Consider the following 115,952-nt stretch of genomic DNA (forward strand, 5'->3'; position numbering starts at 1 on the left):
TATATATATATATATATATATGTATATATATATATATATATATATATATATATATATATATATATATATATATAAGTGTAATGCATTTATAATACAGTCGAGATTAATTCACCTCTTATATGTCGACGAACGCGGCCACTTCTATCATGTCATACTACATATACCTATACATACTTACGTAGAGATACACATAATCGCAGTGAGTCATTATATATTACGGTTCGGTGACGTAACCGTGATCATATACACATAATTAGTTTGAATATTATTACACTATATATATATATATATATAAAAAAATACAGATATAGATATATGTATAGATATATACTTATATTTTTATACACCTATCCGACATATCGCGCACGATTCCAGTTATGCATTATAATTACTCATATCGCCCGGTACATGTGTAATATATTTATATTATGGTAGGTATGGCTCCGGTTGTCAACGACCTGTAGAAAATAATAGCCGTCGTTCTTGCAGTCGCTTCGGAAACGCGATTCCCGCTACGACGATGAGATCAGCTTTACGCAGGTGCCTCTGCAGCATAATTATAAGCGTGTGCGGTCATCGTATTATATCTATTATACACCGGTAAACACGAATTTTTATGTAGAATTTTCATTTCATTAGCGTAAAGGATGAGAAAAAAAATTGTTTCATTAGATAATGTTTTCACGCTTTGTAGAGAAATTGCAAAGATATTTTAGAATTTAAAAAAAAAAAAATTCACCACTTCTTCAAACATTTATTGTAAAATAACAATCGAACAATCGTCAGTTTTGCATTTAGATTAATTTTTATTACAAAAATAATAATTAATCACAGGTGAAGAGAATTCTTATTATTATTATTTCTTTCTCTTTACTGTTTATATTCGAAAAAATAAATTTTCATTCTGGTCGTTAACTATAAACCAAAAAACTTTCAAGACTTTTTTTTATCTATATCAACGTAAAAAAGACGAAAGCAAATTTTTTAAGTAACAAATAAAAATTTTCCATACTATTCGGATGTATGGAATCAAAATTTACTTATGTAATTAGAAACTCGAAAAAAAAAATTCAATTTTTTTTTCATTATGTTGACCTGTATTATAAATCGACGAGATTTTCTAAAGGTACCGATTACGCATGACTGAGAGAAAACTACCGGAATAGTTTCTGGGGGGGGGCGGGGGGGGGGGGGGGGGGTATGCAAGCGATATTACATCCAACGTGCGTACGCACTGTATACGCGCTGCAGAGGCGCGGGTGATGCGAAATCGGTTGGAAAACTAGCTCTAGACTAGCACACATACACACAGGTGTTTCCCTGTTGCATGCGTATATTAGTCACGAAACGCAGGGTCCGTATTTAGTTAACGATCGGCTTAGGCGAGTGCAATGTCAGCTTTGTGGTTGCAGAATTTACGTTTCTTACATACTCGTACACATGTAATGTCGGGGCATCTCCGACCCCGAGTCGTCATTCTTCTAAATTCTCTCTTTTCATTAAGGTTATGTGGTGCCTCTACCCTTACCGACCGAGCAAACTCACCCCTTTGCTTCTTGTATGAAATAAACAAACTAACGAAAGGGGTTCAAATTTCGACCTTGCATTGATCTTTTGTAATGGAATTCAGGAAAGTTACTTATATCCCGAAAATTGTAAAATATTTTTGGTTTTTTAATACGCGGCGCTATTTTCATTATTCCCACATTTCGGGGGCCAAATTGTGCGTAGTTGAGACACTTCGCACAATTCTGGAAAGTGTGTGGAGGAAAAATGAGTCATCGTGAGACTGTTTTTATGCAATATTGAGATCGCTAGACGAGAATTAGGAATTACAATAATTTTATAGTGAATAAAACTCCTCATTCTTTCCGGGATTGCATCGTCGAAATTTGAACCCTTTCCGTTAGTTTGTTTATTTGACATAGAAAGGGTGAGGGTGAATTTGCTCGGTCGGTAAAGGTTGGAGTGCGACATGACCTTAAGCTATACGATTCATGTAATTATTATGGCTGTCGTCGCTGCATCCTACATAACCTATGCTCGTATACACATGTTTAGGTATGAATGTGACCATGCATGTGTGAGTGTGTGACAGACGTGACAATGAAACGATCATGTTGTAAACGCGGTGAACGTCGTTCCTGCTGTTGCTTTGTAGTTTTATCCTCTGTGATAATTGTACAAACATTGTATGTAATTCTTGGTACTGTTTTTATTCTCATTAACATTATTAATTGTTTACACAACGGGTTGATATAATTATACGTTGTTAATATAACGCGTTCTTCATATTCTTCTTATTCACCTTCGGACTTGGCTGTAGGTAATGTCGTTACTGCATTGGAATCTCGATGAACGATAACGACGATGTCAAATACCACGAGTTACTTGATAATTTTTTTTTTCTGTAAAAATATCAACAAAACTAATTCCCAGAAATACATTGTCTCCGTTTCGTTGTGGGGGAAAGTTGTCATCTGCCGATAAATTATGAATTACCTACGTAGTAGATATGCGTACGAAACAGCGAATGAATAGGTGTACGGTACATACATATACACCCTGGAATTATGAATGGCAATAGCTGCGAATCATTCATCCTACTCGTCGACCACGCGATAGAAAATACGTGACAAGCGATATACCTACATACGTGGAAACGGTTGAAACATATGTGCGGAATGTTGAAAAGCGTCGCGCGCGCTTTTGAAAGCTACAGAAATAATTTTATCATAGATTGACGTTCGTTGTTACGATGGTTAATTCAGCAGATACGTATAATCGGTAGAATCAATCGACCGGTGTAACACAACTAACAATGTACGCGCGAGTTGAACTTGGAGTGACGAAATCTCGATACAAGCTTTTATCAGACTCTACGATTTAAAAGACGTGTGGTGCACAGGTGCCGGTGTTGGGTAAACAGCCTCGCATAACCTTCTTCCGTCTTCGCCTCGGAATTGAGATTGAGACGCGTGCAAGCACGTTGAAACAAGTCTCGTCCGGAGTCTGTCTCTGTGGCGGCCGTGTCAGATACACAGCTTACATTCATGTTCTACCACAAATGAACGAAAGAGCTTGTGCGGCGGCACAGCGACAGTCGAATTGGAATACAGACGAATGCAGAGACGAGGAGGCCGAGAGGCGTGTAGCTCGGCCGAGGCAGCAGCGCGCGCGTGTGGTTGCTCCGTCCTTTTTCCCTCCAGAGAGGTAAGCCGTCTCTCTTTCACAGTGGTGTGGATGTGGTGTTAGTCACCTCAAGGACGTTTGCTCTAATTGGGATAGGTCGGACAGACATTAGAGTTGGGACACGGCGAGTAAGTATTCGTTCCTTGCCGGCAGCGGCAGAGCGAGTTTCTGTAAATATGGCGTCTCGCGCGGAGAAGAACGAATTCGATTTTCATCTCGCGGAGTAGAGTTTTGTCCGCCTAGAACCTATCGCGGCGTAATTCGCGGGAGAGAAAGAGTAAGAATAAGCGATCCGCGTGTCTGTTGCGTGAGCGAGAGAGAGAGAGAAGGCAGGAAGTAAAAGGGATGAAGGAAAATATCGCGAAGAACGAAAGAACAACAACCTCGTGCCTGAAGCACCCGCCGACGACGATGAAACGTAGCTGAGAAAAACCCCAGCGAGCTCAGCACACCGTCGCCTTTAGTGATTCAGTGGATAAGTAAGTTACGAGTTATGAAATAAAATATAAAACATTCGACGATCGGCGATGGCCAGTGACGCGCGGACCATTCCCCGTCGTCGCTATGCACGCCCGTGGATCCATCGATCGATGTAGATTCGCACTCGCGATGGTAAATTGTTGAGGCGATCGCAGCGCCGTCGGCGTCGGACTACCGCAACTACGCAGCGCCCGCGCAATCACCTTTGTTCGACACAACCAAGGCGCTGACGACGACGACGACTACTCGACTGCATCGACAACAACGACGACGACGACGACGACGAGGACTTGACACAGGTAAAATCTGTTGCTAACCGGGCCGCACCGCCAGAGACGCCGGCCCGGAACGACCGAAGACGCAGGGGTGCCGGGTGCGCGTCGCCGTGACTCGTGACTCGTACCTCGTACGCAGGCCGGTCATCTCGCTGCTGCTCTTCTCCGCTCACTCGTGTTGGTATATCTATCGCCCGGTTATCCGCGCGTCTCTACGTACGCCGCTGCATACATATCCACACGCGCGAGCACGCGTATGTACTACATAGATAGGTATGTATGTATGTAGGTAGATACATACGGAGTACTCGAGGCGACGTGTACGGACGTAACTATGCGTACCTACCTACCACCTACTATAGCGCGCAATAGTAAGACCGGCCAACTGGCTGGCTATTCTTTTAATAGACACCGTAGGTAGGTATAATAGTTGACAGACTAATGCGAGACGTCTCTACGGTCAATGCTTGGCACGCGACACGACGTCGCGACACGGCATTGCTCACCGAGCGTTGAATGAAATATTTTCAGAATCTATCCATGGTATGCGGTGTGTCCTGAACGCATGTCGAAAACGTCTACCTTGAATTACTTTTTGCAATACATTGTGTCCGAACGAGTACCTATTATCCTCCGCAGCAACGGGGATCACCACCTCCGCGTACCGTTGCATCGCTGCAAATTCCATTTTCAACATCGCGTACGACGACGCCTCGTACAAGCTGTACCTACGCGGTACGCAACACAGACGCGCTTTATTAATCGACGATCAGCTCGCATCCACCTGTTCAACAGTTTGTTGCCTTTTACATACTCGACTGTTGTTTCATTTCCTCCCCTCCCCCTCCCCCTCCTCTCTAGGTCTAGATCTTTTATCCCGCATACCTTATACCCCGTTTTAAAATTAAAACGCTACGGCCCATTCCAAGTTTCTTTCATTGAGCAAAACTTCCATACATAATTCCCCGCGCCATTCGACCGAGTTCATTCTCCGTTCAAACAAAGAATTATTATTTCAGCTTCTCAGACCCGTGGTTTTAATAATAACGATCGACTGTTCACGTGTAACCTATAGCTGAAGACGCATAGTGTATTACGTGCAGCCTGGTGTAGGTAGTACGACACTGCCTACCTACCCACTCGCGTCAGCGCACATACATACGCACACGTTTAACATTTCCACGAAGATTCAAGCGCACTGTTAGATTCTTGCTTCGCTGATGCAGCGCTGGTTGTGTGTGTGTGCGTGTGTGTGTGTATGTTTGCGCGTGTGTGTACGTACGTATACACGCGAGTAGTATCCATGACGAGTTATAAACGTGTGTGTTGCAACGTGCACAACTCGCCTGTAACCCGCGTACGCGTAGTGTACCTGCGCGACTAGGAAGGACTGTAAAAGAGTTTATACTCTCTAACCTCGAGGGTCTCTCGGACAGTACGGTTCAACACGGGGCAGAGAGATGAGACGCACGTGTGCGTGCCTAGCGCCTAAGTGTGTCGGCCATGCACATGCACACACGCGTGAGCTCCTGCATGCGCGCGTGTGCGCTGCCCGATGCCCATCGACTGTCGCGACTCGCGGGCTTCGGGCCGGCTCGGCATTCTTCGGCAACATTCGGCTCGAGCGCCGGTGTGCCGTGTCGCTGAGAGAAGGAGCAACAGCAGCAGCAGCAAGCAGCAGCAGCGATCAGCTCGCGGCAGGCAGAGAAGCCGCGGTTCTATGGTACGCGGCTGTGACGGCGTCGGCGGCGGCGCTGGCGTTAGCGGGGAAAGAAGGCGGCGGCGGGGAGGCGGGAGAGGAGGGGGGGGGACGAGCCGAAGGCCCGCCGTCGTCAACCGACTGGGTAGTCTCTCTCCCCGAGGACCGAGTTTAGTCGAGCTAGCGACCACGAGCGATTCCGTCGCTGGCCGTGTATCCACGAAGGTGAGAGAATACCTACCTACGTGCGTCGTCGTCGCCGAGCGGAGCGAGCGAACGAACAAGCGCGAGAAGGAGGAACGAGCTGTAGCAACAGCGACGGCACGACCAGCAGCAGCAGCAGGAGTAGTTGTTCCGAAGCACGGTGACGGAAGGAGCCTTTATCGAAACGATATTTACCATCGATATATATCCGGAGAAACGCGAGACGACGACGACGACGACGACAGTACGCGCGGCGCGATATGAAGTGAGTGAAGTGCGAACGAAAGATGAGGAAGATTATTCGGTGGAATTATTCGCTCCGCGTCTTGTCCACTACGGTAAATATAGCGTGAATCGAACGAGCGCCGCGTTGAGTGAGGAGCAGCCGCCACCACCGCACACAAACCCGCGATCACACACTCACTCCCACACCCAAAAATAATAAACCCACACGGTAGTAGCGAGTTTCGCACGTACGTGTTTCCGTCCGCACTCGTGTGCGATATTATACATTCATACACAACGGCGCGGGATTACGGAGTACGATGGAACAGTGTGTGCGCGCGCGCGCGCCTTCTCGCGTGTGCATGTATTCGTAGGTGCGCAAGCCTGTGAGGAGGAGGAGGAGGCGAGTCAGTCGTTGGGTTAGCGGACGTGTGTTTATCTGTGTGTTGCGTGTCTCTCTCACTGTGCTTCGTGTCCGCATACGTTGGACGTATACATATACCGATACGTATGCGCCTCGCGCATATACATACGCACACACATTCACACGTATATATTCGTGTATATCATTCGCGTGTGCATGCGTGCGTATATATGTGCGCGCGAGTTGCCCAGTGACGTGATCAAGCAAACGACGGAATCGTGAACCGACCGACCGACCGATACACCGCCGCGAATCCAAGCGAATTCCGGTGCGGCTAGTGTCCCGGGGGCCTCCTCCTCTCTTTGAGACTTGCCGGATCCTTCGCGCGCTATTACGAATATCGGGGCTTATCTGATTTCGATTTGCGATACAGGTACGCACCTACGTAAAGGCAGGAATCATCCGCGGAGACACATATCGCCAAGTATCTTCTGTTTATTTACCGTCGCTTTGGCGGCGGGTGAAGGAGAAGGAGGAGGAAGAAGAGGAAGAGGAGGAGGGTGCTGGTGGAGTAAGAGACGGAGGGGGAGAGCAGCCCGAGAAATACTACGTTTCTTTGCTTCACCGTCGTCGTGTTTTCGGCTCCTCTTATTCCTCTTATTCCTCGTCGTGTGTCTCTTGGTGGCAACAGAATAACGATGCATCTAGTAGTTTTAGTTGTAGAGTTGAGGTGAAACAGCGACACACTGGTGTGTAAGAAGATCGTGCGACCAGTGAGCAGTGTTAGTGCGACAACCACGACGCGATCGTGATGATATGGTGATGGTGATGTGGTGTTGGTGGTGGTGCTGCTGCTGCTGCTAGCGGGTACGCAATGATGATGGTGTATTATCGAGTGTGGATCGAGTTTTCATCCATGTATACCCAGGTTCTTACCAACCACCGTACTATATCGTACTCTAGTGTACTATCTCTCGTCTATTTATACGCCGACCATACGTGCACCGCATAAAGGATATACATACACGTTGCGTCGTCTACCTATGTACGCGTATCTCTCTCTCTCTCTTGCTCTCTCTTTTCCCCTCTTCTCCGTACACGTATACTTTTCTCGTGTTCGTTTTTCCTTTCTTTCTTTCTTTCTTTCTTTCTTTCTTTCTTTCTTACTTACTTTTTCTTTTTTTTCTCTCTTCTTTTCCTCATACTATACAACACCACATTCATTCCTCTTCTTATACTTACGGAGACTAGATCCGTGTGCGAGTTACTCCTCTTCTTAGTCCCTCGTAGTCGTGGGTCGTTGGTTGGGTTGTCTCTTCTCTCGTGGTGGTGATGCGGTAGTAGCCTCCTACTCTACTCCTGATGCCACATGTATACACATCCTTACCCCACATACATAGTTGTATGTACATGTAAATTCGTTCGTTCCGTGGAATCGCGTTGCCTGCTCACAATGGGGTTTATTGTATTGTTGCAACCTCCACCTCCTCCTCCTCCTCCTACTACCGCCTTCCCTCTTCTCCTCATCCTCATCCTCCCTCCTCCCTCCTCACAACTTCCCTCTTCTCTTTCTATTACTCCTCCTCCTCCTCCTTCTCGGTCAAGATGGTGTGCCGCGACGACCCGTCCTCCTCCTCTTCTTGTTCTTCTTCTTCTTGTTCTTCTTCTTGCCTTGGCCCAGGGGTACACGGTTACACGCCGGATTCGAAGGATTATTTTTATTCCTTGTCAAGCAAGACTCACGCCGCACGACCTGCCTCTCTCTTTCTCTCTCGCTCTCTCTCTCTGTTTCGTCTCTCTTGAACACGCTGCTTTCTTTGTACATACGTAGGTACATACACTGTATGTATTCTCTTCTCTTTACATTATCATACACTACTTTTCTAATTCCATCAATGTCCTCCCCCCCCCCCTCCTTCTACTATGGTTCTGTTTTATCTTCTAATCTTCATCCCCTTGCCTTTAATCGGATATTAATTGTATACGTGTTACAGATCAAAATTAACGCATAACGTTGTCGATGTGTGTAATATGCTCGCGCAACGACTTGTAGACACCATCTTGGTCCTTGTCGTTTCTTTTTTGTTTTTTTATACTTGTTGTATAGTTTTGAAAAAGAAAAAAACTGCTCGCTCAATGGCTCGCTGCTATATAGCAGGCTGTACTCGCTTTGTGCGTGCCAATCCCTCTCGGGAGTATCAAAGTTGAGAGAGAGAGAGAAAGAGAGAGAGAGAGAGATGGGTCGTAATTGTGTGGTGTGTGCATCGTGCGCCACGAGCTCTGACAAGTTATTCACTCGAGGGCAAGGAACTGCTGCGGTGTTGAGCTTGCTTGTTTTAAATAGTATATAACCTTCAAATTCATGACTGAAATTACGAAATTTCAATCCTGGAAACCGCTGTGCGTAACGCAGTGAAAATTTCCTTGTTTTATTTGCTTATTGCTGGCGTTTTCTTTTCTTTTCTTCTTTTTCTTCTTTTTTTTTTCTCTTGTACGTGTTGTGTGTGTGTTTTTTTTTATCCATTTTTTTTTTTCTTTCACACCGAGTGTTGTACGTAAAACGAGAAGAAGAAGAAGAAGAAGAAGAAGACGAAGAAGAGGAACGAATTTTAAGTAGTTGGTAACGTTAATGTAAGGAAATATTTTGATGCAAAAAAAAAATCATAAACTATCTTCTTAAATTTTTTCAATGACTTTTATGGAATTAAGATTTCGAGATGTGAACGTGGTTTGTTTTGTTACGGTTTATTACTAAATCGCGATATATATTTGACAGTTCTTCATCAGCGTGAATAGTTACGATTACACGTTATATGAGTTGGCTGAAGTTAGTATGGTTATTGTAACGATATTTAGTTTTCGGAAAAACTTTTGCAACTTAAAGTATACCTGAAATGCTGTTATTATTATAATACGCCAAAATTTATTCATATTTTCAAGATTTAACTTCTTTATAGTCTCGTTATAAACTTGCAGAACGGTCATTTTTCTCGCCAATGTATGATCGTTACGTTAACGTTATTAACTAACTTCAATGTGAGATGAAAAAGATGAAAGGAAGGTGTCACGTAGTGTGTGATATTATAACTTTCTTTTAACAACTACTTCGTGTCTTGTTTTTCTTCTTTCTTCTTTTTCTCTTCCCCCTTCCAATTTGTTTGTTGTTGTTTTACTTTTCTACTTCTTCTTTACAATGAAATTCCGACAAGCATACGTACACCTGTGCCTGTATGAACCGTGTCGATAGTTTTGCATAAAGCCAACTGTTGATCGTTGCCCTGCAACGTTCGTTCGTTCGTTCGTTCGTTCGTAGTATTCACCTTGTTCGTTACAGCTGGTCGTTTGCTGATGATCGTTTTCCGTAATGATGTGTCGAAGGAATCGATTCTCGTCATACCTATGTAGTCACGTTGATACGAAATCCTGATTATACACATTTATGTGTGTATATGTATTGTACATGCAGTATATTCTCGACTCTGAAAGATGTCACATGAATCGTTGTGTTGTAGCAACGACGACGAAATACGTATCTACATACGAAACAATATTTCTCTCTTTCGCTATAGTATATCCATTATTTAACATTTGTTAAAACTTTTCGTCAGCAATTGGTATTCAGTTTTAGAATAATTGTCGTTGATTTTGTGCTCGTCACGCGTTATGCGGGGAGGAGATATTTTATGTCACTAAAGTGAGGTATAATGTACATACGTACGTGTATAGGAGATAAAGAGAATGAGAGAGAGGATATGGAGATGGAAAAAGAAACGAAGAAAGAGAGAGAGAAAGAAAGAAAGAAAGATGATGATAATAAGTAACGCTCATAATAATTATCCTCTATGGGCAGTTCGATATGACATATTATTATAGTGTTACACGTAATTATGGCAGCCAGTTCAGCCGCATGAGAGATAGAATAGTAGGCGAAAAAACGCGTAAAGCGTAGTTTGAAAAAAGGATGCATGCAAACTAACGTTTGTGTGTGTGTCTACTATGCACGTACGTCTTTATCCATGGCATAGGTAATATGTCGGCGCGACGGACGGCCGACGGTAAACGCAGCTGGTCGTCGTCGTCGTCGTCGTCGTCGTCGTCGTCGTCGATTCTTGCTGCGCTATACACGGGGTATTTGTATTATAGTAAAAACGAGACGTAGAATCTTTTTATATACAATATATGCAAGGAGTTTAAGATATATATATATATATATACATATATATATAAACATATATATATGGAAATCCGAGATGCTCTCGTGGAAATTTATGTGCAATCTTTGTCTACAACTGTATTATACGTGTGTAAACCTTGGTCTCTACGTATAACACATGCACGTATATGTATGTATGTAGCGAGCAACTTACACTTTGTTGTTGCTTAGTTGCCTGCCTGTTTCCCTGCCGGAATAGACTGATATGAGATGATTTCTGCGGTTATCCTGCGCCGCCTCTATAGACCGGCTACAAGTTTTTACAAAACACAAGCGTGCACACACACACACAAATGTCTAGACTCACTGATTATATCTGGCTGAAGTTTCGTCTTCTCTCTCTCTCTCTCTCTCTCTCTCTTCCTCTCTTTTTTCATTTTTCACCTCCGTTTTTGTTTTCTTTTCTTTTCCATTTTTTCTTTCTTACTTTCCTTTTTTTTTCTACTTTTCATTTTGTTGCATCTCATTATCGTCCATTTGCACTATGCGACACGATATTATTATCTTCATTGGTATAAATTTATTCATACTATTGATGAATTGAATTTGCGCGGGGGCCGGGGTGGGGGGGGGGGACAAATGCGGTAGGCAGCAGCGACCGAGAAGGATCGTCAGATTCATTTTCTTTGTTTGTACCTACGTACATACGTATTAAGAGTTTGTTTGACTAGACATTTGTTCGCATTTAAACGATTTATATTTGCCAATCGATCCAATGGATTCGTATTATGAGCAGCGAAGTATCGTTTTGGGTTTGCTTGTGATAGATAGACGCAATGCAGGATGAAGCTGAAGATAGTAGCCAAAATCGGCAGACAGATGTGTTAAATTTTTTGGAAATATAAAAATACAGTTGAATTTTATCCTCATAATTTTATAAAAGTATTGAGGTTTGTGGTATTACGCAAAATTTTGATTTTCGGTCTTAGCTACTTTATTTGAACGAGCTTTGGAACGTTTGGCTCTGATATTTTTGGCTACTAGTTACAGCCTCGTTTTTTTAAGGGTATGTGAGTGGCTGTAATACGTACGTCATTAGTTATATACACTCTACCGGTAAAACATCATTCTCGTTACCTCACGGTTTGGTGTGTTAGTTGAATTAATCAGTTGCACGTGAAACGCGAAGGAGTGTGTTAAGGAAAAAATTTTATTCGTGAAAGTTTGGCGTTTATTATACATTATGTACACGGACGGGAGAAATAACGCTCGTTAATTAATTGTTGTTGTTGTTGTTGTTGTTGTTTTTTTTTTTTTTTTTTTTTGTTGCACCAGTCCTCTATACATATCGAATCGAAATAAAGAAAGAAGATAGTCGACGACGCGTAAGTGTGCAATAAAAGTTGAAAAAAAAAATAAACAAATCGATCTCTTTGATTCATTTCGCTAGTATCTATCTATCAATTGTACAAATAACTTGTGTATAATACAATAACCGTAAAACGATGCAGTAATCTATAAAGCCAGAGTATGTATGCCTACATACATGTATACATGTATGTACATACATACGTATGTGCAACAACCTCGTACGTACGACATATTATTCCGCCAGTGTTAGGCGGCGGTAGCAGCCGGAAGACAAAGTATTTTTATTTCACTTTTATGCAACGAAACATTGCGTACTCATCGTACGCTCGGGAACGCAAGTATAGCGCAGTAGAAAGGTGGGGGGGGGGGGGGGGGGGGGGGCTAATTTTATACATCGTTTGTATATCACATGGCGTGTATATACACGTAGCGTAAATTATGAAAACTGAATATACATCCCCCCACCCTTCATTCTCATTCTACGTGATATTCTCTTTCTCTCTCTCTCGCTAGCTCTCTCTATATTTCGCATATCGCGGTATCAAACTGCAACACATTATGTACCGATATCTCATTCTTGTTTTTCACTTCCTCACTTACACTCTCTCTCTCTCTCTCTCTCTCTTACTGCACTCTGAAACGCATAATGCGTCTAATCCAGATACATATATGTACATACGATTTTAGATATATTATTTAGTTTTCTATACGATTTCTAAAGATTTTTATTCTAGAGATTAATAATAATAATAAAAATTAATAATTGAGAATTCTCAGAATAAAATCAATTTATTATTCGGTAGTGTAGTGTAGTTAGATGATAATAATAATAATAATGATGATGATGATGACGATGATGCAGCGGCTTGAAAGAGAACGTTTTCCGCGCGCTATGCGTGCACCAGCGTGTATAATACATTCATTTATCGTATTACGTTGTTGTACGCACGCAGTGATGCAGATACGGTAGTGAAACGGCGTGTACACTTAGCTATCTACTTACTTACTCCCCCTCCGCCCCCTCCTTTTCCCTCATCCTCCTACATCTGTCCCATCAACGTGTACACCGAATGGAGTCTTTTCCTCTACCTGCAGCTGATTTATGCCGTAGTACAGCAAGAGAGTAGTTAGGCTTAGCAGAGGAGAAGGAGGAGAAGGAGGAGGAGGAGGAAGAGGGAAGGCGGCGATCGTTCCTTCCTTCCTTTCTTTCTTCTATGTTTCCAGCGGTTCGCAAGCCTGAGTCCCCATTGTTCTGTGTACCGAGATATTCCCTGACGACCCCCCGGCGACAAAGTTGAAAGTGTAGAATATTCGCGGGTGGAAGTATTATATATATATGTATATTGTATGTATGTATATATATATATATATATATATGGATATGTAGAATGTCTATATTATACTAATACGTACTTTTACTTGTACGTATGATGTAAAGTAATATTTAACGTGATTTTCTTCGTGAGACGGAGAGTTGAAATTTCGAATTTGACAAGATTCGAAAGCGACTGATTCCGGATTATTTGGTGGTTAGATTTGAAGCAGAGAAATGAAACTTTGAAGAAACGAGAAAACTTGACGGTCAAAGTTTCGAAAGAGAAAAATTCTGGAAGGGCGTAACTCCGCGGCGTTAAAAATTTGAAAATTTTGAAACGTCAAGGTTTCGAATGATCAAAGATTTTCTGTTCAGCTTTGATCTTTCTATGCTTTGGATTTTTCATATTTTTATTTTTGGAATCTTACGTCATTCTGATTTTGGATTTTTCTCATTTTTTACGCCCACTTCTTGAGTAAACTACGCTGTACGAGTATTTTATTTTAACTTCGAAATTTTACTCCATCGAAACTTAACTTTTCGTAAATATTTTTCTATCATAATTTTGAATTATCGGAATCTTGTATTTCGGAACTTTGAACTGTCCAGTTTTCAAGCATTCGAAAATTTTTCCTATCTTCAAAGTTTAAGCTTCTCACTTCAAGTTTCGCCCACCGAATAATTTCAAATTCGGAACTTCAACTCCGTCACGGGAAAGTACAAGCGGTAGAAAAGGAAAGAGAAATAGTAATAATAATAGCAATAGAAATAGAAAGAGAAAGACCCTTTATACTTTCGTTGAATGGTGTGTAAGCCCCGTGACTCTAGTATACTATACGAGAACCAAGGATGGGCTCAGGTATCGGTTACAAGTTGTTAAAGAAAGTTTAGAGACTGCCGTTAAAAGGGCGTGCTTTCCAACAAGGAACAAACCAGCAGCGGGTCTCTATTATTATATTATCCTTGACAACTATGCCTTTCGAGTAATCGCCCCTTGCCTGCCTGCCCTTCTCCTTGCGCGTCACCGCCATCGACTTTTAACGCATTGTACGAGCTGAAAACGACACCCCGAACCCCCATATACATATATATAATATATATATATATACACACCTATATCCATCCTGTTGTAAATAAATAAAATTTATACAGTTGTATTGTATTCATTATACCAACAATATTTCTGAGAATACGTATAACATATATATATACTGAAGGTGTAAACTATTTTACTATTTTACCTGTTTATTCTTGCAAAATTTCTCTCCTCTCTATTCTCATTCGCCTTCGACACAATCGATTCACCTTGCCTCGAAATTCTTTGACGATCGGGGACGCCGACGTCCCTTCATAGGTAGTAGTAGTAGTAGTAGTAGTGGTAGTAAAAGGGCAAGGTGCAGCGATGCGTTTAGTCATCCATAATTAGTTTTGCATGGTACGTGTGTGTTCGTTTCGTTAGTTTGTGTATGTGTGTGTGTGGAAAGTATCTATATCGGCGGACGTAGTGCAAATTTTTTTTTTTTTTTTTTTTACTTCACTTCACAATCGGTTAGAATTTAAATTCGAAAAGCCGTGTATACACTTGTTATATATACATACATGCATGCATATGTGTACATATGTATACGAGAGACACGCATCAGAGCACCAACTGCGAATCAAATATTGCGAAAAGATGAAAGGCTACCTCGCACAAGGAGGGAGGAGGGGGAGGAGGAGGAGCACACACAACATTATTGCATATAATTTATACATTGCACATGTGTTGTGCACACCGTTATACTTCCTGCGCATTGCTTTTGCAATTAACACGATATTCGTTTTCAGTTTTCCGTTAATTGAAATAATTTATTCATTTATATTATTACGTTATATTTATTTTTCTTATTCTTTTAAAACTGCGCTGTGTTTGTGTATATATATATATATATATATTTATGCATACAATGTATATCTTGTAATGTATTTCCAGTTATCTTTACATCATGTAAATTCTTACTCTCTTGTCTTTTTTTTTTAATATCACCCAACAACCGCATAGTGGTTATTATAACACACCGTGCAAAGTGTGTAACCATTTCAATCGTACAAACGTATACATATATCTTATATATACGTTTTAAACACACGCAGACAATCACGAGAATATATGTATAGTTGAGGACAAAGTTTTTTCCTGCTGGTGTGATAGCAGGTTTCTTGAAGGAATTCCTCAACTTTGTAATTACAGCGGTCGACGACAGTGATCACGAAGATATCAAATTCATTTGGTATATAGAAACATATACGTATATTATATATTTAAGTTATGTGTTTGAATGTGGGATACGTGCGTATGAAACTCGAAGAATAGTTAAAACGGGATAAATTCTTACTCGGCTGTGGGCAAAAAAAAACAAAAATTTATAATATCCTTCAAGATAATGAAAAACAAATTCTGTGAAAGTTTAAGATCTTGATATTAATATAATTAAAAGGGAAAAATCTATATTAAACGAAAGAAAAAAAAAAAAAAAAAAAAAAACCAATTTCCCATGTTATTTAAATGATAAATCAAAAATCGCGATGAGGCACTTTTTAATCATATCAATATCAATTTGTTTTTCATCATCTTGAAAGATATTTTCATGGTAAAAAATTCGAATATACATATCATATAACAACCCTCGAAAGTAATAACCTCTGAAATTTTTTTTCATTACAGGGCAATCATTAGAAGATAGGATAGATAGGAACAAAAGAGACTGCAGTACAAGCGAGACGAGAGAATTCGAGTATAGGATGCATGGGAGCTGGAGCTGGGAAGGAGAACTGGAGCTGGGTGAGGGAACGACCACTCTGCTGCGCCAAAGACGGAGACCAGAGAGCCCGGACTCGACGCATCCGGTCCCCGATACCCGGGTGCTAAGGTATGCACCCAGCCGTTGCCACCGAACGCCTACCTCTCAATCGCCGCACTCCGGCCCGCAGCCCCCTCTCACACGTGTCGACTGTAAGTGATGACCCACCCTTATTGTCCCCCCCCCCCCCCCCCCCCCCATGTCACTCCCGTCTATCTATTTACCTCTCTTTCTCTCACTCTCTCTCGATTTATCTATCTATCTATCTATCGTATCTGCAGGGTGTCCAGCATTGATGAAAATTATGGAATGAGGGAATTGTCAGGGAATTACGTTTTTACAAATACCTGAACACTTTTACGCCCTTTTATATTTCAATATCAGGGGCGGTTTTGAAATGCCGAATTTGGAAAGTTGCGAAGACGACTAATTATGAATTATTTCGTGGAAAAAATCTCGGGGTTCTCGGGTAATACTTTTTCTAAAGACACCGAGTATATTTATAAATTTATTTCATATCAAATTCAATTGCAATATTGCGGTTTGAAAGGGGAGGGATCAATCTACAGTTGATTAGAAAGACATCACGTGATTAATCGATGCCCCCCCTCTTTAGACGTTTTAGGAACTTTTCAAATCCGGAACTTCAACACCGCTCCCAATACAATAATACTATCCGTTTTATTCCGTATGATAAAATGATATATTTTTTCATTGTTAAAAAACAATTTAGAGCAGCGTCTGGCCGATCCTGCAGGGGAAATGTTGACCGCGACTCATCCTGAGATGCACGAGAAGCGGGATTCCCTTGGAGTTGTGGGCCAGTACGGGGGAGGTGCTGGCGGGGGCGGCGGCGGGCAATCCTCGGAGGATAAATTCGTCGTTGAGCAGCCACCCCCGCCTCCGCCGCCCCCGCACAAGGATCCCTCCGACCCGACCATAAGCGCTAAAAAGTTACCGAAAAAACGTAAATTCGATTTGTCGGCTCTTGAGGATATGAATAAAACTAACAACGCTACCAGCAATGTTACCAGCAACGTTGGCGGCGATGTTGTTGTTACCGGATTACGGGGTATCAGTACAACCTCTATAAATCAACCGCAAAACATTCAACATCCACCTCTACTTCCATCTCCTCCGCACCAGCCACCACCGCCGCTGCCGCAGCATCAGCATCAGCAACAGCAACAACAACAACAACAACATCAACCCGAATATTATCAGGTAAGACAAAAAAATATCATACATACTTATGTGTGTAACGAGAGAAACGTGTCTAACAATTTTAAGTTTGATGTAGTTTCGTTTTGTAATTCTATTTTGTGTTGCAATACTTGTTTTGAAAGTATCTTCAAGATTTCCTGAGCATGTGAATGGTTACTTTTTATACTGACGTTGGTATAATCGATAGAAGAAGGTAAAAATGTGTGGATCAAACTGAATATTGATCGATTCGGACAGTAATATATAAAAGTTACCAATTTATACTTGAGAAGAAAAAGGTTCGAATTAAATTTTTACTTGAGATCACACTCGAATCTATTTTCAGGTACAACCGACGCAAGCAGTTGTAGCGCCACCACAGAGCACAGCGGTGGATTATTCGTGTCGTGAAGAACCACCGCGGTCTCGTCCTCGGTTACAGGTAGCACCGGCAACGGTAGCGATAGACCTGAGTGAGTGGCGGGAGCACAAAGTGCTAGCTTTAAGGGACTCACATTATTACCCAGGGGTTATAAACAGCGCGAGTCATGGTGATATATACGTCAAGTTTGACGGTGAGAGTAAACTAGTTAAGTACGAGGATGTGCTGGGAATAGGAAAGTACGATGTCATCAAGGATTCGAGTCCGTCGGTTAGCCAAGTGACTGTTGATGCGAACGTTTGCATTAGATATCCTACCACGTCTAACAGTCACGCCGAAACATTGACCAGTGTTTTTGTGAAGGGTACTGTTTGTGAGATAATATCAAATCCAATTAGTTTTGTCGTCAAGATACCTGCCGACGATGATCAGAGCTGCGAATTCGTTGTTAAACGTGCCGATTTAAGGCTCGTTCAACCTCCATGGTGGGATGAACTTGAAGGCCTAGAGACCGTCGATCCACCAAGGGCACAAGTAGTCGGTAAGATAACGAATTTTTTTTTACGCGAAAATTTTCACACCTCGGAATCTTATCATCAATAATATCAGTAATTTATTTCGTCAGATTGCGGCTATCGAAACTCATTGGAGGCACCTCCATCGGTACCAGTCTTACAACTTCATCATGCTTCGTCACATGCTTCACATATTGCTCACAACGACGGAAATGCGTACTATAGAAACAGAGCAACGAGCCCCTTATTGGAGTTGCCGACTTCCATCCAATCAGGAAACAACACTTTGAACATAAGCAATGGAAGCAGAATGTACGAGGATTTGGAAAGCGACGACGACTTGGGCAGAGAGGATATAAGGTTTCCTTCCGATGCAGGTAAATTATCATATTATGTTTTTTTTTTATGTCGAGTATAGCAAGGCGTTTCATATTCCCTCTACTATTTTTAGTTCTTTGAGTTGTAGGGATATTGTTTTCCTGTGTAAATATTTCTGGGATCGTATATGTTTTAGAAAGCGTTGTGTGTGTAAAATTATGATTCAACCAGCCAGAGGCAGTAAACATAATTTTTCAAGAATGTTTTAATTGGATCAGCTTTTAAATTAAGCTCAAGATAGGGCAGCGTAGGAAATAATTTTATTCGTATTTAACTGACAGATGCAAAATTGTCAGGAAGCAGTAAAAGGAGCAGTATGCAAAGCCGTGGAAGTACGAGCAGCCTTGTTGAGCAACGTAGTATAACTCCTCGTTCCCAGGCGGCCACACCCAGGCAAGTGAAACAAATAACTGGTCGACAAAAAAACTTTCGTTTTCTGGGTTTCTGTTTTAATGCATAAATCCTGATGAAGCAAACTTTGATGAAAAAAAAACTACTTTTCCCTTCATCAGTAACGTAGAAGGAATCAAAATTTAACATTCATAAGCCAAACCCAAAAATCGTGTCGACCGGTGTAATAGACGAGTTATGTCTTGGATAGCTTTAATTATCTTTGAAGAATTTCCTTGAAACACAATGTATCTAGTCAACAATCGATTTACGATATACTATCAACAGATCTCAGGCGGCAACGCCACACAAATACAAAAAGGGTGACGTAGTAGCGACGTCTAGTGGAATCCGGAAAAAATTCAACGGTAAACAATGGCGCAGACTTTGCAGCAAAGAAGGATGCTCAAAAGAGAGTCAGCGGAGAGGATATTGCTCTCGCCACCTTAGTCTGAAGGGTTCAGGATTCAGGGGCACTAGCACATTTACCGGGTAAGAAGCCACGATTTTATTTTGTCGCATTAACATTTTGTTTCAAAAACCTACTCAATTTCAGGACAATACTGGCTGTGTATTTCTCATTCCATTTTTGTATCGATTTTCCAGGGGCAAAATGGACGGGGAAGAAACTTCACGGGATTCCGACACGTCTCCGAACTACGGAGACAGAAGAATAGCCGGACGTTTTGACCAAGAGGAAACTGAGGCTGCTAACATGCTGGGTAAGCTCCTCTTCTTCTTATCGATTACAATAATTTATAGGTGTGAAAAAGTGAACGAATGAAATAAACTCTAACGACATTTCTCCTTTCAGTATCACTAGGGAGCTCGCGATCAGCAACCCCGGCCTTTTCACCTACGGGACAGTCCTCTGTGTCGCCGTGTATAAATCAGAGTCCCGTTCCGTTGTTGGGTCTGAATCAGAACGTTTTCATGCCAATATCGAGTCCGGCGCATCACCCTCCCCCCATAATATCGCCTGGTGCCAAGTGGAAGCATTCCCCTACCCAAGTGAATTTCTTGGGTCAGTATCAGCAGCCCGTAATAAGACCAGAGCTAGTCAGGCCGACCGGGAGACCAGGCCAAGGAACACCAGCAAGCATCGGCGCAAGTGTGATCCGGATTTCACCCGTTAGTAGATTATTAGCAAGCCAGAGTTTGACCATCCCTACATGGCCCGATCAAAGTCCGCCTCAAAGACATCCGTCGGTTGTTACTTCATTGGCTCAGCAACAGCAACAGCAACAGCAACAACAGCAGCAGCAGCAACAGCAACAGCAGCAGCAGCAACAACAGCAGCAGCAACAACAGCAGCAGCAGCAGCAGCAACAACAGCAACAGCAACAACATCAACATCAGCAGCAACAACAGCAGCATCAGCAGCAACAAAGCATAATATTGCAGCATGCTCTGACTTCCAACAACGGTTTTTCGAACCATTCGGAAATGACGCAATCTAACAATCAGCTATTGAAACCACCCCACTCACCCCATATTCCACTTTCGGCACCACCGGGGCAGAATCTAACCATGATTCATAAACCTCAGGATCAACCCGTTGACTATGCTCAACCTTTGACCCAGACTCAGACAATGTATTTAATGCCTCAACATGAGAAAAAGTATGTGATAAAAAGCACTACTATGGAAGCACCGCCGTTGTCTAGTGGACTTTTGGTTAGTAATCAAGACGACAAGTATAGGCAAACGATGATTAATCATTTGGGACAATTACCACCCCTACATCAAACACAGTGTCAACCCCCCCAGTCACCAGCCGCTCAGTCCGTCCACGTTGAAAAAATGTCTGCTCTCCAGCAGGTGAGTGTGATCAGTGTTGTTGATAATAATTTTGGTTCGATGTACGCGCGATTTGGCACGATATTTTCTGTGATCTAAAACTTTGTCACACGGTGGGATGTTTATGAACATGTACTGGCCTCTATCCACAAGCATAATAATTTTTGGGGATGTTGTTTTGTCGAATTGGATTTTTTTTTCTTTCTTCTTTTTTCCCCTCTTTGCGAGTGAATTCTTTGATTTTATTTTACTCGGTAATGTCAAGGACAATTTTGGATTAGGTGAACCACGGATGAGACCTGGGAGGAAAGAAGGGGGGGAGAAGACTTTAAATTAAATTGTGGAGACACGGACAGCGAAGGCTGGCGAGATGGTCGGGGGACGTACGTTGTTAAATGCTTATAAAGATAAAAGTTTATCGACCCCGTAAGAGGCGTAGGACGTCTCCCTTCCTTCTTTCGTTCAAAGGATCAGCCGCACGAGTGCAGGTACACATGTACTAATAATATGAACTGAAATCTTAGAAATGTCATCTGTAGTTAGCAGTTTATTCCAAAAAATTGTGAGAGCGCGTCGCGTGTAATAACTCCGCCTTTATAAAATCATTTGGATCACGTTTATATAATAATATGGATTTTGTTGAAAAAAAATGGATTTTTGTATCTAGCAAGCTACAAAATGTACTCTTTTTTTCAGATCAGCAAGGTAACCCTTCCGCTTCATCTTTCGTCTCACGCGGACTCCCAGCGGACTTTGTCGACACCGGCAACCATTGTAATGTCTGCTACGACAACCATCAATGACTCGGCACCACCAACCAGCGTTTTTCAACCCGTCATTGTTCAACCAAGTCACTTGACTCCAATGGCGAAAATCCAACCGCCACGAGAAGATAATAATCAAAAGAACAATGGAGTTCTATGTGAGTGTAACATAAAACCTTTATTCTCTATACGCTGCCTTATCGATAATTCTTTCCAGTTAATTTTTCGTAATTTTTTAAACTAGAATTGATCAACTCTGTTTGCGAACTTCAGTTTCTGTTAATTCGTGTTTTTTTTTTCTCTTCTCAGCGAAACTTATGCTTTAGGTTGGAAACAATTATTACTATTGTAAAATATTTGCATTTTATTATATCATCGTATACAATGAATCATCAATAGTTCAGACAATGTACTAGAGTGTTGCAATAACTTATCTTAGATTTTATGGACATGAACACCATTCGTTATTAATGGAGATGAAACGCTTTAAGTGTTTGTAAAAAAAAGTGATAAAACTACCGTCTTTGTATGTCCTATACATGAAATATTCTCTACTTACCCACTTTCGACAGAATACACGGAATATTGTGACTTGAATTAGAAAAATTGCATCATCATGAAAAGCTTCATCAACTTGTATTTTACCGGTAACTTTATTACTGATCGTGCTGTCAGCCCCAAAGTGGTCAATTTATTTTCAAATATCATAGGGAAGAAAAAAAAAATCACGTCCAAATTGTATTGAATATAATCGATGGATTGAATAAATTCCGAGAGTTCATGACTAAGTGAAAAGAATTTCACAGATGGAAGCCGCGATGTTTCTCCCGCATATCAGCCCCAACCCCCGCAACTTGTCACCAACGCTGTGTCCAAACGGAAAAAAGGTTTGAACCCCAGAAAGCGAATGCGATCATCGTTCGACTTCTCTCTTGTTCTAACTACATTTCGAATAATGGTATTACTTGGTGGCTGGAATTGCGATTTTATATAATCATACAAGCAGCATTTAGACATCTAATTGTCTTGTAAAATTGCGTACAGATGGTAAAATTTTACTTCATAGATTTTTTTCGTATTCTTCCTAAGTTTGATTGATATTAAATCGATAGTCATAGTAACTGCCATTATTCAAAAACAGTGACATGGTTTTGACCTAACTCTGCTTCTGTCTCATCTTCTAACCACACTTCGCCGCATTTTCATTGATTTCTGCCACTATGGTGTTTGATGTTGCTTATATATATAGGGTCAAGAGGTTCCGTACTAACCAGTTTTCAAATTTAAACTATGGATGTTGTATTCGAACAATGTGCGAACATAGGTTTTCTGCACAGTTATCAATTGAACATCTCAGCTGATCTGACGATTGTTTGGATTTATTTTTTTCAAGTATCGATTCGACAAACAAATATTGCGCAATGATTGTTCGCCTTCTAACATCTCTTAGTTTGATTTCACACCTCGCATTAACTCATTGTAATATCTAGGGGTTCAGCAGCACTTCTTTCTGTTTTTTGTCATAATCTAAAAATGATATTCTTCAAAAGGATCCCATCTAATTTCACTGCTACTCCCATGCTGTTACTAACCACATTCATCACAACTAACCAAATAATTTCATTCCAGCTTTTTCCTGGCAGACGATAGTGTTGGACCAGCCAGAGGTCAGTCCGCCGCCATCAGCCCTCAGCCCTCCGTTGAGTGCACCTCCGATTCCGATGGGTACAAACAACAATCCTAGCGACGATGGGAGTGGGCATGGTCCTGGGGCTGGTCCTGAACCCATTACTCCGGCAGAGGAAGATGACGACGATGTTTTTGAGACGGAACCGACAACGCCAGCTGAAGTAGAGAGCAGCATTAACAAACGTCGAAGTCAATCACTCAGTGCGCTGCACACCAAAGATCCGCAAAGTCCACTTAAAGTGAGTTTCATTTCTCTTTTATTTCAACTCGGAGGATTTTTCCTATTTCATCATCTATGTGATCCAGAAGACAATTTTTTTTTGCAATAACACGCCGTACCTTCATTCTACTGATTGTATGACCATTGATTGATCCCTTGATTGATTGTTGATATAATGTGTTCGTCAATGTGGAAGTGTTTTTTTAGCATCGAGAAGAAATGACATGTTTTCTGTTTGCTACATTTTTTGTAGCAAACTGTGAAAAAACCACCGATGTTACAGGCCAAGGACCGTATACGACGACCAATGAATGCTTTTATGATATTTTCAAAACGTCACCGAGCGTTGGTACATCTACGGCATCCCAATCAAGATAATAGAACAGTATCGAAAATTCTTGGCGAATGGTGGTATGCCTTGAAACCCGAAGAGAAACAGAAGTACCACGAACTTGCTTCAGAAGTAAAGGAGGCGCATTTCAAAGCCCATCCAGACTGGAAGTGGTGCAGTAAAGATAGGCGGAAATCATCGACTACCGGATTCAAGGGTGCTGAACCACGAGGGAAACTGAATAGCACCGGAGAGGAAACAGATATGGGACCACCCTCTGATGACGTGCCTTTAACCCCGCGAACAGTTGACGAACCCTCGGCACTCGCACCTAGCATATTCGAATCTCCGAATATCGAGGTAAGTTTGTTTAATACTTGCCTCCAGTCTTTCTTACAAAATAGTTGGTCTGTTTTTGCATTACATAATTCCAAAACATATTTGGTTTTTAGATCAGTGGTCACGCGCGAGATTCTCGTCGTGTTTCCGAAATTCCACTGCAACTTGAAAACTCCGAATCCGATATGAAACAAGAGGAGGATGGTAACGTATCGGACGACGATCAAATGGTCATATGCGAAGATCCACAACCGGAAATAGACTTGAAGTGCAAGGATAAATTAACCGACAGTGACAATGAGGGGCAGGACGAAGATTTGGAGAATAAAAATTTCACACAGTCGAGATATTCGCCTATTAGTGGTCAAAAACGCGACGGACAGGATACTAAGATGGATATAACGTGCAGGCCTAAACCTATCAAAGGTAAATTTCAGATCTGGCATATTTGTTCCACTCTTAATTAACAATATTCATTAACGACGCACCAAAGTGGTGATTGCAATTTGATCATATATTTTGTAACAGCCCGACTACCATCGACCGGCATGGAGACTACGACAAAATACCATCATGCATCCATGGACAAAGGTGGCACTGTTTCGGTCCTTTCAACAACGTACCCTTACCACAGCCCTGTTAATCCAACCGGAGTATCGGGTTTCCAGCCTAAGGGCGGTGCGTTTATAACTATGCCTGTATCCCCAAAAGTTGTTAAACCGGAGCCGGTTAAAAACATCGAGCAACAATACAGCACGCAGTATAGTGTCAGTAATCTCGTTGGTAATATTCACAACGAAAACGGGCGAACTTTGCCGAAATTTCCTCCTTCACCCATCGTTTCACATTCGGTGAGTCAATAGTTGATTATCTATTTTTCGTATTTTCTTTTCTCGGGTTACGAGAGTTTGGTAGATTCGAGCAATCTACATGTTATTTCACGGTGCCCTTCTTGATGATGGCAGTTACAGGTCAGACCCATGATGACGCTTCTTAAAGAACAACAAGGGATACAGTCAACAAACTCTATGCATCATCTGCCAACTTCCAGTGCTGGTTACCAACCCCAACTCACCCTTACGGTAGTCAACAATGAGGTCATTTCAGGTTCAAAGCCCCAGCAAGGGTCTCAGTATCTTGTACAGGCATCGCCTCACCCTAGAATGTTTGGTCACTTTCAGATCCCTGTTTCAGGTATGTGTTTATAATTATTATTGGACACGTCACTAATATGCACTTTTAACGTGTACGGAGTTTGAATTAATAGCTTGGTGTGTTTAAATCACTTCAAGTACCGTACAACGCAGTAAAGCTTTGTTTCTTATTTGTATTCATTCTATTTTAGAACGAAACTCAAGGTACATTGCCCTCTGAAAATAAAAACTAGTTGACGCCTCTATTTTATTGTACTCTTTTTGTCACCATAAATTCGTATTCTTTGGCTCTGGTACTTGACATTTCCAGCTATATCGATGTACTTTGGCTACTTTATTTTAAGGAGCTCGTCCAATGACTCAGCGGGCGAAGAATGCCAGAATTTTTTTTTCTTATTATTTTTCTTCTCATTTTCGCGTTTACTCTTTTCTTTTAGATGCCAGTGGCCGAAGTATATCTGTTCAGAACTTAGTAGCCAGCGGTAAAGTGGAAACTCATAGCGTTATTGTGAGCAAATCCTATCCAACGTCAACTCCAAGTCCTGGTACACCAAGTTATAAAGGAATCGGTCACTCGGTTACACGGCTTGCTGAAATTGAGCAAAATGATAATCAACCTGCTGTGAATCATGCTCAGTTTTACGGTAAGTCTGCAATTAAAAAAACCGGAAACCACTGTGCAATTTTATCGTGTATTACTAAAATCTTTTTTTTTTCTTATGGGTGAACAAAAGTTTGAACCGTTGTTGAAGAATAATGATTAATTTCTGTTGAAGCAGTAAACGCCCTGAAATTGGATCAAGAAAGGAAAGACACGGTTAATATTCATCTTCCGGTACCTGGTGACAGTCACAAGCAACCTTCAACACCGCATACTCCGCACACGCCACATAACAACGATCATTCGTCGAATAAATCTTTTGCAATGGAAGAGCCAAGAGGTATTGGCGCTTTGAACAATGTTGATACAGGGACAAATAAAGCTCCATTTATGCTTGCTCCAACGCCGGCGCAACTTGGTCGGGCTCCGCTTCAGAGGAGACAATCAATGGGTAAGTAATATACGAGATGATAAAACAACCTATTTATGTAAATGACGAATATTTATAGTATACTCTTAACAGCAATGCCTCCCACATCAAATGCGGGAGATCATGGGCCTCCGACGTCTCAGAATTCCGATAATCGGCAGCCTTCAAATTCTGTCCAGAACTTCGATCAGCTGCAACAAAATTCCAATATCGAGCCTCTGGCTGCGTCGTCACCATCGACGAAGAAAGGTTCTTTCTTCAAGAAGAACGTCGAGGACGGCATGGACAGGTACAGGCAATTGTATGTCTACTTGGATCGTAATAAAAAAGAAAGAAAGAAAGAAAGAAAAATTGTAAAACCTCTACACTGTTTTCAGTCCTAACACAAAACACGGAACAATTAGCTGTGAAGAGAAATTGATCAAATCACATATGTATAATATTTCTAGGGTTCTGGAGCAAGTTAACTTCCAAGAGAAATTTTCATCGTTGCCAGAATTCAAGCCAGAGGAAATCCAGAGTCCGAGCGCCATCGGCATTAACAGTGGAACAGGTGCATCACCCCATGTTTCTGTTACACCGGGACTACATCAGTCTAACCTATCTTCATCCATGCAGGATTATCGTAAGAAATCTGTGCAGGGACCTCATAGACCCAGTTGTAAGTACTATGTTTGAAAATGTTGTGGAGAAAAAATTACAGGAGTATTACCTACTTGAAAGTATAATTATAACTTTATTTCTTTTGTCATGTTAATTAACAGTGAATGAGGATGATATGGAGTCAGACATATCGATGTCAGTCACCCCTAAGTCGACGAGCAGTGTAAAATTGACAGGGAATCAGTTTTTCGGTCCCGACTTCAACATAGAAGCGTTTAGAACGAGCACCGATCCAAGCGGTGACGTTGATCCGAACTCACCACGAACTCCGAAGACTCCTAGTGGTGGGGTTGGCGGTGCGACAGCCGGTGCAAGCAGAGGTGAAAACGAGCGAGGTCACAGGAAGGTACTGGAGCAGCGACGGAAGCTCGTTATGCAGTTGTTTCAGGAACAGGGTTACTTCCCGACGACGCAGGCGACTTCTTCATTTCAGGCAAACCATGCCGACATATTTCCTACCAAAGCGAGTCTTCAACTGAAAATAAGGGAAGTTCGTCAAAAATTAAAGGCCAATGCGACAACGCCCATGAGCGCCAGCAGTTTGGTCAGCCCGTTACCAGTGTCAGATTCCTCACCCGGGGTTAACGGTAGGCAGTTATATCCACTTGTACCATTGTTATGAACAATCAAAGTCGCGCAAACTTTAAAAATTTTGAACCTCTGCAGTACCCTTAACGTGCAAATCAGTGGCTGTCTCTTTGCTCACTAGTTTCTTTTGCTCTTACTACCCTTTTCAATGTTTAATTATTGACCTTCGCAGGACCTCTTACTGCCCCCCCAACGTCGATGGGTGCTCCTCATTCGCTGCCGGTCGGCAGTACCAGCGGCAGCTAGCCCCCACGCGCCAACTGTGATACAAAGCGTACCCCCTCGCCCCGCAGCGCATCCACCTCATAATGTTATGAGCACGTCGTTGTTGGAAGAACAAAATAATCGCAAAGTCTGCACCGTGTAGTCTCTGTGAAACAATTAACCAGGATGGGAGAAGAAATTAAAATTTTTTTTTTAAATCTTTTTTTTTACTTTTTTTTTTGTTATATTTTTTTTTTCATATTTCTTCGAAGTTCCTTCTCCGAGCAAAACGTATTCGTGAGACTCGAGTGCTACTCTCTCCCGTTAGCGTGGACACACAATCGTTATTGATATTGAATACGGGCGGGGATGTCTTACATCGATCGGCTACGTGGTTTAATTAAATAATATTACATCAAGCTCCTGTCGAAAGGATGTTTTTAGTTTTCTGCATACCAAGTGGTATATCTGTACCGGAAAACTGGCTTGTCTCGTTTTTCTTATTATTATATCTTTACGAATGCTTGTGCAATAATTTGTCGATGAACTTTGTTGGCTTGAATCTTTATTTAACAAAATTAGGATTCGTTGTTTCATAAATTTATAAAATTACTGCAATATCTCTGAAATATATCAGAGGAGAGGAAAGAAAGGAAAGAAAGAAAAAAAAAACGTATTATAAAACTTCGACAGTTTTAAGCACGTGGTATGTGATTTAGAGTTAAAAAAAAATTGATACATGTATATGACCCCTTGGGTAACGCTCGAATCCTATATATCTGATCAAATTTATATTGTTACTTGCAACTGTGATTTGTACCCGTAGCCGAATTATAAGCATGGCATAATTCAGAGGACGCGTAGCTGATTCTTGTAGTTATGTAGTATTTGATGCGGGGCGAATCGGACGAGGCCTATGCCAATGTTAATAATAATAATATTAATAATAATAATAATGTTACGGGAGAAAAACTTATGATAAAAGAAAAAAAACATTAAAAAACGTGATCCGGTGGTTAAATGCGGGGATCCGTTTTAATGAAACGTTATCGCTATTAAGTCAGTCTATAGAATTTAGATTTACATTTTATACATATATATACACTATATATATATATATATATATATATTGATATATATTGAAAAAAAAAAAAAAAAACGATACACGAAAACTCATGAACAAAGTCTATATAAATATATATATATATATATCTATATATAAATATCTATATGTATATATATAGTTATATATGTATTAAAATATTTGCACAAAATCTAGATAACGCAATCAACAAGAATGTGTTTTATATGATATAAGTGTAAATAATAGTATAATGCGTCTCTCGCTTGGGATGTTGCGTGATGACGAATCATTGTAATGGTAGAAGCGATTTTTCGTTCGTGTTAAACCTTGGTGACAATTCGTTGAATTATTCTATTAATTTTGAAAGGACATAGTAAAGACAACTCGGTGCCATTGCGTGGTAGCGACGACATCTAGGGGAAACGCGGGTGACGTTCAATTCCCTTGTTATATTAACGGTTAATCAATTTCATTGCCCGATAGCTAATAAACATAGATTGTATTAATATGTAATTTAAAGAAAAAAAGAAAAAAAAATGTTTCCAATATTATTGAAAGTACTTATCGACTATTTTTAAAAGGCTTTGCTAAGGTTCAACGTATTTATACGTATTTTATAGGTGTTTTTAAAAAATGGTCAATTTTTCTTTTCTTTTTTTTTTTGCACTCCAATGGCCACCTTAGATTTAAGCGGTTTTATATTGGCTGTATGATGATCTTTTTTTTTTATTTTTTTTTTTCTGTCCAAGCCGTGACTCATGTATTTTACACTCGTACATAGTATGGCGCTTGTAGATCTGTTAATCAATTTCCAATTCGTCATTGATGAAAATGGCTTTCACATTCTAGCATGTTTACCTACTTTTACCTACCACATATACATATAGATTTACATTTATGTATACACATATACATCCACGCCTAATATATTTTGTTTTAACGGTCTTGTTTGAATTTATACAAATCTTTTTTTTTTCATTTTTTTTTTCTCCTACCACAATTTTATTCGAAAGAACGCTCTGTAAATTGTTGTTGAAATGTGTTGAATCTTGGCAAAATAAACAAAGAAAACAAAAAAAAAAAAACTAAAAAAAAAATGGAAATATATTGTTGAAAAATTGGCTGTAAAATATAGATATTGTAATTAGCAGAAATGTTCTTGCAAGTGCACTATAAAATGTTCAGGTCTCGCGCGACGGCACGCATATATATTGTAGTTAGACAGCAGACAGCGCATGTTCTACATATTTTGTAAATAAAAACAATATAATTATATTATTATTATTATTATTATATAAAGAAATAGAGTATAACAATTGAAGTATAGTAAAGGATATAGTCTTGTAATTTGTAGAATGATAGTTATTATTAAAAAAAAAAGAAAAAAAAACCACATAAGAAACATAAGAAAATAATAATCACTATTATAATTACTTCTACGAGTTTAGGCAGGATTAGGTTTAGCTTAATTACAAATAACTGGGCCTTTACACGTCATTCAAACTTTGGCTCGGGATTGTTTACTCCACTCCTTCGTAACCCAATGCTAATGGTTCACACCCTCCCGCCTCAGTATAAACTGAAAAATTGTTCTCAAATGATTGATAACTCTTGATACCATTATTTGTATATATATAATATACTTTTGCTGCACAATAATAATTTTTGCAATTACCGATTTACTATAATTATTACTATTTATTTATTGTATTTTTTTTTTTTTTTTTTTTTTCTTTGTCAACATCTTTAGAACGCGGCAAGCGTGCTGCCAGCAAATATTGACAGAGTGAAGCGCAAATATTTTGCGATAAGATTTCTTTCTAGATAATTCAATGATTTCTCTCATCATTGTTGTGTGAAACGGTATAGAAATGTCTTGACGCATTCGGTCTACTTCATTCGTCATATCCGTCATGCACTTTTCTGTACAAGATTATTCATGGAATTTTTTGTTTACTTGAATTTTATTTCTCTTTTTTTCTCAAATCTTGAAACTCATCGGGTATTCTAAGGCAATCGTCAATTTCACAACTTTAAAAAAAAAACAGTGTACTTAAGCTAGGTTTTTAGAACAATTCTTTCCATTTAGTCACATATATGTATAATCTATAACTTCGTCATAGATTATATTATTCTTTGGTTCCCTTAGAAAATTTTCAGGTAAAATGTCGCCAAGATATTAAAAGAAAATGGTTCGGTTGAAAAATTAGCCATTAGTCCGTCATTTATTCAAGATAATTTTGATCTTATGCAGACAAGCACATGATCGGATCATTGCGTAACACGACGTTGTCAAGATCTCATTCTATGAAAAAAAAAAAAGAAAAAAGAAAAAAAAACTTATAGAAGATGAACACTAAGTCGCTCTCTGACAATGATTTTTCCTTATGTGAATGGGGATTGCGGCTGTTAAGCGATATTGTTGAGTCTCGTAAAAAATCCTCACCCTTGCCTCGCTCGAACAATAATTAGTAAAATTTACCACATTTTGTACTTGATTTAAATTTTAAGTAAGCTATTTTCCAGTATTGATAAGATTTTTAAATAAGTTTCTTGAAAATTACTACGATTATTATTATTATTATTATTATATACGAGTTTTTTTTTTTCTTATTTATACATATATTTTTTAACTCGTTGAATAACGCGAAGAAAATTGCTTGGTGACTATTAGCCGTTGCTCGTATGACTGTGATCTAGACAAGCAGAATTATAAAGGATAAACCGCTGGGCGGCTATAATAGCTAGCAGTTTCCTCGCTCAATAATTTATCCCCCTGAACATATTCGTTATCCTTATTTTCTCCATTTTGTCGAAGGAAGAGAGGCGGAATGAAAAAGAATTACATTTATAGAAAAATCATGATTTCTGAAAAAGATAGACAGGAAAAAATAATCGACAACTTAGACGAACAGCGAGACTTTCCAACATCCAAATTATGCCCTCCTTTAAATACTTTTTATATCATTATTTGTGTTATTGTACTTTTATCACGATATAATTATTAATTAATTACTTATTATTATTATTATTATTATTGTCGTCGTCATCCTTATATTTCTTATTGTTTAATTTTGAAATATTTCTAAAATTGTTAAATATAATACACTATATCAATCAAGTATAATGTTATCAAAATATTAATTAGATAAAATGAATACCACACGTACAAGTGATAATGTCTATATACTAATTACTATATCCATGCGGTAAATTCTTCTTTTTTCTTTTCTTTTAATAACAATGTCCTTCATTGATGAAAATCTTTACGACTTAACATTGTGATTATATACGAATGTGACACATACATAATGAAAACAAGGAGGATATTTTGAATCATATCTTTCCAACTATTTTAGGTGATTCCGTAACGAAACTTTGAACGCGAATATAGAAGGTCTGCTTCAAACGACCCCCTCTCTGTACGTATGCGTGTATAATGTGTGTACAAATTACGCACTGAAACATACATAAATGAAATGAAGAGTATGATGAATATATATTTGACATTTTATAATAGCCACTATCTGGCTGAAGCTTGAAACTCTCTAGCAATACCGGTGGTCGTGTTTGTTTCTTATACTATTTTGAATTATACCCAAAGTATGTTCGTGTCGATAAGTAGCTGTAAATTGTTGCGACACATGCTATATGTAATGAAACACGCATCAGTGGTGTTTGGTACAGACCAAATCATAAAGTGATTGTATAATAATTTTGAAGTGCACATTTTGATGATGATGTATTATAAAATTTTCTTATTATAATACATTGATTGATTAAATTTAGTAAGAGGAATCGGGAACACTGTATTACATACATGCCAAAAAGTTTCTGATACGATTTATTATTAGTATTGGCTTCCGTGTTAGCTGTCTTTTTATAGTACAGTTTCCGATGTTCTATAAAGTATGTGTTTCATAGTACTTCAGAGTTTTCTAAAAGTCATTTCATTCTCCGTCACTCTCAACGTTGCTGCACACCCTTGTAACGATCTTATATTAACAGATAACAGAAAACAGTCTTTTAGGGTATTTTTGACTAAGATGAATCGACGACAGGTGTAATGATCTCAAGAATAACAATTAGCTGGTTGCAACTCCATATAACGTCTGTAATGTATTACAATTCTATTCGCTTTCCTCCTAGCCAGAGTCAAGATATGGTGCATGGATTCCCCGAAGTAACGAAAATGATCCTTTCTGACAATCTATAAGATTGCCAAAAAATAAAATTATCAAATAGAGAATTAAGTATTGAAGATTGTGAAAATTTTTATGACAGCCAGAGTCGGAGATAACGATTATTATTAATACAGTCATGTTACCGAGTGGCTGTATGTATGCTTACATCGACATTAGAAATTTAGGTGGTTTAACGGTAAAAACTTTCAATGTTTAGAAATTCACTGTCATGCCTTATAGACCAAAACTCGTAATAATTGAAATGCATTTCTGTTGTGGAAAAATAAACTTCCTCGTTAAGAATAAATGAATATAAATCATGTTTGTTCAAATTGCTATACGTAACAATTTATTGTCGACAACTAATTGAATACTAAGTGATTCAATTGCTTTTGGGAACAGCCGTACGGTGTATAAAATTTTGGTAATTCTAATCGAGAGACCTTGAAACAATAATTAGGAAGTAAATTTGTTTTTGTTTTCTCAGGCAAAACATATGGATGAATTGTTTTTTTGGAAAGCATAAATTGTTACGGGGATTACATACTTTAATGTGTATATATTACGATGTATAAATCATAATGTTATATGATTGTAATAGTAATTGAAAGAGATATAATAATAATAATAATAATAATGGTAATGATGATGATGATGATGATGGTGGTGGTAATGATACAGAGACATAACAATTATTTAAAAATAAAACTAAGTGACAGGGAAAATACATATATTAAAGTGAATATTTAGAGAAATTGGATAGCTGATATTCGGGTGAATGACACGTTAAAATAGAAGAATGAATCCGATTATTTAATGTCAAAATATGAAATTGCGTGTGACAGAATGAATAAGATGTTGAAATCTGTGTTGACAATCGCCGACATATTGAGCTTACATTAATAATTGAACGATATCGTAGAGACACAATATGCCTTCGAAGTGTTGAAAATAAATTTTCTACTTTTTATTCGTAAGTACGTTTTCATGAAATCAGTTAAATGTGGATAGTATCCACCATTCGGTGGGTACGTTCTTAAAGTGTTCAGGTATATTTCGTCGGATTTGTATTGTACTTACGATTGAATATCCAAACATTGTAATCCCATTTTGTGGAGATATCTGTTGATTTTCAAGTAATTTGTAAACTCCTACTTTGAGTTTGATTTGTCAGGTGAATGTAGCTTACTCTTGTATATATGGTAAATATATAAGAAACCCAGTCCGCTGTTAGTTACAACACATTATTAATCTTGTGGTATAAATATGAATATCTTTGTCAAGATAAAAATGGATCGTGTAAACTTCCGTAAAGTTGTATGATTTTAATGCTATATAAATTGCATCGCATATAAATAGTGGTATGTGTTACATTATATTATTGAGAATGTGATCGATACGAGAGATGTTTATTATTTCATGTTGTTCGATAAAGAGAATTGGTAACAATTTGCACAATCCTGCATTAGCTGCAGTCTTTCTCCACTAGCCTTTCCTGTACATAAAATTATGAATATGACGATATAAGGTATGACGATACGTATAATCCTAATCAATAAACTGTAACAATATTGTAGACTTAAGGATATGAATTATTTAAATTATATACACACATGCATATATATACATCAATAATTTTATTGTAAATGTGTTACATAATGTGTATTTCGTACATCCCAAGTACTCGCGGTAGGCATTAGATAGAAAATATTGCTTGAGGATATTTTTTCAATGCCAACAATGTGATCACTTCATGTAGAGAAAGCGATATAATAAATTTCATGTAGAATTAATAGTTTGAACGTGTCTTTTGAGTATTGTCGTATCCACTTTTTAACAAGACAACATGCTACATGAAATCTAAAAAGTTATCGCTGAATCAAGTTTCTTTCTACTGTCGCGTGCAATATTACAGTCCTTTGGATATTTCCCAACAAACGCATTACGTGGAATATTTTCGTATCATTTTATAAATAATTTAAAAGCAATATTTAATGTTTTAGTCAATTAAGTATTCATGGTGGGTGAAGGGAATGTTTTTTCTGACTTGTACAACAAGTAATGAATGAATAATTGTGAAATCTTGCACCTTTTACCCCAGGCAGATTGTCCAGGCCAAGGTAGTCGCGGAGAGAAATAATACTGCTTGAACCGTGACACCTTCAATAATTTTGATCCGATTACTTTCAAGAACCGAACATAGTGATGAACGAACCATCATTTTATCGGTACATCTAAAGATGAAACAAGTGTTACACGTATTGACACTGGCAATTTTAATGTAATAAAAATCAACTGGAATTGAAGTCGACTTACTCATCAATGTCGTTTGAGGTGACGAATTTTCTCCGCCTCTTCCGGAGTGAAGTGAAGAATGGTAGAAATAGCATTCAGCATATGCCGCTTACTGGATCCATCATTAGTCAGGAGGTAATTGAGCACGACATTCTTCAAGTACTCGAGATTTGCACCTTCTCTGGATTTGTAGGCTTTCAATCTACATGCACACAGTGAAAAAGTTGAGTTAAAAACATTTTTTTAATAAATGTTTTGTATGGTATTTCGCTCCCTATCCTACCTTGTCACTTCACTTTCTAATCTTTTCAATTCCTCTTTGTGTTTTTCAGTAGCTTTTATATATTCTCTATGTTTCTCTCTAATATCTGCTTCCAATTTCATGTTGCTTTTTCGTAATCCTGAAACCTGGACTTCTCGCCTCGCCAATTCTTGAGCGTAATGGAGCATAGGTGGACTGTCGGCTGTCAGCAAGCCTGTAACAAGATCAACCGCTGGTTCGGAAACATTGTCCGGAGTCGGGGATTTGGAGCGGTCTTCTTGATCTCCAGAAGAAGCTTTCTTTGGCAGTAACGCATGAAATGATGATTTTAAGGTTTGTATTTCTTGGTCCTTGTCCTGAATTAATACCAATGTTCGTTCCCTTTGACGTTGAAGCTGATGTTCCAAGGTTGAAATCTTTCCTCGGAATTCATTTTCCTTCAGAGATAGCGATCTTTCACTTTTCAATCGTTCTTCTCTGAGTAGCTGCAACACATCAGCTGTGGTTATTACTGTTAAAACTCGAGTGACAAATTTTTTTCACCCATAAATTCTGTATTTTTTTATTACCTGTTGCTGATTTTCTAATTGAGATTTGAATTCTTTCTCTTTGTTAATTATATCTGCATTCGATCTGCGCAATCTTTCTTCTAAATTTTTAATCTGCAATTTAGCAGCATTCAACTGCAGTTTGTAATTACCGCATTCGTTTGATTCAGAAGCAGTAATTTTGTCCTGTTCTTTATTCAGCGAGGAATCAGGTGTCGCATGGCGAAGCTGGGCCGATGTTTTCAGTTTGAAATCTTCGAACTCTTGTTCTAGTTTTTCAAACTTTTCTTTGTACTCTAGATCCTCGTTAACATCGCGTAGATTCAGTTTACCTAAAAGATCTGAAATTTTTCTTCATAGACACTGAGTAAAACTCGCACAATTAAGCTAACTATTAAATTAGATCTGAAGGATACGTTACTTTTGATATCAGACGACTTGTCCTGATTCGCCAGGTCCGACAAACGACCATAGAGCTTCTTTATTCTAACTGCAATTTCTTCTGGATCATTTTCGAACCTTCCTGTTTCTTTATCTTTATATCCAGCCCCTTGCAAATTGGCCAATTGGTCCTTTAGCTTTTGAATAGCTTGCTGATCCTGATACCTCAGTCTATCGTATCCTCCAACTGTTTCCGATAACTCTGCTAATCGAGCCTCCAATCCTGCAACTCTGGATTCATGCGTCATTGCTAGAATTCTTGCCTGTTGTTCTGCGGCAGAGGCTCTCTTTTGTTCCTATATACAATCAGATATTACATAATCTGTTGTCCATTAGAAATAACGATTTTATGAATTCCATGCTATCGTTACCTCTTGAATTGCATTGCGATGTTGTTGTTTTAAACTCGCCATTTCAAATTGTAAAGAAAGCAGTAGTGGAGGAGTTTCTTTTGCAGCTGCCTCTGCTTGTTTCAATTTATTCCTGGCAATTTCTAACTCTGCCTCTAGCAACCTACTTTGCTCTTTACTCGCTACATTGATCTTCAGATCCTTAACTTGGTTTTCCAGCTGCTCCTTGGCGCATCTTTCGTCATTGAGCAGTCTTTGCAGTTCCCTACAAATTGACAATATAATCAACATTATTATCCTAACAATTTCACTGAGATGTTTGAAAAACATATGCTGTAAAAAGTTCAAAAAATATTCGATGGATTAATTTGCATGCAAGCCAATGTACCAACATCGGTCGAAAGCATTCTTCATACAAGTGAGGTATATGTACTTAATCATTGCGGAATGATCAGCTTGCTCCTTTTCTCGTTCATGCCGTTCCATGATGAGTTTATACTTAACATGCTCAACCTCGGAGCGTGTTTCTTTTTGTGCCTGTTTCAATTTTTCTCTCAACTCTCTGATAACTTTTTCGTACTGGAAAAGATTTCACGTAATCAAATCATAAGATATTTGAAAATATCAATTTAGATAAATCTTACTATTTTCAAAATTTATTTCCACTCACTTCTTCTCTTTCCGTGCGCAGCTGTTTTTTATCAGACTGAAAATTTGCCTCCATTTTTGATTTTTCTGCTGAAAGAGTTGCTAACGAATTCATCAGGGCAGTAAGCTGAGTTTTTAATTGCTCCACAGTCTCTAGTTGGCTTATTGCTTCTTTTTTAGAATTAGGCACCTGAAAGTATGAAGTTCGCCAAACGAGTATTTAACAAAACTTTACTGCATTTAATGCACATATATGGATTGATAATGCGGTTCATTTTCATGTACCAGTTCAGTGCCAGTTTTCAAATCTGATGTTTTATCATTTTTATCTACGTCAGCCTTAGTTTTAAGGATAAAAGTTTTGAGGCTTTCTTCTAGGGCTTCTTTTTCTTTTACTAAACTCTCGTACGCCGGCACGATATCTAAAATAATATACAAATTAGATTTACGACGTCGCGTGTCGGGTTATTCGAGCCTTTCAAATGTTGCGCGCCATTTTTTATTCCGGTGTACTCAGTTATTACGGTTACGAACCTCTCAGGCGGTTCTCATACTTGGTTAGTTTTTGCCTCTGCTTATCTACGATTTCGCAAAGCTCCTTCTTGCTCGCTCTTTCCATTTTATTAAACCCCTTCTGAATTTACAGGTCGGACACAATGTATGCTTGTAATATTAATAAGTTCTTGCGCGTGTAAACCAATTCAGAAATTATTCGGATAATATTAAATAAGATAGCGTATGACAGCTGGTGAATGCAATCATATTTACAAGTACACGTGCTTTCCAGTATTACCAACGTTATAATTTCGACCACTTTTCTCGCACTGATTAGTGGCACCATCTTTGGTCGATTTTAGACCACATTGCTAAATGCAATGAAGGAATTAGGCGTCGGTATTAAGCAGAAACTTTTGAATTTTAATTATTTTATTTTCAGACGCAAGTGCACGACTTCTTTCGACCACTAAGATGTTTTTATAGGTGATTCAATCTCGAGCGTGACTGGTCCGTCATTCTCGATTAGAACTTGCATCATTGCGCCAAATTTCCCATCTGTAAAATATATTGTAGGTATAGTTTTAGTATAATTAGATTTTGATGGTACGTACCTTTTATCAGCTCGGGTTTGTATTTTTTGCCAAGTTCAAGGAGAAAATTATTGTAAAATGGTTCCGAGTCCGCAGCTGGCATTGCTCTGTGAAAATCCAGTTTATTCCCCTTCATTTGATGGTACAATGTGAACTGGCTAACGCATAGAATTTCATAATTGTTATCCATAACGCTTGTAGACCATCTTTTCCCCTTTTCGTCCTCAAAGATTTTTGTGTTGAGGATCTTGCGGATTCTATTTGAAAATCGTATACATTCAAGTTTCCTATCAGATTCTTAGCAATTTATGAAAATGTATAAAAGATAAGTTTAATCATGAAATGAATTATTACATGTATTCCATATCTACCACATTGTCGTCTTTTTTTAGTCCTATTAAAACGCAGAGTCCCCGTCCGATGCAACTGACGGTTTCACCATTGACTTGAAAAGAAAACAATTTTAAGAAACCGTATAATTATCCAAACATTTGTCTATTAGTGCATATTAATTCAAATCTAGAGTGCAATAAATATTTAGGTGAAAATTCAAAATTTATCGCGCATACTGTAATCAAATCAGCTACTGTGTAACCTGAAGCAAACATGATCGAAGTACTCTCACCTGATACGCTAGCTTTCGTAACTCGTTGAATTACAGCTTTCATTTTGCATGAACGACTCGGTTCATTCAAGAAATATTCAAATTTCGAATGATTATTCGGGACAAGTCGAGTGTCTTTTGTCTGTACGAGAGTAGTTGGGGAAATTTGATAACGTATGAAATGAAGTTTTTCTTCTGTCTCTGATGAATCAGAATGGCGTCCATCCGATTACGCGAGCTTGTTGGCGGGAGCGCGACGCAACTAGTACGTAATTTGATATTTCCGGTGCGTGTAATATCCTGTAGAGTGGTGTTTGACTTTTCAAAGATTGTTTACAAGCGTTTTCCCCCGTTAATGTTCAATCGAATTTAGTCAAATCCATTATCAATATCAACGCAGGGTCGGTGCCAACAGTTTCATAAACATCCCGGAATGTTTTTCTGAACAATATTCAACCCCGTTGTGTTAAATGCGACTAGTTATCGATGACACACTTGTTGCACGTAGGTTATGGCCCTATAAACAAAGGTACTTTATTCACAAATCAATGATATAACATAGTTGTTCGGCGTTAAGCAGGCTTCGGGATGGAAGGGCCTGGTATAAGTTTGTTTCAAGGATCCGATAGCATCCAGTTGAACACAACCGCCCAGCGCCAAGAGGAGGATGAAGAACAAGAAGACATCAAGCGACGGAACGAGGAGGTGAATGTTGACTCTGTTCTTAGTAAACAATCTAAACCTCCACGATTCTTGCATTATAAACTTTTCTCTTAATTTTTCCAAGATCAAAAACATCCTGACCAATGCTTTTGACGACCTCGACAATGACGACGACGAAGCCAGCTCAGTCAACAGCAGTAGATGCTATAATGACGTTACCAGAGACACAGAGCGGAGTCTTGTAGGAGGCTTGATTTTTGAAACTACGCGCTCTGAGAGTGGCCCGACGGTTTCTCAAATACAACGAGAATTCGGGGTGTACGGTCGAGTCGACGGAAGTAATAATTGCAACGATCAACCTCAGCCCAATTTCGAACACCAAAATGTAGATCGTGGTCCTACTATATCGGACATACAGAGAGAATACGGCGTGTATGGGCAACCGGAAACACCGTATAATAAGAATATTTCAAATAATATGGTCAACTCGGTGGACAGCCCTTACGAATTGCCCAAACCACCAAATCCTGGGTATCCTCACAATATCAGAGCTCAGCTTAACGAGGGGTACACTTTTTCCGAGAGTTATCCAGCTAATTACAAAACTCCAACCAGTCGCTTTGGAACAGCAACGGAAAGTTATCACGACAACGGGTATATCAACGATTATGAAAAAAATGGCCCGTATAAAACTATTCAGGAGTTTGGCGGAGGAGATAGCGAAGTCACTTCAGACCATTTTAAGCATTGCTTTCAAACCAGTCCAAATGGCGGTCCGGTCGATGAGAATACAGCCTATAAGGCGGCGGAGTATGATAGCAAGGAACAATTAGAAGTTCTGTATTCTGTTAGGATGCGAGAAATTCAAAGGTTAACAGAAGAATTGCAACAGGTGCAAGAGGAACGGCAAGAAGAGACAAATCAACTTAGTAGAAAGCTTGCTCTAGCTCAAGCTGAAGTGGAAAGATCTAACCTGTCGAGAAATCAGGCCCAGAATTTACTTGGTAAATATTTTACATTGTTGTGAGCAAAAAATTTTTAAACATTTAGTCTTTATCGTATTCCTTTCAGTGGACGCTAAAGTTGAAATAGCTGATCTCCAGGCAAAATTAGCAACTTTGAAGGAAAACGTTGCTGTATTGGAAAAAACTAAGCAAAATGTGAGGCATAATAAAGATCAGAGAATTTTGTGTTATTTAGTTCCATTAGAATAATAATAATTTGTATCATTCACTTCGACAGATGAGTGAAGAACTCAGCATTTCCAAAAATTCGGTGGCCGATCTCCAGCAAAAAATAGCTGTCCTAGAAAGAGTACAAATGTTGCAAACAACTGACAAAACTCATGAAAAATTTTTGAAGCAAGCTCAAGAAAAACATACCATAGAGATGAAGAACATGCAGATCCAGATAGATGCTCTTACAGATAAATTAAATGCTAAGGTATTCACTTGGATTCATAAACTTTTCACACAATTTCAGAACATAAAATAATACGAGATTTTTTGTAATTTTTAACAAAGCTGCTATTTATGGATTCTAGCAGCAGCGACATTTGGGCAAGTGTCTGATCTCCTGCATAGAAGTTTGCGTTGGCTTCCTTGAAAAAATTATTTAATTTAAATTTATCCCAGAGTAATGCTACTTCATGTCATATCTCTCAATGACATCGATCAAGAAAAATTGATTTTTGAATGAGAACATTTACTTGTTGTTTTAAAACAATTAGGAAACATCTTATGTCGCCCTGGAACACAAGTTGGCTGATGTAAGGAGGGCGCATGAAACATTAATGGTAGAAAAGGGAGATACAATGAATCGTCTGTCGCGTGCGCTAGAGGAAAGTCAGGCTCAATGTCGTCATCTGATGGCCAGTCACAATGTGCAGGAAGTTACGAAGCTACAAACTCAGCTTAGAATTGTGACCGAGGAGAAGGACGAACTTGGTAGAACTGTACACGAACTGCAGGTAAAGATAGTCTGCTAAGTATCTTTCAAGCTGTGAATACTTGACAAGAGTTCATTTACTTCTAGCGCAAATTGGATTTAGCCAAGAGCGACATTACACAATATGATTCACTGCTGGCAACAACGTGTGAAGAGGAATCTGACTCTATGAGGCAATTGAAGTTGGGCGAACTTCACAATAGATCTAAGAGTAAACCGGCTGATGATATTACGAATAAGCTGCGAGGAGAATTACAGAGGTATACATAGTTCGTCTTTTGGTGGTTACTTAATACCAGAATGAAGATCTCTTCATTAATATACTGGTTTTATTATAGATGCTTGGCAGGACAAGCAGTTAAGAGGAAAGAGATAAATCGTCTAGAAAATACTCTTGCACAAAAAGAAAGAGAGGTCGAGCAAGCCTCATCTTTGGCTCAAACATGTCAAGAAGAAGCAGCAAGGTACGCGAGGCGAGTCAACGAGTTGGAAATGGAATTGAAATCTCTCTTAACGGACAAAGCTATAAAAGCAAACGCAGAGATACAAAAGCTCTCTGATCACTTGAACGATACAAAAAAACTTTGTGATAACCTGAGGGCAGAGAAAGATGAACTTGAGCGTAAACTACAGCAAGCTTTAGTTGGAAATGAGGAAAATTTAAGGCGTATGCATCGGGAAATGGTGGCAGAGCAAGAGAAGGAAGCTGTGGGAGAATACAACAAAGAGTATTTAGAAATTCACGAAAAGGCTGTACAAAGAGTCAGACAGGAGGCGGAAATTGAAATAGTTCAGTTATCGTAAGTATCATAAGCCAAAACAAGAACGTTCTATGATGAACGCAAATAGTTTATTTGAACATCTTTAGAATCAATAGTTACAAAAATTTATCATATTTCGCAGAGTGCAATTAGAACAGACTCAAAAAGAACTAGATCGAGTTAAAGAATTATACGTAGATGTTTGTGGTACAAAAGAGCAACTGATAGCACAGCATAACGAAGAAATTGCGGAATTAAAAGCAACGTATGCAGACTTTGAGACACATAAAGCAACAGTGGACAAGATGAATCGGGACTTGGAAACTCAAGCATCTGTTATAAAGAGGCTAACTATGGAGTGCGAACTTTACAGGAGTAAAACTGTAGAACTGGAAAAAGATTTGGGTCATGAAAGGCAGAGAAGAGAAGAACATGCAAAAAGAATACATGTTGAAATTGAGAAAAGTGAGAAGAAACCATTTTACTTTGGTTTTTTAAACACTTTTATAGACGTGAGTTTTTGACCATTGATTTTGTTTTTCTTATTTGCAGCGAAAGAAGAAACGCTGAAAGAATTGCGCAATGCTTACCCAAACCGTAACATAAGTGTAATTTTACCAGATCACTGCTCTGAACATGTAGATAAAATTACTCAGGTATATATGTTGTTTAAACATCGTTTTTCATAATACGGCGTACATTTATAGTCAAATATACCCTTATCACTATCATATTCTATTGCAGCTTGAAGACGATTGCAAACGCTTGGAAGAAAAGCTTTCGAACGTCGTTGAAGAACGGAAAAAAATGACTGAACTTCAAACAGATTTGGATGATGCTAGATTAAAAATAGCCCAGTTGGAAATCGCACATGAGTCTTTGAAGAAAAAGTGCGAGGATGTTGCCAGAGAACGAAATTCCTGCAGAGATAAGATCTCGGCATTGGAATTAGAAGTATTGAATGCTAAAAGAAGTACACGATCGAATTCAGAGGAATCTAGTGAAATCAGACAAAGAATCGAACGTGCAGAAAGTGAATACGAATTATTGCGAAAAGAATATGATAGCGTTCTGAGGGATAGAAATACGTTGAAGGATAAGTTGTCTAGTTTAGAAGTAAAACAGTTGCAATGCAATAAAGATGTTAATTCGAACTTAGAAGAAAGAATGATACTTTTGGAGAATGAGTCACGGCGCAACGAAGAGCAGCTTCAACTTCGATTGAAAGAAATCAATACGCTCAAAGATGAACGAGATCAGCTCGTAGTTAAACTGAAAGATCAGGCAAGACAATTTGAACGGTATGTTAAGAGTCAAACGCAGGTGTCTGCGGAATTGAACAACTCTCCTCGTAGCTTGGCAGGTGATGCTGATTTACAAAAAATTAAAGAAATTGCCATAAAAGAGGTCAGGGAAGAAATGGAGGAAAAAGTGACTGACGAATTGAAGGGAATTGAAGAGCAACATTCACAAAGACAAAAGGAAATTGAAGAGCAGTATAAAGTCCTATTGTTAGAGTTGCAGTCAAGGTGCAGAGAAAAGACTGAAGAAGTTAAAGCTGTCAAAGAAGCTATGATCGCAGAAAGACTCCGGTTGCAATCGTCGTTTAAGGCGCAGGAAGAAGCGATAGCAAAGATGATAGAAGTGAAGCTGGATAAGATGCATCATGAGTTAGTTGCTAGGAAAATTAGAATAGAATCCTTGCTGGAGGAATTAAAAAGGAGAGAAATTGATATGGAAGAACAGAGAAATGTAATGGCCCAAGTAATGTCAGAGTGGGCAGCAGAAATTAGATCGATCAAAACGAAAGAGGCTGAAATGAATCAAGATATTGAAAAGTTGAAGCAAAAGGAGGAGACTTTAACCGAAGAAGTTAAAGATTTGAAACAAAAAGAGGAAGATATGACAAGTCATATCAATATGTTGAAACACAAATATCAGTCAGCAAGGAAAACTGCTCAAAATTATAAGGTAAGACCTTTGGGATATCATTCGGTATACCCAACGATAAACGTTTTTAATTGTGGTTTTAAAACTGACATGATTTACAGGAACTGGCAGAGAATAAAGAAAAATTTTTACTGAGCGAATGTGAAAGGATCAAGGAGGGTTACAAAAGAGCCATGAATCAAGTACAACAAAAAGTTGATGCAATAGTGAGCTCTCAAGAGAAACAAGTATCAACAAAAATGGCAGAGCTCGAGAGTCAGTATGAAGAACAGTTAGAACAAATGAGACTTAAAATGAAGTACAAAAATAAATGTTGAAGTATGTATTAATTCCATTTACCTCTGGTAGAGCTTTCCGTAGTTTAGAATAAATTGTAGTTAGAAGAGGCTAATTATATATTATTCTAGTTTAATTTAAAGCACTTTATTGTACAACACATCATTAGAAGAGAATTTATTTTAGGAACAATATTTTCAAATATATATAATAATATTACCAGTCGCTGCGGTTGCCCATACATCAAACGATACGATAGTCATTATTATAAGTGTTAAATTTCTCTGTAAGTTTTGCAATAATAATTGCAAAATTCTAGATAATTAACAACAGGCAAAATGCCTGGTCACGTACTTTGTAGGAAATTCTAATTGTAAATCACAAATTGATTCAAGTATTAACATTAATGTTAAACATTTCTATAAAATTTATATCATGTAAAGTTGAAATTTTATAAATTTGTATACTTAAGATATTAATAACAATTGTCGTACAACTTTCCATTCATCAAAATGCCGGGACCGTACTATAAGCACCAGCAGCCATCACTGAATTTAGCTTGTTAATATAGGATGAGGTTGTACACGGACGATTCTAATTATTATATTCAACTATTTTAATTACTGTAGATCTGCAAGAGTAGATAATTACGTCTTAGATGAAAATTATGCCTCTGTTACTATATGAATATTCGGTTAAGTAATAATGAAGAAAAAAAAAAAAAAAGATTTATTCGATATATGGGCAAAAAAGAAAAAAAAAGAAATGAAAAAAAAATATATATATATTAATCGCTACTTTCGTAGATCTATTTTCAACTAAATTTTTACTAACTGTGGCAATTTGTAAACGAGTCGATTCTTATTTCACTGACGTATCTATCGTGTCGTTTGAATCGGAAATTTCAGCAACCAAACTATAGAGAGTATTGCATAATATATATTGTTTAATTACGTGTCGATACTGTCACAACATAATAATATCATCATTATCATTTATTATAAAACCATCACTAAATACAGAGTATTATTAATATTAATTACTTACGATGTATTTTTGTACGTAGAATGAATTAATTTATTTTTTGTAATAAACATCTTATGTCATACCACATTCTAAATAATACTAATCAGTACAAGCGACGTCCTGTTGGGGCTCAGAATGCGCGGTTTTGGTCCGGTTTTTTTCTTTCCTTTGAAGCACAATCTAATGTTTACAGTTGCGTTACGAATCATTACAAGAATCTGTAGCTTTAAGATCCTAAGTTCATGTAATTATCAACGTTTGCCAAGTGTTTGTTTATGAAAAATGAAGTGCATTCACAGATACCTTTTTTTTTTATAACGAATAGCAATTTGAAAAGATTTTTCGTCATCAATAACGTTAATCTATGTGTACTGGTTCATTTCTGTAATCTATTCAAACACTTGTCAGTTATCGAAAGATACAATTGTTTTCCATACTTGTTTATACTTGTTTTTTTCTTATTTGAATTGGATAACATACAGAAACCCAAACACAAACGGACGTTACAAACACATTCATATCACTGTACGTGTGTGCTGAGGATTATTCGAGGTCAATGTTCTCTGGTTTGTTTTTGCCACCTCAGTGTTCCTCGAGTAGCTGATCACGATGGATCTCCCAACTGCTTTTGCTTTAATAAATGCATTGTTTTGTTGTTACATTACTGGTGCTAGCTCTATAGAATATTATAAATTTAAACCAACTCAAAGCCGGGCAGTAGGAGACGTCAAGTATGACTTTCTGATCAAAAAGTTTGAAGTACCTGTGAGTGAACAAGTTTGTTGTATCTTTTATTCAGTCGGTAAATTGTTTTGTTATTTGAGTACAAGAACTGACTCACCTTTGCAATTGATGATTACTTTTGTTTCTAGCTCGATCATTTCAGTTTTTCAATCAACAATACGTTTGAGATTCGCTACCTCCTTAACAACACATGGCAGAGGGGCAATGATCCACCAATATTCTTTTACACAGGAAATGAAGGGGACATCGAACTCTTTGCGCAAAATACGGTGAGACTCGGATTGTAGAGTACATGCAAGTAATTAGCATTATAACTGATGTTGAAAATTTGATCGCTGCATGCTAATTATTCTGGAAGTCAGTGAGCTTATCACAAGATAGTCGTGTGCTAGTTTGTGGCGTAGCCCCTTGTTTGTGGAAGTTTTGAAATATGTTGGTAATGATATTCAACTTTTTCTTGCAGGGTTTTATGTGGGAAATCGCACCAACCTTTGGCGCACTTTTAATATTTGCTGAACATCGCTATTACGGAAAATCTATGCCATTTGGAAACGAATCTTATTCAGATCCTAGTCATCTCGGGTATTTAACATCCCAACAAGCCTTAGCCGATTATGCTGACTTGATACGTTTCCTGAAATCTGCTTCAAACATGAAAAACAGCCCTGTGATTGTGTTTGGAGGCTCTTACGGTGGAATGCTTAGCGCATGGATGCGGATGAAGTATCCACACCTTGTGAAAGGGTGATAGTTGCAAAAGTTTCTTTTCAATGCTAAGCCTTGCTTGTGGTGCAATAAATAATCCACTTGAAAATTTCAGAGCAATCGCAGCTTCAGCTCCGATCCTGCAATTCACTGGTATCACCGAATGCGGCGCATTTGCAAAAGTTGTCACATCAGATTTTCACATTGCCCATCCAGAGTGTCCGAAAACAATTCTCACATCATGGGCAGCAATTGACAACGTTACGTCAACTAGTGAGACAGAATATTATTTGATTAGCTTTAGTTATCTGCTATTTCCTACAGTCAGGGACATTTTCAGAAATTGAATAATTTATTTTTTTTTTATAGAAAATGGGAGGAAATGGTTTACAGAAAATTGGAAATTGTGTCAACCGTTGAAAAATTCATTAGATGTTAAAGTGCTGAAAGACTTTTTGACCGATATCTACGGAAATTTGGCGATGGTAAACTATCCATACGAGTCAAACTTCTTAGCACCTTTACCTGCGTATCCAATATCCGTAAGTTATATTCTAAGATGAAAAACTTCACCCTTATTATAATAAAAAAAAATAAACCTAGCTCAAATAACTATATTTAATATTTTTGTTTGTGTAGAAAGTCTGCAGCTACTTGACGAACTCGAATCAGAACGACATGGCGCTTCTTCTTGATCTGAATAAAGCGATCAGTGTGTTTACAAATGGTACTGGAGACAGCGAGTGCTTAGCTGTAAGCGAAAGTTCTTCTCCAAATTTGGATAGCAAAGGGTGGTTGTATCAATCCTGCACAGAGATGGTCATGCCCATGTGTACCAATGGCGTGGATGATATGTTCGAAAAAATTCCTTGGGATTTTAAGAAATTTAGCGACGACTGCTATCAGACTTTCAAGACCAGACCCCAGCCTTATCTAGCCTGCGAGGAATATGGATGTCAGGATCTATCTGCGGCTAGTAACATTGTATTTAGGTGTGTTTACTGTTTATTTTGTCTTGAAAGTGACAGTGACTTCATATTTTGCGTCAATTATGGCCTTGCTCATAACATTTGCAGTAATGGATTGTTGGACCCTTGGTCGTCTGGTGGAGTTTTATCAAACGTTTCGGCATCGACAATGGCAATTCTCATACCAGAAGCTGCTCACCATCTAGATCTCAGGGCAAGTAACCCCCATGATCCATCTAGCGTAATTTACACGCGACAAATTCACAACGATTTTATTAAAAAGTGGATTCACGAGCACTGGGTGCCTATTGATGAGACAAAAGCGATACAATATGAAATTATAAGTGTTAGATAAAATATATGCTACATTGAATTTTGCGTTTTATGTTCATATTGGGAAAGTTTTCGTATTGAATTTAAAATATAAATTGAAATAGGATCTTTTATAATATTTACGATTCGTTTATTCAAATTGTGGATATAAATGGTTTTACATGCGTGGATGAATCACCCGGTGCTCTTGAGTTTACATGAATGAAATTTGAGAAAAGAGATTAAAAGTCATCGACATAGCTTTGTCGCAATAATGTAAAAACATATTGCTGGTGATCCATCGGATTTATTACTATTAAAAAGCTGCAGTGTATGTATGTACTCATATTAATTACTAATCAGATCGTCAATCTTATCGTTAAAAAAAGGTATCATTTAAAAAATTAAGTTGTAAAGCATCAGATGGTAAATGTTCCCTCGATGATAAAATTTTTGTCTACAATTAATCGGAGATTTCTTCTCATACTTCTTATCATTAGCCATCAATGCAGATTTACGTAGATTTACTGACTCGTCGAACAGACAGTTGTATATGAATATAAAATAATTCAGGAACAATAAGTTATAATCCTTACCTATAATACGTATCATAAAAAGTAAACCAGTTTTTACATAAACAATAACGAGTTCTATAATATACTAATATTCGTGCTAAAACTACCTCTTAGTCGAGTCCTCCCGTATCCTCTCCGTTAAAATGATACTAATTCGTTAAATAAAGTGGTAACAAAAAAAAAAAAAATACACTATGAAAAATAAATATCTAGCTTATGTTTTTGTTTGAAAGTAATGCTTAACGAGGGGGTCGTCGATGAGCAGTAGTCGGTCTGGGAACACCTGACCGACCTCTCAATTTTTTTGGTTGCGCGAGACTGCTTTCTGTGCTTGTGTTGTACGAAAGGTAGATGTTAGACAGATCCGGCTGTGGCTGCTGTAACAGGAATTGTAATGTGCAAGTTTCTCAATATTTCAAGCTTTCGATTAAAATCACAACTTCCACTTACGTCTTTGGTGCCTCCGGTCGAAGGTGTGGCTTGTGCTTTTCTCATATTGTTTCCTGTGTACGCTACACATTTCAACTGCCACTCCCCAATGTCCTCGTTCCAATGAACGTACCTTTCGATCATCGTCTGGAAAATATTGTGCCAGTCAGGACAGAGTCAGTTAAAATGTCGTATTTTCTGCATCTCAGTTTACTTACCTGGTACTGAACAGGAATATAGTTGTTGAGAACGAGTTCGTGAAGTTGTAACTCTCGTCCAATTTCTCGTACACCTTCCAGGAGATCTTCCATTTCTCGCTGATGCTCTTGTTGCAAGTCCGATAATTCGGCTTTGGCAGACATCAGCATGGTGTAGACTCTGCCCAATTTTTTTGTTTTTCCTGCAGCCTCTTCTTGCAGGGACGAGTATTTCTCTTCAATGTCTATGCGTTCAGCCTCTTTTTCTTCAATAGCTTTCTTCAGCTGTTCTTCTCGGCTCTTTCTTTGGTCTAACTCAATTGCAGATGCCGCGAGTAGCTGTTCCTGAGCCTCGGCTTTCTCTAATAAATTCTCACCGCCAACTAGAATTTTGTTTTGCAAGTTTTGCATTTTTTCCCTTAACGCTTCCTTCTCGCTTCTAAGAAAAAAATTGAAAGTTCGTATTTGATAATGATTATCAACTGTTATTGTGGTTGTTATTTTTGTTTTCATACTGAATATAAAAACTTACTGCGTTCTCTTTAACTCAATGACGTCTTTGTCATCCGGGCTTTTATCGTGCCTCTCTGCCTTGTCCATTTTTTCTCTCAATTCTACCTCACCATCTTCAAGTTGATCCATTGAAAGTATTTGGCTTTGTCTATGTCTTGTCTTCCTATCACACTTTGAGTCAAAATTATCATCAGAATCTTCCGTCTCGGGGTCTGACTCTGAAATTCCTGTACCATTTTCTTCGAGTTGTTTACGTAGTTCTTCAATTTCAACTTGGAACTGACGAAGCAGGGCATCCTTTGGGTCCTCGTTAATCCTAGCTCGGTTCTTAATATTTTTAGCTCGATTTGCGTACCTTAGAGTACTTATAGTTTCATCGTAGTTCATGTCAGCAGGGCTAATGTTTGCGCACTGCGAAAAAATTAAATTCATTAAAATTTAGTTCATTGTTTATTTGGGAAAGAAATTTTCAAAGTCAGAATCACAAATGCTAGGTAAATAGTCACCATTAAAGTTTTAGAATTTCCACCCAGCGAATCCTGCAGCAATCTTGTTAGTTTTGAGTTTCTGTACGGGACGTGTGAACTTTGTCCGTCAACAAGTGCAGATATAACATTGCCCAGGGTCGACAGAGACAAATTAATCTTTGTAGCCTCTCTCAGACGGACTCCTGTGGCTTTGGTTTTACTTTGTCTCTCTGAGCCCTGAAAGATCGAGGTTTAAATCTCACAATGTTGAAATTTTGCAATTCAAATTGGGATTTATATACTACGAAGAGATACGCACAGCTAGATCTACAAGGTGAAGTTTTCCCATTTTAACATGTTGTTCTCCATCATCGCCGAGTTGACTGGACTCGACAGTTATTGTGAATATTGCATGGGACCTAGAACTGGAAACATTCATCGCGGTTGCGCCGACAACCCCTTAAATTAAATAAATAAATAATGGATTATCTTGAGGTGATTTTGCATCTTTAGGAAAAGTTGTTGAGCAGTGATTAAATATGCTCACGATTCTTATTTCCTAGGGTCATGATGCGGTCCAAGTCATCAGCGTTATTGACCACATATCCGCTCAGGTCTTTAACGAAAACACCAATGTCCGGTCTCTCCTTGACTTCTAAACGAGTATTTTGATCCTTCCCTAACAAATCTCTAACTTCTTCGTTGTAAATCTCTAAGTAAGTGGCACGAACTAAGAACCTGCGAAAACGTAGTCTGAGATGAAATTCATATTATTTTAGTTCTGTCAAGTAATTATCAGTACATATTGATTCTGTAATTGATATGAACGAATCGACAACTCGGGCTGGTAATTACTTCTGATTTTCGTCAGCCTTAGCGATATGGCCAAAAATATGAGCAAAGGTATTCGGAATGATGCCTCTTAGCTGTGGGGAAGTCTTGGCGCCAGACATAGTGTAGGTTTTGCCAGTTCCCGTTTGGCCATAAGCAAGTATTGTCCCATTGTAGCCTTGAAGAACTTTGTCGACGATCGGCCGGGCTGTTTCGTTGTATATATCAACTTGTGACGAGTCTGTATCGAAAACTGCGTCGAAGGAAAACAGTTTTGGTGGTTCTCCGGGAGCAGCGTGAGGATTCTCTACCAATATTTCGCTGTTCAGAGAGTCGACTTTTGTTATATTCTTACAGTGACCGTCCAACTCCTTTCCGTTTAGCGGTCTTACACGAACGACCACTCTGACGTTTTCAATTTCTCCCAGCTCCGCAGCATTATCCTGTGAAATGTATTTTTCTTTGTTAAATCAGTGCAGTCGATGAGGACGAACGTAGTTTGAATAATTTTACCAAACGCACCCCTGGTACTTCCATTATCCTTTAAAAATTGCTCCGTTAATTTCTGACTCACTGTACAATATCACGACTGCAGTCTACCAGGGAAATACGCTCCTCGCAGTGACAGTGACAGGAGCAGACGACACCGCCTCAAACAATCGAATCGATTTTTTTAATCACAAACCCCTTTTATGCCGACAGCGCGCTCTGTCTTCAATCATTAATAGTTTATTGTGTCATTCTGAGTCCGTCGGTAAACCAGAACTCCTGCCAATTGGCAATTTACGTCCCGAAATTATTATGTATGTAACCATACATTGTGTAACGAGGAGGTAAATTCGGTATTTTCGGACCGAGCGTCAAGTTTGCAAATACGGGAGGCGAACGAGGTTACGTGGTTTTTCACGACGCACGAAATTGAGGTTAGGGTCGTGTAATGTCAGATTTGTTCGCGACAGCGCATGCGCGCAGTACGGAAAAGACGACTTTCAACTCTTAGGACTTAAACACGGACTCAGGGATAGTTAAAAGTGGTCTTTTCAGTATTCCGCGTATGCGCATCCGTAAACTCACTCGCCTGTCTTGGAAACGAGTATTTTATGTACGGAAAATACGCATGGAAAACGCATGAACATGCTCGCGTTGTATGAAAGTAGATTCCTACTTATCCAGTTAAAATTTCAACTCAAACTGTAGTCGTGCCTGAACGATGAGGGTTTTTTAAGCTAAGACAATATCGGTGCACCAATCCGGTGTGTATATATAACGGCATTGTGCGTAATTCATAGGGAAATAACACGGGCAATGATGGCGCGTTCATTGTGCACCAGAAGCTGCATCCACCCTTGTTTGCTAGCCACTCTACATACGCACGCCATGTGTTAGTTAACTAGGTGCAGGGTCTTAATTGAAACGGGGCAGCTGAGGGGGAAGCGTGAACAACACAGCGTTAAACTGGTCTAACTGTACATATTCAAATTCGAAGCTCACTCGAGTATTTTTACGCAAGGATTAGTTGAGTATCATATCGTTGAAGCAATAAAATGTGCGTTGGAACATATAATCATTTGCTGAATTGATTGAGTATAAAGACTTGTGGAATATTTTTAGGATGAAAAAATAATTTGATTTATTTATTTAGCTAACGACATTGCATAGTACAATAATATAAAGAAACGCTGAAATTTAAAAACCTGCAATTTCAAAGATAACGCTAATATATCCGTAGAATTTTCATCTAACGAAGTCTCTTATTCCCACTTCGCGAACAGAAGTACAAAAATATATACACTTTAAAGATAACTCAATCTTAGAAATAGTTTCATTATGTTGGCGACTGTTTGTTCCTTTGACAAAAATAGACCTTAGACCAGACCGTGGAAGTGAGTCTTGTGTTGAAAGCGTGTAAACACACATAGGTATCTCGACGTACGACACATATAAAACCGGGCAAGATTGTTCAGCGAGACCACCAGGGGTCCTCTTCTCGTCCTACGGGGTGAGATGGATGGACGAAGAGAGGGGCGGCAAGGGGGGGGGGGGGGAGCGATTCACGTTCACCATTCACTCGTGAATAACGTATACACGCCTGGCTATACGTTCATCGGCACTGGAAGCTGTGCTCTTTCACTCCCCTCGGTATTTTTCGTACCCCCGATGCGAACAACACGGGGTCCCTGCATGCACATGTGCATCTCGACCCCGTGGTTGAACGAAGCCCTTAGTCAGCCAGCAGTTTACGTATCGCTTATGAAGCGGGACGCTTGCGTCGTCGTCTGGAAACCATTTTATATAACGCGATATTTGGGTATGGGTATAGGATATTTTATTCTCAATCTTTGTCTGCTGGATGAAGGTAATTATTAAAAGAGGCCTACGATCGGCGTGCGAGCTGGATATCAGAGAGAGGGAACCTGCTACCATAAGTTATACTTACTCGAAGTAAATCCTGTTCTCTGTATTCGCAACGAAACGAAAGGCGCGCGGCGTGTGTGGATTACATATAAGTTACGCACGCATATCCACGTTTCGGCTTTTGGCGACTTGTGGAAGTTCGCCCGGGTTCATGATCCGTCACCAAACACCTTCTACGAGAGCCACCTGGAATCTGGAAGACGCTAGGCTGCGTAGCTGCAGCTCGGGGTGCTTCATCGTTGGACTTCAAGCCGGTTGATCAGTTCGAGTCGATCTCTGGCGAGTGAAGAGTGAGTGAGAGAAAAGGGCGGGAGGGAGGGAGGGAGGGAGGGAGATAACTCGACCTGAGTGAGACTGGAAATACTAGGACTCCTTTGCTCGGGGAGAACTCGAAGAAGGGATAGAAGAAACTCTCTGTAACTTGATTCTGTGGTCCCAGGTCAGTGTTGCCACGGTGGTCACGGTGAGCGGGTGCCGTTTTTATCATTATCGATGTATGCGGTATCTGTTCGCGTATTGGCCGTTTTTATATCGTTATTGTATCCGCTGTTCCAGCACCCGGATTTCCACCAATAATCATCCGCAGGTCGACTCGCGCGAGTGGATTTCCCAGTGTTTTATACCATCAAAGGAATTAGTGCTGGTTAAGGGCTGGACCGATGACACGTGACGAGCAAGTCATTTATCAGACAGAAATTCGATCCGAACAGGACTTCTGAACACGTGAGTTATACTCTGTATTTTTTAGTGTAATATTTCACCTGAAAACATGATCATTTGCGCTCATCGATGGATGACAATAATTCGATGGGATGAAGGGTTGAAAATCGAAGAGAATCGACAATAGAAATTTGTTCAATTGTTATAATTAAGATTCTGTATTAGGATTTCTAATTAAAAATTCAAACTAAACGATAGATACCCACGTGCGTGGTACAGCCTCGACGATTATCACTATTCACAGCCCGTGGCGATGAAACTATTTAAGAATTTCGACACTAGTTGTCGGACTGCTTTTTAAAACTTGATCTAAACATTTCCCGCGACATCCTATAGCTCGCGGTCCAATGAAATTAGTTGAGTTTCAATATAATGCTGTATAATAGCGCCATCCACGCAGCGCTAGGGGAAATACAAACGGTGTAAAAAGACTCCGAAAGCCATTCGATTTACATACCTGAACGACAAGGTAGACTGGTCAATTCGTTCTACGAAGACTACTTCCGGCAAAAACGAATGGCCAAAAATTCATTACCAGATTACTATGTATGTACAACTGGTGAAAAAAGTATTCCAAATTCTTTTTCCCCCTTGCTGTATAAACCTTCTACTTTTCGATTTATATCTCCCACGCATTGAATTTTATAGGCAGTATCTAGACGCAGACATGCCGAGTTATAAATAATACCAGATCGTGCAGTAATGAGGATGGCTTTCGCACAACATAATCGTGTACAGTAGTCGACCAAACAGGCCACGGTGTCGAGTGTTTTGCGGGTATATTTTCCGGACACCCCGTAGGCATCGGTGCACCTTGCGTTCACGGCGAGAACATATCTTCTCTCTGTGTAAAGATGTTACGTGTATATGCTGCACGTGTAGAGCACACATCGAGAGTAGAGGTTTGCCGGTGTGGTCGAGACCCGCGTATAATAAGTATGTATACCTCGTACGTATCGTAGAGCTCTACGTCTGTCTGTCTATACCTGCCTGCAGCGTGCGACAGATGTTGCCCAGCAAAGAAATAAAGAAAATAGAATAAAAGAATAAGAATATAGTAAAACGGATTAAAAAAAGAAAATAAAAGAACAAAATAAAAGGAGAAAAGAGTTGAAAAAACCGCCCAACAAGCCGGCTCTTCGACTTCGTTACGACGACGACGACGACGACAACTCTCGCACCCATAACGGTCTTTAAACTATAAGAACCGGGAAGAACCAGCCGTTCCACTCCTCATTCGTCACTCCCTGGATCCTCGGAGACGAGAACAGCGACGGGCGGCGCGATGACTGGTTTTCATTCTTCGTTCTGTCTGCTCTCTGTTCTTTATATTTCGAGGCGACATTTCCGTGAAAAAATTTCTCATCGAACGATGGTCCGATCGTTAACGAGATCGAAGTAAGTCTGTGTAAGTAAACTGCAGCCATTATGGGTGTAACGCGGTTGCTTAACCGGGACTTAACGGTTAACGGGCAGCGGACCAGTCCCTTCGTAAATTTAAAATATGTAAATATATACCGGGAAGCGTGCGCCGGCTTGCATATATATATATATATATATGTATAATGCGTATAAGGATACTGTATACATAGTTTTACGCTCAAACTTCTTCGACTCACTCTCGTCGTCGTAGCGTAGAAAAAATATCGAACTGATGTAGGTGCACGATATCGCCTTACGATAGGCAGCCCGCAACGCGCGCCTTGTGCTTTCGTAATTATCATTCTCATCCACGTCTCGTAGTCTCGACCCTCCGGGTAGGTATTCAACCTGCGTTTGAATATAATTAGCGTCTGTAGGATTGCTCAACGGAATACCGCCGAGGCGTAGGTACGTCTTACACAGTGTATTGTGTATTGTTTTTGTTTATTTTCTTCTTTGCAGTTGGAATGATTCTTACTTTCTTACCTACGTTGTTGTAGGAAAGGACCGTTTGAGTCAAGTGATATTCTCGTTTGATTCAACTAAATGCTGTAGTAGAATTTTGGTGGGTTGATTCATGTACTCATTTTATTTGAAGAATCTAATCGTTTCTGTCACCGAACATTGCGACTTGGAGAAACAATACATATCTAAACTTGAAAGGAAATGATATTTAGTTGACTCAATTTCGGAAACGTATAAAAAGGTGCGTTCGCATCAATATACTTCACTCGATAGCGACGAGAAAGCCTTTCGTTGAGTCAATGAATTCTCTTGACTAAATCATTTTGACTAACTAATGTAAATCAAAATTTTTGAATGGAAGTCATCGTATTTGGAACACACGAGGGATGCTACATTGAAGCGAATGGCTTTCGACAAAATTTATTTCATTGGTTCAAGCATTAATGAATTCCTTTCCCTCCGAGTACAACTTACAATATATACATACAACTTTGAGAATTAATGAAAAAAATCATTTCATTATATCGATTATAATATATTATAACACAGTCCAAACATAGAACATTTTGGCAGAGAATTTTGTACTACCCGAATCGTTGTCGAATTGATTCGGTGACTGGTTTTTCCTTGAAACGATTTTTCCTCGTTCCTTGCAGTCTGATTCGGCCGATTCGGCCCACATTTGCACTCTACCGCCGCTATATAGGCGATTCTATATTACGCACGTCCATCAGAGGCCGGGAAACATCGCGTGTCTGTAGCTGCAGGTACGAGGCCAGGATCAGGGAGGCAAGAGGACGAGGGCGCGGGCGCGTCGGTCGAGCAAAAGGGTATAGCCGACGACCTCAACGCGGATGCTCGGACGGGTGTCGTTTTAGTCGGACACCGTGAGTCCACCCGGGTCGTCCAAATTACGCCGAGGAGCTCCTGGAGGAGGTCGACATCACGTGGTAAACCGGAGTGTCGAGTAAACCCGGTTGTAAATGATCGAAAAAGCCAAGTCGGAATTAAGGCGATCGATCGATCGTCAAATTATTCGCTTCTCGATCACCAGAATTAATTCACATCGCTGAGATTTGATGGATGATATATAAGGGATTCCCGCGAAAATCGTGCGTTTTAAATATTTTTATCGTGCACCGCTCGCGTACGTCAATTCCGTTGAACCTGGCGTGTATACAGTTCGTGTTACGTCTAGTTCGAAAAGTCGCGTCTGTAGCTATACTGCCAGAAATAAGAATCGGTTTTACGACTTCTGGAGGCCAACGGCGACCTCACTCGGATTAATATCGGTCATTCTCGTTATGAAATTGGGTTGCAATTACGGTCACTCGTTTCTAGAAATCGAAAATAAACTCCCTGTGCACCGTTGACGAGGAAGCGGAGGCCAAAGTAGCGGGGGAGGAAGAAAAGAGAAGTGCTCGTATTACAGGCGGAAACGCGTTTATATTTTATGCACAAACAACAGTGCCGGTGCGTTATATCGAGCCAACTATATATAGAATTTCCGTGAAATTATTTCGCCCAATTTTCGCCAATTACACGTAAAACTATACCCAGAGGAGAAATTATACGGCCGATTCCGTCCACGAATCCGGTTGCACCGACAGATCGGACTCCGGTGTGTACACTGTTAAAAATTATTGCGATTTTACCGTCGGTTTAATGTACACAAGCGTTAAATTTATACAATGAAAAACCCAAAAACGTTATTTGAATTCACTAAATTGGATGAGCAGTAAATGTATGGTGCATTCACTCTTCCGTATATCAGAATTGAACTTCTGACACAGTGTAGGAAGTTTCATGCGGAATTTTAAACAGTGTATACAATCAAACCGTCAATTATCGCTGTCGTATAGCAACGCCAATTTTCCCACACGGTGTCATTTTACTCGCGAGCTTCTACTTGACCAAAGGTCAGATCTATGTCTATGTCTATGATAGAGCGAATTCGTCGGTGTTCGTTATTTTCGCGCCGTTTCTCGTCCTTCCGCAATTAAGTGCAAGTGGTTCATACCCATTGCCGGTAGACAATCAGAACCTCAGTGAGTGTGCGAAATACTAAACAATTCTTATCGAAGCGAGGTTTCGAGATGCTGCCGCAATTTGTGTTCGTCATGCTTCAAAGAAACTCTCTGACTTTTACGAACTGATGAGAATACGCGTCCGAAGTGATTTAACTCGTTTCAAGTCGTAAACAACGCTGTGCAGTTTACTTTTCGACGAAGAAACAGAATCTTAAAGATTAAAATTGGGATCAAACGATCGATTATTTGGCAAAAATTCGCGCTTTTTGTTCGCAGACATCATTCTCTGATCACAATCAATCACCCTGAGCACATTGTATAAAATTTCTTATTGTAACTGTCTCAGTTTTCATTGATAAATGAAACCTTGTGCACGTAATGAATAATAATGAATCACGCTGTGTATACAGCAGCTGAATGTGTCTTTCGGCAATCGCAATTTCAATCTCGAGTCCTTCCATAAAGGGAGTATTCGCGGTTCCCATGGGATTGTATAGTAACGCCCGCGACTAGAAGATGCCCTCGAAAGATAATCGGCCAACGTACTTACGTAGCGAACATTCATCATCGTGTACGACAAAGTGGTCGTAATAACGCCACGGCAACAATTATATCCATAAAAATTGTTCCTTATTATTCCGTAGAATTTTTAACTTCCCATGAGTGATGGTTATACTTGTGATGGAATATACCATACATTTTAACGCGTTCGAAATAAAACGATAAAAAAATTATTTACACGGTCTTTGATGGCAACTTGCATCTAACGTTGGAATTCATGGCTTTGCACGACCTCACATTTTCGAATGATCGATATAGGCACGTACGAGCATACATATAGATATGGTGATGAAATGATACGATGATATCAAATCGCGGGATGAAAAATAAACTGTGATTTCAAAATAAAGAACAGAGATATAAACGAATTAGCGGTTGGAGAAAGAGGGAAATAGAGTGAAAAACGCCGGCCTTATGGTGTATTTATTATAGCTCGCATGGCTCGTTGGGATTGAAGAATGCAGATTTTTTCCAGTTTCATGGCGCGGCATTTGAAGAGGGGTGCGTCACTGAAGAAAGGTATTGTATATACTTATAAGTATGGTTGTTTCTGATCGTCGAGAATATGTCCTGCGATTATTTTGCGTTAATGAATAATATACCCATAATAATAAGCTAATTATATGCGAAATCGCTGACGTAATATTCGCATATTAAACGCTGCATATATGTAGGTATATGGAGTATAACAACTGCGATCGATAAACCTCATTTCCTCCATAAATCAAGCCGTGCTAAATTTAAACGATATAGGTATAGAATATGATGACTTGTAAAGCTTATTGTGTAGCAATCCTCACGGGGGTTCAGACAGTTTATCCATTTTTTCACTTCGCGACAACAGACAAAGGCCATTAGTTTGCTTTCCCCCTCTGATTTCGTTGCAACTCATGTATGTTGTTGTAGAACATTAAAAACTAAGAGACACGTTTTTTTTTTTGTCACGGAAAAACGGTTTAGAGAGGTGAAAACGACCCCCCAAGGATGCATCTGAAATTTCCTCACGAATATGAGACATTCGGATGGTCCTTGTTCAGGGTGTTGAAAAATTTTTCCGCTCCACCCCCAAATCAACTTCAAATAATTAAAAAACAATTGCCTAATTTTTTCAGATTTTTACCTCAATTCTGAAAAAAAAGTTTTTCTCATATTACTTCCATAAGAAACTTCTTGAAACTCTTGAAACAGTTGAGATAAAAATCTGAAAAAATTAAGCAATTGTTTTTCAATTATTTGAGGTTGAGCTGGGGGGTAGGGGGGGGGGATTCATCGGCACCCTGAGTAACAACCACCCTATAATGAGACATACTCGTTTACACAGTTCTTCATTAATTAATCGTAGGTTTTTAATTAAGGATTAGAAAAGGGATAACCGACGAAGGGCGCATGATCTAACGGATTATATTTGATCAATAATGTTCGTTTTAATCTGTATGTGTGTTCTCTACACTGCATCGAAGTCTGTATCACGGATAAATACACAGGCGATACGGATTAAGCTTATGAAAGTTTCCTCGAATCACGCGATGCACCTGAGACTAACGATCAGTTGCTCGAATCAACTGCTACGCCAACCTGGGGTCTCTGCACGTATTTTCGTATCGCGTCGAAGCGCAAACATAACACCAGGTACAAATATACGCTACAATTATATGTATTTGATTGTTCCGACGGTTGATCAATCGATCAATATCTTGATCCGATCTTCGATCAGGCTGCAGGATTAACGAGATTTTATTTATCTCGACTTCTTTTTGCGACGCGGTGTTTCGGAGGTCAGAGGTGAAAGTGCAACTTCATTCCTTATCTTATCGCTTGAAGTGCTTTGGAACCGTTTTATTCTGCCAAGTTTGCGCTCCAGTTACTTGTCGATCCTTTTTTCTCCCCTACTACCGATTTGCCACCGGGAACTGTTCCCATAATCGCAAGGGTCACCGCAGGCTTGTCATGCCCACGTGGAATGTATTCGCAAATGAGTTGTGTTCGATCCAAGAATATTATTTCCGTTAGAAGTAGAGTAGAAGTTCCGTATTTGAAACGTTCCAAAAGCGCCTGATTCCAATTATTTGATGGCGGGATTTGAAGTAAGGAAATGAAACTTTTATGGAACCACAAGTCGTATTGAAGTTAGTCAAAGTTTGATTTCCTTACTTCGAGTTTCGTCAGGAAAAAAATTCGGAATCTGGTGCTTTCGGAAGTTTTTAAATTTGGAATTTTACCCCCACCCTTACCTACGGAACGAAAAGAAACCCTCCCTCGTCCATAATCCTCGCAATCATTCTTACGGAATGATCCAATCGTATAATCTGTAACACGCTGATGAATCTTCGCAGGGAAACGAGAGGGTAGCGGAAGCTGCAGCCCGGGGGAAAGACCGCCGGCAGGATATCTGGTTGGAAATCCCTTAACCACCCTCCAGAGCCCCGTGGGTGGCCCTGCAGGGGGTCTCGGAGGCGTCGCGACGATGAGCACGGACGACCTGGCGACGCAGGATGACGAGTTCGCCGTCGCCCTCGCCTTGTCCCAGAAGACAGAGGTTTTTCTTTCACTCCATATATGAAAAATACTCTTTGCATTTGTTTATTTTCGTATTTTGCATTTATTTATTCACGCGTGTGAAATTTTTCTAATATTCATAGAACTTCCTTTTGTTTTACACGTTTCTATACTTCTTTAATTTGAATATCGCGTGCACGGCCGAGTCGAGGCTAAAATTGTTTATCTAAATCACAGGATCTTGCTTGGGGGAGGCGAAATGTGTATTCATACGTGAAATTCGTAAGGTCTGACGAAGTTAGATAAGCTTGTGTTGGACCTTCGGCCGACTCGAGCCACCGACGCCCCCTAATTTAAAGCCGTGATCTCGCCTCACCCGAGCTTGTATTATTCACTTCGGTTACAATCTCCGTGTTACAATATGAAACAGGGTACAAACATACCATATCTATATACATAAAGGTCTTGCCATCTATGTAGACACCGTTTTTCACGCCTTAGATGCTTAAGGGTATCGACGTTAATTATTTATTTATTTATTTTCATCTTCAAGTAGGTACTTCGAGTAAAATAAGAACGCGAATCTAGCCAATAAAAAATTTACATCGATCGAATGCCATTCTTCATCGATATAACCGGAACTTGTTTGGCGTAAGTGGTTGAATCGGTTGCACTAATTTGTTTACGAGATAAAAAAGACAGCACATGCTTTGAAACGAGTAGAGAATATATTCATCGTAAACATCGGTAATACCAGTGCTATAAACGGCTACTAGGCGGTGAACTTTCTCGCTACGAAAGTAGCTTCAGAGATAGTTGTAAAATCGTACTAATACAGCAATAAGTTTTCGGGTATTAACCATTAAATATCGGATAAAACCCACAAAATTTTGAGTCAATAGAATTACAAAAGATATCATTCGAAGAATACGTTTCGTGCGTTTGGATAACTCTAATGTCCAGTCAATGCAAAAGATTGTTGTATCAACAAAATTCATTGCCTGTTTCAACCATTGAACTCTCGACTCAACAAATCATGAATTAAAAAAAGCTCAATTTGTTTTGATACACCAATGTCACATTTTTAAAACAAAACGATCGAGATGCGTTCAATCACACTTTTAGTAAATTCAATCACACATTTTCTCGATACAAAATTCACATCGTCGCAAGGAACTCGCGGCGTGTTGTCTTGAATAAATAGATAATCAGCATGATCATTCAAAGGCTTGATTCAATTCTACATTAATTTGTCACAAATATCGCGTTCGCCACATTTGACTATAACATTCAGTTGAATCATCCGATTATCACTTATAACTCAAATAATCCTTTCCCTTCGTCATATATTTTCAGCGTGACGCGGAGGCGGTACGAGGAGCTCTTTATCTTGGAGTCGCCCTCCTGGTAGCGTGGGTCGTCGGGGCAGCCGGTTTGTCTCTGGCATGGCTAGTCCTGGTTCTCGCCCTCGTTGGAACGATATTCCGAGCGAGGCTGTCGCGGCTTCTGCAAACAGCCCTTCAACACGAATTGTCGAGACTTCGTCGGCGCAGGGCGCTCTACAAGGATGAGACAGCGGAGTGGCTCAGCCTGCTGATAAATCGCTGGTATATACATATACCTATATGTATACATATATATAATATATAAGCTCTTTGTCAAATTTTCTACAACGCAAGGAGATCGAGAATGAAACGACTCGATTCGCCGATTTTTGTTCACGGTATCGGATATCGAAGGTGGCACGGACATCAACATTATTATAGGGCCAGTTTAACGATCATGCTGGGTGAATGAACTCCGTCGCTGTTGGCTGTTGGATGTTGCTGCTGCGTTTGGGTGCCAAGAGTCCTGCACAGTCAGTCAGTCAGTCAGTCAGTCCATGGACTGCGGACCGTTGTACGAGAGCTAGACCAGTCGTAGGGCAGCTGCCGACTGCTGCTGGAGTATAGACATTTGTAAACATTCCACATTCCACATTCCACATTCCCTTTGCGAGTTGTACTGCCCGCAACGCGCCTTTCACGTTCTAAAACGCGACAGCCGCGTCTCCAGTCGACCACTTCCTTGACCGTGCAGCAGCCGAGAAACAAGGAAAATATTTATGCCCACACGTGCATGTATCTCTTTGCATTATAACTTATACTGACATACTTATGCCTACGTAGGTGAGGCACAACATGGACGAATGTTAACATTCGCAGTTAATGGACGGTACACGGATCGCGAACTGATGATTGTTCGTGATTGCAGAAAAGTTATTGTGCGAATGTTATAATACATGATTTTTAAATTTGTTTTGTTCTAGATCCCCGGTTATCCTCAATCGCGATAAAATAAACTGTATAAAAGCACGAATTTATATTGTAGATTGAGAGTAATGCAAATTCGTTGTTACACAATTAATATCTTACCGTGAAAGTAAATCGTTTTATTCATATCGACGAGGTTTCTTTTCCTGTTTTTCTTTCGCCTGTAGAAGTCCGTCTGTCTTGGAAGATCTAGGAATTTGGGCCGACGAACGACGCAAGCTCTTTCGTAAGGCGCACCCACGTACCAGTCGATTCAACTACCCAGAATCCCGCGCGTCAAAGAATTCACTGCCGTTTAAGTCGTCCCTTACAAAAGCAGCGAGCGCACATTGTGTATCTATTATTTGTTCCTCCGATGAAAATCGATTTGCCAATTCCTCAAAGAACCCCGCAAGAATGAACGTTTTCCAATCCCTTCTCGTCCTCTATAATAACCTACCCCGTTCCTATAATCGTATAATCAATTATTTATCACAACGGTTGCTTTGTTATGCGATTGACTGGAAGTTGCCGAGCTGTATATCCGCGGGCAAAATCAATCCTGTTAATCCTTTCAGCTGCGAGTGTTCTTTTCACCCAACATTCGTTTTCACCCTTCGATGTTGTCGTCTATTTCTTCTTCACTGCTACTTTAGTTTGGTCGTAGATATTATGCCGGTGAAAAGAGAAAGCAACTAAATCCATTTTTAATTAAACAATCATAAGTCTGCACGTTTAATTTCCGATGCAAGATCTACTAAAAATAATTATATCCTCTACGATTATCTTTAGGTATAATATTAAACCTTATTATGCACAATAAGTAGTGACGACGCGTAAACTGAAACCCGTATTTTAATCCTGTTCACCTATCACACGGGGTCGAATGTATTACAAGACAGGACTGCAAGTGATTTATCGTCAAACACGGTTGTATTTTATCGAGGTCCATTTTGTGGGGGCGATGGTGATAGTTTACGTCAAGTGGAATGGAACGTCGACGTGTCCAAGAGTTATCTACCCACTTTGATAATTTGCATATACCCATATACCTTAAACCCTGTAATGTGGTTGCAATGTGTGCATAAAGCCTGCAGGCTGCAATTCGTATGCACTCTCGTACGCGGCGAAGCATATCGAGATCAATCTGTGAAGCATTATGTAGGTACACGAAAGCCTGCCGTGTTTTACTAGGTATCTTCTTTTTCATCACTCATAAATGCTCTTCCATACGATATAAATAAAAACTTCTTTGCAAGCTCAGTTTTCTTTACGTTCAATTGACACGGGGTGTAAAAATGGTGATAAAAAAAGCAAACTTTGTGCATTTTTCACCGTCAAATAACGTTTTGCGATGCGAGGATTGTCCATCTCTATGTCCGCATGTATTTGCGTACCGGCGTAAATTTTCTTTCGTTATACCGCACGTCCACCGCAAACTAGTCGGGCATAAATTAAACCTCGTTGAAATCCTGGGTGCATAAATCACCAATATCCCCGGACGGCTGACTCTGACGACGTTACTACTGCAGCAGGCGGCGTGTCTGGCTACATATAACTTTGACTACTGCAGCCTGTTCGTTGCGAAATCCTTCAGAGTCTGACCAATTTCGATCTGCACTACTGAACGGCGCTCGATTCGAATACGGTCGAAAGATTCTGTGTAACTTTTAATTCATGTAACAATTATTATCACGATACACTTCTTTACGGTCTTCTTTTTCATTTTTACCTTAGAGGTGACCAAAACTTTCAGAAGTGAATGTTATCCCGTATCATGACGATTGCATTTTAGTCGATGAAATCATTATTTTGGCTTGTTAAAAATTATTTAAATAGATTGGATTTAATTCATTTCATTAGAATAGTTCTATTCGCTATATTTTGTTGTTTATTGAAAGTCGTATTTTATTCAATGAATACCAATTTCAAATTTCAATATACAGCAGAGCAAAGAAGAAAGAAAAAATGTAAATACAATGCCTGTTTTTTATTTGCATATCACTCTTAAAATACCTACACACATGCTATTATTCATTATCAGATTCACAATGCAGGTGGAGATTTAGCGCGGGAAGCATATTCGCCCTTGCCAAGGAACGTTTGGAGCCAATTCTGAATGAGGCAAAACCTGGAATACTTGGTAAGCGAAAAAACACGATGATTGTAAAGCATTCTGAATTATACGGGATCGAATCTAAGAAGACAACCCAAGAATGTCATTAAACTTTCAAAACATCGAATAAGGTCCATTGGAGCTGCGAGAACTCACTCTTGGGGAACAGACACCCTGCATAACGCGTGTTCGAGCCCTGGATTACAGTGGAGACGATGATGGATCTGCTGCAAGACCCGGCTTCATTAAACTCTCTGTTGAAGCTGACCTTCGATTGGACTGCGAGCAATTCAGGATGCTCATCACAACGAGGCTCTTTGGAAAAGGGTGAATCATTGCACTTCCTTCTTTATCCAACTTTTTCTGTTTTTGGCTTTTGACAAGACGAATGAATCTCTCGCAGAGTTGGGATGGACGTTGATGTGGCAGTTGAAAAATTGTCTCTCGCTGGTACGGTGTTGGCAACTCTAACACTGAACTCTGCAGCCCCATTTCCACATGTAACGCACCTCAGCTTGAGTTTCGTAGAAAAGCCAGATGTCTGGTTTAGTGTCAGGGTCCTTCGCGCTGTCCAGATGATGGAGGTGCCTCTTGTCAAGACATGGATCCATGCAGTCGTTTCTGATGCTCTTGCAAGCTGGATAGTCGATCCTGGACATCTCGAATTGGACCTTCGAGCACAGGAGAGACCTGGACCAGGTCTGGATTGCGTATTGCATGACACACCACTCGGAGTCCTTACCGTCACGCTCAGCCAAAGCAACACGGTCTCAGGTAACTTTCATGCTTTGCAAATCAGATTTCGGTATATATTTGTATTTTTTTAAAGCGGATTCTCTTGAAAAATGGCAATTTGTCACAGAGTTGTGTTGATTTTTGGTTGGTAGGAAATACAACGGACGAAGTTAGATGGTTGGTGGTCACCATAGGCGACCAGCGATTAGTGACACCCCATCTTTGCGCCAGCTGGACGGAAGACGTGTCTTTTCTTGTTGGGTCTTTGGAGAATGAGCGAATTAGCATAAAACTGAAAGCTAAAAGGCTGGTCAGCACCATAACTCTCGCTCAATTTGAGCTGGCGCTGGGTGTGTACAACTGGGAAAATTCTACAGTGTAAGAGAAAATAAATCATGTATCTTTTGGCTAGGAAAATGTGAAAATCTGTTAGTGAATTGGTAATCATATTGTATTTACAGGGTCGAGAGTGTGCTGCAACAGAAAAAACCATCTCGAAGCAGCGCCAACATTCCCAATATAAATGCTAGGCTGGAGTACAGCTCACTGCCCACCTTGGAACCTGATTTACCACAGCCAGAATTACCGGATGAAAGCCTTCATCCCTCAGGTAGTTAGAACAATAATGTTTCACCATTGAATGTTGGTTAATTCGATCTATTATAATCCGGAGAGACTTGAAGACAAAAATGAGGATGAAATAGAATAGAGATCAGTATTGAGTTATCGATGGAGGCTTTAGATAAAGTTTGGTCGAGTATCGATGATGAAGAAAGGCATGAGTCTGGTATATAAAACTGATTATTTGCCATACGTCTCTGCCTTACTGTCTTTATGTTACTTAGCTGTGGTTTTTAATATTTACAGTGACTCGAAAAAATTCGTACCGAAAGCAAAGAGCAGGTAAATTTCGAATTGCCTGAATGTTAATTGAATTGTTTGTCAGGCATGGTCTTACACGATTTTTCTCAACATTGGTGCACCAGAGCACGCACGAATAACATACAATTTATTTCAACATTGCGAAGATTGAGTTTCACTGAATGAAAAAACTGCAAAACTCACATACTTGTATAGTGCCTTCTGGCTGTGTGCACTGTCAATTATGCTATTCTTTTTTTCACCAGGTGTGCTCATTGTTTACATACATTCGGCAGAGGACCTTATTAACAGCGATCCCTCCCACTGCAATCCGTACTGTATGCTCTTCAATAATCGTAAAAAAGCAAGTAATAAAATTATTTTTACGTCTTTATCAACATTTCTGTCCTAGCCGAATTGAGAAAGTCAAAAAAGTATACATTCAATAAAAATAATTAACTTTTTTCAGGTAAAAACTACACATTACGTCCGGGGTACAAGCTCGCCAAGGTGGGAGGCCAGGACGCAGTTTCTTGTACAAGACTACACTCAAGTTTCCCTGAGCTTTGTTATATGTTCATGGAACATATCTAAAATGGCAGATACGGACATGCTGGGTCTAGCTATGCTTTCTTTATCACAGGTAAATGTGTACACACAGCTTATGTAAAGGATTCGAATCAGAATAATTACTGACTTCCGGAGAGACAATAAACCATCAAATTTTCAGGGCACTAGATGGATCGTCAGAAGAGAACTGACTCTCAGCGGTTCAAGTGGATCATCAACTATGACAGTTTCTGTGCTTTTCCATCCAGTCAGAAGTGTTCAACAAGTGGTGTCTAGTAGACGAGGAAGCATTGCTCCCATGGGATCTGATGATGATCCTAAGATAAAGCGAAACAGCCTTCCATGGATGCAACAAGCGGTAAATTACACATTTTCTTTACGGTTTTTCAAAGTTGCGACGCTCGACGATGTTCGTTGTATTGTAGACTGTTATAATGACAAGTGTTAAGTAATCAACTATCAATTTTCAGAAAATGCTTCTAATACATCGCGATGCGGACCCTGCCTCCTCAGACATATCAAGCCTTTTATCGACAGGGAGTGGATTGATGGAGGTAACGTTGTTGCGCGCAAAAGATCTCGTTGCAAAAGATTTAAACGGTTTCAGCGATCCGTTCTGTGAACTGAGACTGAACAATGAAACAAAGTACAAAAGCAGCATAAAAAAGAAAACTCTGAATCCCTGCTGGGATGAAAGTTCAATCATGGGATTGCCAAGGGCTGGAGAAAATTTGGACGTTGTAAGAATCTTGCCATTCCTAGTGAAAAAACAAATATTTTAAATAATTATCGTATATGACCTAGTTACTCTATATTCAGATGCTGTGGGATCACGATACTTTTGGGATGAAAGATTATCTCGGAAAAGTGTCATTAGCCCTAGAAGATATAAGAAAATTGTCGAGCAGCGATCAGTCCCATTGGTTCGTACTCAAGGGAACCAAATCCGGATCTGTTGAGCTCAAAATCAAAATTCTCTCGGAGGAATCTGAGGTGGATATAATTCACAGTAGTCGTAGCTTTTTTCTGGCTGCATGTCATCTTCTGTTTACTAATATGATGTTCAAGGAACTGAAAGTAAAATTTTCCTATCAAATATGTTTGGGAAACTCAGTTTTAATTCTAGACACTACTTTTTCAGACGCAGAGTACATATGCGGCAAGTACCGTCAGTGATTCTTCCCTACGGCAGGATACAGAGCCAGATGCTGTCTCAACTGTGGTTCGGCGGCCATCAATGGAAAAATCTAAAATGAGATTGCATCTGGGACCAGTGGTTCCTCCTCCGCCGCCTCCTCGCACCGTCACCTTGATTAAACCGCCAGCCATAGTCCATGTACCTGGTATGTAATTATTTGTTTGCTGAAACAAATGGTTGTGTCTTGTTCAAATTGTTTCATGCACATTCATTTTTGGAATTATGTAGATAAGACCAGTGTAACGAGCAAAGAATCAGGTGAACTAAACGGTCTGACAACTGGTTGGTCTGGTCGGGATACAAGCACAGTGAGCACCGATAACGCAGAGGACGTCATTGATAGTAGCACCCTAGAGAAATTTGGGGAAAGAAGATCATCGCATCACAGTTTGACACCGAGTCCTGATAATGGTTTTGGGAAAAAGACGCCTCAGTACAACAGCTTTCGAGTAATGAAACAGAAGGTGAGATTCGACATATTCTTTTCGTTAAATCAACTAGGCTTAAAACGATTTCCGAATTTCATCAGGTTAAACGAGGACTCAAACTTCGCAGATTTCGATCTGAAGTTAATATCGAGGATAAGGGAGACACTGCCAAAGGTGTCGCACTAAGTTTGGAACCCCGAGGAGGTGGGGAAGCTGATGCGACGGAGTTACTTCAGGGTGCTGGTCTGTCCCATGCAGTTTCGCAACCTGACATGCTCGGGAGAATAAGGCAGCCGAGTCCGAACTTGCGTGGAACAAGAGGTCAGTGAGCTTATTGTGAAAAAGTACTTTGAACCTAATGTAGAGTTACGTGATTGAAATAATTCTATAAAAAAAGTTTCTCCGGATTATTTGCAGACTTGAAAACAATCAATGGCACAAGAGAAAAGTATTCCGGTGTTGAAGGAAAAGTACTTCAAGCCCAAGGTCTCCATGTTGCTCGTATTGCCCAGCTTTATTGTCGGGTGAAGTTTCAAGCGTAAGTTGATTGATTATGAAGGAGAAATCAAAATCTGTGATGAATCTCTGAAACAAGTACCTACATAATAGTGCATAATGAAATAACTTACAGGTGCACGAGTCCAGAGAAAATGTCGTCTTCCACTAACGGCGGTAAGACGTTGACAAAGTCTCGCCTTCTTCCAGCAATGCCCAATCCACAGTTTGGCGTTGACTTCCATATTGATAGTGATGAAGTATCCCGGCAATCTTCTCTTATTTTCGAAATACGCAGCTCCAGCAAGGAGCTATTGGCCAGTCGCAGAGTTACACTTCACGAACTTCTAAGTGGTAATTACTCACCATATTGTTAAGTAACGATTTTTGTTATTTTACATTAAGTTCTAACTTCTGTGGAGTGCAGATTTTTGCGAGTCGTCAACTAAGGTGGGCTTTGACATATCTTTGTAGGTGCTTCGGCGGCGACCAACGACGTGCATACTTGGCTAGCATTAAATAATGGCGCATCGTTGGAAATACAAATTGGGCATGGGAAGGAAGTGAAGAATAAATCTACCAAAAAATTGTTCCGGTCTTGGTCAGTGCATAGAATTGGCAAAATTTGAAAGTAGTGTAAATTTCGGCCTACAGTTTCAATGCATCGAGCTGAAAACAGTTGAATTTAACATCTACTAGGTCGGTTTTGTCATATTTGCAGATTATATTTGATTCGAAATTTGTCAGGTAAACTGCAAAGTATAGCGCATCCATGAAGAATACTTACGAGTTGATTAAAGATGTTTTCATTTTTGTATATATTAGAAATACTATGTTCATAATATTAAAAATTAAATCTTTTGAATAGTCTAACTGTAAGAGTTCGCGACTTCATAAATAGATTTTGGTCAGTATAGCATAAAATTGATAAATTTGGAAAGTTTTCAAAATAGTGACAGGATGATTTCTATTATTGGAGAAGACTTCTAACAGTTTTTAGTACACGAATGTAGAAGTCTTATGGAATCACTTTTGGCTTATCGTGGAATATCTTGATCCAGCTATTTACAGTATGGATTTGTGGGAAATACTTTCTGTTGGTGTATGCCTAAGCATAATGTGACTTACAATCGTTTTCGGATTTAACGTCCAGTACTGATGAAGAATCATATCATTCCGTAACAATACGTACCTATATAAATATATATGTATAATATTATGAAAGAAAAGTTTTCACTGTACATTTCTTTGAATATTGTAAAACTTTGAAGGATATATTAGTAAAATATAAACAGTATATCGCCACATTAGTGGCAAAACTTATCATATTGTACAGAGGCTGGGTATCGGACAAAATAAATTATTTGACTATTTATATTTATTTTCAGATTTACTATATTTATACATGCATATTTAAATGTAACTCAAATAGAATTTTTTCTACGTAAATAACAAATGTACTTTAAACCAATTACATAAACAACTTCATTGTATCTTGATATCCGCGATTAATGAATTACACAGTAAAATTTGAATTCAATCATAAAACTATATTTTATTTCTTCTCGATGACGTTGACGTTGAAAAGTATTCTTACACCACAAACTTTTCATAATTATTAGCTTAAAGTGTTAGTGTCCAAGGTATAAGTTGGTTGGAACACTGGTCTTTTTTTTTGTTGACTTTCAAGGAGCAGAGTCAAGGGTGGTATTGATTTTCACGTGACTAATGCTCGTGAATTATACAAGCCCTGTATTATTTTCCGTTACCATTATTATGAGAAATAACTGTCCATATAGGGTCTTAATTGAACGTTATTGTTGTCATATTATAACACCAATGACCCTTGATGAATCAGGAACATTTTTTCGTCATACACGCAGCAATAATTACTTTGCTGTACATTATGATACGAGAATTCAAGGTGGATTGTTTAAACAGGTATTAAACATCCATATTACCTTGATATCGTTAGCTGTACACTGGTAAAATATTCACGAAATTTTCACACTGTAGTAGTAGGTGCGTACGTAACGTAATTATAGGTTTCAAAATTATTGAGTGGTGTTGTAATTACCAAACAACCCATACTGGTTCTGTCGAAACCCCAATATTTTTGACGTAGTACCTTGCTCTGGTTACAGTCTTTATTGAACATTTCGCAGTTCTGGCCAGGGTCATTTTACCCAGAATTGACAGATTGTTTCTTCAATTATCTAGTCTGAGTAAACGCACGAGTCACTTTTTCAACAGTATATTTTTCTTTTTTTCATCGACAATAAAAAAGGTACGGTATGTTAAATCTGTGAATGATTTTTAACTGAAGTAATTTGGAAAGCAAGTAAGGCGCATTTCAACAGTTTCGGTTTGTGTCGAACCTATTAGAATAAAACGTATTTGATATTTTTTAAATTCATAGTATTATTTTATTTTTAAGCTGAACAATGTCAGCATTTCGTGCAACTCGAGTCATGCCCGGGTTCGGAATGAATGGTTTGATCGACCTGAGTGGAAGCCGCCAAGGTATGGCGTTCATGAATAGTTTGGGTCATGCGGAGAAGAATCTTGCTCCTTCGTCGCGAATAGTCGTTGATGCTTTTAAAAAGAAAAGCACTGAACTACAAGATATTGTTTATGAAAACATGAAGGCAGTTGTAATGGTGGTTCGCATAATGGGAGCTCTTCCCATCATGAGACCATATATAGGTGAACAATTATTCTCATTTGTAATTGTTTCGTTCTACGACATTTAAAATGATCCATTTTAAATGGTATTCAAATTCTAGGTGTCACTAAATTCAAATTTGCCTCAAACACAATGATATACTCTGTACTGGTGTACGTGGCCATGACGGCTTACGTTCTGTACGTGATATGGAATCGAATAAAAATTGTGCAGGCAGTACAGGGTCGTTTTGAAGAAGCTGTTATAGCATATCTTTTCATCGTCTTTCTTGTACCTAATTTTCTTGTGCCAGTCTTCTGGTATGAAACACGAAAGAATGCGGGCTGTTTCAACCATTGGATGGATTTTGAGGCACGTACTATCACTGCTTGGATTGTTTAGTATCTCTTCAATGTTCTTCATTTTGATTGAGTTACATCTATTACAGATCTTCTACACTCGAGTAACGACACGGTATTTGCCGATTAACTTGAGACTCAGGGCAATATGGATATCCATTTTAGTTCCTGTAATATCAACTGCATGTGTCTTCACCACCCAAATGACTATGGATAATTTTGTTTTGTGGCAGGTATACAAGAATGCAGTATAATGTGGTATTTCAATATCTTCAATTAAATTACTTGTATATTCTCAGATGGTTCCCTATATCTATGTAACGACATTCATAAATATGCTGGGTGCTTACTGGTACATGCATTGCACTACCATCTCAACATGTGCAAACATACTCGCTCAAGATTTTAAACATGTGAGTTTATTGCATTCATTTAACATCAATGCTTTTCTGTATGTAGTAAGTGTTTGCAGGTATGGCGGATGTTCATTATTAAAATTGAAGTCAAATTATTTTATTTTTATAGGCGATTAGAAGCAATGTTGAAGCGATTACGGTTGCCGACTATCGAGCACTGTGGCTTCATCTGAACAGAATAACGAGAGAAATAGGGATAGCGACTTGTTACTGTTTCACAGTTCTATGTATGTATCTTTTTTTCTCCTCCACCTTATCCATATATGGCTTATTCTCCCAGTTAAAAGATGGGATCACGATCAAAGACCTTGGACTTACAATGTCTGCTGTCTCCACTATCGCCCTGTTGCATGTGATTTGCGACCAAGCACACTCTGCTTCACAGCACGTGAGTTTATGTATCACTTATCTTTTTTCAATTCTATATTATTAATCAATATATATATATTGATATAGATCCATGTTTTAGTAATTTCATTCTCTTTAGGTGAGGGTTCATTTTCAAAAGAAATTATTGCTAGTCGAACTCTCCAATCTTAACGAAGACGCTCAGATTGAGGTACGTCTATTTCACGACCTTATGATGAATCAAATTTTTTGGGGAATACTGAGAATATAGTGAATTTTCATTTTGTAGATAAATATGTTTCTACGAGCAACAGAGATGAATCCGTCGGATATTAGTCTGGGTGGTTTCTTTGATGTAAATCGTAATTTATTCAAATCGGTAAGCTAAATGATATTGAAATTCATGATGTTAAATTGAATTTTTACAAGTCTTTTGATAGCTCTTAGGTACTATGGTGACCTATCTTGTCGTCTTGCTACAGTTCCAAATTAGCCTACCAGAGACCGCCGGAGTCTATAATGCGACGCTGGATTAGTAAAACAGTGAGAATTTCTAGTGTCAATAGGCATTAGATAAATTAAAAGTAGAAATAAGAGTTGAACATTATATTAATCGAACAGTATAAGAATTGAAATTGACAACAGAGTGTATATGTACCTAATTAGGAATTAATAATAAAACCTAATCCATTCCTTATGAAAGTATGTACATCAATTTAACGATCATTTTCATCGCTTAAACTTATTTAGGGTAACATTCAATAAATTTATATGTATAAATTGTATGTACAACATGAAAAACGTGTGGAAAAACCATACTACCAATACTGTGTAAAGTGATCCAATCTTAGAATAAGTAAAGTTTTTCACTGGTATATTATAAATATATTGTATATGTATGTATAATTGGTATATCTGTAAGTGTATATATATATATATATATATATATATATTATATGTATAAGTATATCACAATGTGTAAAGTAGTAATTCAGACATGTGATTGAAAATGCACACCTTCACCTGGTCCTTATAAAAGCTGCTCCGTACCTCAATTCACTTGCCACTGTAAGTAAATAAGCGATACCTCATAAATCAGTAGTTTCAAAATGATGTATATTTTGTCAATTCAATGAAGCCTTACTTTCAGTCCAGTCTGTTGATCAACGGTACTAGCCTCGGCCTGGCGTTTGGCTATTTCCGCGGCTCTCTGCTGCTGCCTCTTGACGGTGTCAACGTTGCCTATGCCTCTTGACTCCTGTTCAGCTATTCGCTTTTCGGCTGCCTCAACCTGTTGACGACGGCGCACCTCCTGTAGATACAAATAACAGTTATCATTACATACTTATATCTTTGAATAACTTTTTTGCGTGCCATCAAGGGAAGAGAATTGCGGGAAGTCTAGTGAAAAGTGCAAACTGCAGGAAATAATATTTTACCGGATCTGGTGTCAGATCTTCGTACGACGAAGATTGTTTACAGCAAGATGTGCAAATACCCATGACTAGTTAGTTCGTGGCTTAGGTGGAGCAGTGGAAGATGATTGGGATTTAATCCTGAGCAAAGCCTCTCTGACAATCCTCTCCAGTTGTTAAGACTACGGTTGTTTGAATTAAGGAACTTATTTTAACTATGCTGCCCGATTTTAAGGGATCAAAGATACTGCAAATCCTATACAAACTATTGGTTTGATTCGTTTTCGTTTTCGTCCATATGATTACCTTGGACGAACTGTCAGTTGTCCAATCACACACGCGCATGAATGATGTGGTATTATGGCATGTGGTGTGAATGTAGAAATGTGTAGCCTGATATCAGTGTATGTAGTAGTCACGTGATGATACGATTTGCGTGCGTCTGCGCACTTTTAGTCAAAATAATTACTTTAATGAAATGAACGAAATTTTCTTCTTTAAGTTTTGAACGATAGGGTTTTAAAAAATCGTGCAAAAAATTCAATGACGTGATTTGCTGGATGCGGGAAATTGGACGCAAATAAAATTATTACCAACTTGACCATTCGGTCAGCCATTTTTTTTTGGGAACGGTTCTACTGGGTTCTTCCACCAACTCTCACGTCGCACGGTGAACCGCAGTGCAGACAAGATGCTGTCGAGGTTGGCTCTACGGAATGGTAAATGACATTTAGGTTAAATTTACTTATTGGTGCCACAGAAATGGTTTTTATATTCCAACGAACTCGAGCATCGGGTTTGAGTCGTAACCATTTGTCCCTGTGTAAAAATTCTCGCGGTCCTCCGTTTGCTTTTACACATTACTGCGGTCATTTCTCTGTTATTATGTAATGACATATATTTTGCTCAGTTTTCGTAAACCACTCGCCATTTCTGAAACGTATTACGGTACGGACTTCTGATACATGTCGGAAAATAATTCATCTAGAGGACCACTTTGATTTTTGTCCATTTGCACTATAACTAACCTCTTACATATTTCATTATAACTCTACACATATTACTGAATCTCAAGAAAAATAACCAATGATATGATTTGCTTTAACGAAATATAAACATATCTCAATAAATATTTTTCACAATTATAGCTCAAGCTTTGCCCGCCGTTACTCATGGCGCGCAGGCTCTAACTTCATCTACCCAAGCCACCAATCGTCCGGTCAGAGCGGAGTTTGGTGGAAAGGTTCGCCTAGGATTTCTCCCTGATGAATGGTTCACCTTCTTTTATCCCAAGACCGGTGTTACGGGTGAGTGCTAAACAATGTTTTTGTAATCAAGCGTCGCAGTCTGATGAAACTTTCCAACTGTTTTGAATAATCTGTGCAGCAAGTGAAATGGCAGAGTATTGAATATTTGAAACTTATTTCAGGACCCTATGCATTTGGCCTTGGTTTGACAACCTACTTGTGCTCTAAAGAGATTTATGTCATGGAACATGAATATTATACCGGTCTATCCATTCTGCTTATGATCATCTATGGCACTAAGATGTTTGGTCCAAAGGTCGCTGCTTATGCAGACAAACTGATCGATGAGCAAACCACAAATTTGAATGACTCTAGGAACAGCGAGATTGAATACTGTGAGGAATCAATCAAATGTGAAAAGGAAGCTCAATGGCAAGCTGAAGGTCAGACTCTTCTAATGGAAGCCAAGAAACAAAACATAGCCATGCAACTTGAAGCAGCTTACAGAGAACGCTTGGTCCAAGTGTATACTGAGGTGATTATTTTGCCAATCTTCTTAATATTGGTATTCACGTTACGGAGGTGTAGTTCACTTTTTGTAACATATTACGCAAGGTAGTGCAATACATTAGATTCTCAGATTGAAATTTGATTTACTGTATTAGTTTTACGTTTTTCTGCACCTTATTTACTTCTAATTCGATGGAATTTGGTTTTTTTTTTAAATGTGTTTTTTTTTCTGCAGGTTAAGAAGCGTTTGGACTACCAGGTACAGATTCAAGCAGTTGAGCGTAGAATAAGCCAGAAACATATGAGTGAATGGATAATTTCAAACGTATTGAAGTCCATCACACCGGAACAAGAAAAAGCTACACTCCAGCAATGTATCGTCGATCTTCAAGGTTTGGCTTCAAGAACTTGAAAACGAGAAATACCTGAATATTTAGCAAAAGTAGCAAACCTAATGTACATTGTGCGTAAAAAATTTCACTGTTAGTCTCAAAAACGACATGTATCGACAGAAAAAAATTTCCTTCAGCCATCTCGTATAACATGCGTAACTTCGTTTGATAGATGGTGTCATAACTTTGTATGACCAGTTATAATTCAATACAGTTATGGTCAATGTGAATAACATTATTATGAAAAAAAACTCAACAGCTTGTCAATAACCCGTCATTAACTAAAATTCATTGGAGCGAATCAATAGTTCTTGCGGTACGTTAACAATCAGCAGGAGCAGAGTTGGATGGTATTAGTAACAGATTTGTGTTCTCTGATGAGAAATCTGTATTGGCAGAGTTTTCTATTGAGATCTCTTAAATTGGGGACAAACCAGTTGTAGATCTTTAACAAACAAGGCAAAACGAATCGATCATGAGATAGTTTGGAATCGATCAGTATTGAGTGAAAAGAAAAAGAAGGGAAATTCAAGAGAGAGAGGAGTACGTAGGTTGGTGACTTTATCTGCTATCTGCCTTTGGCTGAGCAAAGTTTGCAATTAATATTATGAATTTACTGAATTTACTATATCACAATAAGGGATGAAAATACGATAATTGAGACGCATCAAAATACTAAAAAAGTACTTGATCCAAATAGTACTTGATCAAGCCCTATCGTGACCTATCGTTTGTCAAACTAGAATTGAAATTCAGGTCATTCTGTAGTCTTCTGTCGGTTTTCCGTCGGTTGACCATATTCTGTGCCACGGAACTCTGCTAAGCTGGATATCAGTGTTTGTGCACATGAGTGAAAGACTTCAAGTTTTGTCGCGAGTCGCGTTCGTGAAATTTGTACAAGTGCAAGTAGCCGATGTGAAAAAATCCTAATCCGATTGGCGGTAATGAAGTGAACCAATTGGAGTAAGTACGGCAAAAGGTAAAGTGTGGCGCCTGTGCTGGGATTTTTGGGCCACTCGACGTGCAGTTCTGTAAGTCCAGTTGCCTTTCCGATAACTGATGCTTGCACGGCATTAGATGGGCGCCCGGGCGTGATAAATGAAGAAAAAGCAATTAATGGCAATGACAAGGGTATCGATACCAAGATGAAAAATTTGATTTGGTTTTTCGGCGAAAAATTTGTGTGCTACAATATTGTGATATAATCAACACTGGAATAAAGTTCTGTATACGCAGACGTATTGCGACGTATTTTTTGGTGATATCATGGTTACGCATGACGGGCTTACGTCATTCTAGTCGACAGATCAGGAGTCAAAACCAAAGTATCTACGGATATATTTAATTGTATTTGGGCTACTGCTAATCAGATAACGTGCTACATAACTTTTTCGCATGACTGCTTGCAATTAGTTTGCAGAGGTTCCTTGAAATTGATTTTTGGATAAAAAGACTGTGCAATGTAAGAGGGTTCAACTCATCTAGGAATTAATTTATTGAGATCCTGTATAAATGCAACTTGTGCGAGAGTGACCCATTGCACATTCTTACCTCACTGCGAACGAATAATCAAATCTAACTGATAAAAAATAGAAAATTCACACTAACTTTGTGAAGGAGTACGAAGGTAAAAAAACAATATGGTAGCTGCGAGGACTTACTTTCAATTCAGTTTAGTAATTCTAATACAAGCGTACCGGTTACTGTATAGCGCTCCGATAAGTTGCCAAACAGTGAAATAACGGAAGTAAAAACGAAATGCGAGGACGTTATTGAACGTAACACGATTCCAAAACCAAAAAATTTCGGCTCCGAATATCGAGAAAAAATCCAAGGCTAACCCCTTTGCATTTTTGGCGAAAATTTCGACGACTTTGAAAAGTGCTGCGATTAATTCTTTAGGGTACTATTCCGACGTGATTTTGCGAGAGGAATCGAATGATCGCAGTCCCGATACGCTGCGAGCAACACCTGCAAAGTTACAGCCGAAAAACTGCAAATTTTGGTCGTCATTTCTCTGCTGCTGGTCCTAGGCTATTTTTGATGTGTTTTCTGAGTTCCTGGGCGTCGAATTAGTCTAAAAAGCGTCATACGGATCGATTCCCAGACGAAAGATTTTTCAGCAAAAAAAAATCCAAGGCTAACCCCTTTGCATTTTTGGCGAAAATTTCGACGACTTTGAAAAGTGCTGCAATTAATCTTTTAGGGTACTATTCCGACGTGATTTTGCGAGAGGAATCGATTGATCGCAGTCCCGATACGCTGCGAGCAACACCTGCAAAGTTACAGCCGAAAAACTGCAAATTTTGGTCGTCATTTATCTGCTGCTGGTCCTAGGCTATTTTTGATGTGTTTTCTGAGTTCCTGGGCGTCGAATGAGTCTAAAAAGCGTCATACGGATCGATTCCCAGACAAAAGATTTTTCGGCCAAAAAAAATCCAAGGCTAACCCCTTTGCATTTTTGGCGAAAATTTCGACGACTTTGAAAAGTGCTGCAATTAATTTTTTAGGGTACTATTCCGACGTGATTTTGCGAGAGGAATCGATTAATCGCAGTCCCGATACGCTGCGAGCAACACCTGCAAAGTTACAACCGAAAAACTGCAAATTTTGGTCGTCATTTATCTGCTGCTGGTCCTAGGCTATTTTTGATGTGTTTTCTGAGTTCCTGGGCGTCGAATTAGTCTAAAAAGCGTCATACGGATCGATTCCCAGACAAAAGATTTTTCGGCCAAGAAAAATCCAAGGCTAACCCCTTTGCATTTTTGGCGAAAATTTCGACGACTTTGAAAAGTGCTGCAATTAATTTTTTAGGGTACTATTCCGACGTGATTTTGCGAGAGGAATCGATTGATCGCAGTCCCGATACACTGCGAGCAACACCTGCAAAGTTACAACCGAAAAACTGCAAATTTTGGTCGTCATTTATCTGCTGCTGATCCTAGGCTATTTTTGATGTGTTTTCTGAGTTCCTGGGCGTCGAATTAGTCTAAAAAGCGTCATACGGATCGATTCCCAGACAAAAGATTTTTCGGCCAAAAAAAATCCAAGGCTAACCCCTTTGCATTTTTGGCGAAAATTTCGACGACTTTGAAAAGTGCTGCAATTAATTCTTTAGGGTACTATTCCGACGTGATTTTGCGAGAGGAATCGAATGATCGCAGTCCCGATACGCTGCGAGCAACACCTGCAAAGTTACAGCCGAAAAACTGCAAATTTTCGTCGTCATTTCTCTGCTGCTGGTCCTAGGCTATTTTTGATGTGTTTTCTTAGTTTCTGGGCGTCGAATTAGTCTAAGAAGCGTCATACGGATCGATTCCCAGACAAAAGATTTTTCGGCCAAAAAAAATCCAAGGCTAACCCCTTTGCATTTTTGGCGAAAATTTCGACGACTTTGAAAAGTGCTGCAATTAATTCTTTGGGGTACTATTCCGACGTGATTTTGCGAGAGGAATCGAATGATCGCAGTCCCGATACGCTGCGAGCAACACCTGCAAAGTTACAGCCGAAAAACTGCAAATTTTGGTCGTCATTTATCTGCTGCTGGTCCTAGCTTATTTTTGATGTGTTTTCTGAGTTTCTGGGCGTCGAATTAGTCTAAAAAGCGTCATACGGATCGATTCCCAGACAAAAGATTTTTCGGCCAAAAAAAATTCAAGGCTAACCCCTTTGCATTTTTGGCGAAAATTTCGACGACTTTGAAAAGTGCTGCAATTAATTCTTTGGGGTACTATTTCGACGTGATTTTGCGAGAGGAATCGATTGATCGCAGTCCCGATACGCTGCGAGCAACACCTGCAAAGTTACAGCCGAAAAACTGCAAATTTTCGTCGTCATTTCTCTGCTGCTGGTCCTAGGCTATTTTTGATGTGTTTTCTGAGTTCCTGGGCGTCGAATTAGTCTAAAAAGCGTCATACGGATCGATTCCCAGACAAAAGATTTTTCGGCCAAAAAAAATTCAAGGCTAACCCCTTTGCATTTTTGGCGAAAATTTCGACGACTTTGAAAAGTGCTGCAATTAATTCTTTAGGGTACTATTCCGACGTGATTTTGCGAGAGGAATCGATTGATCGCAGTCCCGATACGCTGCGAGCAACACCTGCAAAGTTACAGCCGAAAAACTGCAAATTTTGGTCGTCATTTCTCTGCTGCTGGTCCTAGGCTATTTTTGATGTGTTTTCTGAGTTCCTGGGCGTCGAATTAGTCTAAAAAGCGTCATACGGATCGATTCCCGTACAAAAGATTTTTCGGCCAAAAAAAATCCAAGGCTAACCCCTTTGCATTTTTGGCGAAAATTTCGACGACTTTGAAAAGTGCTGCAATTAATTCTTTGGGGTACTATTCCGACGTGATTTTGCGAGAGGAATCGATTAATCGCAGTCCCGATACGCTGCGAGCAACACCTGCAAAGTTACAGCCGAAAAACTGCAGATTTTCATCGTCATTTCTCCGCTGCTGGTCCTAGGCTATTTTTCATGTGTTTTCTGAGTTCCTGGGCGTCGAATTAGTCTGAAAAGCGTCATACGGATCGATTCCCAGACAAAAGATTTTTCGGCCAAAAAAAATCCAAGGCTAACCCCTTTGCATTTTTGGCGAAAATTTCGACGACTTTGAAAAGTGCTGCAATTAATTCTTTGGGGTACTATTCCGACGTGATTTTGCGAGAGGAATCGATTAATCGCAGTCCCGATACGCTGCGAGCAACACCTGCAAAGTTACAGCCGGAAAACTGCAGATTTTCATCGTCATTTCTCCGCTGCTGGTCCTAGGCTATTTTTCATGTGTTTTCTGAGTTCCTGGGCGTCGAATTAGTCTAAAAAGCGTCATACGGATCGATTCCCAGACGAAAGATTTTTCAGCAAAAAAAAATCCAAGGCTAACCCCTTTGCATTTTTGGCGAAAATTTCGACGACTTTGAAAAGTGCTGCAATTAATTCTTTAGGGTACTATTCCGACGTGATTTTGCGAGAGGAATCGATTGATCGCAGTCCCGATACGCTGCGAGCAACACCTGCAAAGTTACAGCCGAAAAACTGCAAATTTTGGTCGTCATTTCTCTGCTGCTGGTCCTAGGCTATTTTTGATGTGTTTTCTGAGTTCCTGGGCGTCGAATTAGTCTAAAAAGCGTCATACGGATCGATTCCCAGACGAAAGATTTTTCAGCAAAAAAAAATCCAAGGCTAACCCCTTTGCATTTTTGGCGAAAATTTCGACGACTTTGAAAAGTGCTGCAATTAATTTTTTAGGGTACTATTCCGACGTGATTTTGCGAGAGGAATCGATTGATCGCAGTCCCGATACGCTGCGAGCAACACCTGCAAAGTTACAGCCGAAAAACTGCAAATTTTGGTCGTCATTTATCTGCTGCTGGTCCTAGGCTATTTTTGATGTGTTTTCTGAGTTCCTGGGCGTCGAATGAGTCTAAAAAGCGTCATACGGATCGATTCCCAGACAAAAGATTTTTCGGCCAAAAAAAATCCAAGGCTAACCCCTTTGCATTTTTGGCGAAAATTTCGACGACTTTGAAAAGTGCTGCAATTAATTTTTTAGGGTACTATTCCGACGTGATTTTGCGAGAGGAATCGATTGATCGCAGTCCCGATACGCTGCGAGCAACACCTGCAAAGTTACAACCGAAAAACTGCAAATTTTGGTCGTCATTTATCTGCTGCTGGTCCTAGGCTATTTTTGATGTGTTTTCTGAGTTCCTGGGCGTCGAATTAGTCTAAAAAGCGTCATACGGATCGATTTCCAGACAAAAGATTTTTCGGCCAAAAAAAATCCAAGGCTAACCCCTTTGCATTTTTGGCGAAAATTTCGACGACTTTGAAAAGTGCTGCAATTAATTTTTTAGGGTACTATTCCGACGTGATTTTGCGAGAGGAATCGATTGATCGCAGTCCCGATACACTGCGAGCAACACCTGCAAAGTTACAACCGAAAAACTGCAAATTTTGGTCGTCATTTATCTGCTGCTGATCCTAGGCTATTTTTGATGTGTTTTCTGAGTTCCTGGGCGTCGAATTAGTCTAAAAAGCGTCATACGGATCGATTCCCAGACAAAAGATTTTTCGGCCAAAAAAAATCCAAGGCTAACCCCTTTGCATTTTTGGCGAAAATTTCGACGACTTTGAAAAGTGCTGCAATTAATTCTTTAGGGTACTATTCCGACGTGATTTTGCGAGAGGAATCGAATGATCGCAGTCCCGATACGCTGCGAGCAACACCTGCAAAGTTACAGCCGAAAAACTGCAAATTTTCGTCGTCATTTCTCTGCTGCTGGTCCTAGGCTATTTTTGATGTGTTTTCTTAGTTTCTGGGCGTCGAATTAGTCTAAAAAGCGTCATACGGATCGATTCCCAGACAAAAGATTTTTCGGCCAAAAAAAATCCAAGGCTAACCCCTTTGCATTTTTGGCGAAAATTTCGACGACTTTGAAAAGTGCTGCAATTAATTCTTTGGGGTACTATTCCGACGTGATTTTGCGAGAGGAATCGAATGATCGCAGTCCCGATACGCTGCGAGCAACACCTGCAAAGTTACAGCCGAAAAACTGCAAATTTTGGTCGTCATTTATCTGCTGCTGGTCCTAGCTTATTTTTGATGTGTTTTCTGAGTTTCTGGGCGTCGAATTAGTCTAAAAAGCGTCATACGGATCGATTCCCAGACAAAAGATTTTTCGGCCAAAAAAAATTCAAGGCTAACCCCTTTGCATTTTTGGCGAAAATTTCGACGACTTTGAAAAGTGCTGCAATTAATTCTTTGGGGTACTATTTCGACGTGATTTTGCGAGAGGAATCGATTGATCGCAGTCCCGATACGCTGCGAGCAACACCTGCAAAGTTACAGCCGAAAAACTGCAAATTTTCGTCGTCATTTCTCTGCTGCTGGTCCTAGGCTATTTTTGATGTGTTTTCTTAGTTTCTGGGCGTCGAATTAGTCTAAAAAGCGTCATACGGATCGATTCCCAGACAAAAGATTTTTCGGCCAAAAAAAATCCAAGGCTAACCCCTTTGCATTTTTGGCGAAAATTTCGACGACTTTGAAAAGTGCTGCAATTAATTCTTTGGGGCACTATTCCGACGTGATTTTGCGAGAGGAATCGAATGATCGCAGTCCCGATACGCTGCGAGCAACACCTGCAAAGTTACAGCCGAAAAACTGCAAATTTTGGTCGTCATTTATCTGCTGCTGGTCCTAGCTTATTTTTGATGTGTTTTCTGAGTTTCTGGGCGTCGAATTAGTCTAAAAAGCGTCATACGGATCGATTCCCAGACAAAAGATTTTTCGGCCAAAAAAAATTCAAGGCTAACCCCTTTGCATTTTTGGCGAAAATTTCGACGACTTTGAAAAGTGCTGCAATTAATTCTTTGGGGTACTATTTCGACGTGATTTTGCGAGAGGAATCGATTGATCGCAGTCCCGATACGCTGCGAGCAACACCTGCAAAGTTACAGCCGAAAAACTGCAAATTTTCGTCGTCATTTCTCTGCTGCTGGTCCTAGGCTATTTTTGATGTGTTTTCTGAGTTCCTGGGCGTCGAATTAGTCTAAAAAGCGTCATACGGATCGATTCCCGTACAAAAGATTTTTCGGCCAAAAAAAATCCAAGGCTAACCCCTTTGCATTTTTGGCGAAAATTTCGACGACTTTGAAAAGTGCTGCAATTAATTTTTTAGGGTACTATTCCGACGTGATTTTGCGAGAGGAATCGATTGATCGCAGTCCCGATACGCTGCGAGCAACACCTGCAAAGTTACAGCCGAAAAACTGCAAATTTTGGTCGTCATTTATCTGCTGCTGGTCCTAGGCTATTTTTGATGTGTTTTCTGAGTTCCTGGGCGTCGAATGAGTCTAAAAAGCGTCATACGGATCGATTCCCAGACAAAAGATTTTTCGGCCAAAAAAAATCCAAGGCTAACCCCTTTGCATTTTTGGCGAAAATTTCGACGACTTTGAAAAGTGCTGCAATTAATTTTTTAGGGTACTATTCCGACGTGATTTTGCGAGAGGAATCGATTGATCGCAGTCCCGATACGCTGCGAGCAACACCTGCAAAGTTACAGCCGAAAAACTGCAAATTTTGGTCGTCATTTATTTGCTGCTGGTCCTAGGCTATTTTTGATGTGTTTTCTGAGTTCCTGGGCGTCGAATTAGTCTAAAAAGCGTCATACGGATCGATTCCCAGACAAAAGATTTTTCGGCCAAAAAAAATCCAAGGCTAACCCCTTTGCATTTTTGGCGAAAATTTCGACGACTTTGAAAAGTGCTGCAATTAATTTTTTAGGGTACTATTCCGACGTGATTTTGCGAGAGGAATCGATTGATCGCAGTCCCGATACGCTGCGAGCAACACCTGCAAAGTTACAACCGAAAAACTGCAAATTTTGGTCGTCATTTATCTGCTGCTGGTCCTAGGCTATTTTTGATGTGTTTTCTGAGTTCCTGGGCGTCGAATTAGTCTAAAAAGCGTCATACGGATCGATTCCCAGACAAAAGATTTTTCGGCCAAAAAAAATCCAAGGCTAACCCCTTTGCATTTTTGGCGAAAATTTCGACGACTTTGAAAAGTGCTGCAATTAATTTTTTAGGGTACTATTCCGACGTGATTTTGCGAGAGGAATCGATTGATCGCAGTCCCGATACGCTGCGAGCAACACCTGCAAAGTTACAACTGAAAAACTGCAAATTTTGGTCGTCATTTATCTGCTGCTGGTCCTAGGCTATTTTTGATGTGTTTTCTGAGTTCCTGGGCGTCGAATTAGTCTAAAAAGCGTCATACGGATCGATTCCCAGACAAAAGATTTTTCGGCCAAAAAAAATCCAAGGCTAACCCCTTTGCATTTTTGGCGAAAATTTCGACGACTTTGAAAAGTGCTGCAATTAATTTTTTAGGGTACTATTCCGACGTGATTTTGCGAGAGGAATCGATTGATCGCAGTCCCGATACACTGCGAGCAACACCTGCAAAGTTACAACCGAAAAACTGCAAATTTTGGTCGTCATTTATCTGCTGCTGATCCTAGGCTATTTTTGATGTGTTTTCTGAGTTCCTGGGCGTCGAATTAGTCTAAAAAGCGTCATACGGATCGATTCCCAGACAAAAGATTTTTCGGCCAAAAAAAATCCAAGGCTAACCCCTTTGCATTTTTGGCGAAAATTTCGACGACTTTGAAAAGTGCTGCAATTAATTTTTTAGGGTACTATTCCGACGTGATTTTGCGAGAGGAATCGATTGATCGCAGTCCCGATACGCTGCGAGCAACACCTGCAAAGTTACAGCCGAAAAACTGCAAATTTTGGTCGTCATTTATCTGCTGCTGGTCCTAGGCTATTTTTGATGTGTTTTCTGAGTTCCTGGGCGTCGAATTAGTCTAAAAAGCGTCATACGGATCGATTCCCAGACAAAAGATTTTTCGGCCAAAAAAAATCCAAGGCTAACCCCTTTGCATTTTTGGCGAAAATTTCGACGACTTTGAAAAGTGCTGCAATTAATTCTTTGGGGTACTATTCCGACGTGATTTTGCGAGAGGAATCGAATGATCGCAGTCCCGATACGCTGCGAGCAACACCTGCAAAGTTACAGCCGAAAAACTGCAAATTTTGGTCGTCATTTATCTGCTGCTGGTCCTAGCTTATTTTTGATGTGTTTTCTGAGTTTCTGGGCGTCGAATTAGTCTAAAAAGCGTCATACGGATCGATTCCCAGACAAAAGATTTTTCGGCCAAAAAAAATTCAAGGCTAACCCCTTTGCATTTTTGTCGAAAATTTCGACGACTTTGAAAAGTGCTGCAATTAATTCTTTAGGGTACTATTCCGACGTGATTTTGCGAGAGGAATCGATTGATCGCAGTCCCGATACGCTGCGAGCAACACCTGCAAAGTTACAGCCGAAAAACTGCAAATTTTGGTCGTCATTTCTCTGCTGCTGGTCCTAGGCTATTTTTGATGTGTTTTCTGAGTTCCTGGGCGTCGAATTAGTCTAAAAAGCGTCATACGGATCGATTCCCAGACAAAAGATTTTTCGGCCAAAAAAAATTCAAGGCTAACCCCTTTGCATTTTTGTCGAAAATTTCGACGACTTTGAAAAGTGCTGCAATTAATTCTTTAGGGTACTATTCCGACGTGATTTTGCGAGAGGAATCGATTGATCGCAGTCCCGATACGCTGCGAGCAACACCTGCAAAGTTACAGCCGAAAAACTGCAAATTTTCGTCGTCATTTCTCTGCTGCTGGTCCTAGGCTATTTTTGATGTGTTTTCTTAGTTTCTGGGCGTCGAATTAGTCTAAAAAGCGTCATACGGATCGATTCCCAGACAAAAGATTTTTCGGCCAAAAAAAATCCAAGGCTAACCCCTTTGCATTTTTGGCGAAAATTTCGACGACTTTGAAAAGTGCTGCAATTAATTCTTTGGGGCACTATTCCGACGTGATTTTGCGAGAGGAATCGAATGATCGCAGTCCCGATACGCTGCGAGCAACACCTGCAAAGTTACAGCCGAAAAACTGCAAATTTTGGTCGTCATTTATCTGCTGCTGGTCCTAGCTTATTTTTGATGTGTTTTCTGAGTTTCTGGGCGTCGAATTAGTCTAAAAAGCGTCATACGGATCGATTCCCAGACAAAAGATTTTTCGGCCAAAAAAAATCCAAGGCTAACCCCTTTGCATTTTTGGCGAAAATTTCGACGACTTTGAAAAGTGCTGCAATTAATTTTTTAGGGTACTATTCCGACGTGATTTTGCGAGAGGAATCGATTGATCGCAGTCCCGATACGCTGCGAGCAACACCTGCAAAGTTACAGCCGAAAAACTGCAAATTTTGGTCGTCATTTATCTGCTGCTGGTCCTAGGCTATTTTTGATGTGTTTTCTGAGTTCCTGGGCGTCGAATTAGTCTAAAAAGCGTCATACGGATCGATTCCCAGACAAAAGATTTTTCGGCCAAAAAAAATCCAAGGCTAACCCCTTTGCATTTTTGGCGAAAATTTCGACGACTTTGAAAAGTGCTGCAATTAATTCTTTGGGGTACTATTCCGACGTGATTTTGCGAGAGGAATCGAATGATCGCAGTCCCGATACGCTGCGAGCAACACCTGCAAAGTTACAGCCGAAAAACTGCAAATTTTGGTCGTCATTTATCTGCTGCTGGTCCTAGCTTATTTTTGATGTGTTTTCTGAGTTTCTGGGCGTCGAATTAGTCTAAAAAGCGTCATACGGATCGATTCCCAGACAAAAGATTTTTCGGCCAAAAAAAATTCAAGGCTAACCCCTTTGCATTTTTGTCGAAAATTTCGACGACTTTGAAAAGTGCTGCAATTAATTCTTTAGGGTACTATTCCGACGTGATTTTGCGAGAGGAATCGATTGATCGCAGTCCCGATACGCTGCGAGCAACACCTGCAAAGTTACAGCCGAAAAACTGCAAATTTTGGTCGTCATTTCTCTGCTGCTGGTCCTAGGCTATTTTTGATGTGTTTTCTGAGTTCCTGGGCGTCGAATTAGTCTAAAAAGCGTCATACGGATCGATTCCCAGACAAAAGATTTTTCGGCCAAAAAAAATTCAAGGCTAACCCCTTTGCATTTTTGTCGAAAATTTCGACGACTTTGAAAAGTGCTGCAATTAATTCTTTAGGGTACTATTCCGACGTGATTTTGCGAGAGGAATCGATTGATCGCAGTCCCGATACGCTGCGAGCAACACCTGCAAAGTTACAGCCGAAAAACTGCAAATTTTCGTCGTCATTTCTCTGCTGCTGGTCCTAGGCTATTTTTGATGTGTTTTCTTAGTTTCTGGGCGTCGAATTAGTCTAAAAAGCGTCATACGGATCGATTCCCAGACAAAAGATTTTTCGGCCAAAAAAAATCCAAGGCTAACCCCTTTGCATTTTTGGCGAAAATTTCGACGACTTTGAAAAGTGCTGCAATTAATTCTTTGGGGCACTATTCCGACGTGATTTTGCGAGAGGAATCGAATGATCGCAGTCCCGATACGCTGCGAGCAACACCTGCAAAGTTACAGCCGAAAAACTGCAAATTTTGGTCGTCATTTATCTGCTGCTGGTCCTAGCTTATTTTTGATGTGTTTTCTGAGTTTCTGGGCGTCGAATTAGTCTAAAAAGCGTCATACGGATCGATTCCCAGACAAAAGATTTTTCGGCCAAAAAAAATTCAAGGCTAACCCCTTTGCATTTTTGGCGAAAATTTCGACGACTTTGAAAAGTGCTGCAATTAATTCTTTGGGGTACTATTTCGACGTGATTTTGCGAGAGGAATCGATTGATCGCAGTCCCGATACGCTGCGAGCAACACCTGCAAAGTTACAGCCGAAAAACTGCAAATTTTCGTCGTCATTTCTCTGCTGCTGGTCCTAGGCTATTTTTGATGTGTTTTCTGAGTTCCTGGGCGTCGAATTAGTCTAAAAAGCGTCATACGGATCGATTCCCAGACAAAAGATTTTTCGGCCAAAAAAAATTCAAGGCTAACCCCTTTGCATTTTTGGCGAAAATTTCGACGACTTTGAAAAGTGCTGCAATTAATTCTTTAGGGTACTATTCCGACGTGATTTTGCGAGAGGAATCGATTGATCGCAGTCCCGATACGCTGCGAGCAACACCTGCAAAGTTACAGCCGAAAAACTGCAAATTTTGGTCGTCATTTCTCTGCTGCTGGTCCTAGGCTATTTTTGATGTGTTTTCTGAGTTCCTGGGCGTCGAATTAGTCTAAAAAGCGTCATACGGATCGATTCCCGTACAAAAGATTTTTCGGCCAAAAAAAATCCAAGGCTAACCCCTTTGCATTTTTGGCGAAAATTTCGACGACTTTGAAAAGTGCTGCAATTAATTCTTCGGGGTACTATTCCGACGTGATTTTGCGAGAGGAATCGATTAATCGCAGTCCCGATACGCTGCGAGCAACACCTGCAAAGTTACAGCCGAAAAACTGCAGATTTTCATCGTCATTTCTCCGCTGCTGGTCCTAGGCTATTTTTCATGTGTTTTCTGAGTTCCTGGGCGTCGAATTAGTCTGAAAAGCGTCATACGGATCGATTCCCAGACAAAAGATTTTTCGGCCAAAAAAAATCCAAGGCTAACCCCTTTGCATTTTTGGCGAAAATTTCGACGACTTTGAAAAGTGCTGCAATTAATTCTTTGGGGTACTATTCCGACGTGATTTTGCGAGAGGAATCGATTAATCGCAGTCCCGATACGCTGCGAGCAACACCTGCAAAGTTACAGCCGAAAAACTGCAGATTTTCATCGTCATTTCTCCGCTGCTGGTCCTAGGCTATTTTTCATGTGTTTTCTGAGTTCCTGGGCGTCGAATTAGTCTAAAAAGCGTCATACGGATCGATTCCCAGACGAAAGATTTTTCAGCAAAAAAAAATCCAAGGCTAACCCCTTTGCATTTTTGGCGAAAATTTCGACGACTTTGAAAAGTGCTGCAATTAATTCTTTAGGGTACTATTCCGACGTGATTTTGCGAGAGGAATCGATTGATCGCAGTCCCGATACGCTGCGAGCAACACCTGCAAAGTTACAGCCGAAAAACTGCAAATTTTGGTCGTCATTTCTCTGCTGCTGGTCCTAGGCTATTTTTGATGTGTTTTCTGAGTTCCTGGGCGTCGAATTAGTCTAAAAAGCGTCATACGGATCGATTCCCGTACAAAAGATTTTTCGGCCAAAAAAAATCCAAGGCTAACCCCTTTGCATTTTTGGCGAAAATTTCGACGACTTTGAAAAGTGCTGCAATTAATTTTTTAGGGTACTATTCCGACGTGATTTTGCGAGAGGAATCGATTGATCGCAGTCCCGATACGCTGCGAGCAACACCTGCAAAGTTACAGCCGAAAAACTGCAAATTTTGGTCGTCATTTATCTGCTGCTGGTCCTAGGCTATTTTTGATGTGTTTTCTGAGTTCCTGGGCGTCGAATGAGTCTAAAAAGCGTCATACGGATCGATTCCCAGACAAAAGATTTTTCGGCCAAAAAAAATCCAAGGCTAACCCCTTTGCATTTTTGGCGAAAATTTCGACGACTTTGAAAAGTGCTGCAATTAATTTTTTAGGGTACTATTCCGACGTGATTTTGCGAGAGGAATTGATTGATCGCAGTCCCGATACGCTGCGAGCAACACCTGCAAAGTTACAACCGAAAAACTGCAAATTTTGGTCGTCATTCATCTGCTGCTGGTCCTAGGCTATTTTTGATGTGTTTTCTGAGTTCCTGGGCGTCGAATTAGTCTAAAAAGCGTCATACGGATCGATTCCCAGACAAAAGATTTTTCGGCCAAAAAAAATCCAAGGCTAACCCCTTTGCATTTTTGGCGAAAATTTCGACGACTTTGAAAAGTGCTGCAATTAATTTTTTAGGGTACTATTCCGACGTGATTTTGCGAGAGGAATCGATTGATCGCAGTCCCGATACACTGCGAGCAACACCTGCAAAGTTACAACCGAAAAACTGCAAATTTTGGTCGTCATTTATCTGCTGCTGATCCTAGGCTATTTTTGATGTGTTTTCTGAGTTCCTGGGCGTCGAATTAGTCTAAAAAGCGTCATACGGATCGATTCCCAGACAAAAGATTTTTCGGCCAAAAAAAATCCAAGGCTAACCCCTTTGCATTTTTGGCGAAAATTTCGACGACTTTGAAAAGTGCTGCAATTAATTTTTTAGGGTACTATTCCGACGTGATTTTGCGAGAGGAATCGATTGATCGCAGTCCCGATACACTGCGAGCAACACCTGCAAAGTTACAACCGAAAAACTGCAAATTTTGGTCGTCATTTATCTGCTGCTGATCCTAGGCTATTTTTGATGTGTTTTCTGAGTTCCTGGGCGTCGAATTAGTCTAAAAAGCGTCATACGGATCGATTCCCAGACAAAAGATTTTTCGGCCAAAAAAAATCCAAGGCTAACCCCTTTGCATTTTTGGCGAAAATTTCGACGACTTTGAAAAGTGCTGCAATTAATTTTTTAGGGTACTATTCCGACGTGATTTTGCGAGAGGAATCGATTGATCGCAGTCCCGATACGCTGCGAGCAACACCTGCAAAGTTACAGCCGAAAAACTGCAAATTTTGGTCGTCATTTATCTGCTGCTGGTCCTAGGCTATTTTTGATGTGTTTTCTGAGTTCCTGGGCGTCGAATTAGTCTAAAAAGCGTCATACGGATCGATTCCCAGACAAAAGATTTTTCGGCCAAAAAAAATCCAAGGCTAACCCCTTTGCATTTTTGGCGAAAATTTCGACGACTTTGAAAAGTGCTGCAATTAATTCTTCGGGGTACTATTCCGACGTGATTTTGCGGGAGGAATCGAATGATCGCAGTCCCGATACGCTGCGAGCAACACCTGCAAAGTTACAGCCGAAAAACTGCAAATTTTGGTCGTCATTTATCTGCTGCTGGTCCTAGCTTATTTTTGATGTGTTTTCTGAGTTTCTGGGCGTCGAATTAGTCTAAAAAGCGTCATACGGATCGATTCCCAGACAAAAGATTTTTCGGCCAAAAAAAATTCAAGGCTAACCCCTTTGCATTTTTGTCGAAAATTTCGACGACTTTGAAAAGTGCTGCAATTAATTCTTTAGGGTACTATTCCGACGTGATTTTGCGAGAGGAATCGATTGATCGCAGTCCCGATACGCTGCGAGCAACACCTGCAAAGTTACAGCCGAAAAACTGCAAATTTTGGTCGTCATTTCTCTGCTGCTGGTCCTAGGCTATTTTCGATGTGTTTTCTGAGTTCCTGGGCGTCGAATTAGTCTAAAAAGCGTCATACGGATCGATTCCCAGACAAAAGATTTTTCGGCCAAAAAAAATTCAAGGCTAACCCCTTTGCATTTTTGTCGAAAATTTCGACGACTTTGAAAAGTGCTGCAATTAATTCTTTAGGGTACTATTCCGACGTGATTTTGCGAGAGGAATCGATTGATCGCAGTCCCGATACGCTGCGAGCAACACCTGCAAAGTTACAGCCGAAAAACTGCAAATTTTGGTCGTCATTTCTCTGCTGCTGGTCCTAGGCTATTTTTGATGTGTTTTCTGAGTTCCTGGGCGTCGAATTAGTCTAAAAAGCGTCATACGGATCGATTCCCAGACAAAAGATTTTTCGGCCAAAAAAAATCCAAGGCTAACCCCTTTGCATTTTTGGCGAAAATTTCGACGACTTTGAAAAGTGCTGCAATTAATTCTTTGGGGTACTATTCCGACGTGATTTTGCGAGAGGAATCGATTAATCGCAGTCCCGATACGCTGCGAGCAACACCTGCAAAGTTACAGCCGAAAAACTGCAGATTTTCATCGTCATTTCTCCGCTGCTGGTCCTAGGCTATTTTTCATGTGTTTTCTGAGTTCCTGGGCGTCGAATTAGTCTGAAAAGCGTCATACGGATCGATTCCCAGACAAAAGATTTATCGGCCAAAAAAAATCCAAGGCTAACCCCTTTGCATTTTTGGCGAAAATTTCGACGACTTTGAAAAGTGCTGCAATTAATTTTTTAGGGTACTATTCCGACGTGATTTTGCGAGAGGAATCGATTGATCGCAGTCCCGATACGCTGCGAGCAACACCTGCAAAGTTACAACCGAAAAACTGCAAATTTTGGTCGTCATTTATCTGCTGCTGGTCCTAGGCTATTTTTGATGTGTTTTCTGAGTTCCTGGGCGTCGAATTAGTCTAAAAAGCGTCATACGGATCGATTCCCAGACAAAAGATTTTTCGGCCAAAAAAAATCCAAGGCTAACCCCTTTGCATTTTTGGCGAAAATTTCGACGACTTTGAAAAGTGCTGCAATTAATTTTTTAGGGTACTATTCCGACGTGATTTTGCGAGAGGAATCGATTGATCGCAGTCCCGATACACTGCGAGCAACACCTGCAAAGTTACAACCGAAAAACTGCAAATTTTGGTCGTCATTTATCTGCTGCTGATCCTAGGCTATTTTTGATGTGTTTTCTGAGTTCCTGGGCGTCGAATTAGTCTAAAAAGCGTCATACGGATCGATTCCCAGACAAAAGATTTTTCGGCCAAAAAAAATCCAAGGCTAACCCCTTTGCATTTTTGGCGAAAATTTCGACGACTTTGAAAAGTGCTGCAATTAATTTTTTAGGGTACTATTCCGACGTGATTTTGCGAGAGGAATCGATTGATCGCAGTCCCGATACGCTGCGAGCAACACCTGCAAAGTTACAGCCGAAAAACTGCAAATTTTGGTCGTCATTTATCTGCTGCTGGTCCTAGGCTATTTTTGATGTGTTTTCTGAGTTCCTGGGCGTCGAATTAGTCTAAAAAGCGTCATACGGATCGATTCCCAGACAAAAGATTTTTCGGCCAAAAAAAATCCAAGGCTAACCCCTTTGCATTTTTGGCGAAAATTTCGACGACTTTGAAAAGTGCTGCAATTAATTCTTTGGGGCACTATTCCGACGTGATTTTGCGAGAGGAATCGAATGATCGCAGTCCCGATACGCTGCGAGCAACACCTGCAAAGTTACAGCCGAAAAACTGCAAATTTTGGTCGTCATTTATCTGCTGCTGGTCCTAGCTTATTTTTGATGTGTTTTCTGAGTTTCTGGGCGTCGAATTAGTCTAAAAAGCGTCATACGGATCGATTCCCAGACAAAAGATTTTTCGGCCAAAAAAAATTCAAGGCTAACCCCTTTGCATTTTTGGCGAAAATTTCGACGACTTTGAAAAGTGCTGCAATTAATTCTTTGGGGTACTATTTCGACGTGATTTTGCGAGAGGAATCGATTGATCGCAGTCCCGATACGCTGCGAGCAACACCTGCAAAGTTACAGCCGAAAAACTGCAAATTTTCGTCGTCATTTCTCTGCTGCTGGTCCTAGGCTATTTTTGATGTGTTTTCTGAGTTCCTGGGCGTCGAATTAGTCTAAAAAGCGTCATACGGATCGATTCCCAGACAAAAGATTTTTCGGCCAAAAAAAATTCAAGGCTAACCCCTTTGCATTTTTGGCGAAAATTTCGACGACTTTGAAAAGTGCTGCAATTAATTCTTTAGGGTACTATTCCGACGTGATTTTGCGAGAGGAATCGATTGATCGCAGTCCCGATACGCTGCGAGCAACACCTGCAAAGTTACAGCCGAAAAACTGCAAATTTTGGTCGTCATTTCTCTGCTGCTGGTCCTAGGCTATTTTTGATGTGTTTTCTGAGTTCCTGGGCGTCGAATTAGTCTAAAAAGCGTCATACGGATCGATTCCCGTACAAAAGATTTTTCGGCCAAAAAAAATCCAAGGCTAACCCCTTTGCATTTTTGGCGAAAATTTCGACGACTTTGAAAAGTGCTGCAATTAATTCTTTGGGGTACTATTCCGACGTGATTTTGCGAGAGGAATCGATTAATCGCAGTCCCGATACGCTGCGAGCAACACCTGCAAAGTTACAGCCGAAAAACTGCAGATTTTCATCGTCATTTCTCCGCTGCTGGTCCTAGGCTATTTTTCATGTGTTTTCTGAGTTCCTGGGCGTCGAATTAGTCTGAAAAGCGTCATACGGATCGATTCCCAGACAAAAGATTTTTCGGCCAAAAAAAATCCAAGGCTAACCCCTTTGCATTTTTGGCGAAAATTTCGACGACTTTGAAAAGTGCTGCAATTAATTCTTTGGGGTACTATTCCGACGTGATTTTGCGAGAGGAATCGATTAATCGCAGTCCCGATACGCTGCGAGCAACACCTGCAAAGTTACAGCCGAAAAACTGCAGATTTTCATCGTCATTTCTCCGCTGCTGGTCCTAGGCTATTTTTCATGTGTTTTCTGAGTTCCTGGGCGTCGAATTAGTCTAAAAAGCGTCATACGGATCGATTCCCAGACGAAAGATTTTTCAGCAAAAAAAAATCCAAGGCTAACCCCTTTGCATTTTTGGCGAAAATTTCGACGACTTTGAAAAGTGCTGCAATTAATTCTTTAGGGTACTATTCCGACGTGATTTTGCGAGAGGAATCGATTGATCGCAGTCCCGATACGCTGCGAGCAACACCTGCAAAGTTACAGCCGAAAAACTGCAAATTTTGGTCGTCATTTCTCTGCTGCTGGTCCTAGGCTATTTTTGATGTGTTTTCTGAGTTCCTGGGCGTCGAATTAGTCTAAAAAGCGTCATACGGATCGATTCCCGTACAAAAGATTTTTCGGCCAAAAAAAATCCAAGGCTAACCCCTTTGCATTTTTGGCGAAAATTTCGACGACTTTGAAAAGTGCTGCAATTAATTTTTTAGGGTACTATTCCGACGTGATTTTGCGAGAGGAATCGATTGATCGCAGTCCCGATACGCTGCGAGCAACACCTGCAAAGTTACAGCCGAAAAACTGCAAATTTTGGTCGTCATTTATCTGCTGCTGGTCCTAGGCTATTTTTGATGTGTTTTCTGAGTTCCTGGGCGTCGAATGAGTCTAAAAAGCGTCATACGGATCGATTCCCAGACAAAAGATTTTTCGGCCAAAAAAAATCCAAGGCTAACCCCTTTGCATTTTTGGCGAAAATTTCGACGACTTTGAAAAGTGCTGCAATTAATTTTTTAGGGTACTATTCCGACGTGATTTTGCGAGAGGAATCGATTGATCGCAGTCCCGATACGCTGCGAGCAACACCTGCAAAGTTACAGCCGAAAAACTGCAAATTTTGGTCGTCATTTATTTGCTGCTGGTCCTAGGCTATTTTTGATGTGTTTTCTGAGTTCCTGGGCGTCGAATTAGTCTAAAAAGCGTCATACGGATCGATTCCCAGACAAAAGATTTTTCGGCCAAAAAAAATCCAAGGCTAACCCCTTTGCATTTTTGGCGAAAATTTCGACGACTTTGAAAAGTGCTGCAATTAATTTTTTAGGGTACTATTCCGACGTGATTTTGCGAGAGGAATCGATTGATCGCAGTCCCGATACGCTGCGAGCAACACCTGCAAAGTTACAACCGAAAAACTGCAAATTTTGGTCGTCATTTATCTGCTGCTGGTCCTAGGCTATTTTTGATGTGTTTTCTGAGTTCCTGGGCGTCGAATTAGTCTAAAAAGCGTCATACGGATCGATTCCCAGACAAAAGATTTTTCGGCCAAAAAAAATCCAAGGCTAACCCCTTTGCATTTTTGGCGAAAATTTCGACGACTTTGAAAAGTGCTGCAATTAATTTTTTAGGGTACTATTCCGACGTGATTTTGCGAGAGGAATCGATTGATCGCAGTCCCGATACGCTGCGAGCAACACCTGCAAAGTTACAACTGAAAAACTGCAAATTTTGGTCGTCATTTATCTGCTGCTGGTCCTAGGCTATTTTTGATGTGTTTTCTGAGTTCCTGGGCGTCGAATTAGTCTAAAAAGCGTCATACGGATCGATTCCCAGACAAAAGATTTTTCGGCCAAAAAAAATCCAAGGCTAACCCCTTTGCATTTTTGGCGAAAATTTCGACGACTTTGAAAAGTGCTGCAATTAATTTTTTAGGGTACTATTCCGACGTGATTTTGCGAGAGGAATCGATTGATCGCAGTCCCGATACACTGCGAGCAACACCTGCAAAGTTACAACCGAAAAACTGCAAATTTTGGTCGTCATTTATCTGCTGCTGATCCTAGGCTATTTTTGATGTGTTTTCTGAGTTCCTGGGCGTCGAATTAGTCTAAAAAGCGTCATACGGATCGATTCCCAGACAAAAGATTTTTCGGCCAAAAAAAATCCAAGGCTAACCCCTTTGCATTTTTGGCGAAAATTTCGACGACTTTGAAAAGTGCTGCAATTAATTTTTTAGGGTACTATTCCGACGTGATTTTGCGAGAGGAATCGATTGATCGCAGTCCCGATACGCTGCGAGCAACACCTGCAAAGTTACAGCCGAAAAACTGCAAATTTTGGTCGTCATTTATCTGCTGCTGGTCCTAGGCTATTTTTGATGTGTTTTCTGAGTTCCTGGGCGTCGAATTAGTCTAAAAAGCGTCATACGGATCGATTCCCAGACAAAAGATTTTTCGGCCAAAAAAAATCCAAGGCTAACCCCTTTGCATTTTTGGCGAAAATTTCGACGACTTTGAAAAGTGCTGCAATTAATTCTTTGGGGTACTATTCCGACGTGATTTTGCGAGAGGAATCGAATGATCGCAGTCCCGATACGCTGCGAGCAACACCTGCAAAGTTACAGCCGAAAAACTGCAAATTTTGGTCGTCATTTATCTGCTGCTGGTCCTAGCTTATTTTTGATGTGTTTTCTGAGTTTCTGGGCGTCGAATTAGTCTAAAAAGCGTCATACGGATCGATTCCCAGACAAAAGATTTTTCGGCCAAAAAAAATTCAAGGCTAACCCCTTTGCATTTTTGTCGAAAATTTCGACGACTTTGAAAAGTGCTGCAATTAATTCTTTAGGGTACTATTCCGACGTGATTTTGCGAGAGGAATCGATTGATCGCAGTCCCGATACGCTGCGAGCAACACCTGCAAAGTTACAGCCGAAAAACTGCAAATTTTGGTCGTCATTTCTCTGCTGCTGGTCCTAGGCTATTTTTGATGTGTTTTCTGAGTTCCTGGGCGTCGAATTAGTCTAAAAAGCGTCATACGGATCGATTCCCAGACAAAAGATTTTTCGGCCAAAAAAAATTCAAGGCTAACCCCTTTGCATTTTTGTCGAAAATTTCGACGACTTTGAAAAGTGCTGCAATTAATTCTTTAGGGTACTATTCCGACGTGATTTTGCGAGAGGAATCGATTGATCGCAGTCCCGATACGCTGCGAGCAACACCTGCAAAGTTACAGCCGAAAAACTGCAAATTTTCGTCGTCATTTCTCTGCTGCTGGTCCTAGGCTATTTTTGATGTGTTTTCTTAGTTTCTGGGCGTCGAATTAGTCTAAAAAGCGTCATACGGATCGATTCCCAGACAAAAGATTTTTCGGCCAAAAAAAATCCAAGGCTAACCCCTTTGCATTTTTGGCGAAAATTTCGACGACTTTGAAAAGTGCTGCAATTAATTCTTTGGGGCACTATTCCGACGTGATTTTGCGAGAGGAATCGAATGATCGCAGTCCCGATACGCTGCGAGCAACACCTGCAAAGTTACAGCCGAAAAACTGCAAATTTTGGTCGTCATTTATCTGCTGCTGGTCCTAGCTTATTTTTGATGTGTTTTCTGAGTTTCTGGGCGTCGAATTAGTCTAAAAAGCGTCATACGGATCGATTCCCAGACAAAAGATTTTTCGGCCAAAAAAAATTCAAGGCTAACCCCTTTGCATTTTTGGCGAAAATTTCGACGACTTTGAAAAGTGCTGCAATTAATTCTTTGGGGTACTATTTCGACGTGATTTTGCGAGAGGAATCGATTGATCGCAGTCCCGATACGCTGCGAGCAACACCTGCAAAGTTACAGCCGAAAAACTGCAAATTTTCGTCGTCATTTCTCTGCTGCTGGTCCTAGGCTATTTTTGATGTGTTTTCTGAGTTCCTGGGCGTCGAATTAGTCTAAAAAGCGTCATACGGATCGATTCCCAGACAAAAGATTGTTCGGCCAAAAAAAATTCAAGGCTAACCCCTTTGCATTTTTGGCGAAAATTTCGACGACTTTGAAAAGTGCTGCAATTAATTCTTTAGGGTGCTATTCCGACGTGATTTTGCGAGAGGAATCGATTGATCGCAGTCCCGATACGCTGCGAGCAACACCTGCAAAGTTACAGCCGAAAAACTGCAAATTTTGGTCGTCATTTCTCTGCTGCTGGTCCTAGGCTATTTTTGATGTGTTTTCTGAGTTCCTGGGCGTCGAATTAGTCTAAAAAGCGTCATACGGATCGATTCCCGTACAAAAGATTTTTCGGCCAAAAAAAATCCAAGGCTAACCCCTTTGCATTTTTGGCGAAAATTTCGACGACTTTGAAAAGTGCTGCAATTAATTCTTCGGGGTACTATTCCGACGTGATTTTGCGAGAGGAATCGATTAATCGCAGTCCCGATACGCTGCGAGCAACACCTGCAAAGTTACAGCCGAAAAACTGCAGATTTTCATCGTCATTTCTCCGCTGCTGGTCCTAGGCTATTTTTCATGTGTTTTCTGAGTTCCTGGGCGTCGAATTAGTCTGAAAAGCGTCATACGGATCGATTCCCAGACAAAAGATTTTTCGGCCAAAAAAAATCCAAGGCTAACCCCTTTGCATTTTTGGCGAAAATTTCGACGACTTTGAAAAGTGCTGCAATTAATTCTTTGGGGTACTATTCCGACGTGATTTTGCGAGAGGAATCGATTAATCGCAGTCCCGATACGCTGCGAGCAACACCTGCAAAGTTACAGCCGAAAAACTGCAGATTTTCATCGTCATTTCTCCGCTGCTGGTCCTAGGCTATTTTTCATGTGTTTTCTGAGTTCCTGGGCGTCGAATTAGTCTAAAAAGCGTCATACGGATCGATTCCCAGACGAAAGATTTTTCAGCAAAAAAAAATCCAAGGCTAACCCCTTTGCATTTTTGGCGAAAATTTCGACGACTTTGAAAAGTGCTGCAATTAATTCTTTAGGGTACTATTCCGACGTGATTTTGCGAGAGGAATCGATTGATCGCAGTCCCGATACGCTGCGAGCAACACCTGCAAAGTTACAGCCGAAAAACTGCAAATTTTGGTCGTCATTTCTCTGCTGCTGGTCCTAGGCTATTTTTGATGTGTTTTCTGAGTTCCTGGGCGTCGAATTAGTCTAAAAAGCGTCATACGGATCGATTCCCGTACAAAAGATTTTTCGGCCAAAAAAAATCCAAGGCTAACCCCTTTGCATTTTTGGCGAAAATTTCGACGACTTTGAAAAGTGCTGCAATTAATTTTTTAGGGTACTATTCCGACGTGATTTTGCGAGAGGAATTGATTGATCGCAGTCCCGATACGCTGCGAGCAACACCTGCAAAGTTACAACCGAAAAACTGCAAATTTTGGTCGTCATTTATCTGCTGCTGGTCCTAGGCTATTTTTGATGTGTTTTCTGAGTTCCTGGGCGTCGAATTAGTCTAAAAAGCGTCATACGGATCGATTCCCAGACAAAAGATTTTTCGGCCAAAAAAAATCCAAGGCTAACCCCTTTGCATTTTTGGCGAAAATTTCGACGACTTTGAAAAGTGCTGCAATTAATTTTTTAGGGTACTATTCCGACGTGATTTTGCGAGAGGAATCGATTGATCGCAGTCCCGATACACTGCGAGCAACACCTGCAAAGTTACAACCGAAAAACTGCAAATTTTGGTCGTCATTTATCTGCTGCTGATCCTAGGCTATTTTTGATGTGTTTTCTGAGTTCCTGGGCGTCGAATTAGTCTAAAAAGCGTCATACGGATCGATTCCCAGACAAAAGATTTTTCGGCCAAAAAAAATCCAAGGCTAACCCCTTTGCATTTTTGGCGAAAATTTCGACGACTTTGAAAAGTGCTGCAATTAATTTTTTAGGGTACTATTCCGACGTGATTTTGCGAGAGGAATCGATTGATCGCAGTCCCGATACGCTGCGAGCAACACCTGCAAAGTTACAACCGAAAAACTGCAAATTTTGGTCGTCATTTATCTGCTGCTGGTCCTAGGCTATTTTTGATGTGTTTTCTGAGTTCCTGGGCGTCGAATTAGTCTAAAAAGCGTCATACGGATCGATTCCCAGACAAAAGATTTTTCGGCCAAAAAAAATCCAAGGCTAACCCCTTTGCATTTTTGGCGAAAATTTCGACGACTTTGAAAAGTGCTGCAATTAATTTTTTAGGGTACTATTCCGACGTGATTTTGCGAGAGGAATCGATTGATCGCAGTCCCGATACGCTGCGAGCAACACCTGCAAAGTTACAACCGAAAAACTGCAAATTTTGGTCGTCATTTATCTGCTGCTGGTCCTAGGCTATTTTTGATGTGTTTTCTGAGTTCCTGGGCGTCGAATTAGTCTAAAAAGCGTCATACGGATCGATTCCCAGACAAAAGATTTTTCGGCCAAAAAAAATCCAAGGCTAACCCCTTTGCATTTTTGGCGAAAATTTCGACGACTTTGAAAAGTGCTGCAATTAATTTTTTAGGGTACTATTCCGACGTGATTTTGCGAGAGGAATCGATTGATCGCAGTCCCGATACACTGCGAGCAACACCTGCAAAGTTACAACCGAAAAACTGCAAATTTTGGTCGTCATTTATCTGCTGCTGATCCTAGGCTATTTTTGATGTGTTTTCTGAGTTCCTGGGCGTCGAATTAGTCTAAAAAGCGTCATACGGATCGATTCCCAGACAAAAGATTTTTCGGCCAAAAAAAATCCAAGGCTAACCCCTTTGCATTTTTGGCGAAAATTTCGACGACTTTGAAAAGTGCTGCAATTAATTTTTTAGGGTACTATTCCGACGTGATTTTGCGAGAGGAATCGATTGATCGCAGTCCCGATACGCTGCGAGCAACACCTGCAAAGTTACAGCCGAAAAACTGCAAATTTTGGTCGTCATTTATCTGCTGCTGGTCCTAGGCTATTTTTGATGTGTTTTCTGAGTTCCTAGGCGTCGAATTAGTCTAAAAAGCGTCATACGGATCGATTCCCAGACAAAAGATTTTTCGGCCAAAAAAAATCCAAGGCTAACCCCTTTGCATTTTTGGCGAAAATTTCGACGACTTTGAAAAGTGCTGCAATTAATTCTTCGGGGTACTATTCCGACGTGATTTTGCGAGAGGAATCGAATGATCGCAGTCCCGATACGCTGCGAGCAACACCTGCAAAGTTACAGCCGAAAAACTGCAAATTTTGGTCGTCATTTATCTGCTGCTGGTCCTAGCTTATTTTTGATGTGTTTTCTGAGTTTCTGGGCGTCGAATTAGTCTAAAAAGCGTCATACGGATCGATTCCCAGACAAAAGATTTTTCGGCCAAAAAAAATTCAAGGCTAACCCCTTTGCATTTTTGTCGAAAATTTCGACGACTTTGAAAAGTGCTGCAATTAATTCTTTAGGGTACTATTCCGACGTGATTTTGCGAGAGGAATCGATTGATCGCAGTCCCGATACGCTGCGAGCAACACCTGCAAAGTTACAGCCGAAAAACTGCAAATTTTGGTCGTCATTTCTCTGCTGCTGGTCCTAGGCTATTTTTGATGTGTTTTCTGAGTTCCTGGGCGTCGAATTAGTCTAAAAAGCGTCATACGGATCGATTCCCAGACAAAAGATTTTTCGGCCAAAAAAAATTCAAGGCTAACCCCTTTGCATTTTTGTCGAAAATTTCGACGACTTTGAAAAGTGCTGCAATTAATTCTTTAGGGTACTATTCCGACGTGATTTTGCGAGAGGAATCGATTGATCGCAGTCATGATACGCTGCGAGCAACACCTGCAAAGTTACAGCCGAAAAACTGCAAATTTTGGTCGTCATTTCTCTGCTGCTGGTCCTAGGCTATTTTTGATGTGTTTTCTGAGTTCCTGGGCGTCGAATTAGTCTAAAAAGCGTCATACGGATCGATTCCCAGACAAAAGATTTTTCGGCCAAAAAAAATCCAAGGCTAACCCCTTTGCATTTTTGGCGAAAATTTCGACGACTTTGAAAAGTGCTGCAATTAATTCTTTGGGGTACTATTCCGACGTGATTTTGCGAGAGGAATCGATTAATCGCAGTCCCGATACGCTGCGAGCAACACCTGCAAAGTTACAGCCGAAAAACTGCAGATTTTCATCGTCATTTCTCCGCTGCTGGTCCTAGGCTATTTTTCATGTGTTTTCTGAGTTCCTGGGCGTCGAATTAGTCTGAAAAGCGTCATACGGATCGATTCCCAGACAAAAGATTTATCGGCCAAAAAAAATCCAAGGCTAACCCCTTTGCATTTTTGGCGAAAATTTCGACGACTTTGAAAAGTGCTGCAATTAATTTTTTAGGGTACTATTCCGACGTGATTTTGCGAGAGGAATCGATTGATCGCAGTCCCGATACGCTGCGAGCAACACCTGCAAAGTTACAACCGAAAAACTGCAAATTTTGGTCGTCATTTATCTGCTGCTGGTCCTAGGCTATTTTTGATGTGTTTTCTGAGTTCCTGGGCGTCGAATTAGTCTAAAAAGCGTCATACGGATCGATTCCCAGACAAAAGATTTTTCGGCCAAAAAAAATCCAAGGCTAACCCCTTTGCATTTTTGGCGAAAATTTCGACGACTTTGAAAAGTGCTGCAATTAATTTTTTAGGGTACTATTCCGACGTGATTTTGCGAGAGGAATCGATTGATCGCAGTCCCGATACACTGCGAGCAACACCTGCAAAGTTACAACCGAAAAACTGCAAATTTTGGTCGTCATTTATCTGCTGCTGATCCTAGGCTATTTTTGATGTGTTTTCTGAGTTCCTGGGCGTCGAATTAGTCTAAAAAGCGTCATACGGATCGATTCCCAGACAAAAGATTTTTCGGCCAAAAAAAATCCAAGGCTAACCCCTTTGCATTTTTGGCGAAAATTTCGACGACTTTGAAAAGTGCTGCAATTAATTTTTTAGGGTACTATTCCGACGTGATTTTGCGAGAGGAATCGATTGATCGCAGTCCCGATACGCTGCGAGCAACACCTGCAAAGTTACAGCCGAAAAACTGCAAATTTTGGTCGTCATTTATCTGCTGCTGGTCCTAGGCTATTTTTGATGTGTTTTCTGAGTTCCTGGGCGTCGAATTAGTCTAAAAAGCGTCATACGGATCGATTCCCAGACAAAAGATTTTTCGGCCAAAAAAAATCCAAGGCTAACCCCTTTGCATTTTTGGCGAAAATTTCGACGACTTTGAAAAGTGCTGCAATTAATTCTTTGGGGTACTATTCCGACGTGATTTTGCGAGAGGAATCGATTAATCGCAGTCCCGATACGCTGCGAGCAACACCTGCAAAGTTACAGCCGAAAAACTGCAGATTTTCATCGTCATTTCTCCGCTGCTGGTCCTAGGCTATTTTTCATGTGTTTTCTGAGTTCCTGGGCGTCGAATTAGTCTGAAAAGCGTCATACGGATCGATTCCCAGACAAAAGATTTATCGGCCAAAAAAAATCCAAGGCTAACCCCTTTGCATTTTTGTCGAAAATTTCGACGACTTTGAAAAGTGCTGCAATTAATTCTTTGGGGTACTATTCCGACGTGATTTTGCGAGAGGAATCGATTAATCGCAGTCCCGATACGCTGCGAGCAACACCTGCAAAGTTACAGCCGAAAAACTGCAGATTTTCATCGTCATTTCTCCGCTGCTGGTCCTAGGCTCTTTTTCATGTGTTTTCTGAGTTCCTGGGCGTCGAATTAGTCTAAAAAGCGTCATACGGATCGATTCCCAGACAAAAGATTTTTCGGCCAAAAAAAATCCAAGGCTAACCCCTTTGCATTTTTGGCGAAAATTTCGACGACTTTGAAAAGTGCTGCAATTAATTCTTTGGGGTACTATTTCGACGTGATTTTGCGAGAGGAATCGATTAATCGCAGTCCCGATACGCTGCGAGCAACACCTGCAAAGTTACAGCCGAAAAACTGCAGATTTTCATCGTCATTTTTCCGCTGCTGGTCCTAGGCTATTTTTCATGTGTTTTCTGAGTTCCTCGGCGTCGAATTAGTCTAAAAAGCGTCATACGGATCGATTCCCAGACAAAAGATTTTTCGGCCAAAAAAAATCCAAGGCTAACCCCTTTGCATTTTTGGCGAAAATTTCGACGACTTTGAAAAGTGCTGCAATTAATTCTTTGGGGTACTATTCCGACGTGATTTTGCGAGAGGAATCGATTAATCGCAGTCCCGATACGCTGCGAGCAACACCTGCAAAGTTACAGCCGAAAAACTGCAGATTTTCATCGTCATTTCTCCGCTGCTGGTCCTAGGCTATTTTTCATGTGTTTTCTGAGTTCCTGGGCGTCGAATTAGTCTAAAAAGCGTCATACGGATCGATTCCCAGACAAAAGATTTTTCGGCCAAAAAAAATCCAAGGCTAACCCCTTTGCATTTTTGGCGAAAATTTCGACGACTTTGAAAAGTGCTGCAATTAATTCTTTGGGGTACTATTCCGACGTGATTTTGCGAGAGGAATCAAATGATCGCAGTCCCGATACGCTGCGAGCAACACCTGCAAAGTTACAGCCGAAAAACTGCAAATTTTGGTCGTCATTTGTCTGCTGCTGGTCCTAGCTTATTTTTGATGTGTTTTCTGAGTTTCTGGGCGTCGAATTAGTCTAAAAAGCGTCATACGGATCGATTCCCAGACAAAAGATTTTTCGGCCAAAAAAAATTCAAGGCTAACCCCTTTGCATTTTTGGCGAAAATTTCGACGACTTTGAAAAGTGCTGCAATTAATTCTTTGGGGTACTATTTCGACGTGATTTTGCGAGAGGAATCGATTGATCGCAGTCCCGATACGCTGCGAGCAACACCTGCAAAGTTACAACCGAAAAACTGCAAATTTTGGTCGTCATTTATCTGCTGCTGATTCTAGGCTATTTTTGATGTGTTTTCTGAGTTCCTGGGCGTCGAATTAGTCTAAAAAGCGTCATACGGATCGATTCCCAGACAAAAGATTTTTCGGCCGAAAAAAATCCAAGGCTAACCCCTTTGCATTTTTGGCGAAAATTTCGACGACTTTGAAAAGTGCTGCAAATAATTGTTTAGGGTACTATTCCGACGTGATTTTGCGAGAGGAATCGATTGATCGCAGTCCCGATACGCTGCGAGCAACACCTGCAAAGTTACAACCGAAAAACTGCAAATTTTGGTCGTCATTTATCTGCTGCTGATTCTAGGCTATTTTTGATGTGTTTTCTGAGTTCCTGGGCGTCGAATTAGTCTAGAAAGCGTCATACGGATCGATTCCCGGACAAAAGATTTTTCGGCCAAAAAAAATCCAAGGCTAACCCCTTTGCATTTTTGGCGAAAATTTTGACGACTTTGAAAAGTGCTGCAATTAATTCTTTGGGGTACTATTCCGACGTGATTTTGCGAGAGGAATCGATTAATCGCAGTCCCGATACGCTGCGAGCAACACCTGCAAAGTTACAGCCGAAAAACTGCAGATTTTCATCGTCATTTCTCCGCTGCTGGTCCTAGGCTATTTTTCATGTGTTTTCTGAGTTCCTGGGCGTCGAATTAGTCTGAAAAGCGTCATACGGATCGATTCCCAGACAAAAGATTTTTCGGCCAAAAAAAATCCAAGGCTAACCCCTTTGCATTTTTGGCGAAAATTTCGACGACTTTGAAAAGTGCTGCAATTAATTCTTTAGGGTACTATTCCGACGTGATTTTGCGAGAGGAATCGATTGATCGCAGTCCCGATACGCTGCGAGCAACACCTGCAAAGTTACAGCCGAAAAACTGCAAATTTTGGTCGTCATTTCTCTGCTGCTGGTCCTAGGCTATTTTTGATGTGTTTTCTGAGTTCCTGGGCGTCGAATTAGTCTAAAAAGCGTCATACGGATCGATTCCCAGACAAAAGATTTTTCGGCCAAAAAAAATTCAAGGCTAACCCCTTTGCATTTTTGTCGAAAATTTCGACGACTTTGAAAAGTGCTGCAATTAATTCTTTAGGGTACTATTCCGACGTGATTTTGCGAGAGGAATCGATTGATCGCAGTCATGATACGCTGCGAGCAACACCTGCAAAGTTACAGCCGAAAAACTGCAAATTTTGGTCGTCATTTCTCTGCTGCTGGTCCTAGGCTATTTTTGATGTGTTTTCTGAGTTCCTGGGCGTCGAATTAGTCTAAAAAGCGTCATACGGATCGATTCCCAGACAAAAGATTTTTCGGCCAAAAAAAATCCAAGGCTAACCCCTTTGCATTTTTGGCGAAAATTTCGACGACTTTGAAAAGTGCTGCAATTAATTCTTTGGGGTACTATTCCGACGTGATTTTGCGAGAGGAATCGATTAATCGCAGTCCCGATACGCTGCGAGCAACACCTGCAAAGTTACAGCCGAAAAACTGCAGATTTTCATCGTCATTTCTCCGCTGCTGGTCCTAGGCTATTTTTCATGTGTTTTCTGAGTTCCTGGGCGTCGAATTAGTCTGAAAAGCGTCATACGGATCGATTCCCAGACAAAAGATTTATCGGCCAAAAAAAATCCAAGGCTAACCCCTTTGCATTTTTGGCGAAAATTTCGACGACTTTGAAAAGTGCTGCAATTAATTTTTTAGGGTACTATTCCGACGTGATTTTGCGAGAGGAATCGATTGATCGCAGTCCCGATACGCTGCGAGCAACACCTGCAAAGTTACAACCGAAAAACTGCAAATTTTGGTCGTCATTTATCTGCTGCTGGTCCTAGGCTATTTTTGATGTGTTTTCTGAGTTCCTGGGCGTCGAATTAGTCTAAAAAGCGTCATACGGATCGATTCCCAGACAAAAGATTTTTCGGCCAAAAAAAATCCAAGGCTAACCCCTTTGCATTTTTGGCGAAAATTTCGACGACTTTGAAAAGTGCTGCAATTAATTTTTTAGGGTACTATTCCGACGTGATTTTGCGAGAGGAATCGATTGATCGCAGTCCCGATACACTGCGAGCAACACCTGCAAAGTTACAACCGAAAAACTGCAAATTTTGGTCGTCATTTATCTGCTGCTGATCCTAGGCTATTTTTGATGTGTTTTCTGAGTTCCTGGGCGTCGAATTAGTCTAAAAAGCGTCATACGGATCGATTCCCAGACAAAAGATTTTTCGGCCAAAAAAAATCCAAGGCTAACCCCTTTGCATTTTTGGCGAAAATTTCGACGACTTTGAAAAGTGCTGCAATTAATTTTTTAGGGTACTATTCCGACGTGATTTTGCGAGAGGAATCGATTGATCGCAGTCCCGATACGCTGCGAGCAACACCTGCAAAGTTACAGCCGAAAAACTGCAAATTTTGGTCGTCATTTATCTGCTGCTGGTCCTAGGCTATTTTTGATGTGTTTTCTGAGTTCCTGGGCGTCGAATTAGTCTAAAAAGCGTCATACGGATCGATTCCCAGACAAAAGATTTTTCGGCCAAAAAAAATCCAAGGCTAACCCCTTTGCATTTTTGGCGAAAATTTCGACGACTTTGAAAAGTGCTGCAATTAATTCTTTGGGGTACTATTCCGACGTGATTTTGCGAGAGGAATCGATTAATCGCAGTCCCGATACGCTGCGAGCAACACCTGCAAAGTTACAGCCGAAAAACTGCAGATTTTCATCGTCATTTCTCCGCTGCTGGTCCTAGGCTATTTTTCATGTGTTTTCTGAGTTCCTGGGCGTCGAATTAGTCTGAAAAGCGTCATACGGATCGATTCCCAGACAAAAGATTTATCGGCCAAAAAAAATCCAAGGCTAACCCCTTTGCATTTTTGGCGAAAATTTCGACGACTTTGAAAAGTGCTGCAATTAATTCTTTGGGGTACTATTCCGACGTAATTTTGCGAGAGGAATCGATTAATCGCAGTCCCGATACGCTGCGAGCAACACCTGCAAAGTTACAGCCGAAAAACTGCAGATTTTCATCGTCATTTCTCCGCTGCTGGTCCTAGGCTCTTTTTCATGTGTTTTCTGAGTTCCTGGGCGTCGAATTAGTCTAAAAAGCGTCATACGGATCGATTCCCAGACAAAAGATTTTTCGGCCAAAAAAAATCCAAGGCTAACCCCTTTGCATTTTTGGCGAAAATTTCGACGACTTTGAAAAGTGCTGCAATTAATTCTTTGGGGTACTATTTCGACGTGATTTTGCGAGAGGAATCGATTAATCGCAGTCCCGATACGCTGCGAGCAACACCTGCAAAGTTACAGCCGAAAAACTGCAGATTTTCATCGTCATTTTTCCGCTGCTGGTCCTAGGCTATTTTTCATGTGTTTTCTGAGTTCCTCGGCGTCGAATTAGTCTAAAAAGCGTCATACGGATCGATTCCCAGACAAAAGATTTTTCGGCCAAAAAAAATCCAAGGCTAACCCCTTTGCATTTTTGGCGAAAATTTCGACGACTTTGAAAAGTGCTGCAATTAATTCTTTGGGGTACTATTCCGACGTGATTTTGCGAGAGGAATCGATTAATCGCAGTCCCGATACGCTGCGAGCAACACCTGCAAAGTTACAGCCGAAAAACTGCAGATTTTCATCGTCATTTCTCCGCTGCTGGTCCTAGGCTATTTTTCATGTGTTTTCTGAGTTCCTGGGCGTCGAATTAGTCTAAAAAGCGTCATACGGATCGATTCCCAGACAAAAGATTTTTCGGCCAAAAAAAATCCAAGGCTAACCCCTTTGCATTTTTGGCGAAAATTTCGACGACTTTGAAAAGTGCTGCAATTAATTCTTTGGGGTACTATTCCGACGTGATTTTGCGAGAGGAATCAAATGATCGCAGTCCCGATACGCTGCGAGCAACACCTGCAAAGTTACAGCCGAAAAACTGCAAATTTTGGTCGTCATTTGTCTGCTGCTGGTCCTAGCTTATTTTTGATGTGTTTTCTGAGTTTCTGGGCGTCGAATTAGTCTAAAAAGCGTCATACGGATCGATTCCCAGACAAAAGATTTTTCGGCCAAAAAAAATTCAAGGCTAACCCCTTTGCATTTTTGGCGAAAATTTCGACGACTTTGAAAAGTGCTGCAATTAATTCTTTGGGGTACTATTTCGACGTGATTTTGCGAGAGGAATCGATTGATCGCAGTCCCGATACGCTGCGAGCAACACCTGCAAAGTTACAACCGAAAAACTGCAAATTTTGGTCGTCATTTATCTGCTGCTGATTCTAGGCTATTTTTGATGTGTTTTCTGAGTTCCTGGGCGTCGAATTAGTCTAAAAAGCGTCATACGGATCGATTCCCAGACAAAAGATTTTTCGGCCGAAAAAAATCCAAGGCTAACCCCTTTGCATTTTTGGCGAAAATTTCGACGACTTTGAAAAGTGCTGCAAATAATTGTTTAGGGTACTATTCCGACGTGATTTTGCGAGAGGAATCGATTGATCGCAGTCCCGATACGCTGCGAGCAACACCTGCAAAGTTACAACCGAAAAACTGCAAATTTTGGTCGTCATTTATCTGCTGCTGATTCTAGGCTATTTTTGATGTGTTTTCTGAGTTCCTGGGCGTCGAATTAGTCTAGAAAGCGTCATACGGATCGATTCCCAGACAAAAAATTTTTCGGCCGAAAAAAAATCCAAGGCTAACCCCTTTGCATTTTTGGCGAAAATTTCGACGACTTTGAAAAGTGCTGCAATTAATTTTTTAGGGTACTATCCCGACGTGATTTTGCGAGAGGAATCGATTGATCGCAGTCCCGATACGCTGCGAGCAACACCTGCAAAGTTACAGCCGAAAAACTGCAAATTTTCGTCGTCATTTCTCTGCTGCTGGTTCTAGGCTATTTTTGATGTGTTTTCTGAGTTCCTGGGCGTAGAATTAGTCTAAAAAGCGTCATACGGATCGATTCCCAGACAAAAGATTTTTCGGCCAAAAAAAATTCAAGGCTAACCCCTTTGCATTTTTGGCGAAAATTTCGACGACTTTGAAAAGTGCTGCAATTAATTCTTTAGGGTACTATTCCGACGTGATTTTGCGAGAGGAATCGAATGATCGCAGTCCCGATACGCTGCGAGCAACACCTGCAAAGTTACAGCCGAAAAACTGCAAATTTTGGTCGTCATTTCTCTGCTGCTGGTCCTAGGCTATTTTTGATGTGTTTTCTAAGTTCCTGGGCGTCGAATTAGTCTAAAAAGCGTCATACGGATCGATTCCCAGACAAAAGATTTTTCGGCCAAAAAAAATCCAAGGCTAACCCCTTTGCATTTTTGGCGAAAATTTTGACGACTTTGAAAAGTGCTGCAATTAATTCTTTGGGGTACTATTCCGACGTGATTTTGCGAGAGGAATCGATTAATCGCAGTCCCGATACGCTGCGAGCAACACCTGCAAAGTTACAGCCGAAAAACTGCAGATTTTCATCGTCATTTCTCCGCTGCTGGTCCTAGGCTATTTTTCATGTGTTTTCTGAGTTCCTGGGCGTCGAATTAGTCTGAAAAGCGTCATACGGATCGATTCCCAGACAAAAGATTTTTCGGCCAAAAAAAATCCAAGGCTAACCCCTTTGCATTTTTGGCGAAAATTTCGACGACTTTGAAAAGTGCTGCAATTAATTCTTTGGGGTACTATTCCGACGTGATTTTGCGAGAGGAATCGATTAATCGCAGTCCCGATACGCTGCGAGCAACACCTGCAAAGTTACAGCCGAAAAACTGCAGATTTTCATCGTCATTTCTCCGCTGCTGGTCCTAGGCTATTTTTCATGTGTTTTCTGAGTTCCTGGGCGTCGAATTAGTCTAAAAAGCGTCATACGGATCGATTCCCAGACAAAAGATTTTTCGGCCAAAAAAAATCCAAGGCTAACCCCTTTGCATTTTTGGCGAAAATTTCGACGACTTTGAAAAGTGCTGCAATTAATTCTTTGGGGTACTATTCCGACGTGATTTTGCGAGAGGAATCGATTAATCGCAGTCCCGATACGCTGCGAGCAACACCTGCAAAGTTACAGCCGAAAAACTGCAGATTTTCATCGTCATTTCTCCGCTGCTGGTCCTAGGCTATTTTTCATGTGTTTTCTGAGTTCCTGGGCGTCGAATTAGTCTAAAAAGCGTCATACGGATCGATTCCCAGACAAAAGATTTTTCGGCCAAAAAAAATCCAAGGCTAACCCCTTTGCATTTTTGGCGAAAATTTCGACGACTCTGAAAAGTGCTGCAATTAATTCTTTGGGGTACTATTCCGACGTGATTTTGCGAGAGGAATCGATTAATCGCAGTCCCGATACGCTGCGAGCAACACCTGCAAAGTTACAGCCGAAAAACTGCAGATTTTCATCGTCATTTCTCCGCTGCTGGTCCTAGGCTATTTTTCATGTGTTTTCTGAGTTCCTGGGCGTCGAATTAGTCTAAAAAGCGTCATACGGATCGACTCCCAGACAAAAGATTTTCCGGCCAAAAAAAATCCAAGGCTAACCCCTTTGCATTTTTGGCGAAAATTTCGACGACTTTGAAAAGTGCTGCAATTAATTCTTTGGGGTACTATTCCGACGTGATTTTGCGAGAGGAATCGATTAATCGCAGTCCCGATACGCTGCGAGCAACACCCGCAAAGTTACAGCCGAAAAACTGCAGATTTCATCGTCATTTCTCCGCTGCTGGTCCTAGGCTATTTTTCATGTGTTTTCTGAGTTCCTGGGCGTCGAATTAGTCTAAAAAGCGTCATACGGATCGATTCCCAGACAAAAGATTTTTCGGCCAAAAAAAATCGAAGGCTAACCCCTTTGCATTTTTGGCGAAAATTTCGACGACTTTGAAAAGTGCTGCAATTAATTCTTTGGGGTACTATTCCGACGTGATTTTGCGAGAGGAATCGATTAATCGCAGTCCCGATACGCTGCGAGCAACACCTGCAAAGTTACAGCCGAAAAACTGCAGATTTTCATCGTCATTTCTCCGCTGCTGGTCCTAGGCTATTTTTCATGTGTTTTCTGAGTTCCTGGGCGTCGAATTAGTCTAAAAAGCGTCATACGGATCGATTCCCAGACAAAAGATTTTTCGGCCAAAAAAAATCCAAGGCTAACCCCTTTGCATTTTTGGCGAAAATTTCGACGACTTTGAAAAGTGCTGCAATTAATTCTTTGGGGTACTATTCCGACGTGATTTTGCGAGAGGAATCGATTAATCGCAGTCCCGATACGCTGCGAGCAACACCTGCAAAGTTACAGCCGAAAAACTGCAGATTTCATCGTCATTTCTCCGCTGCTGGTCCTAGGCTATTTTTCATGTGTTTTCTGAGTTCCTGGGCGTCGAATTAGTCTAAAAAGCGTCATACGGATCGATTCCCAGACAAAAGATTTTTCGGCCAAAAAAAATCCAAGGCTAACCCCTTTGCATTTTTGGCGAAAATTTCGACGACTTTGAAAAGTGCTGCAATTAATTCTTTGGGGTACTATTCCGACGTGATTTTGCGAGAGGAATCGATTAATCGCAGTCCCGATACGCTGCGAGCAACACCTGCAAAGTTACAGCCGAAAAACTGCAGATTTTCATCGTCATTTCTCCGCTGCTGGTCCTAGGCTATTTTTCATGTGTTTTCTGAGTTCCTGGGCGTCGAATTAGTCTAAAAAGCGTCATACGGATCGATTCCCAGACAAAAGATTTTTCGGCCAAAAAAAATCCAAGGCTAACCCCTTTGCATTTTTGGCGAAAATTTCGACGACTCTGAAAAGTGCTGCAATTAATTTTTTGGGGTACTATTCCGACGTGATTTTGCGAGAGGAATCGATTAATCGCAGTCCCGATACGCTGCGAGCAACACCTGCAAAGTTACAGCCGAAAAACTGCAGATTTTCATCGTCATTTCTCCGCTGCTGGTCCTAGGCTATTTTTCATGTGTTTTCTGAGTTCCTGGGCGTCGAATTAGTCTAAAAAGCGTCATACGGATCGATTCCCAGACAAAAGATTTTCCGGCCAAAAAAAATCCAAGGCTAACCCCTTTGCATTTTTGGCGAAAATTTCGACGACTTTGAAAAGTGCTGCAATTAATTCTTTGGGGTACTATTCCGACGTGATTTTGCGAGAGGAATCGATTAATCGCAGTCCCGATACGCTGCGAGCAACACCTGCAAAGTTACAGCCGAAAAACTGCAGATTTTTATCGTCATTTCTCCGCTGCTGGTCCTAGGCTATTTTTCATGTGTTTTCTGAGTTCCTGGGCGTCGAATTAGTCTAAAAAGCGTCATACGGATCGATTCCCAGACAAAAGATTTTTCGGCCAAAAAAAATCCAAGGCTAACCCCTTTGCATTTTTGGCGAACATTTCGACGACTCTGAAAAGTGCTGCAATTAATTCTTTGGGGTACTATTCCGACGTGATTTTGCGAGAGGAATCGATTAATCGCAGTCCCGATACGCTGCGAGCAACACCTGCAAAGTTACAGCCGAAAAACTGCAGATTTTCATCGTCATTTCTCCGCTGCTGGTCCTAGGCTATTTTTCATGTGTTTTCTGAGTTCCTGGGCGTCGAATTAGTCTAAAAAGCGTCATACGGATCGATTCCCAGACAAAAGATTTTTCGGCCAAAAAAAATCCAAGGCTCACCCCTTTGCATTTTTGGCGAAAATTTCGACGACTTTGAAAAGTGCTGCAATTAATTCTTTGGGGTACTATTCCGACGTGATTTTGCGAGAGGAATCGATTAATCGCAGTCCCGATACGCTGCGAGCAACACCTGCAAAGTTACAG

At 40.2% G+C, this 115,952-nt stretch overlaps 10 protein-coding genes across 29 annotated transcripts; 6 read left to right on the plus strand and 4 right to left on the minus strand.

The window, feature by feature from the left end:
• Positions 1 to 3,549: 3,549 nt before the first annotated feature.
• On the plus strand, positions 3,550 to 28,901 carry LOC124415082 (protein capicua homolog). Of its 14 annotated transcripts, none has more exons than XM_046896364.1 (22): positions 3,550 to 3,671; positions 15,983 to 16,270; positions 16,857 to 17,342; positions 17,668 to 18,244; positions 18,329 to 18,595; positions 18,878 to 18,989; positions 19,275 to 19,478; positions 19,593 to 19,708; positions 19,801 to 20,807; positions 21,483 to 21,708; positions 22,357 to 22,437; positions 23,180 to 23,478; positions 23,713 to 24,150; positions 24,243 to 24,555; positions 24,658 to 24,980; positions 25,095 to 25,323; positions 25,721 to 25,927; positions 26,060 to 26,335; positions 26,408 to 26,615; positions 26,764 to 26,975; positions 27,079 to 27,564; positions 27,738 to 28,901. In XM_046896364.1, exons 2-22 carry the CDS (start codon positions 16,190 to 16,192, stop codon positions 27,809 to 27,811), a joined length of 6,222 nt encoding a protein of 2,073 aa, XP_046752320.1. In that variant the 5' UTR covers positions 3,550 to 3,671; positions 15,983 to 16,189; the 3' UTR covers positions 27,812 to 28,901. The 14 variants fall into 14 exon arrangements, with proteins under 14 accessions (XP_046752320.1, XP_046752318.1, XP_046752327.1 ...); XM_046896362.1 differs by lacking the exon at positions 3,550 to 3,671 and adding an exon at positions 5,746 to 5,871; XM_046896371.1 differs by lacking the exon at positions 3,550 to 3,671 and adding an exon at positions 5,965 to 6,188 and having other exon boundaries at positions 27,724 to 28,901.
• Positions 28,902 to 34,430: 5,529 nt separating this feature from the next.
• On the minus strand, positions 34,431 to 38,425 carry LOC124414405 (GRIP and coiled-coil domain-containing protein 1). 4 transcript variants are annotated; one of them, XR_006930039.1, is made up of 11 exons: positions 38,116 to 38,377; positions 37,867 to 38,003; positions 37,604 to 37,771; positions 37,322 to 37,512; positions 36,955 to 37,198; positions 36,564 to 36,879; positions 36,164 to 36,483; positions 35,616 to 36,079; positions 35,354 to 35,534; positions 35,127 to 35,271; positions 34,431 to 34,532 (listed from the first exon to the last, which is right to left on the minus strand). XR_006930039.1 is itself a non-coding variant. In XM_046895346.1 (10 exons), the coding sequence occupies exons 1-9, from the start codon at positions 38,198 to 38,200 to the stop codon at positions 35,357 to 35,359; spliced, it is 2,094 nt and encodes a 697-aa protein (XP_046751302.1). In that variant the 5' UTR covers positions 38,201 to 38,425; the 3' UTR covers positions 34,431 to 35,271; positions 35,354 to 35,356. The 4 variants fall into 4 exon arrangements, 3 of the variants coding, with proteins under 3 accessions (XP_046751302.1, XP_046751301.1, XP_046751303.1); XM_046895346.1 differs by having other exon boundaries at positions 34,431 to 35,271; positions 36,164 to 36,474; positions 38,116 to 38,425; XM_046895345.1 differs by having other exon boundaries at positions 34,431 to 35,271.
• LOC124414404 (centrosomal protein of 152 kDa-like) lies at positions 35,790 to 45,716 on the plus strand. 2 transcript variants are annotated; one of them, XM_046895344.1, is made up of 12 exons: positions 35,790 to 35,927; positions 39,854 to 39,978; positions 40,061 to 40,940; positions 41,008 to 41,096; positions 41,179 to 41,379; positions 41,666 to 41,905; positions 41,971 to 42,143; positions 42,222 to 42,683; positions 42,787 to 43,109; positions 43,197 to 43,300; positions 43,389 to 44,615; positions 44,696 to 45,716. In XM_046895344.1, the coding sequence occupies exons 2-12, from the start codon at positions 39,862 to 39,864 to the stop codon at positions 44,909 to 44,911; spliced, it is 4,032 nt and encodes a 1,343-aa protein (XP_046751300.1). In that variant the 5' UTR covers positions 35,790 to 35,927; positions 39,854 to 39,861; the 3' UTR covers positions 44,912 to 45,716. The 2 variants fall into 2 exon arrangements, with proteins under 2 accessions (XP_046751300.1, XP_046751298.1); XM_046895342.1 differs by lacking the exon at positions 35,790 to 35,927 and adding an exon at positions 39,562 to 39,777.
• Positions 38,481 to 39,472, minus strand: LOC124414409 (D-aminoacyl-tRNA deacylase 1). Its single transcript, XM_046895352.1, has 4 exons — positions 39,295 to 39,472; positions 39,024 to 39,114; positions 38,691 to 38,926; positions 38,481 to 38,634 (listed from the first exon to the last, which is right to left on the minus strand). Exons 1-4 carry the CDS (start codon positions 39,335 to 39,337, stop codon positions 38,546 to 38,548), a joined length of 459 nt encoding a protein of 152 aa, XP_046751308.1. The 5' UTR covers positions 39,338 to 39,472; the 3' UTR covers positions 38,481 to 38,545.
• A 746-nt stretch (positions 45,717 to 46,462) lies between the features above and the next one.
• LOC124414407 (lysosomal Pro-X carboxypeptidase) lies at positions 46,463 to 48,999 on the plus strand. Of its 2 annotated transcripts, none has more exons than XM_046895350.1 (7): positions 46,463 to 46,694; positions 46,769 to 46,909; positions 47,104 to 47,384; positions 47,461 to 47,618; positions 47,715 to 47,887; positions 47,985 to 48,337; positions 48,422 to 48,999. In XM_046895350.1, exons 1-7 carry the CDS (start codon positions 46,506 to 46,508, stop codon positions 48,666 to 48,668), a joined length of 1,542 nt encoding a protein of 513 aa, XP_046751306.1. In that variant the 5' UTR covers positions 46,463 to 46,505; the 3' UTR covers positions 48,669 to 48,999. The 2 variants fall into 2 exon arrangements, with proteins under 2 accessions (XP_046751306.1, XP_046751307.1); XM_046895351.1 differs by having other exon boundaries at positions 46,463 to 46,661.
• Positions 48,753 to 52,279, minus strand: LOC124414406 (kinesin-like protein KIF3A). 2 transcript variants are annotated; one of them, XM_046895349.1, is made up of 9 exons: positions 52,160 to 52,279; positions 51,662 to 52,080; positions 51,354 to 51,544; positions 51,126 to 51,265; positions 50,846 to 51,043; positions 50,359 to 50,750; positions 49,848 to 50,265; positions 49,651 to 49,776; positions 48,753 to 49,577 (listed from the first exon to the last, which is right to left on the minus strand). In XM_046895349.1, exons 1-9 carry the CDS (start codon positions 52,172 to 52,174, stop codon positions 49,440 to 49,442), a joined length of 2,037 nt encoding a protein of 678 aa, XP_046751305.1. In that variant the 5' UTR covers positions 52,175 to 52,279; the 3' UTR covers positions 48,753 to 49,439. The 2 variants fall into 2 exon arrangements, with proteins under 2 accessions (XP_046751305.1, XP_046751304.1); XM_046895348.1 differs by having other exon boundaries at positions 51,354 to 51,559.
• Positions 52,280 to 59,637: 7,358 nt separating this feature from the next.
• LOC124414509 (tricalbin-1-like) lies at positions 59,638 to 71,406 on the plus strand. The gene is made up of 20 exons (XM_046895464.1): positions 59,638 to 59,769; positions 61,584 to 61,786; positions 63,103 to 63,353; positions 66,095 to 66,180; positions 66,285 to 66,480; positions 66,557 to 66,927; positions 67,041 to 67,266; positions 67,350 to 67,498; positions 67,756 to 67,791; positions 68,016 to 68,113; positions 68,219 to 68,392; positions 68,480 to 68,677; positions 68,790 to 69,059; positions 69,139 to 69,312; positions 69,461 to 69,662; positions 69,746 to 69,981; positions 70,047 to 70,266; positions 70,363 to 70,483; positions 70,577 to 70,794; positions 70,915 to 71,406. Exons 1-20 carry the CDS (start codon positions 59,709 to 59,711, stop codon positions 71,067 to 71,069), a joined length of 3,645 nt encoding a protein of 1,214 aa, XP_046751420.1. The 5' UTR covers positions 59,638 to 59,708; the 3' UTR covers positions 71,070 to 71,406.
• Positions 71,407 to 72,353: 947 nt separating this feature from the next.
• Positions 72,354 to 74,801, plus strand: LOC124414510 (gustatory and odorant receptor 24). The gene is made up of 8 exons (XM_046895465.1): positions 72,354 to 73,146; positions 73,227 to 73,477; positions 73,554 to 73,697; positions 73,764 to 73,877; positions 73,990 to 74,268; positions 74,368 to 74,439; positions 74,518 to 74,607; positions 74,669 to 74,801. The coding sequence occupies exons 1-8, from the start codon at positions 72,885 to 72,887 to the stop codon at positions 74,762 to 74,764; spliced, it is 1,308 nt and encodes a 435-aa protein (XP_046751421.1). The 5' UTR covers positions 72,354 to 72,884; the 3' UTR covers positions 74,765 to 74,801.
• Positions 74,646 to 75,989, minus strand: LOC124414512 (small VCP/p97-interacting protein). The gene is made up of 3 exons (XM_046895467.1): positions 75,668 to 75,989; positions 75,373 to 75,540; positions 74,646 to 75,294 (listed from the first exon to the last, which is right to left on the minus strand). The coding sequence occupies exons 1-3, from the start codon at positions 75,728 to 75,730 to the stop codon at positions 75,280 to 75,282; spliced, it is 246 nt and encodes an 81-aa protein (XP_046751423.1). The 5' UTR covers positions 75,731 to 75,989; the 3' UTR covers positions 74,646 to 75,279.
• Positions 75,990 to 76,209: 220 nt separating this feature from the next.
• Positions 76,210 to 78,034, plus strand: LOC124414511 (ATP synthase subunit b, mitochondrial). The gene is made up of 4 exons (XM_046895466.1): positions 76,210 to 76,362; positions 76,792 to 76,950; positions 77,073 to 77,425; positions 77,636 to 78,034. The coding sequence occupies exons 1-4, from the start codon at positions 76,335 to 76,337 to the stop codon at positions 77,810 to 77,812; spliced, it is 717 nt and encodes a 238-aa protein (XP_046751422.1). The 5' UTR covers positions 76,210 to 76,334; the 3' UTR covers positions 77,813 to 78,034.
• The last annotated feature ends 37,918 nt before the right edge of the window (positions 78,035 to 115,952 follow it).

Source organism: Diprion similis, chromosome 14 (assembly GCF_021155765.1).
Source record: "Diprion similis isolate iyDipSimi1 chromosome 14, iyDipSimi1.1, whole genome shotgun sequence".
Classification (NCBI taxonomy): domain Eukaryota; kingdom Metazoa; phylum Arthropoda; class Insecta; order Hymenoptera; family Diprionidae; genus Diprion; species Diprion similis.

Coding starts and splice junctions, on each gene's coding strand:
- LOC124414406 (XM_046895348.1), bottom strand. Junction 51,560..51,661: donor AAGGCTGACGAAAATCAGAA/GTAATTACCAGC, acceptor ATTTCATCTCAG/ACTACGTTTTCGCAGGTTCT. Junction 51,266..51,353: donor GACCCTAGGAAATAAGAATC/GTGAGCATATTT, acceptor ATTTAATTTAAG/GGGTTGTCGGCGCAACCGCG.
- LOC124414407 (XM_046895350.1), top strand. CDS start 46,506: ATGGATCTCCCAACTGCTTTTGCTTTAATAAATGCATTGTTTTGTTGT. Junction 46,695..46,768: donor TTTGTTGTATCTTTTATTCA/GTCGGTAAATTG, acceptor TTTTGTTTCTAG/CTCGATCATTTCAGTTTTTC. Junction 47,619..47,714: donor TGACAACGTTACGTCAACTA/GTGAGACAGAAT, acceptor TTTTTTTTATAG/AAAATGGGAGGAAATGGTTT.
- LOC124415082 (XM_046896364.1), top strand. CDS start 16,190: ATGCACCCAGCCGTTGCCACCGAACGCCTACCTCTCAATCGCCGCACT. Junction 18,245..18,328: donor ACCAAGGGCACAAGTAGTCG/GTAAGATAACGA, acceptor TTATTTCGTCAG/ATTGCGGCTATCGAAACTCA. Junction 22,438..23,179: donor TGTGTCCAAACGGAAAAAAG/GTTTGAACCCCA, acceptor ATTTCATTCCAG/CTTTTTCCTGGCAGACGATA.
- LOC124414404 (XM_046895342.1), top strand. CDS start 39,744: ATGCGACTAGTTATCGATGACACACTTGTTGCAC. Junction 39,979..40,060: donor TCAAGCGACGGAACGAGGAG/GTGAATGTTGAC, acceptor AATTTTTCCAAG/ATCAAAAACATCCTGACCAA. Junction 43,110..43,196: donor ACATGTTGAAATTGAGAAAA/GTGAGAAGAAAC, acceptor TCTTATTTGCAG/CGAAAGAAGAAACGCTGAAA.
- LOC124414512 (XM_046895467.1), bottom strand. CDS start 75,730: ATGGGTATTTGCACATCTTGCTGTAAACAATCTTCGTCGTACGAAGAT. Junction 75,541..75,667: donor AAGATCTGACACCAGATCCG/GTAAAATATTAT, acceptor TTGTATCTACAG/GAGGTGCGCCGTCGTCAACA.
- LOC124414509 (XM_046895464.1), top strand. CDS start 59,709: ATGCAGATTTTTTCCAGTTTCATGGCGCGGCATTTGAAGAGGGGTGCG. Junction 68,678..68,789: donor TTCCATGGATGCAACAAGCG/GTAAATTACACA, acceptor ATCAATTTTCAG/AAAATGCTTCTAATACATCG. Junction 70,484..70,576: donor TGTCGGGTGAAGTTTCAAGC/GTAAGTTGATTG, acceptor AATAACTTACAG/GTGCACGAGTCCAGAGAAAA.
- LOC124414510 (XM_046895465.1), top strand. CDS start 72,885: ATGTCAGCATTTCGTGCAACTCGAGTCATGCCCGGGTTCGGAATGAAT. Junction 73,478..73,553: donor ACCATTGGATGGATTTTGAG/GCACGTACTATC, acceptor CATCTATTACAG/ATCTTCTACACTCGAGTAAC. Junction 73,878..73,989: donor TCGCTCAAGATTTTAAACAT/GTGAGTTTATTG, acceptor TTATTTTTATAG/GCGATTAGAAGCAATGTTGA.
- LOC124414405 (XM_046895345.1), bottom strand. CDS start 38,200: ATGGAAAGAGCGAGCAAGAAGGAGCTTTGCGAAATCGTAGATAAGCAG. Junction 37,199..37,321: donor AATGCTTTCGACCGATGTTG/GTACATTGGCTT, acceptor GTCAATTTGTAG/GGAACTGCAAAGACTGCTCA. Junction 36,484..36,563: donor CAAGTCGTCTGATATCAAAA/GTAACGTATCCT, acceptor GAAAAATTTCAG/ATCTTTTAGGTAAACTGAAT.
- LOC124414409 (XM_046895352.1), bottom strand. CDS start 39,337: ATGAAAGCTGTAATTCAACGAGTTACGAAAGCTAGCGTATCAG. Junction 39,115..39,294: donor TACGAAAGCTAGCGTATCAG/GTGAGAGTACTT, acceptor TTTCTTTTCAAG/TCAATGGTGAAACCGTCAGT. Junction 38,927..39,023: donor GTGGTAGATATGGAATACAT/GTAATAATTCAT, acceptor ATTTTCAAATAG/AATCCGCAAGATCCTCAACA.
- LOC124414511 (XM_046895466.1), top strand. CDS start 76,335: ATGCTGTCGAGGTTGGCTCTACGGAATG. Junction 76,363..76,791: donor GAGGTTGGCTCTACGGAATG/GTAAATGACATT, acceptor TCACAATTATAG/CTCAAGCTTTGCCCGCCGTT. Junction 77,426..77,635: donor TGGTCCAAGTGTATACTGAG/GTGATTATTTTG, acceptor TTTTTTCTGCAG/GTTAAGAAGCGTTTGGACTA.